Source organism: Prunus avium, chromosome 1 (genome assembly GCF_965620075.1).
Source record: "Prunus avium chromosome 1, drPruAviu1.hap1.1, whole genome shotgun sequence".
Classification (NCBI taxonomy): Eukaryota; Viridiplantae; Streptophyta; class Magnoliopsida; order Rosales; family Rosaceae; genus Prunus; species Prunus avium.
In genome coordinates this window covers 55086580-55227615 of record NC_142284.1, presented here as the reverse complement: position 1 = coordinate 55227615, position 141036 = coordinate 55086580, and the positions used below count along the sequence as shown (strand labels likewise).

Below are 141036 nucleotides of genomic sequence, written 5' to 3'. Positions count from 1 at the left end.
GTGTTGGACTACTAGTATGTGATCAGGAAAATGGAAGAAAAGGAAGGAAAAGGATCTAGTTGGGGTTTTTCATCTTTTGACTATGCGAGTTAAGGTTATAAAAGCGCAAGAAAGTGACTATTTAGAGACATAAATGGAATACGCTCTAAATATCAGGACTGATATAGTGACTAATATTATAATTTCAATGTAGCTAACGGTCGGATCTTGGGTGTATATGTTGGTTATAATTAAGTTGGAAGCTATCTCATAGCAGTAGGAAAAGAAGAGGAATATGTGACTAGATGAGGAGAAGCGAATACGAGATTTCTTTTGTACTAACTTTGTATTATTTGGTTGTTTCATTGTGGTGTTAATTCTTGAATGGACTTATGTGATTGTATTAGGTTTGGTTTTTTAATAAAAGATTAGAAATCAGATTAATTCACAAAACCACTGTTCTTTCCTGATTTGAGAACATGTCCTTTTATATTCTTCTTAATGCTTTTGTTTATTTTCATTCTCTTTAAAATCATTAATTGAACTATGCTTTTATAGTTGCATGAACATGGATATTTCTTAATAATGCTTTTACTACAAGATTTGATTTTTAGTATTGAGTTTGACTCTTTCTCGTGTTACACTTTAATCAGGGTGAAGATTTGACAAGTAAAGACCATGCATTAGGTATTATGTTTTCCGTATCGTTGTTTTTTTCTCTAATTGTAGTTCATACTTTCCTTTACATGTGTCGTTGCCTTGTTGGAGCATTTATCGAGTGTGGCTAATTTGCTTCCATTTTTGTACATGAATCTTGTCATTGGGTGCTTTTCCTTAAAGGGAACATTATCTGTTGCATCAACAATTATTTATATCATCTTTAGGGATTGAACCAGTGTTTTTCAAAGAGTTTTTGAGCTGCGCCTCAAGGCATGCATATGGGCAAGGTGTTTGTGAATTGCTTGAGGGGTAGGGTTGTTTAGCTCTTTTCATGGAAGGTGTATGCGTTGATTATTAGGTGGTGTTAGGCGCGTGCTCAGTTGCAGAGGCAGCATAAATGGAGGCTGAGGGGTTAGTGAAGAAGAAGACAATTTGTTGTGCCTTAATTTTTTGGATAGTTTTAGACAAAACAATGTCGTTTTGTCATGCATTGGCATCCTTTCAATGAAATGGTTTTTTTTCATTCAAGGCTAGTTTTAAAATTCAAGGCACAATATTTTGTCTAATTAAAGCTTCTTCTTCCTCTCCAACTCAATAGAACCCAGCCCCTAATTGAGTTTTCTAAACCTTAATTCTTCTCCCAAAAGATGCGAACTAGCCTCCCTTTCTACTTCACTCCATCTGCATACCTCACTCTCTATTTCTCTTTTCTACTCTGAAGAAGGCTAGCTCAGCTCGTAAGTAGCTCTCTTCTATCTTTTCCCATGTTTTTGTGTGTATATGGTTCTCCTAGCCTCAATCCTATATCGAATCCTTAGTAGCTATACCGAGGGTGCTGTTTTGTGCTCTTTATTGATAAATGACCCAATATTTTCATTCTTTGTTTTGATTTTTGTTTTAACTTTATATATTTTGATTAAAAAAAATTCATGTCCCAAAAGGCTTATGTCTCAACACTACAGGGCTTATGCCTCGCCTTGTGAGACCAAAAATGCCTAGCCTCAATGAATTGGATTGTAGTTATGTTCTAATCGCTGTTAACATTGTTATTTTATAAATTAAAATGTCCTGGTAAGAGGATGATGCCAAACATGATTATTATTAAGTTGTTTTAGAAGGATCTTTCTCGAAAGAAACAAAAAATAGTCTAATTAGATTTGAACTTTGTTGATCTATTCATTTAATGTGCGCATGAATCTCATTATAAATGGAATTGCATTGGCAGTATGAAATGAAAGTTTTTGCAGTTTAGAGTTCTTTCTGCATTTTAATAATTGAGTATACGTGCATAATAAATTTGCATTTGATGATCGTGTTATTGGCAGGGGAGTCCAAAGATGCACTCTTTGGGCAATTCTTTTCTGCCCTTGAGAGAAGTCTCTATTTTAAGACCTTGCCTGATGGTAATGATGACCCAGTCAGATTAGACAAAGCAACTAATTTATTCCATGATGCTTTAGCTGTATGCTCTCTCTCTCTCTCTCTCTCTCTCTCTCTCTCTCTCTCTCTCTCTTCCCCCCTCCCTTTTTTCTTTGGGTTACATGTGAATTCCATAAAAATTGTATCTTTATAGTTGCATGATTTTTTTCCACTATAGAAAACTACTTCTGTTAAAATGAAAGAAAATTTACATGAAGGATGAATAAGATGTCCATCAAAATAATTCCTCGAAATTTATCCTCCTCATCCTCATAATTTTATTAATGTTTCTTAAATTTGGTTTGCTGATGAATTATCCTCTAGGCTTATCTAGCATCTTTAAAGAGTGTCATGCTATGCAGCTTAGGTACATGCTAATTTGCTGAATTCAGATATTTGAAACATATCAGATTAGAGTTAATGTTCTCTTTTGTGATTGAGAGGATTTTAATAGAATGCAAGGTCCCATTATAATAGCAGATTAAACTGTATATCAGAAGTGAATTATGAAACTGGGTAAGGGAAACCAACTATACACTTAATTGTAAAGATAAATGTATCGGTGTGGCCCCATACATCAGATCAGGGTATTGTAATTCCCAATGATTCTGTAGTTTGTTCTGAGATTTGATAATGTAACCACCATTTATACACGAGGCAATTTGTGTGGTGCACACTCTTGATGTGTAGCATCCAGGATTTGCGATTCTTGGGGAAAGCTAAGAGTTGAGGATTGGGAGTGATGTGAAGGGATTGGAGAACTGATTCTCTCGAAGTTTAACATCAATTCAAATGGTTTTAAACTTCCAGCTACACAAACTACTGTGTTAGACATTATCCATTTTCTTTTCTGGTTTTAGTTCGTGACCCTTGTTATATTTACATTTGAATTATTGCTTCCATTTTGGAACTTTTGTTGCTTGATCTTCATTGTGATTAATATAGTACTCCCCAGGAGTTTAACCCCAAGATTGTGCTTAAATGGAATGTTCTTGCTACCGTTTACCTTTAAGAGTCTTATTAATAAGAAGAAAATCATTTGCTGCTTCAGGAGATGGAAAGATCTGGATGCGAGGAATTCATTCCTAGAAATCTGGCAGAGACCTTGAAATCACAAGGTATTTAAAGCTCATATGGCTTTGGTTGGGTTGTTAGTATGTCACTTTTGAACTAACTTTGCATTGTCAAATTGAGGAAATGTGGTTTAAAGCCCATTCATTTTGGTTTTCTAGGTGTTTGCTCCTGATGAACTCTGTGTCCATCTTGTTTTGTATTTCTTTTTTCTTTTCCACGAAATTCTTGTTTCTTATCAGAAAGCCAATTCATTTCTATCTCTCTGTGAGTTCTCTCACTCACTGCCCGGTTATACATGACAATATATTTTTTCTATATCCTTGGAAATGAAAAAATGCATCAAAGGCATTGGTAAATATCTGCATCTTACCTTATGCTTCATTAAATATGTCACTCTACATGGAGTATCAACATTCTGTGCAGAGGGTAATTCTGTTATGTGATTTTCATTTTGTTAGGTAATAAGGCCATGCAATCAACGCTGTACCCCAAGGCAATTGAGTTGTATGACTGTGCCATTGCACTTTGTGAAAGTAATGCTGTTTACTACTGTAACAGGTGCACTACCAACTTGTGCTTACATTTTTGGTACTAGGAATTATTCAATTACAGTTTTAGTCTTCTACCTTTTCTCAGTTTTCCCAGAAGGAATGACACAGAAAGATATCTGTTGTGAATTAATCTTTATGTTAAAACAACAAATTGCTACAATCAGAAAATTCTCAGCATTTTCAGATTATTTGATTGTAGGAAATGGTAGTTTAACATGTTAATTTTCATAGTGAACAGTGAGAAAATAATGTGACATATATCCTTCACATATTTCAATTGTCCAAAAGAAGATATAAAGTAATGTGGATTGTCAAAGAAGGAAAACAATTATTGTTTTCTCAAAGACAATATGGATAAACTATTCTTCAAATGTTTGATGTCAAGTTAGTATTATTTTAGTAATCACTCTGGTAAAATTTTGATTCATTTTGTCTAGTTGCAGCAAATTGCCACCCTTGTTGTTTTTTGAAACTGGAAATTTTAATTGATATATATGAGGTACATTCAGGGCAGCGGCTTACACTCAGATGCACAAATATACTGAAGCAATCAGAGATTGCCTTAAATCCATTGAAATTGACCCCAATTATAGCAAGGCATACAGTCGTCTGGGATTAGCTTATTATGCACAAGGGAACTACAGGGATGCTATTGAGAAAGGATTCAAGAAAGGTTAGTAAGAGAATCCTTTTAAAGTACCTATGCCAATGCCAAGCTAATATAGGGTACAAAAAATGGGGAAGCAGATTTATAGAAAGGTAGTATTTAACATTTCATAATTGGGGGTTTTAATCCTTCAGCATTGCAATTGGATCCGGGCAATGAAGCTGTCAAAGAAAATATACGGGTTGGTTCTTGTGTGCCTTATTCTTTTCTTTATTTCTTATGACTACTTCTTTGATCACTTTGTTATTTGAACCCAATAGGTGGCCGTTCAGAAATTGAGAGAGGAACAACAACGAGCAGAATCTGGTCAGGTAATACATTGATATTAAGGAAAAAGTGCCCGTCTACTAGAAGACAAGTCCACAATACTCTGCTGGGGGTGACACCAGTTAGCATGCTTTTCGCTGTTTGACTAATTTCTTTCTCTACGTTTCCCTTTCATTTCTACTGTTTTAACTTTTAAGAAATAGAAGGCGAGGCGACCTTAAGTAGCATGATACTTTTCTTGAGGGAGAAGGATATGATTTGTTGACAAGTATAATTTGTCACTTTTATGTAATATTTTTCTTTTTCCCTCATCTTATACAGAACACAAGTTCGTTTAGTAGTAGCAGTGCTTCAGAACACCCCAACCAGTCTACAGGAGGGTCGAGAAGCCATGCTGCACCTCCTCCGTTCAGTTCAATGCCATTTAATACAGGTGCTCTTCCTGCTGAATTTGCAAATATGTTTATGAACATGGCTGCAAATGCGTACCAAGGACAACATTCTCCAGATAACCAAGGAGATGATAGCAGTACCGAGGGATTCGATGAACCGGGAATAAGGATTGGGGGTAACATCAATTTCAATTTCGGAGAACAAATGCCCGAGGAACTAAGCGGAGCTTTGAGATCAGTGATGGAAATGTTTTCCGGAACAACAGCATCTCAGGGAAATTCACAAGATACTACAAACGAAAGACCAAGGCCAAACTAAACAATCGGAACATGTTGGAACTGTAAAAATAGTCTCAACACCTTTTTGTATCATTGCTATGGTTTATGTTTCTTTTATAGAAAATTTCTTTTGACTTTCTCCATCTTCAGAATGTTAGACGGCATCACAACCTTGACAAATGATGACTAAAAGGGTAGTTTGTTAAATTCACATGCTTAGTAAATCCCCATCCATTTGCCGACAATGACTATTTTGTAAAGGTCACAAATAAGTCTTATGTGGTAAATTGGAAGTACTACAAAATTTAGATACATAAGTTAGGAGTATTGTGTTTTTCTAAAAGTGCTACAAAGTGCGAGACAATGAATGTTGATCATTGATGCATTATGTACATTAATGCGTTATGCTACATGCATCAACGGTCAGTAATTAATTAAGAATCACTTACATACACGTGAATGAATTAGAAATCACTTAGAGCATCCACAGTGGGGAGGTGTATATGGGGGTGTATGTTAAATATACACCCCGAGTCACCGGAATCGTCTCCAATGGTGAGATGTAAATATACATCACCATCATAGGGATGTAAAATAAAATGTATATTTACATCCATTTTTACATCCCTTGCAGGCGGGACCCACCCGAGAAAAGAGAAGAAAAATGAAGAAAAGTCAACATAAACGGCTGGGACCCACGGCTACACCCCCGAATTTACACCCCCCACTGGAGCAAAAAACATATTTACACCCCCGGAGGTGTAAAAGGGATGTAAAAGTGGCCTTACACCCCCGAATTTACACCCCCACTGTGGATGCTCTTACATGCACACGAATGAATCGCTACAAAATCTTAGCATCCTTTTCTAAATTAATAGGTGACAAGATTGGTCCACCTACTAATTTGGTGGCCTAGTATCATCATCCTGGTCCTTATCCTCATCTTTCATGTCGTGCCACGTGGTTAGACCAACTATGTAAATATAAGCCACAAAAATCAATCACTCAAATCAAATCCAACAACTTTTTGTTTTATTTGATAGTAAAACTGAAGACAAAAAGAGTCTAAATCCATTTGGGCCGCAAGTACCATATCCACCGTTGTTCAATACGCACATCGTACGGCCCATATGAGCCCGATTCCACGCCTTGAATTTTATTATTAAAATAAATAAATAAATAAACTCCAAAACTCAAACCACTTCAGACTCTCAGTCTTTCTGTCAGTCTGAGACTCCAAGTTCCTTCTTCTCGATCTCTCCGCTCGGCTTTTTGCTCACCGTCTTTCTCTCTCTCTCTCTCTGTGCTATTAAACGCTTCGTTTCAATCTCATCACTCCCCATGACATTTTGCGAGCCTTTTGCTTCTGATTCATTGCTTGCATTCTCGCAATGCTGATGAGCTCAAGTTGAATTCGTTTTCGTTTTCGGCTTCGGTGCTTTGGCTTCAACAACAAGGTACCCAAACACACAATCAGCATCAATCTATTTTCTGAAATTCGTTTGATTTTGAATTACAATGTGCATTTAAAAAAATAATAATTTGAAAGCCATTTTTGTTGTACTTGCTCTGTTTTCATGATTGCTTGAACATAGATAAAAGAGAGATTTATGAAAGTGAAGAATGAAAAATAACTGGGAGCTCAATTTTAAAGTCTGAATTAATTGAATTAATCAACAATAAAATAACATGCATCAGCTGGTTGATTGGGTAGCTGCAAAACCCTTATGCTAGCTAGCTCCTTGGGCATTTTGACAAGAAGTTTGCTCTGTTTTCAGATATTAAAGAATTCTTTTGTATTACCATTTCTTTCTGATTTCTAGTTTCTATTGTAAATTGGTGACAAATGTCTAAAACAGTAAAAAATTATCCTCCACACTTATTCTTAAGGAGGAAGAAGTGCTAGCTACCACTATATAGATTTATAGACAGTACTTAATTAATTATTATTTTGTATGAGTAAGAGACATAACTTCAGATTCTGAAATTTGCAATTGATTGGATATTGTTCCATTTTCAGGATTGAATTTAGTACTTTCTTCTGGGAATATACAGCCTTTGAAAGATGGGTCTCTACCTTGTTGGTGCCCTTGTTCCTCTTGTACTAACTCTTATACTTCATCAATCTAAGAAAGCAACGAAACGGGGTTTGCCTGTTAATGTTGGTGGGGAACCTGGGTTTACAATCCGAAACCGTCGGTTTACTTCCCCAGTGGAAACATTATGGGAAGGTATTTCAACTCTTGCTGAACTTTTTGAGCAGTCATCCAAGCGGTTCCAAGATAGACGCTTTCTTGGAACCCGGGCATTGATTTCAAGGGAGGTTGAAGTATCAAAGGATGGAAGATCCTTTGAGAAGCTTCATTTGGGAGACTATGAATGGCTAACCTACGGGAAAGCATTTGAAGTTGTGTGCAACTTTGCTTCCGGTTTAGCTCAACTTGGGCATAAAAAGGAAGAACGAGTAGCAATCTTTGCTGACACAAGAGAAGAGTGGTTTATTGCATTGCAGGTGCGTATCTTACATGGTCTTTGTACATAAAAATTTAATCCTTCTTTTGACATTTCATGATAATTTTTCTAGCTTACCTTAAACTTCTAGCGATCTTCATGTTGTTGCATGTATGATGTGATTTTTATTCATCTATTCTGTCACTAAACTAGAGTTTTAAACAGCAGTGTTTGTGAGCAATGATAAATCAATTGAGTTTCATGTTTGCATGAATGCTATGTGTTTTGGGTAGTCTAGTCCCAGTATAACAAAGACGCAAATTGCTGATTGCTTAATATGTTTTCTTATATCAGGGTTGTTTTAGGCGCAATGTCACTGTTGTTACCATATATGCGTCTCTTGGGGAGGAGGCTCTATGTCACTCATTAAATGAGGTTCTCTCTCTCTCTCTCTCTCTAATAGACTAGCTCACATTCCTGTTGTTTCGCACAGTATGTTACTATTGCAGAATAGGTTCCTTTCTGTACATTTTTTTTTGTTGATTAGAGTTCATCTATGTTCATTTGTCTTAAAAATAAACTTTAAACAAGGTAGTAAACTCAAGAAATTTGTTTCCAATTTTATATGTTGTGACTTTTGTGTAACTCATCCAAAATGTTGCAACCTAGTCCGTTTGGATGAAAGAATTGAAAATTACATAGAATTCTTAAATGATGGAATTTAGATCTCCATCATTTAAGTTTCTGGCAATTAATAATTTCTGTGTTTGGATTTATGTATGTCGAATTTTGTAAATGACAGAAATTACAGAGAAAAATGAATTCATGTTCAATAGAAATTGCGAAATGACGCTCCAATTTCCATGATTTTTTTCGCGTGTCATTTAATAAGTTCCATGCTTAAGTTGCCAAACAATGGAAATATCAATTTCTCCTCTTCAATTCCCGACTTTTATCTAAATCCTGAGTTATTTTCGTCCTTCCAAACGGAGGGTGAAGGGAGATGCATTTGAGATGTTAGGTTTCTTTCTCTTCAAATAAAAGAAAAAAAGGAAAAAAAAAATTCCTTGTGATGTTGATATGTTAGTACTAGATTAGGATTAATGTTTATCATTTGTCCTCACAGTGTTTGTTCTTAGTGCATAACCAGCATTGTTTTCATTTTATATTTCCAGACAGAAGTTACAACTGTGATATGTGGGCACAAAGAACTGAAGAAACTGCTAGATATAAGTGGACAACTAGACACAGTGAAGCGCATCATATGTATGGATGATGAGATCCCATCTAGTGCCTCATCTGTTGAAAGTAGATGGAGAATCACTTCATTCGATGTTGTTGAGAGACTTGGGCGAGAAAGCCCTGTTGAACCTGATCTACCTCTTCCTGCAGATGTTGCGGTCATTATGTATACAAGTGGAAGTACTGGGTTACCCAAGGTTTAAAGCCTCTATTATATCTTCTTGTTATTTTACATGATAGTCATTCTAATTGGTTTTTAATTGTTGATTGTTTTTGAAGCTTTGTGTGACATTTGTATCAATATTGTTATTTTTTTCCTTTCACCTTCACATTATCGACTGTTGATCTTTAATGAGTTTTAGGCTTAAAATTACACTTGAAAAGTGCTTTTGTTACACTGTTAAAGTTTTCAAAAGACACAGATGCTTGATAGTGACATTTTTTATGGGCGGTTTGACATTGAACTCAGGAAAAAAGACATTTATGTCTTTAACCTGACCTAGTTACATAAATCTATGAACTCAAACAAATGCCCATCAATCACATAGATGATTTTAAAGATTTTTTCAAGAAACAAGTGATCCCTTTTCTTTGATGCTGGTAGATCTGAGACATATTCTTCTTGTTCCATCAGATAAGCTAATCTTAGTCTTGAATCTTGTTGGAGAAAATGCATTCTCCTAGTTTTTATGAGTATGAAACTGCTGCAGTATTATAAATGTCACTAGTTTACTGCTACTATACTCTTTCATTTTCATTTGATGAATATCCCATTATTAATATACCATCTTGAAATTAAAAATAGGAGACAATAATGAAAGTCTCTTTGTTGCATCCACATTTTCCGAACAAAAATATTGTATATGTATCAATATGTATGGAAATATTTAGCTCATGGGATTGCTGTTTGCTTATATGAAATACCTTGCATGGTTGTATGGAGTTAGGGTACAATGGGTGGGGAATATGATATGGGTTGGGTTCACTTAAAGTTCTTCCTTTGGATGGGTACATTGTGGGTGATTGTGATTTATGACGAATGATCATATATGTTCGATTTATGTCATATGTGTAAACAGAATGAGCACTTGTTGCGTCACATTTCTCTACATCGTCTACTTTCCTTCAGATATATGGCCATTTTTGTTTTCTACTTTATTCTGTGCCCTTTCTTTTTTATTTGTTTTGGGGTGGCATCTAATGCAAGTATAGTCATTTATCTTTCCAAATGTATTAAAAAGTTAGTCAACAAACACATTATTCACCTCCAGCTTCCACTTTGTACAGGGTGTAATGATGACACATGCTAATGTGTTAGCTGTAGCTTCGGCTGTCATGACTATTGTTCCTGGCCTTGGAAGCAAGGATGTTTATCTGGCATACCTTCCCCTTGCTCATATCCTTGAATTAGCAGCGGAGGTATGGGGAATATGTAAGCTGGCTATATTGCATGGCTACAGTAATTCAATGATCATTTTTTTATATTTATGATTCTTATCTTGTTATGTTCTTATATCTCTGTGCTACTTGATTTAACAAGTTTTATTATCTGTATTGAAGAATGTCATGGTTGCTGTGGGAAGTGCCATAGGGTATGGATCTCCATTGACTCTTATTGATACTTCAAGTAAAATAAAGAAAGGAACAAAGGGGGATGCAACTGTGCTTGCGCCAACTGTATTGACAGCAGTCCCTGCAATTCTTGATCGTGTTCGAGACGGAGTGCTGAATAAGGTTTTTGAATCTTGGCAGGCTCATGATTTTTACATATTTAGATACCTATGCCTGTCCACATATAGATCATTTGTGCGTGTGTTTGTGTAAAACCTGGTTTTGAAATTACGCCAGTTTTGTCAACGTTGTATCTTCATAATGGTTCAGGTCAATGCAAAGGGTGGTCTATCCAAGAGATTGTTTCACTTGGCATATGCTCGTAGGTTGTCTGCTGTGAATGGTAGTTGGTTTGGGGCCTGGGGCCTGGAAAAGTTTCTGTGGAACTTTCTTGTGTTTAGAAAGGTCCGCGCAGTTCTAGGAGGTAGCATCCGTTTTATCCTTTCTGGTGGTGCTCCTCTTTCGGGTGATACTCAAAGATTCATCAACATTTGCATTGGGTTAGTACTTTTAGCTCCTACAGCATAACAAATTGTGAACCATGATGTTGTCCTGCCTATAATTTTTAATGCTTTTTTCTTGTGCTCTATTCTCAACATACCACATTTGTGCAATTGACAGTGCTCCAATTGGTCAAGGGTATGGTCTAACTGAAACTTGCGCTGGCGGGACATTCTCAGAGTTTGATGATACATCTGTTGCTCGTGTTGGAGCTCCGCTTCCATGCTCATTTATAAAGGTAAGAGATGACAATGGATATTTTAGTTACATGTGTATAACTGATAATTTTCTTAAACTAATTCTTCCAAAAAGGAAGAAAGAAAGTTTTGAAATCCTAATCATGACTTGCAGTTTCTTGGAGGTGTTCATTTATCCATTTCTGTGTTGAATTATCTGTTTCAAATTCATATCTTTTAAGGAAAATGTCTTAAGAAGAGTTCTGTACGCTGTTTCCAAGGAATGAAGGTGATATTGACTTTCTAACCTTCTGTGTCCAGTTAATTGATTGGCCTGAAGGAGGATATCTAAAAACTGATTCCCCAATGCCTCGTGGAGAGATAGTCATCGGTGGTCCAAATGTTACACTTGGTTATTTCAAAAATGAAGAAAAAACAAGAGAGTCATACAAGGTGTCTATTCAAATATTTCATACCGATATTCTTTTGGTTGCAACTACCCACCAAAGAAAAATGTTCAATAGATCCTAACTTTGGGTTTTTTTTTTTAATCTTTGGTTTTTTTTGTGAAAAGGTTGATGAGAAAGGAATGAGGTGGTTCTATACAGGTGACATTGGGCAATTTCACGCTGATGGTTGTCTTGAGATAATTGACCGTAAGAAGGATATAGTTAAACTTCAGCATGGAGAGTATGTCTCCTTAGGAAAGGTATGTGTGTTGCAAGATGAATGCAACTTTTCATCAGATTTTCCCCAGGAACTAATGTTTCCTTTACAGGTTGAGGCTGCTCTTTCAGTGTGCCCCTATGTTGACAATATCATGTTGCATGCTGATCCTTTTCATAGTTACTGTGTGGCTATTGTGGTGGCTTCTCGAATCACTGTGGAAGATTGGGCTGCAAAGCAAGGAATTGCTTTTAGTGATTTTTCAGACTTGTGTGTGAAAGAAGAAACCATAAAAGAAGTGCAAGCATCACTTATAAAGGTATGTATATCTTCTGGGTAAATTTCCATTACTATGAACTTAGCTTGAGTCTAGGGATTTGAATTTTGAGCTCAAATATTGCAACCACTCCCCCACAAAAAGAGAAAAAGAAAAAAGAAAAGAAAGAAATCTTTGAACTCAAGGAGTGTATGCATCTCATGAGCTCATCTTGTCATTTATCAAGGAACAAACTCTTACCTGTAGCCAAGATCTCTGTTCAAATTTAATCACATTTGGCCTTGGCTTGCTGAACTACGATAAATTATATATATGTATTTTTAGTTTTTTGAATTTCTATTGGATTCTCTGATCTAAGCTCAATATACAGCCTTGGCCTTCCTGCCTTCTAGTCTCTTCAGGCAGATTGATTACCCTGATGTTTATTTATCTGATACATTATGCATCTAGTGGACGTAATGTCTGTTATCCTTGATGGCCAGCCCATGTCAGTTATTGTCCTATACAAAATATTCTTTCTTTTGTTTAAAAACAAAGAATCATCCAGTCATTCACCAAGCTTCCTTCTCGACTATTGAATGAACTTGCTACTTATTCAACTTCCTCTCTTTATGAAAAGCTTTCATTCCTTTATAAACTTGCTTGGTTCAATTTACTTTGTTTTGTTCTGTTTCGAATATTTACGTTTCACCTATTATAGGAAGCAAAGAAGGCACGTTTGGAGAAGTTTGAGATCCCTGCCAAAATCAAATTGCTTTCTGAACCATGGACTCCAGAATCTGGCCTGGTCACTGCAGCTCTCAAGCTCAAGAGAGATGTCATTAAGAAGGCTTTCTCTGAAGACCTCTCCAAGTTATATGCTTCGTGATTCTTCAGAAAACCTGGGCTTGTTATTTGCTGTGCAAAATCTTGATAAGTTGAGGGTCCCTGCTGGATTTCCTTTTTGCCCCTTAATTTGTGGCCTTGCTAGAGATGATGCAAACCAAGGGTTAGTGTTAGGAAAAGGTCGAATATAGAGAAATTAAGCACGTCGGAAGTTTATTTATATTAGCTACTCCAAGCAATAAGAAGATGATGATAATAGTTGTTAAATTTTATTAGCTACTCGAGGCAAATGGATAGCTTTTTTGTATTGGTTTTTTGAGTTATTTATTGGTTTATAGCATTGTACCAATTTTTGAGAAAGTTGCCATATTTTCTGTATGTTTCTGATTTAAGTTGCCATATTATTGGTCACTCGAACTACATGTCGAACCCAATTGAACCACCACCCAGTCAAACCCATTGAACCACCACCGACCGCTCAAACCCAAATTGAACCACCACCGTTCAAACCCAATCGCTCAGTGGAACCATATAGAGATATGCGACTTCGAAGGCTGGAAATATGCGTACATCCTTTAATTTAGTACCCTTCTTCTCAAATGCATCGTTTGAGAGCCTTGGTCACACTGGCCCAAGCATTGCTTCATATTTGGTTCAGTTTTATACTCGTGTGCAACTGTAGTTGTGAAATATTTTCTAACTTCACGAATTGGAGAAAGGATTTTGATGTACTTAATCATTTTCTCTTGTTGGTATATCAGTATAAATAATCTAAAAGTTATACGTAAAGAATTTTGATATTTAATAATAAGCAACCATTATTTTAGATTAGATTAATAATATTAATATTACATCAGCTCTTATTTTAGTGTAGATATTTTAGTACATATCTATCAAGCAGAGAACTTATTACGGTATGGCCTTCTTCAATTGCTTGCCTGCTGAAGTTGCTTCTTCTCCTTGTTTTCTTCATTGCCTGACCCGCCCACCTGACCGCGGTGGGCGAAGTCGTTAAGTATGTTCAAGTCTTTCTTGTCCCCCTTCGCTTTAAAATCATCAAATTCGATTTTATTGTTGCCTTGTCGGTCCCGTCAGTTCTGTTGGCGAAGCGGTTAAATGCCGTCAAGGTGCCGTGGTTGTCCGTCAGATCCACCCCTTTAAATTTATAGATATTTATAAAAATACCCAATCTTAAACATGTATTTATAAAAATACTCAAGCACTATTTAAACATAGAAACATACCCAAAATGGGTTTTGGGTATGTGTGTAATGATGGGTTTTGGGTATGTTTATAAATGGGTTTTGAGTGTGTGTAATGATGAGTTTTTGGTATGTTTATAAAGTGTTTTGGGTGTTGGGTATTTTTATAATTTCAGCCCCCATTTTGGGTATTTTAGTGAAACTCCCTTAAATTTAATATCATTGTTTCCAACTGGCTTGGTTTGATCTTGACCCATTTTCTCACTGATTGATTTTTGGTTGGGATTTGTGTGTTTGCTTTGATGATGAACTCATTGCCTCATGGTCTCCTTTTATAGTTGTTGGCATGCACATATGCAGAGAGGATGTATACTCTCCCACTTGACTGCAACATCTATTCAAACCACTTTCTTATTCTCATGGTCTCCTTTTATAGTTGTTGGCATGCACATATCTCCCACTTGACTGCAACATCTATTCAAACCACTTTCTTATTGCCTTAGAATCGATTCCTTATGTGCACAGTTTGGAAAGCTCACTTGATAAAGATATCTATATCAAACTCTGTGTCAAATGTCATCAACGCATAGGACTGCATAGACATAGTATCCAAATGATAAAGTCAATTAAATGCAGGACTTCGTAAGCCAGAAGAACATGTAGAGACCAAGACCATGTGTTGATGGAGAATGGAAAGAGAGTACCAGTTCAAGCAATAGGCTCAGTTAGGCTTCAATTAGTTTCAGGCTTTACTTTAATTTTGAAAGATGTTGCTTATGTACCTTCTATGAGAAGGAGTTTGATTTCAGTTCTAGATGAACTAGGGAACTTTTCAGTTTTGTTTTCTCTGAAGTAGGATTTGATTTTATATTCAATAAAAGTTCAGTGGACAATGACTCTTTGATTGATGGTTTGTTTTGCTTAAACCTTGCAAGTAACAATGTGGCTTTTACCATTGAATCCCTAGGCCAAAAACGATTACTAGATAATGAGAAGTCTACAACGATTAGGGCATGTGTCTAAGAAAAGAATGCAAAGTCTGATCCAAGAAGAAATTCTTCATTCCTTGAATTTTTCAGATTTCACTAAGTGTGTTGAGTAGATGCATTAAGAAAAAAAATGACTAACTCAAGAAAACTAGGATCCACACGCAGTCAACAACTAACTAGAGATAATTAGATACAAACCCAAAAGTATTAGATACCTAGGGTTTATTAGGAAAATTAGATACAAACCCAAAGGTATGTTTATTAGGAATAATCCTTGTGATTTCAAATTTACTATTGAGACGAGTCAACCAAGATTTATGGTTCCCGTTTTTGAATCTTTTAATGCCTTTTTTTTACCATCAATAACTTTATATTGTCACTTCCTTAATTATTATTTCTTTGAATATTTATTTTAGGTAAATAATTATTAGATTTCACCTTTTTAATAATTATTATATTTAATATTAGTTCTAATGTCAACTATATATATATAATTGTCACTTTGGTAAGAGAGAAGAGAGAATTAAAGGGACAATTAAGGGACAATTATTGCTTGAATTAATAATTAAAGGGTAATTTAGGAATAATGGTTGGGTGGAAAGATAGGTTTTGTGTTTTTCAAATTTACATGGTGGGTGGAGAAATATGACAAATGGTGCAATAGCAGCACTATATTTATGATTGTTCAAACCTAATTCATAATTCAAATTTTGAATTAGAAGTAAAAGATCCATTAAATCAGGATTATTAGTTTATTGCCATATTTATTTTAAAGGGAAAATTAGGTAATGAAAATGAGATATAATAATTAGTGGATCTAGATAAAAAACTGAAAAGACGTGGGTTAAACCTAATAAAAGGCACATCTTTGGGCTTCGATCTAAAGACCCCATTTATTTAACGGTCGTAACCCTCTGATCATGATACATATTCTATATTGATCATAATATTCTAACATTTATATCTGCTTGGAATAATATTCTCGAGTACACTACTAGAATATGTGGCTTTGGGCACCATTTTTATTTGTGCTCTTAACTGCAAGAGGCACAAATAATTGTGCTCTATGTCCAAAAGCCACAATGCAGCGACCTTTAAGTTGACGGTGTTTTCTACAGGGGTTTCTATGACTATAGGACGTGAATCACAAATTCGTGTCAGACAATATAAAGCACGAAAAAAAATTATTTGTGGTTGTATTCTGACAAGCTGCCTCAGTCATTTTATGAACTGATTAGACATATGTACAAAGACAGACACAACTTTAGAATCGTGCTCAATGCTATATATTTTATTTTTAAAAAAATATTACAACCCAGTTGCTCACTCTCTTAGGCTGGGATTCCGCCCCCTTTTTTTTTTCTTCACTGAAGCAATTTACACCCAAAATTGCAAACATGAAAAAATTTACGAATAAACAATCACATTGAATTTGAAATTTCAGCAAATTAGTAGATCTAGATGCTCCGAATAGCATACAAATGCAATGATAGAATATTTTCACAAGAACCAAACAACCAAATTTTGAAACAAGGAAAATCACTAAATACATCAAACTTAAGAAACCAAAAACAACCAAATCAAATAACAATAACATTAATTGAAATTCCGTAAGAGTATCACCCACCCATTCCTAAATGAAATTCAAAATTGAAAAACACGTGTTGCTGCCTGTAGAACATCTCAGGATTGCTTGGCCTCTAATGCCTCGGTTTTGTAATACTTGGAGCATTAGAATCGTGACTACCGTCGCGGCAACCCCATCTCCCAGTCGCCGAGAACCCATACCCACCAAAGCTTGACATCAAGGGTCTGATTTGCATTTTCCACTTCAAGGATATGGAGATAGAGGGAAAGAGCTATCAGAAAAAAAGATGAAAGGAGATGGAGTCGGCAGATTTGGGCAATAGAGTGGATCTGATTTGGAGGCAGCAGCGAGACAGAGAGAGGGGTAGATGCGACAGAAGAACGACTGGGAGGTTCTTTAGGGGAGGGGATAGAGAACCGATGAGAAGTTCTTAACAAGTTCTGTTGGGGGGAGAAAGAAGGCTTGAATAAAGAAGAAAGGATGGGTTAGATATTTTCTAGGGTTGGAAAAGTTTAGGGGAGGCGTGTGTTTTTAAACTTTGCTATCAATTAAAAATAAAACATATTTATTTTTTCTTTTGTTCTTTTTTAACTTTGAAGATAAAAAGTACACTAATAGAATATAAAGAAATAACTGGGCTGTGTAAAGAAAAAAAAATTAGAAATAACAGGGCACAAATGTAGTTTTTGTGTTTTAGCGTTGTCACATCTGTCAGATAAAGACACAATTATTTGTGTCTACACAAGTAAATGATCTTACTTTTTCTGAATAATTTGTCAGATGGTATTTATCATTTACATTAAATTGACATTTGGCACAATTCTTTGTGTCCAATAAAAATTTGTGCTTTGTGTAAATTGATTTAACACAATTATTTGTGTTTTATACAAAAAGAGCAGGAATAAAACTTATTTGTGCTCAATTTTAGAGAAAAGGGCACCATACCTATATGTGTGCTCTTAAGTTTGTGGTTTTTGACCAGTTTTTTAGTAGTGGTATAAAGGTTGCTAATTTGCCTTTTCTTGTATAGATGATGAGAAGGAATCTTTTGAAGTACCCTTACCTTGCTTGCCAAGCAACGTCCTCTTATGGCGAAGCAAGTTTTCTCTTATAAGGATTGAAAATGACGGCCTATGCAATATTCCTCACTCAAGTTAATTAATAGTGTGCTCTTAGATTCTCAGCCCTCATCAATAATGGGTCGGTTGATGTTTAACAAGGAAATGAGGGGCTTGTTTCATAAGTTGCTTTTGTTTTCTTTCTTTCAATCAATGGAGGAGGAGGAGGAGGAGGAGGGAAGGGAGGCTCTTCTAACAGTGAGGAGCAACGAAACAACTTTGCTGATAGCTTGAAAGATGGATGTTGAGAACTGCAAGAAAAAAGGTCAGTAGTGACCATATGTTATCGATCTGCTTGGATGAAGAAGAAGATGAAAACATCTGAGAGCCATAATCTTCTATTGTTTTATAGCATTTTTGTAAACCTTTTATAGCAGATTAATACAATTTAAGCAAAAGAGGCCAATAGTAGTAATGGAATTATTCAATATAGAGTTTTTATCACAAATGGTCCCTAAGGTTCACAAAATTATCAACTTTGGTCCTTTATGTTTTTTGTCACATTATTGATCCTTTTTGTTACACACCACACATCAATTTGGTCCCTGCCGTTAGGGTCCGTCAAATTTTATGTTAAGTTGCTGATGTGGCATATATGTGGGACCCACAAATCCAATCATATAGAGCCACATGTCTTTAAATAAAATATAATAATTTTAAACATAAAATCCATTTAAAAAATTAAGAATAAAACATCAAATTTTAAAGTTATAAATATAAAATAAATAAATAAACAAAACCTACAACCATCCCTCCCTTTCTCCTTCGTTCCCCTCCCTTCCCCTTCCGTCTCCCCCAGCAGCAACCCACACCCCACCCCCACCCCCACCCCCACCCCATCCCTAGCCGCAACCAACTCTTCTCTCACCCCCATTCCCGAGCCTTATGCTCAACTCAACCCCCAGCCCCACCTCCCCAACCCACTCTCTCTCTCTCTCTCTCTCTCTCTCTCTCTCTCTATTACATTTTCGACATTCTTTGGTTTTCAATGCTCAACCCAACACATTGCGTTCCAATCTTTTGTGAGCAAACCATGCTTGAAGGATTCAACAACCCAAACTTCCGGTTACCCAACGAGTCTTCACCCTTTAACAATTTTAAATATGAAACTATTTTTCAAAATTTTTTTTTTACTTAGATAGACGAGTCATTATCTCATTGGATATGTGGGCACCGCATACGTGCCACGTTATCAATTTAACAGAAATTTTGACGGATCCTAACGGCAGGACCAAATTGATGTGTGAGGAGGAGTAACATAAAGGACCAATAATGTTACAAAAAAACATGAAGGACTAAAGCAGATAATTTCACGAACCTCAGAGACCATTTATGATGAAAAGCCTTCAACATATGTTGTATTCTATTTAGTCAAGTTTCCGATACATTACTTCATATTTGGTTCAGTTTTGTACTCGTGTGCAATTATAGTTTTGAAATTGAAGTATCTTTTTCTAACATCACGAAGGGGAGAAAGGACTTTTTAATCGTTTACTCTTGGTATGTCATCAGTATCAATAATCTAAAAGTTATACGTATAGAATTTGGATATATTTAATAATAAGCTACCATTATTTTATTAGAATAATAATATTAATATTACACATGCATGATAACGAGGCCTAACCAAGGAAGGAGCCTCAGATAAAACATCAGCTCTTATTTTTGTGTAGATAATTTAGCACATATATCTATCAAACAGACAAGTTATTATGGTATGGCCATCTTCAATTTCATGCCTGAGGTTTGAGTAGTTCTTGGCTGCCTGACTCGCCCACCTTACCGCGTTGGGCGAAGTCGGTAAGTACTTTCAAGTTTCCCTTGTTCTCTTGCGCTTTAGCATTCTCAACCACAATTTTATTGTCGCCCATGTCGCCCTCGTCACCTCTGTTGGCGAAGTGGGTTAATGCCGACGTGTTGCCGCTGTTGTTGCTCAAATCGAACCCGTTAACTTGAATATCATTGGTTCCAGCCATTGTCTCTCACTGATTGATTTTTCGTTGGGATATCTTTGTGTTTGCTTTGATGATCAACTCATTGCCTCATGGTCTCCTTTTATAGTTGTTGGCGTGCACATAGGCAGAGGATATCCTTTTCTTTGGATGGTCGATCGATACCCCTCTGATCATGATACAGATTCTATATTGATCATGATCATAATATTCTTCACATATATTTACATGTATGTCTGCTTGGAATACTATATCGGGTATAAAGGTTGCTAATTTGCCTTGTCCGCTAGCTTGATGAAAACACATTTCCTTGTATAGATGATGAGAAAGAATCTTTTGAAATGCCCTTACCTTTCTTGCCAAGCTACGTACTCTCTCTGCCTTCCTTGAGAACGACCTGAAATTATGGCGAAGCAAGTTTTCTTTTATAAGGATTGAAAATGACGACCAAGACTAGAGATTCTTCACGTATATAGTTTACATTTGTCTTCTTGGAGTAATATACTACAGTACTGTCGGTAGTGGCCTTTCTTTTTTCCTTTTAGCTAAGCTAGGTTCGATGTTCGATTGCGTACGTAAGCTGTACTAATTCAACACAACTAATCCAGAACAAATTCACTAAGGATAATGAAGTTGATTTTTGTTTTCATTTCTTTTCAAAAAGAGAGAGAGAGAGAGATCCATCGTCCATGTGCTCTTAGATTCTCAATCCTCATCAATAAGGGGATTGTTTCGTAACTTGCTTTTGGTTTAAAGTAAACTGTTAAACTTGTGACTTAAAGTTTGGATTGGGTGCTTCTTTTTTCATATTTTCTGTTCTGGTAATTAGTCTCTTTCGCTTCAATTACTAAAGTTTCTTATTTTGTTAATGATTTCAACAAAAGCATGGAGAAAATTAGTGGCAATGTGTAAAAACCTCACATTCATATGTCGATCCTTGCTAATTTAATTTTGTACATTTTTTTGTGTGTTTGAAGATAAAGGTCTCTCATGTACTTTGACAAAACATGTTTACCTTATTGTTCTTAGACAACCACACCCTAAAACCTTAAGCTAAACACCCTCCCTCGTATGGAGAGGCAAATCAATAGGAGGAGAGAGACAAATATATAAGTGAGAGCAAGTTGAAATCTGCATAATTTAGTTCTTTGAAGAAATGTATGTCTTATTGTTGATTTGATATAACGTCTTTGGCCATTGAAGGATGAATTGCAGATAATCGTAAGATTGTCCGTGCGTAGTAATACCTAATCCTAAGATAATGGCATGCGTAAAAAGTGAGATTTTAATCTAGAAATTACATACATGGATGCCTTTTTTTTTGTGTGAGATTGGAAGATTTGTTATGAAAATCCTTTAAAGGCTTGAAGCTAATAATTTGTAATGTCGTCGTTTTCCTCTTAGCCTATGGAAAAGACTAAAAGGTTTAAAAGGTGAAGTAAACAAGCAAAGTACCGGGCACATGGGGAGCAGGAGTGGAGTGGGGCTTCATCCCTTCTTGTTTGGCTGCCTCAACTCTCAAGCTGGGTTGTTCTACTTCAACCAAAAAAAAATATCTCTCAAGTCGGGTTCATATCATGGACGGTGGACCAGATGAGTTGGATTAACAAGCCTCCTCTAGGCCACATGGTATAAAATTATTGACCGGGGATAGCAAAACCATTGCAACTAAATTTTTCTCCCATTTCCAAGGCATTTTCAATTTTTAATTCACTTTTTTTCCTTTTTTGTCTATCCTTTTAGACCTCTCTTGCCACCTTAATGTCTAGTCTTTTTAAATCTCAATGTCACTTTCCAAACTGAAAAATCTATGTTCAACTCTGCCTTTATTTTTCTTCTGCACTAATTGAAATGAGACATTTCGAGCAAAGTCCGTGGAGATTGAATATCGACTTTATAGGTTCAATTGATCATCGAAATGTTTTCCAAGTTGCTTGAAACGCCAAATTCTTCGAAAACCAAAATTCGCAACAAAAAATGTATGGACAAGACCAAAGAGATTAATTGGTTTATTTCCCCTGTTATTTAAAAATATGTGAAATCACATCTAAAAATCCCATTATTTATTTTTGGTTTTGGTTTTGATTTTGGTTTTGATTTTGGGGGCTTGCATGTGGCGTTGTGGGGTGATATTTAATATTTCATTTTTATTTTCATGTTTTAATTAATTGAATGCGTTGACTCGGAAAAATTTGGGGCCCTTAAATTTTGGGGGCCCTGTGCGGTCGCACAGCTCGCACACCCCATGGGCCGCCTCTGGTTGCACCGATGCTCGTATCTGATACTCCAAGACTCCGATACTCTTACCGATACTCTGATACTTGTATCGGATATGCCGATACTCCTATTGTCTTCTGATAATGTTAATTTTAAAAACTTCATATGTAAAGACCCATATGCTTTTCTTCTTGATATAAGTTAGGTCTTCTTCAATTGCATATGCGTGCATGCAACGATGGATTGCCATAGTTCACTGGCGTACATCCTTTAATTTAGTACCCTTCTTCTTAAACGCATCGTTTGAGAGCTTTGGTCACTCTGGCCCATACATTGCTTATTGGTTCAGTTTTATACTCGTGTGCAACTATAGTTTTAAAATTTGAAGTCTCATTTTGTAACATCACGAATTGGAGAAAGGACTTTTTAATCGTTTTCTCTTGTTGGTATGTCATCAGTATCAATAATCTGAAAGTTATACGTATAGAATTTTGAGATATTTAATGATAAGCTACCATTATTTTATTAGAATAATAATATTAATATTACACATGATAATGAGGCCTAACCAAGGAAGGAGCCTCAGATACTGCATCAGCTCTTATTTTAGTGTAGATATTTTATTATGGTATGGCCTTCTTCAATTTCATGCTGCCGCCTGAAGTGGCTTGTTCTCCTTGATTTCTTGGCTGCCTGACTCGCCCACCTTACCGCGTTGGGCGAAGTCGGTAAGTACTTTCAAGTTTCCCGTGTTCCCTTGCGCTTTAGCATTCTCAACCACAATTTTATTGTCAGCCTTGTCGCCCTCGTCACCTCTGTTGGCGAAGTGGGTTAATGCCGACGTGTTGCCGCTGTTGTTGCTCAAATCGAACCCGCTAACTTTAATATCATTGGTTCCAGCCATTGTCTCTCACTGAGTGATTTTTCGTTGGGATATCTTTGTGTTTGCTTTGATGATCAACTCATTGCCTCATGGTCTCCTTTTATAGTTGTTGGCGTGCACATAGGCAGAGGATATCCTTTTCTTTGGATGGTCGATCGATACCCCTCTGATCATGATACAGATTCTATATTGATCATGATCATAATATTCTTCACATATATTTACATGTATGTCTGCTTGGAATACTATATCGGGTATAAAGGTTGCTAATTTGCCTTGTCCGCTAGCTTGATGAAAACACATTTCCTTGTATGGATGATGAGAAAGAATCTTTTGAAATGCCCTTACCTTTCTTGCCAAGCTACGTACTCTCTCTGCCTTCCTTGAGAACGACCTGAAATTATGGCGAAGCAAATTTTCTTTTATAAGGATTGAAAATGACGACCAATACTAGAGATTCTTTGTAGAACAAAGTAAGGTAAATATTCAGTTATGCTAAGATACGCTCATATTATTATTCTTCTCCAATATGGAGGTATTTATACAAGTACAAAGATATGTTAACCCTAAATAAAATAGGAAATATATCTAAATTGCAATAGGAAGTAAATCTCTATTACAATAGGACTGAATAGTTTGGAAAGCTCACTTGATAAAGATATCTATATCAAACTCTGTGTCAAATGTCACCAACGCATAGGACTGCATAGACATAGTATCCAAATGATAAAGTCAATTAAATGCAGGACTTCGTAAGCCAGAAGAACATGTAGAGACCAAGACCATGTGTTGGTGGAGAATGGAAAGAGAGTACCAGTTCAAGCAATAGGCTCAGTTAGGCTTCAATTAGTTTCAGGCTTTACTTTAATTTTGAAAGATGTTGCTTATGTACCTTCTATGAGAAGGAGTTTGATTTCAGTTCTAGATGAACTAGGGAACTTTTCAGTTTTGTTTTCTCTGAAGTAGGATTTGATTTTATATTCAATAAAAGTTCAGTGGACAATGACTCTTTGATTGATGGTTTGTTTTGCTTAAACCTTGCAAGTAACAATGTGGCTTTTACCATTGAATCCCTAGGCCAAAAACGATTACTAGATAATGAGAAGTCTACAAAGATTAGGGCATGTGTCTAAGAAAAGAATGCAAAGACTGATCCAAGAAGAAATTCTTCATTCCTTGGATTTTTCAAATTTCACTAAGTGTGTTGAGTAGATGCATTAAGAAAAAAAATGACTAACTCAAGAAAACTAGGATCCACACGCAGTCAACAACTAACTAGAGATAATTAGATACAAACCCAAAAGTATTAGATACCTAGGGTTTATTAGGAAAATTAGATACAAACCCAAAGGTATGTTTATTAGGAATAATCCTTGTGATTTCAAATTTACTATTGAGACGAGTCAACCAAGATTTGTGGTTCCCGTTTTTGAAACTTTTAATGCCTTTTTTTTTTACCATCAATAACTTTATATTGTCACTTCCTTAATTATTATTTCTTTGAATATTTATTTTAGGTAAATAATTATTAGATTTCACCTTTTTAATAATTATTATGTTTAATATTAGTTCTAATGTCAACTATATATATATATAATTGTCACTGTGGTAAGAGAGAAGAGAGAATTAAAGGGACAATTAAGGGACAATTATTGCTTGAATTAATAATTAAAGGGTAATTTAGGAATAATGGTTGGGTGGAAAGATAGGTTTTGTGTTTTTCAAATTTACATGGTGGGTGGAGAAATATGACAAATTGTGCAATAGCAGCACTATATTTATGATTGTTCAAACCTAATTCATAATTCAAATTTTGAATTAGAAGTAAAAGATCCATTAAATCAGGATTATTAGTTTATTGCCATATTTATTTTAAAGGGCAAAATAGGTAATGAAAATGAGATATAATAATTAGTGGATCTAGATAAAAAAACTGAAAAGACGTGGGTTAAACCTAATAAAAGGCACATCTTTGGGCTTCGATCTAAAGACCCCATTTATTTAACGGTCGTAACCCTCTGATCATGATACATATTCTATATTGATCATAATATTCTAACATTTATATCTGCTTGGAATAATATTCTCGAGGATAAAGGCTGCCAATTTGCCTTTTCTTGTATAGATGATGAGAAGGAATCTTTTGAAGTACCCTTACCTTGCTTGCCAAGCAACGTCCTCTTATGGCGAAGCAAGTTTTCTCTTATAAGGATTGAAAATGACGGCCTATGCAATATTCCTCACTCAAGTTAATTAATAGTGTGCTCTTAGATTCTCAGCCCTCATCAATAATGGGTCGGTTGATGTTTAACAAGGAAATGAGGGGCTTGTTTCATAAGTTGCTTTTGTTTTCTTTCTTTCAATCAATGGAGGAGGAGGAGGAGGAGGAGGGAAGGGAGGCTCTTCTAACAGTGAGGAGCAACGAAACAACTTTGCTGATAGCTTGAAAGATGGATGTTGAGAACTGCAAGAAAAAAGGTCAGTAGTGACCATATGTTATCGATCTGCTTGGATGAAGAAGAAGATGAAAACATCTGAGATGTGAAACCCTGTATTTTTAAATATATTTATATCTTAATTATATATATATATATATATATATATTATATTTTGGGAAATTAAATATTTTGTTACATAGTTAGTTCATAACATAGATAGTTAAATCTATATTGTTTTATGTATTTTTTTAATAAATATTTATATCTTATTTTATTACATATATTATTCTACTATATATACCTTGTTCTATTATATACATGTATATGTTTTAAAATAGCTCTTGTTATTACGTGTCAAAGTAGAAACCTATTAAGTAGTAAGGCTAGCCAACTCACCAAGAAGATAAGAATAGGATTAGAGGAATTGGAAGAGATAAAGACATTCTTCCTTATCTGTTTTACATATTACTTGGTTAGGAAGTATAAATCAACCGCCATCAACCCATCCAATAGGAAGTGTTTTATTGCCTACTTTATTCTAGTATAAATAGGAAGCTTACAAGTTATTTACTACTACTTCCAAAGATAACAAACTTGCAACGTGAGAGAGAGAGAGAGAGAGAGAGAGAGAGAGAGAGAGAGAGAGAGAGAGAGAGAGAGAGAGAGAGAGAGAGAGAGAGAGAGAGAGAGAGAGAGAGAGAGAGAGAGAGAGAGAGAGAGAGAGAGAGAGAGAGAGAGAGAGAGAGAGAGAGAGAGAGAGAGAGAGAGAGAGAGTGGTTTGAGTGGTAATATATGAAGATAGGTAGATAGGTTGTCTTGCCAATTTATTTAAAGGGTTCTCATTAGCGAGGTGAGTGGTTTATGTAATGTGTTCTAAAAGTTCTTATTTTGTGATAAAATATGAAAACCATGAATTATCGTGGATTTGTTCTATTTACAAATATCTCTCTATTTCAAGTCAAGCATGTCTAATTTGGTGCAATCTTTCACACTATATATATATTGATTGGAATATGAAGTATGTATTATTCATGGAACATGAGAACTTCAATGTTGGAATATCCGAGGGATAGATGTACCACACGGGGACATAGGGCAGTGAAGCCAATATAGGGATCACGTGGTTGGTTACATGCTATGAAGGATAACCGAGATATGAAGGGATGATGTGATATGATCTGGATTGGTGTATCTTTTCATTATATTTTCTAGAGTGTGTAAAACGGCATTGCTTGACTGGCATATTACATAATCTACTCACTGAGCGGTGGTTGCTCATCCCTCACTATGTTTAATTTTTCAGATGAATTAGATGAGAGTGATAGAGCTTTATTTATTATTTGTAAAGTTGTAAGATTTTTGAAACTATTTTTATAACAAAAGTTTATTTTAAACCCTTCTTTGTATTTATTTTTATTTTTATTTTACTCACGCACCGGGCGCGGGGTTTCCGCCTACCCCCCGGTCCGGGGCGTGACATGAGAGCCATAATCTCCTATTGTTTTATAGCATTTTTGTAAACCTTTTATAGCAGATTAATACAATTTATGCAAAAGAGGCCAATAGTAGTAATGGAATTATTCAATATAGAGTTTTTATCACAAATGGTCCCTAAGGTTCACAAAATTATCAACTTTGGTCCTTTATGTTTTTTGTCACATTATTGATCCTTTTTGTTACACACCACACATCAATTTGGTCCCTGCCGTTAGGGTCCGTCAAATTTTATGTTAAGTTGCTGACGTGGCATATATGTGGGACCCACAAATCCAATCATATAGAGCCACGTGTCTTTAAATAAAATATAATAATTTTAAACATAAAATCCATTTAAAAAATTAAGAATAAAACATCAAATTTTAAAGTTATAAATATAAAATAAATAAATAAACAAAACCTACAACCATCCCTCCCTTTCTCCTTCGTTCCCCTCCCTTCCCCTTCCGTCTCCCCCAGCAGCAACCCACACCCCACCCCCACCCCCACCCCATCCCTAGCCGCAACCAACTCTTCTCTCACCCCATTCCCGAGCCTTATGCTCAACTCAACCCCCAGCCCCACCTCCCCAACCCACTCTCTCTCTCTCTCTCTCTCTCTCTCTCTCTCTCTCTCTCTCTCTCTCTCTCTATTACATTTTCGACATTCTTTGGTTTTCAATGCTCAACCCAACACATTGCGTTCCAATCTTTTGTGAGCAAAACCATGCTTGAAGGATTCAACAACCCAAACTTCCGGTTACCCAATGAGTCTTCACCCTTTAACAATTTTAAATATGAAACTATTTTTCAAAAACAAATTTTTTACTTAGATAGACGAGTCATTATCTCATTGGATATGTGGGCACCTCATACGTGCCACGTTATCAATTTAACAGAAATTTTGACGGATCCTAACGGCAGGACCAAATTGATGCGTGAGGAGGAGTAACATAAAGGACCAATAATGTCACAAAAAAACATGAAGGACTAAAGCAGATAATTTCACGAACCTCAGAGACCATTTATGATGAAAAGCCTTCAACATATGTTGTATTCTATTTAGTCAAGTTTCCGATACATTACTTCATATTTGGTTCAGTTTTGTACTCGTGTGCAATTATAGTTTTGAAATTGAAGTATCTTTTTCTAACATCACGAATGGGAGAAAGGACTTTTTAATCGTTTACTCTTGGCATGTCATCAGTATCAATAATCTAAAAGTTATACGTATAGAATTTGGATATATTTAATAATAAGCTACCATTATTTTATTAGAATAATAATATTAATATTACACATGCATGATAACGAGGCCTAACCAAGGAAGGAGCCTCAGATAAAACATCAGCTCTTATTTTTGTGTAGATAATTTAGCACATATATCTATCAAACAGACAAGTTATTATGGTATGGCCATCTTCAATTTCATGCCTGAGGTTTGAGTAGTTCTTGGCTGCCTGACTCGCCCACCTTACCGCGTTGGGCGAAGTCGGTAAGTACTTTCAAGTTTCCCTTGTTCTCTTGCGCTTTAGCATTCTCAACCACAATTGTATTGTCGCCCATGTCGCCCTCGTCACCTCTGTTGGCGAAGTGGGTTAATGCCGACGTGTTGCCGCTGTTGTTGCTCAAATCGAACCCGTTAACTTTAATATCATTGGTTCCAGCCATTGTCTCTCACTGATTGATTTTTCGTTGGGATATCTTTGTGTTTGCTTTGATGATCAACTCATTGCCTCATGGTCTCCTTTTATAGTTGTTAGCGTGCACATAGGCAGAGGATATCCTTTTCTTTGGATGGTCGATCGATACCCCTCTGATCATGATACAGATTCTATATTGATCATGATCATAATATTCTTCACACATATTTACATGTATGTCTGCTTGGAATAATATATCGGGTATAAAGGTTGCTAATTTGCCTTGTCCGCTAGCTTGATGAGAACACATTTCCATACATAGATGATGAGAAAGAATCTTTTGAAATGCCCTTACCTTTCTTGCCAAGCTACGTACTCTCTCTGCCTGCCTTGAGAACAACCTGAAATTATGGCGAAGCAAGTTTTCTTTTATAAGGATTGAAAATGACGACCAATACTAGAGATTCTTCATGTATATAGTTTACATTTGTCTTCTTGGAATAATATACTACAGTACTGTCGGTAGTGGCCAATAAGCCGATATGCTAAGGAGGCCAATTAGCCTACACCAAGCCTTGTACTATTCTCCTCCAATCTAATAAAGCACTTTGTTTCCCCTACAATCTAACAGTGGTATCAGAGCAACACACATCACACACCTCCTCAATTCCAACAGTGCTATCAGAGCAACTCACACCACACCTCCTAAATACCTAACAGTGGTATCAGAGCTGGTTCGATCGCATTGGGTGTCAGAGCTGGTTCGATCAACTATGGGCGCATGAGCCGATTCTAAGGAAGCAAAGGAAGCAAGGTACGTGCTATCAATACTCAATTCAAGGTTTCAAAAAATCTAGAGAAGGGGAAGGAGATCTAGAGAAATTTCTAGAGGAGGAGATAGTTAAAAATAAAAGAGAGATGACATGAGAGGAAAAACTTTCCTCCATGTGGGGTGTGCAAAAAAAAGAAGCCCAAATGTTGAAACTAATTAAAAAAATTGGGCATTGAGAAGAGAAAAATATTGCCAGCGAAGAACTATCAAGCTAACAACGAATGGAAAAAGTGCCACAAGAGCACGAACAAATAAAATGCCACACAAGCACGAAACTACAGCATCAACTATAGCTTCATCAATGCTATCTTCAGGAGGAGCATAATGTGAACAAGACTCTTCCGTAACTAAGGATACAAAGCATGCATGGAGAAACACAAATAATGCCCATTTGTGTTCTACACAATTCTAGAGAAGTCAAGACTTCAAAAGATGGAGATGGCAATGCAAGAATATTCTAGAACAAGCTAGCAGTGGCTGAATGCTCAAGGCGGTGGAACAAAAGCAATTGAAGTTTGAAGAACATTCTAGAACAAGAACACTCATGTTACATGATGGCTAAACAATAGCCACAAAAATAAATATTGTAAAATATAGAAGTTTCTAGTAAAAGCCACACACTTGGTGATGTAGGCAAAGAATGCCTATAAATAGGCATGCAACCACAATGAAATGTGGAGTGAACCAATCAACTCCCAATCTATAAGGGAGCCAAGAGCTACCCAAAGGAAGCTATGTTGAGAGCCAATAAGCTCACCAATCTAAGTGTAGGGCCACATAGCCCAAACTATTCTAAGTCAAGTGTGATGGCCAATAAGCCAATATGCTAAGATGGCCAATAAGCCAATATGCTAAGGAGGCCAATTAGCCTACACCAAGCCTTGTACTAGGCCTGGGCACGGTTCGGGTCGGTTCAAAATTTGGGCGACCCGTGGGCCGAATCGATGAAGACTTCGGTTCTCGGATCGGATCGGGTCTAAATGAAAACCCGAAAATGGGCCGAACCGGAAATGAATTCGGTTCTCGGGTCGGTTCAGCCTTGTGATCGGTTTGGGCTTGAGCCCAATTTTACATTTTCAAAAGCCCAAATTAAATTAAATTTCAGCCAAAAAAAGCCCAAATCGAATTCTCTTTCAGCCAAAACCCTTTTTTTGTTGTCAAATTGACAAAACCTAATAAATTCTTATTAACAAGCCCAAATCACATTTTTACTTCTCTTTCAAATCCTAAAATTATGCAAATTAAACCTATAAAAATCCATCATTCCAATCTAAGTTTCTAAACAACTAAATGAATCCCACATTTACACAATCATCAACTAAGTAAGGAAAGAAAATATAACGTCTTACAACCATTACAAAAAATAACTTACAAATAAAACAAGCAATTTAAATGAAACTTATGAAATATTACAACCCATCACAAAAATACACATAAAGTCTAAAGATAATATCCTTGCAAAAAATCAGCTGCATCCATTCTTCCAAAAGCCTTAACAAAGCAACCTACATAACACTTAAAAGAATTAACACAAAGTTTCACCATAAACAAATCAGCAGCAGAGATGCTAAACAACTGTGAATGAAAACAAAAATAGGGTTAGGTTATGAACAAAATATAAACAGAGATCAAAGAAATATCAAAAGAAGGTTGTCAAAAAGGCAGTACTTCTACCCAAAATTGTTCAGAATCAATACTCACACAAAGCAGTCTTATGAAAAAGGTTTCAGTTACCCAATATTGAATTCAATCCCAAAGTACAAGCCTTTTGACCAAACCACCGAAAGCCCAAAGCCAATTATTAATTTATGCACCATAAACATAGCACTAGACAAATTAATAGTTTAGAACTATATCCAATATTAACAAGCTGATTTTCAAAATTTGAAGCACTGGTAATGAATTTTTTTACACCCAGCTGTTGACCAAGAACAAAACTCTGCAGAATTTTAGGAACACTTACAAGTGAAATACCAAGTAATGGAAATCAAATAAGAACCACCAAGAAAGTACAACAGACCAAACCTTATCTCTGCAGGGAAGATAGAGAAGAAAGAAAGCAGTTTTCAATGCAATATTATATTGTACTTTGTTTTAGTGAGAGAAAAATGCTAACTACTGGTTTAGATTTAGAATGTCTATTTCTCAGGTTTGGCTCTTTGCACTTCCATGAGGCATACGAGAGTTTTTTGAGTCATTCACATATACAGTACAGTCAAGAACCATGGGAGAGGTTTGGAAAGACATCAATCTTGCCTCTCTCTCTGAGACCACCCCAAACAGGAGATCATCACCATCACTTTAACCCCAAAGTTTCACAAAAAAAATAGAACAGATAAGAGAGAGAGAGAGAGAGAGAGAGAGAGAGAGAGAGAGAGAGAGAAGCTGACCTGCGTGCAGTGATGGAGGCGGCGCGGTGGCTGATCGACTGAGAGTGAGAGGATCGGAGATCTGAGGTGGGTCGAGAGAGAGAGAGGCGCGCCGCAGCCTCTTAGTCTTAGGTCAAAAACAAAACGAAAAATTAAAACAGAAGAGAGAAGAGAAGACTGAGTGAAAGAGAAGTGAGGAGGGTTACTGGAAAAAAAAAAGGTGAGGGATCTGCTGCAAGCAGTCTCACATGAATATATTTTTGACCAATCACACGACGCCATGTGTAATATATATAGATTTATTTATTTATTTATTTATGTACCGGTTCGGTTCAGGTCCTCTGGTTCTGAAAAAATTAGACCCGAGAGCCGAACCGTGGACCTTCGGTTCGGTTCAGGTCCAAGTTTGACTTTTTCGGTTCAGTCAAAAAATACCCTTTTTCGGTTCGGTTTGGTTCGGTTCGTTCGGTTTGATCGGTTCATCGGTTTTTATGCCCACCCCTACCTTGTACTATTCTCCTCCAATCTAATAAAGCACTTTGTTTCCCCTACAATCTAACAGTGGTATCAGAGCAACACACATCACACACCTCCTCAATTCCAACAAATTTAGTACCCTTCTTCTTAAACGCATCGTTTGAGAGCTTTGGTCACTCTGGCCCATACATTGCTTATTGGTTCAGTTTTATACTCGTGTGCAACTATAGTTTTAAAATTTGAAGTCTCATTTTGTAACATCACGAATTGGAGAAAGGACTTTTTAATCGTTTTCTCTTGTTGGTATGTCATCAGTATCAATAATCTGAAAGTTATACGTATAGAATTTTGATGTATTTAATAATAAGCTACCATTATTTTATTAGAATAATAATATTAATATTACACATGATAATGAGGCCTAACCAAGGAAGGAGCCTCAGATACTGCATCAGCTCTTATTTTAGTGTAGATATTTTATTATGGTATGGCCTTCTTCAATTTCATGCTGCCGCCTGAAGTGGCTTGTTCTCCTTGATTTCTTGGCTGCCTGACTCGCCCACCTTACCGCGTTGGGCGAAGTCGGTAAGTACTTTCAAGTTTCCCGTGTTCCCTTGCGCTTTAGCATTCTCAACCACAATTTTATTGTTGCCCTTGTCGCCCTCGTCACCTCTGTTGGCGAAGTGGGTTAATGCCGACGTGTTGCCGCTGTTGTTGCTCAAATCGAACCCGTTAACATGAATATCATTGGTTCCAGCCATTGTCTCTCACTGATTGATTTTTCGTTGGGATATCTTTGTGTTTGCTTTGATGATCAACTCATTGCCTCATGGTCTCCTTTTATAGTTGTTGGCGTGCACATAGGCAGAGGATATCCTTTTCTTTGGATGGTCGATCGATACCCCTCTGATCATGATACAGATTCTATATTGATCATGATCATAATATTCTTCACATATATTTACATGTATGTCTGCTTGGAATACTATATCGGGTATAAAGGTTGCTAATTTGCCTTGTCCGCTAGCTTGATGAAAACACATTTCCTTGTATAGATGATGAGAAAGAATCTTTTGAAATGCCCTTACCTTTCTTGCCAAGCTACGTACTCTCTCTGCCTTCCTTGAGAACGACCTGAAATTATGGCGAAGCAAGTTTTCTTTTATAAGGATTGAAAATGACGACCAAGACTAGAGATTCTTCACGTATATAGTTTACATTTGTCTTCTTGGAGTAATATACTACAGTACTGTCGGTAGTGGCCTTTCTTTTTTCCTTTTAGCTAAGCTAGGTTCGATGTTCGATTGCGTACGTAAGCTGTACTAATTCAACACAACTAATCCAGAACAAATTCACTAAGGATAATGAAGTTGATTTTTGTTTTCATTTCTTTTCAAAAAGAGAGAGAGAGAGAGATCCATCGTCCATGTGCTCTTAGATTCTCAATCCTCATCAATAAGGGGATTGTTTCGTAACTTGCTTTTGGTTTAAAGTAAACTGTTAAACTTGTGACTTAAAGTTTGGATTGGGTGCTTCTTTTTTCATATTTTCTGTTCTGGTAATTAGTCTCTTTCGCTTCAATTACTAAAGTTTCTTATTTTGTTAATGATTTCAACAAAAGCATGGAGAAAATTAGTGGCAATGTGTAAAAACCTCACATTCATATGTCGATCCTTGCTAATTTAATTTTGTCCATTTTTTTGTGTGTTTGAAGATAAAGGTCTCTCATGTACTTTGACAAAACATGTTTACCTTATTGTTCTTAGACAACCACACCCTAAAACCTTAAGCTAAACACCCTCCCTCGTATGGAGAGGCAAATCAATAGGAGGAGAGAGACAAATATATAAGTGAGAGCAAGTTGAAATCTGCATAATTTAGTTCTTTGAAGAAATGTATGTCTTATTGTTGATTTGATATAACGTCTTTGGCCATTGAAGGATGAATTGCAGATAATCGTAAGATTGTCCGTGTCACACCCCAATTTATTTACTTAAGTATTGAGAGTGTGAGGTAAAAGAAAAACTAAAACTTAAAATTTAAATAGCAAGAAACATGAGAATTAAACATAAAACTTCTATTTAAACCAGAGTAATTTACATTGTGATTTTACAAGCAAAATAACATAAAAATACAGACTTTTAACAAAACATCTAAAGCTATCTGCAACACTTTCTTCTTGTTTTCTTGTCACAACTAAACTTCAGATTCAGAACCTGCAATAAATTCATTAAGGGGTGAGCATTACATGCTCAGTAGGGGCCTTATATGATTAGTGAGATTTTTAATGTACAATTTATGCAATGTATGAATGAACTTCAATTCTACCCAACCCGTTAATCCATATAATAAGGCAAGCAAATCTGCATGTCCCATACCATGCATTTTACCACTGTGATTCCGAATGCCCCATTATATAAACTAACACCCATTTCAATCATCCCATAATTCCCCTTTTGCTAGTCATCTTGTCCATACCATTGATCTCCAAGCCCAAATCACCCAATCGACAATTATACCGCCGATTTCCTAATCTACTGTGCACACGGGCTCGCCTGAACTTGGTCCCTACAATGGTTAGACTCAACTACACAAAAGATTCTTCCCATTATCCTCATTCCCATAATGTATTTATCAACCCAAAAATTCCAACTACTACTGACAACATATGAACATGTCAATATTAATCAAATTATAATGATAATTGACAAACATGTAAACACTCAATATCAAGGATAATAATCAAACAATATTACCAAGCATAATATAGTGTTCACAATAATTAATTAAATCAATTTATGCAAAACCTCCCCAAGAAAGAACCCCTACCTCAAATCCAAAGCTATTGCGTAACTCCCAGTTGCAAGTTCAAAACACCTCGAGTTCCTTCAACGAATTTCTTGTTCTACACTTTCTAATATTTTTCCTATTCTTTCTATCATGCATTACTATGCATGCTGTTTGAAACAAGTGAATTGGTCCCTATTTATAGTAGTGAAAGGCGGCACTTGATGGTTTGTGATTGGTGTAGTATAGGTTTGATGATATGCTTGACTTCCTAGATTATCCCACTTTCTCCTAATGCCAACAGCTCATGCTTTAACCAAAAGCTTAGTCATCTAGGTAAAAGCTTAGTCATCTAAGTTTACACTTGTGAAGAAACTAGAGTGGTAAGTTCCCTTTATGCAATTGTCTTTGTGCGTGGCATTCCCTAACTCCAACAGATAGTAATATTCTTATTACTTTATCACGAAAGTAATAATCTATAAGGTCAAATAATTATATTATTATATATAAAACTATAACCCATATGAATATATAATTAGTTTTAGACGTAATTTTTACTTATAAACAAAACATTTGATATATCATATATATATATATATATATATATATATATATATATATATTATTTAAATACAGATCTTTACAGTCCGTGCGTAGTAATACCTAATCCTAAGATAATGGCATGCGTAAAAAGTGAGATTTTAATCTAGAAATTACATACATGGATGCCTTTTTTTTGTGTGTGAGATTGGAAGATTTGTTATGAAAATCCTTTAAAGGCTTGAAGCTAATAATTTGTAATGTCGTCGTTTTCCTCTTAGCCTATGGAAAAGACTAAAAGGTTTAAAAGGTGAAGTAAACAAGCAAAGTACCGGGCACATGGGGAGCAGGAGTGGAGTGGGGCTTCATCCCTTCTTGTTTGGCTGCCTCAACTCTCAAGCTGGGTTGTTCTACTTCAACCAAAAAAAAATATCTCTCAAGTCGGGTTCATATCATGGACGGTGGACCAGATGAGTTGGATTAACAAGCCTCCTCTAGGCCACATGGTATAAAATTATTGACCGGGGATAGCAAAACCATTGCAACTAAATTTTTCTCCCATTTCCAAGGCATTTTCAATTTTTAATTCACTTTTTTTCCTTTTTTGTCTATCCTTTTAGACCTCTCTTGCCACCTTAATGTCTAGTCTTTTTAAATCTCAATGTCACTTTCCAAACTGAAAAATCTATGTTCAACTCTGCCTTTATTTTTCTTCTGCACTAATTGAAATGAGACATTTCGAGCAAAGTCCGTGGAGATTGAATATCGACTTTATAGGTTCAATTGATCATCGAAATGTTTTCCAAGTTGCTTGAAACGCCAAATTCTTCGAAAACCAAAATTCGCAACAAAAAATGTATGGACAAGACCAAAGAGATTAATTGGTTTATTTCCCCTGTTATTTAAAAATATGTGAAATCACATCTAAAAATCCCATTATTTATTTTTGGTTTTGGTTTTGATTTTGGTTTTGATTTTGGGGGCTTGCATGTGGCGTTGTGGGGTGATATTTAATATTTCATTTTTATTTTCATGTTTTAATTAATTGAATGCGTTGACTCGGAAAAATTTGGGGCCCTTAAATTTTGGGAGCCCTGTGCGGTCGCACAGCTCGCACACCCCATGGGCCGCCTCTGGTTGCACCGATGCTCGTATCTGATACTCCAAGACTCCGATACTCTTACCGATACTCTGATACTTGTATCGGATATGCCGATACTCCTATTGTCTTCTGATAATGTTAATTTTAAAAACTTCATATGTAAAGACCCATATGCTTTTCTTCTTGATATAAGTTAGGTCTTCTTCAATTGCATATGCGTGCATGCAACGAGGGATTGCCATAGTTCACTGGCGTACATCCTTTAATTTAGTACCCTTCTTCTTAAACGCATCGTTTGAGAGCTTTGGTCACTCTGGCCCATACATTGCTTATTGGTTCAGTTTTATACTCGTGTGCAACTATAGTTTTAAAATTTGAAGTCTCATTTTGTAACATCACGAATTGGAGAAAGGACTTTTTAATCGTTTTCTCTTGTTGGTATGTCATCAGTATCAATAATCTGAAAGTTATACGTATAGAATTTTGAGATATTTAATGATAAGCTACCATTATTTTATTAGAATAATAATATTAATATTACACATGATAATGAGGCCTAACCAAGGAAGGAGCCTCAGATACTGCATCAGCTCTTATTTTAGTGTAGATATTTTATTATGGTATGGCCTTCTTCAATTTCATGCTGCCGCCTGAAGTGGCTTGTTCTCCTTGATTTCTTGGCTGCCTGACTCGCCCACCTTACCGCGTTGGGCGAAGTCGGTAAGTACTTTCAAGTTTCCCGTGTTCCCTTGCGCTTTAGCATTCTCAACCACAATTTTATTGTCAGCCTTGTCGCCCTCGTCACCTCTGTTGGCGAAGTGGGTTAATGCCGACGTGTTGCCGCTGTTGTTGCTCAAATCGAACCCGCTAACTTTAATATCATTGGTTCCAGCCATTGTCTCTCACTGAGTGATTTTTCGTTGGGATATCTTTGTGTTTGCTTTGATGATCAACTCATTGCCTCATGGTCTCCTTTTATAGTTGTTGGCGTGCACATAGGCAGAGGATATCCTTTTCTTTGGATGGTCGATCGATACCCCTCTGATCATGATACAGATTCTATATTGATCATGATCATAATATTCTTCACATATATTTACATGTATGTCTGCTTGGAATACTATATCGGGTATAAAGGTTGCTAATTTGCCTTGTCCGCTAGCTTGATGAAAACACATTTCCTTGTATGGATGATGAGAAAGAATCTTTTGAAATGCCCTTACCTTTCTTGCCAAGCTACGTACTCTCTCTGCCTTCCTTGAGAACGACCTGAAATTATGGCGAAGCAAATTTTCTTTTATAAGGATTGAAAATGACGACCAATACTAGAGATTCTTTGTAGAACAAAGTAAGGTAAATATTCAGTTATGCTAAGATACGCTCATATTATTATTCTTCTCTAATATGGAGGTATTTATACAAGTACAAAGATATGTTAACCCTAAATAAAATAGGAAATATATCTAAATTGCAATAGGAAGTAAATCTCTATTACAATAGGACTGAATAGTTTGGAAAGCTCACTTGATAAAGATATCTATATCAAACTCTGTGTCAAATGTCACCAACGCATAGGACTGCATAGACATAGTATCCAAATGATAAAGTCAATTAAATGCAGGACTTCGTAAGCCAGAAGAACATGTAGAGACCAAGACCATGTGTTGGTGGAGAATGGAAAGAGAGTACCAGTTCAAGCAATAGGCTCAGTTAGGCTTCAATTAGTTTCAGGCTTTACTTTAATTTTGAAAGACGTTGCTTATGTACCTTCTATGAGAAGGAGTTTGATTTCAGTTCTAGATGAACTAGGGAACTTTTCAGTTTTGTTTTCTCTGAAGTAGGATTTGATTTTATATTCAATAAAAGTTCAGTGGACAATGACTCTTTGATTGATGGTTTGTTTTGCTTAAACCTTGCAAGTAACAATGTGGCTTTTACCATTGAATCCCTAGGCCAAAAACGATTACTAGATAATGAGAAGTCTACAAAGATTAGGGCATGTGTCTAAGAAAAGAATGCAAAGACTGATCCAAGAAGAAATTCTTCATTCCTTGGATTTTTCAAATTTCACTAAGTGTGTTGAGTAGATGCATTAAGAAAAAAAAAGACTAACTCAAGAAAACTAGGATCCACACGCAGTCAACAACTAACTAGAGATAATTAGATACAAACCCAAAAGTATTAGATACCTAGGGTTTATTAGGAAAATTAGATACAAACCCAAAGGTATGTTTATTAGGAATAATCCTTGTGATTTCAAATTTACTATTGAGACGAGTCAACCGTGCGGAGGTGGAAGGTTTGCTCTTCGATATCCATGCTGTGACAAGAGAACTCCAGGAGGTGACTTTTACTTATGCTCCTCGCAGTTGTAATACGGCTGCTCATGAGGTTGCGGCTTATGTATGTAGGAATGGAGGTGTTTATTGGTGGGACTTTATTCCCCCTGAATGGTTGTTTAACATTCTGGCTTGTGAGGCCAATGTAAGTGTTCGACTTTAATTTTGAAATAAAACTTTTGTTTCGAAAAAAAAAAAAAATACAATTGAAGTTCTAAAAACCAAAAAAATGAAAACCCCGCGTTTTAATGTCACAGCCAAAGCCCAAAGAATCAATTGGTGGGCGTGTCACGTGAACCCAAATGGGCCCCAGCCAGACTGTGTCTAGTCTAGCGCCACATCCAACGGCTAAATCCGACCCCATCTAGAATTGGGTCCCGCTTGATGTACGCTCCAGATTAAACCTCTGTTTCTTCCCGTTGAGATCCGGACTATATATATAACTCTCTCATCGTTTTCCACTCTCACTCTCTCTTATCTCTCTATCTTTTTATCTGTCTGATTTCCATCTGATTTCCGTTGTCAACGATAGAGATGGAGCGAAACAACGTGTTCACAATCGCACTCATCTGCATTCTCGTCGCCGGCATTGGAGGCCAAGCTCCGGCATCCGCGCCTACAAAGTCTCCGGCGACTCCAGCTGCAACCACACCCACTGCTTCACCACCAGCTGCAACCACACCCACTACTTCACCACCAGCTGCAGCTCCCACAAAGCCCAAGTCACCATCTCCAGTCGCTTCTTTTATAAGGATTGAAAATGACGACCAATACTAGAGATTCTTCACGTATATAGTGTTAGTATGAAAATTGGATTGTCATTTCCTAGACTCTAGCATAGGTTGCAAATTGGCGTGTGAAGAATTGTTACTGAACGTTTTGGCACAAGTCATTCAATCCCATACTTCCGAGGCATGACTTGACCGATATGAGAAACTGATTTCAGGTAAATCATAACATAATCATGCATTCATTATAGGATTCCTAGTTGGAGTTATTTTTACTCAAGCACTTTTATGTTAGCCCTATTTTTAATAGGATTAGATTTTATCTCTTGAGATTACTTTCCTAGTTGGACTCTAAGTTAAAATATTATCTTTGTTTGGTCTAATTAATTTGTTTTAGGAGATATTGTTTCTCCATAAAACAATGGTTATTTGGCTTCAATCACTTAGAGTCCATATTGGATCAAATATGATATTCATGATTGAATAGAATTTGTGGTCTCCTATTTGGCGTCATTACTTAGAACCATATAAGAAGTTTGGGTCTGTCATTCACTAGGCATCTAAATCATATATTCATGATAGGAAGTTTGCATGGGCTAACGAATTGATGTAGGATTCTAAGTGAATTAAATATGTTTAATGGCAAGAGATTGAGTACGTGGCTTGGTGCTCTGTTCGGTTCATTTTTACACATGATTTTTCATGTTATTCACCCACTATTTTGAGTTAGTTCTTGACATTTTATAGCTTTTTACTTCCTTTTTGTGTTTTCTTAGATTTTACCTTGGTTGGAATGAAAATGAGCTAAAAGTGCATTATTGGTTATAAACTTTGTTTTTGTTCATTTTCGTAGGTCAACTTCTTGGCCTGGGATCAACATGCTCTGGTGCTCGGATGAGGTCATGATCTTCATGAGACTTGTTCCAATGGATGTTAACTACAACATATCCAAATTTGAGCTCCATTGGACAAGTATTGCCTATCCAACCAATCCAGCATGTTACCACAGCTCTGGAAATCCGGAATTGGCCAGCTTTTACCCCCATTGTGTCATCTTGATTATTCTTGTTACCATAACACTTGGTAACAAGAATTTACCTTAGTAGATGAGATATTTTCTGAAGCATTTGGCATCTTTGTGATGACAAGGCTTCATCATTTGCAAGGGGACAAGAAGACAATGGGTGAAGACTTTGCATTAGAATACTAAAAGTAAAAGCTGGAAAGGAGGAGAGAGGGAAGCAAAAGGAGTGCAAAGAGCATCAGCCATTGCAATCAAAGTCATTCCACAATTTGCAGAGATTTTGGAGCTGGAGATGAAGCTTGGAGCTAGGGAGCTCAAGGAGGAAGACAAGGGCAACAAAGCAAGAAGTGGAAGAGATTTCCACCATTGAAGACCTTGAGCTCCCATGTTCACAAAATCTGTAACTTCTTTCTAGTTTTGTTTTGAGTTTGTATTTGAAATAAGTATGAGGAACTAAACTCCATAGCTAGGGCTTAGGTTGAAGCCCTAAACATGATTACCTTATTGTTTTGATACTTGAGTGTATGAATTTCTAGATATTGTTGATGAATTCCAATTCACCAAATTAATCTATCCTTGATGTGTGTTTTTCCTTGGTTGGCCATCTTTGAAAGCATGCTTCTTGAGGTTGTTGGGATTATGTGTATCTTCATGTTTTCCTAAGCAATAAATGGATGAAGTAAGAATCATCCATGTGAATTGGTTTCTTGAATACCTAATGTAAACACCATGCTATTAGGATTCTTGTGATGTTCATATTCTCTTTGAACTTAATGGGTTTTTCTTGTAATTGAATCAAAGTACTAAGCACACCTAGATTCGATTATAGGGAAGGCACAAGTATTGTAGCACTCGTACTGCACTTTACGTACATTAGAGAGAATCAATGCGTCTTGAGCCACTCGTACTGGTCTTGATTGCGAACATCTTCAACAACACGTTTAGAGTTCATCACTTGAGTATTCATGAACTTGGGTAGAATTGTTTAGGGTGGATTCCGAAACCCTAGTGTTTGTTACATTTTAATTTCACATTGTGATAATTCATCTCTGCCATTCTCATTTAAATTCAAAGTCCATTTACTTTCATGCAATAGAAATAGGTCACTTGAAACAAATCAAACCCCCCCCCCCCCCCCCCCAATGTGTGTGTGAGTTGCGTGTTTGACACGTTGTGTGTCTTGTTTACTGAATTCTGTTTATTTTCGTAACTGTTTTGGACTTTTGGTCCGCGATGTGTTCTTCCATTTTCTGTGCTAAATCCAACCGTATAAAGAACTTGAAATTTGGATAAACGGTTGGAAAGTTATAGGCAAAACACTGGACAGAGGTCGAAACTGGAAAAACAGAGAAACGAATCTGCCCAAAACGACCGGTCGTTACTGTTCAGGCGACCGGTCGCACATGAATCTGCCCAAAAACGACCGGTCGTCACTGTTCACGACCGGTCATCACTGTTCACCGCACTGTTCATGGCACTGTTCACAGGTGATAAATAGGTGATAAAAGGGTGATAGAAAGTACTGTTTCTGTTTTTCTTTGGTTTCTTGTGTTGTTTCATTTCTTTTACATTTCTTTACTTATTTTTAGTTTCCAATTTGCATTTGTGCATTTGTGGTGTGTTAAATTAGTGTTCTTTACGTACTCAAACTAGAACTTATAGGAAGCCGACAAGTTCTTCGTGGGATCGACCCCGTACTTACATAATCTTTACTTCATTAGATTCGTGCACTTGCGGGTATTTTTAATTGGTTGTTTGCACATTAATTTGTGTCCTTTTAGGAATGCAACATGCTCTTCTCTTGCAAAAAGGAGATTGTGGTTTGTATAAGAAGATGACGTGCTTCTTTGTTTGTGTAGCTTTCTGATATTTTGTTTGAGCATCTAAAATTCCTAAGAAAGTTGTTGTGCATATATTTGAGATAAATCATCAAGTGTTCCATGTTTACTTGGTGATTTATCAAACACTTTATTCATTCATATTGCATTCATATGCATGTCGGTGACTTATACGGTTGAGGGCACCAAGACCGTGGTGGCGGTATTCCTCCGATGAGCTTGAAGCAATCGTGACCAGTATTGCGTTCAACATAAGGAGTGTCGAAGATCATCCCGTGACAGAAGTTGAGTTACGAAGAAGTCGGTAAACATTATCTAGAATGTGTCTAGGATAAGTGTGTGAGTACTTGTAATCATCGTTCTATAGTGGATTTGTGTTGGACTGAGGAGTCTCGTGGATTTTCCCCAGAGGTGGGGTTTTACCACGTAAAATAATTTTGTGTGTTCTTTTGTTTGATGTTCAGCATGTTTCAGGATTGATAAGCCATATCAATCCTGTTGGAAAATTGGCTCGCATAAAGGATACTAAATCTTGGACCAGCGACCGGTCGCACGACATTTGCGACCGGTTGTTTTCAGGCAGAGTCGAAGTCTGGAGCTAAGTCGACTCGCGACCGGTCGCCAGCTATTTGCGACCGGTCGTTTTCAGGCAGAGTCGAGGCCTAGAGCGAAATCTTCTTGCGACCGGTCGCCCGACACATGCTGTTTCGAGTTTGCACTGTTTCTCAACAGTTTCTTTAGTGTACTATCGTTTTCTATCACTTGCAAGGATATTTTAAGTCACTTCTGACTTAAATGAAATGTGGCAAGTTGCTGGGAAGCAAGGAGAGCAAATTAAGGAAAGATGTTGGCTTGTTTCAAGGTGTTCCTACCTTTATTGGGTAGCTGAACTTGTAGCTGTCATTATCAAGCCCTTTGCCTGCCCAAGGTGTGATCTACTTCAGTAAAACAAGGGCAGAACGTGGGAAGATGTGATGAGGCTTTTCTCAAGTGCAAGGGGTTGTGTATTTGAGATTGAGAGGAAGCAAGAAAATAGGAGAGAGAGGCAAAGTAGCTGGAAACTAGTGAGTCTAGAAGAAGAGAGAGTTCTCAAGTGTATCAAGGTGTTGAGCAAGGGTGTGAGAGAAACAGATTGTGAGGGTAGTGTTCTAAGGGGGTTTTCAGTTGTAAACCAAAGTTGTAACCTATCTTCATTAGTGAAATTTCTCAAGGGGATCACCAAGAGGATGTAGGCAAAATTTGCTGAACCTCTATAAACACTTGTGTCATTTGTGCTTGGTTATTTTCTGTGTGTGTGTGTAAGACTCATCCATCGTTGAGTCTTGTCCAAAGTCCATCAACAACAAGGTCTAAAGGGGAGTGAATTGGTCTTAATTCACAACAAATCCTGCTACCGAAGTTTATTTTTATTTATTTGATTATAATCTTAAATTGGCCTATTAACCCCATCTAGGCATATATAGTCATCCTACAGGTATTTTCATATAGTTTACATTTGTCTTCTTGGAATAATGTACTACAGTACTGTCGGTAGTGGCCTTTCTTTTTTCCTTTTTGCTAAGCTAGGTTCGATGTTCGATTGCGTACGTAAGCTGTACTAATTCAACACAACTAATCCAGAACAAATTTACTAAGGATAATGAAGTTGATTTTTGTTTTCATTTCTTTTCAAAAAGAGAGAGAGAGAGATCCATCGTCCATGTGCTCTTAGATTCTCAATCCTCATCAATAAGGGGATTGTTTCGTAACTTGCTTTTGTTTTAAAGTAAACTGTTAAACTTGTGACTTAAAGTTTGGATTGGGTGCTTCTTTTTTCATATTTTCTGTTCTGGTAATTAGTCTCTTTCGCTTCAATTACTAAAGTTTCTTATTTTGTTAATGATTTCAACAAAGGCATGGAGAAAATTAGTGGCAATGTGTAAAAACCTCACATTCATATGTCGATCCTTGCTAATTTAATTTTGTCCATTTTTTGTGTGTTTGAAGATAAAGGTCTCTCATGTAATTTGACAAAACATGTTTACCTTATTGTTCTTAGACAACCACACCCTAAAACCTTAAGCTAAACTGTAAGTTCCCACATCGACTAATGGGGGGGTAGGGGTCAAAACATGTTTACCTTATTGTTCTTAGACAACCACACCCTAAAACCTTAAGCTAAACTGTAAGATCCCACATCGACTAATGGAGAGGGAGGGGGGGTGATGTGCCTTATATGTACATGCCCGCCTCCATCTAGCACGAGGCCTTTTGGGAGCTCACTGACTTCGGATTCACAGGAACTCCGAAGTTAAGCGAGTTTTGGCTAGAGCAATCTCAAGATGGGTGACTGTTGCATTCCTAAGAGGACACAAATTAATGTGCAAACAACCAATTAAAAATACCCGCAAGTGCACGAATCTATTGAAGTATAGATTATGTAAGTACGGGGTCGATCCCACGAAGAACTTGTCGGCTTCCTATAAGTTCTAATTTGAGTACGTAAAGAACACTTAATTGACACACCACAAATGCACAAATGCAAAATGGAAACTAAAAATGAGTAAAGAAGTGTAAAAGAAATGAAACAACACAAGAAAACTAAACAAAAACACAAACAGCATTTTCTATCACCCTTTTATCACCCATTTATCACCTATGAACAGTGCTAAAGCGACCGGTCGTCAGGTAAAAGCGACCGGTCGTTTTTGGGCAGATTCGAAACTCAAAATTTGACTTGAAAAGCGACCGGTCGTCAGGTAAAAGCGACCGGTCGTTTTTGGGCAGATTCGTTTTCTCTGTTTTTCAGTTTCGACCTCTGTCCAGTGTTTTGCCTATAACTTTCCAACCGTACGTCCAAAATTCACGTTCTTTATACGGTTGGATTCAGCACAGAAAATGGAAGAACACAACGCGGACCAAAAGTCCAAAACAATTACAGAAAGAAATAAATTCAGTAACAAAGACACGTAACGTGTCAAACACGCAACTCACACACACATTGGGGGGGGGGGGGGTTTTGATTTGTTTGAAGTAACCTATTTCTATTGCATGAAAGTAAATGGACTTTGAAATTAAATGAGAATGGCGGAGATGAATTATCAAGATGTGAAATCAAAATGTAACAAACACTAGGGTTTCGGAATCCACCCTAAACAATTCTACCCAAGTTCATGAATACTCAAGTAATGAACTCTAAACGTGTTGATGAAGATGTTCGCAATCAAGACCATGGGTCGTGGCTCAAGACGCATTGATTCTCTCTAATATACGTAAAGTGCATGGTTCGTGCTACAATACTTGTGCCCTCCTCATAACCGAACCTAGGTATGGTTCGTACTTCGATTCAATTACAAGGAGAACCCATTAAGTTCAAAGAGAATATGAACATCACAAGAATCCTAATAGCATGGTGTTTACATTAGGTATTCAAGAAACCAATTCACATGGATGATTCTTACTTCATCCATTTATTGCTTAGGATAACATGAGGATACACATAATCCCAACAATCTCAAGAAGCATGCTTTCAAAGGTGATCAATCAAAGAAGAACATACAACAAGGATAGATTAATTTGGTGAATTGGAATTCATCAACAATATCTAGAAATTCATACACTCAAGCATCAAAACAAAAAGGTAATCATGTTTAGGGCTTCAACCTAAGCCCTAGCTATGGAGTTTAGTTCCTCATAATCATTTCAAACACAAATTCAAAATGAAATTAGAAAGAGTTTACAGATTTTCAGAAAATGATGAAAGCTTCAAGATCATCAATGGTGGAAGTCTTCTTCTCCACTTTTCTTGACTGCACCTTGGCTTTCTCCTAGCTCCAAGCTCCAAATTCTGCTCTCAATGTGTAGATTGATGGAATAGCCTGGCTACCCACGTTCAAAACCTCTCCCACTTCAGATTGCAATTAACTTTCCATTGCCCATCAATTTCCAGCTCACAAATATAATATAAAACTCATACTTTAGTTAAAGCCTTTGCCCTTGTCCCCTTTGCCATGATGAAGCCTTGACTTCACAAAGATGCCAAAAGCTTCAGAAAATATCTCATTTGCAAAGGTAATTCCTTGTTACCAAGAGTTATGGTAACAAGAAATTAAGATGACACAAAGGAGGTAAAAGCTGGCCAAATCCGGATTTCCAGAGCTGTGGTAACATGCTGGATTGGTTGGATAGGCAATACTTGTCCAATGGAGCTCAAATTTGGATATGTTGTAGTTAACATCCATTGGAACAAGTCTTATGAAGATCATCACCTCATCCAAGGACCGGAACATGCTGATCCAAGGCCACGAAGTTGACCTACGAAAATGAACAAAAACAGAATTTATATCAAATAATGCACTTTTAGCTCATTTTCCTACAAACCAAGGTAAAACCTATTAAAACACAAAAAAGAAGTAAAAAGCTATAAAATGTCAAGAACTAACTCAAAATAGTGGGTGAATAACATGAAAAATCATGTGTAAAAATGAACCGAACAAACTTCCCAAACTTATCTTTTGCTAGTCCTCGAGCAAAACAGAAATTAAAACAAGACTCGAAACAAAACTTTCCGAACACTTTCTAAGGAGAGAGCAACTCATGCAAACGACTCAAAAGTTTTCACAAGAAAAACTCAGTTTACACATTATTCACAAGGCGGCAAAATTCATAACACAACATGCTCAAGTGTAGTAGTGTGATGGCCAAATGGAACTCATTCTCCAATTTCAGTTTTCACACAACTTCAAAAATCATACCAAGCACAAATGTAACTTCAAATCTCACCAAAGTTGTCCTCTCACAAATGAATCACTCGGAAGAGGGTTACAATGCATCACTCAATAATAAATATGAGAATAGAGTTAAACCATACGGGACTTAACTCAAAATTAGCAAGATGAAAAACATGCATGAATATGATCTCAAGAAGGATGCTAAACACTTAAAAGCTGAAAAATGTGTGCAAATCAACCACATGACATTTAGGATCAATTTAGGTCTTTATTATAGGTTGTAATGGGGCTAAGGGTGTAAGGTGAGTAAGAAATGAAGGATATGGATACAACAAAGTCCAAGGAACTCACAATGTAAGAGCATATAATCGTTGACTAAAAGACTTTGAAACATCACGCTTGAGATTTTCACTCATTTTTTTTTTTTGGTGATCAAATAGACCACAAAGCCTTATACCTCCACTAATTACGAATCACACTCCTTCCTTCCATTTGAACAACCATCAATTTATTTATTTTGAGGCCAACCAAGAGACATGGAATTTAAATTTGAATCCATTGCCAAATAACCACAACTTTTCTCTCTTCTTTCACCCTTTGAGTGAAGTACTCTTTTTTTTTATTTTTATTTTTTAGATTAGGTGTAATAACCCTTCCCAAACTTAGCATGAAAAACACATCTAAATTAAAGCTCACGAGTTCCTTAGAAAGGTAAATTCTTGTTTTTCAGGCTAAGGCTAGAAGTAATAATTGGTTACTTGAAAGAAAAGGCATACATGTAGGCTCAAAGTGGTTACAATGGAAAATCATGCTTAAGCATGATTAAGGTTAGCTTGAAAGGCACAAACGGTCCAAAGAGGGCCTTAATATCATTTCTCAAATGTCATGTAATCAAATTGCACAAGAATGAGTAACTTTTAAGTGCTCAACCAAATCAATGAATAATGAGATCAGACAACAACTCAGATGACAAGAAAAGTAAGAATATGTGTATAACACTCATGAATTGAAGCACAAGGCTCAAAGCTCACATTATATGGTTATACAAGTCTAATTCATGCTTGATACAATTCTTTGGATCATGCAAGTCCCTCAACTAGAGAATTATGAAACAAATGGCAAGTGCGTAGAGGGTTTCAAACATATCATGCTAGAACGATGCCATTTAGTGAATAACAAATTATTATTATTTTTTTTTTTTTAAAGCATTTTCAATCAAGTCATTTAAACATTCATCACAATCTCATCATATATGTCCGGAAAGTGACTTAAGAACAAACTTAAGAACAAAAAAGACTCAAAACAGAAAAGAAAACAAAATAAAAGAAAGTAAGAATTTAAGTGAAACGAAAAAGACTTGCTATCCCTTCCCAAACTTAGAAACAAACATTGTCCTCAATGTTAAAGAATTCAGGCACCAACAACGTTATAACAAGAATTAAAGGGAATAAAGCAAGTAAATACAAGAACAAACACGAAAAACAACTACAACACGGTCGCAAAAACAAAAACAAAAACGAATCCAAACAGAAACAAATAAAACAGTAAGCCCTAACAACAGTCTTACACATGCAGAAATCCAACCCAAAGAAACGCACAAACCAAATGAAAGCCCAACCCAAACGAAAGCCCAAAAGCGAAGAAAGTAAATAAATAAAAAAAATAAAATAAAAATAAAAAACAGAGAAACCAAGTCAGAAGCACAAAGAGCGAGGACTCAGTAAAATAGAAAAAAGTGGGCCCTGAAGTCTCGGCACCTGTGAGTCACGGGAAACAAAGTGAGAGACGTGTCGACAAGCAGCGGTCTCTCTCTCGGTCCCAAGCCAGAATTATTGGCTTCATAGGAAGGTGTGACGACTTTCGTTTCTCAAAAGCGCTGAAAGGCGGAACTGTAATTAAAGGGGTTGGGGACCAGGTGAGGTGACCTAAGGGGATAGGCCGTAAGGGCCGCGCAAAACGCAGAAGCGCAGTGGCTAGGGTTACGTAAAAACTAACTCTATAAAAGAAGAAGAGAAAGAGTTGGGGAAGAACACACAAACTCAGAAACACACAAAAGAGAAAAGAAAGACAAAAGAAAGTAAGAGTTGAAATGGCGTCTTCCTACCCATTCTCGTTGGATCTCAACCTAGCTCCACCGACTCAGACTCGGGGCCAAGCAGTGGCACCAGTGTGGATGCCCTACTTTGCCTCTGCACGGGGGCACGTGACAGTGAATGACTCGATACTGCTGGACAACGATGTTGCCCTTGGAGTTGCTAGAAATCTAGTAACTCCCAAGGATATACGGGTGCTGGGATCAAGGGATGACAACCGGGTCGTGAGCGATGCTCTGGCACTAAGCGTGCAAAGCACCGCAACAGTCGCAAGTGTGGGTCATCGCCTACTTGCGAAGTCCCATGAAGTGGAGGTGCTAAGAGGTCAGTTGGCGGCGGAGCGAAGTATGGTGGAAGAGTGCCAGAGTATTATTAAAAGTTTAAAAAGGGAAAGGGCAAGGATAGTGGAGGTGAATCGACACCAGCTAGAGGCGTTGCGGGAAGAGAACCAAAATCTCTCAAAGATGGTAAGTGTTTACGCCCATGACATGAGAAAGCAGCTGGAGGACCTGGACCAACCGGGTAAACGCAAGAAAACCGATCGCGAGAGTAGGTATGCTCAAGCTAAGAGTGCGATCTTTGGGAGCTCGAGTGATGAGCCCCAAGAGGCTGTGCGTGAAGCCCCGGAAGAGGATAGCCATAGGGCTAAACTCAAAGGTCCAATGGCCGAGACACCGAGCACTGTGAAAGAATAATTTCTAAAGTATTAGTGGTGTGCCTGGTTGTCTTTGCCCTTTCCGTGTATTTGTTTGTTGTTGTTTTTTTTTTTTTTTTTTTTGTTTTTTTTGTTTTTTTTTGTTTTTTTGTTTTTTTGGTCAGAAATAAAAGAAATGAAGTTGCAAAAGAAAAAGAAGCACACTTCTCAAACAAAACAAAGACGACAGCCGAAAGGGAAAACACACTTCCCTAACTAAAATAAGACAAAGGTGATAGCCGAAAGGGAAAGGCAAAAACACAAAACACTAGAAAAACACGGAAAAAAGAAAAGTAAAGTGAAAGTTAATGTGCTCCCCCTTGAAGCGATTAGGTCGAGCATGCCCGGGAAATCCGAAATGGCGTTGGCTCTCCCTCTCATCTGCATATGTCTATTTAAGCCACGCCTCTGCAAGCGGAAGAGTACCCTGCAATTCTTTCTGCAAACTCAAGGAAAACCATCAAAAACATCCAAAGACAAAACAATGGCATCCACATGTACTCACCTTGATGATCTCAACCTTGAGCTGTCACTAGCACCACCAAATTCCCAGATAAGGGCTCCTCCAAACCCTATCTTCCCAAACTCCTCATACCACCATGGCTCGGCCTCAAACTTCTCTGAGGTGGTGCCGCGAAGGGCAGTAATGCCGGAGGGCATGACTGTCAGCAGACTGACAGTTGCAGATCACCTGCATGTGGCGCAGAGGTCTGACCAGATGGCAGTGGACGAGTCCCACAATCTAACCGTGCTCAACGCGGTCTCGGCCACAAATTTGGGCATGCGCCTACTGGCGAGAACACGAGAGTGTGGGGCACTGAGTGAGGAGGTGGCGGTCCTGAAAGCTCTGGTGGCGGACCTGCAGAAGCGGCTCTACAGCGCCAACCAGCATGTAGAGATGCTGCAGAAAAGGAACGAAGATCATGTAGAGCTGCTGCAGATTCTACAAGCAAGAACAGACAGAGGCAATTAGCAGAAGCCTCAGCTAGCTCAAAATGCAAAAGAAACAAGTGATTCATAAATTTATTGTTTTTTTTTTTTTTTTTTTTTTTTTTTTTAATTTTATTTATAAATTTGTGTGTAGAATCACATGTTTTGGAATGAAATAAGCATTTGAGCCAAAATTCTGAGTGCATAAACATAAACAACCTACTTCCCAAACTTATATGAAACAATGTTTATAAATGATGGAGATTTAATACTAAACAATGCCATATAGAAAAATTGGGATGGATAATCACAAAATAAAAGAAATAGTAAACAATTAAAAGTTGAACTAACAGTAAAAGTTGAAACAAACAAACTAATAACCGTCTCAAAATAAAACCCAAAAACAAAATAAATTAAAAGTTCAAAAGGGTACAAAGCTCAAAGTACTACTGATCATCATCAGTCTCATCATCATCATCACCATCAACATCATCACCATCAACATGTGCAGAGGTCCCGGGATGACCTGGCATCTGGAGGTGCGTCCAAATGGCATCAATGGAAGTGCTCATATGTTGCATCTGCTGATACTGGAGCATCTGCAAGTCCCAAATGGCTTGGAGAGAGGGCTCCCAAGCAGAAGTGTCGACAGTGGGAGCAGGCGGGAATGGCTGGAATGAGGCCGGCCCGTGTGGTGGTGGTGGTGGCATATGAGGCGGCACTGGAGCAGGTGCGGGTGCAGGTGCATGTGCATGGCGCCTCTGAGAGATACTCTTGGACACAGAAGTGTCCGAAATGGGACCCATGGGCTCAACATATATATCAGTGGGGCGAGCCCGAACACCTGAGCGGTCACAAATCATGCTAACAAGGCAAGGATAATAAATTATGCTTTTCTTACGTGCACAAGCCTTCAGGCGTTCAAAAATGATGTCAACAACTGGTAGGATAAAAGTTCCCTCATGCAAAATTTGCAGGAGCTTGACCCCTACTGATGGAATTTCCGACCGTTGGCCGGATGGATAAATGTTGTGGCGCACAAAGCTCCACAGGATGGCAAAGTAGGGTGTCAACTTACCCTGAATGAGGACAGTCTTTTTAGTTTGAGATGCAAAGGCAGCAGGGTCAGCATAAAAAAGTGTTTCAGCTGCCCTTTGCATGTCAAAATCCTCACCCAAAAATTGTCTCCAATTAACAGTATTCTCTCTGTCACTTATTTGAAGAACCTCAGAGATAATGGAGGTGGATAGTACAATATTTTTGCCCCGAACCTTAAGGGGTACCTCTGCATTACGTCTAAGTTCTTCCCTAGGGAAAGCGGCATAAAACTCACGCACAATTGATTCATTATATTTTGCATAGATGTGAGCTAAGGGTAGGAGGTTTCGGTCCCTAATAAGGTGCCGGACTTGAATAAGTCCAGCGGTTTGGATGGAGGGACTAAGATCTAAGTTACGCTCAGTAACCACAGTGGCAGTGAGCATTGCCTCTTCCGGTTGAGGTGCACTTCGTGAAGAAGATGCACCCCCTCTGGTACCCTGTCTAGCTCTAGACATCTAAGGAGAAAAAAAAAAAAAAAAAAACCAATATGCACAAAACAAATCAACAACAAAATTCATGCCACAATTCCCAAACATGCAATACGCCACAATTATACCAATATCAAAACCAAAATGCATGCACATAGCCAAAATTTGCCACAATACAAATATACACCAATTCGAACGAGTCAACAATTTAATCACAATGTAAAATACCACAATGCCACAATATTAATCATAATGCACAATTAAGCCAAAATTCCAAAATGTAAACAACATTCCCAACATTCAACCAAAATGACAAAATTCCAATAATAAACACAAATAACAACAACAATAATCAAATAAGAGAGTGAGAAAAACATACCCAATTGAGGAAAATCACACCAAATGATAAACACAAGCCAAACCCAAAACAAAAACAAGAGAAACAACAAATTAGAAACAAAACAACTATAGGAATGCATTAGAGTAAGAAAATCAAAGAGAAAACACCAAGAAAAATTCGAAAATTACCTTGGTGCTACAGTAACCCTAACTGAAAATCACCTCAAATTGAAGAAAACACTTGAAATTTCAAGGAATAGATGCCAAAAACGGATTCTACTCGAAAAATTAAGTGAGAAAAGTGTGATTTGGGTTAGGATTAGGGTGGGTTGTGAGGGAGGTAGAGGGAGGGAGAAGAGAGAAGTCGAAGGGGGGGGTGGGTCTGTCGCTGGGAAGAAGAGGAAGTGAGGAGAGAGAAGAGAGAAAGGAAAGAAAAAGACGGTTTTTTAAAAAAAATTTCGACGAGCGACCGGTCGCGAGTGAAAAGCGACCGGTCGCTTTGAAGCAGATTCAAATTTAAGAAAAACGACGAGCGACCGGTCGCGAGTGAAAAGCGACCGGTCGTTTAGAAGCAGATTCAATTTTTTTAAGAAAACCAACGAGCGACCGGTCGCGAGTGAAAAGCGACCGGTCGTTTCGAAGCAGATTCAATTTTTTCTGAAAAACCAAACGAGCGACCGGTCGCGAGGCATGTACGACCGGTCGTTCTCTCTCTTTTTTTTTTTTTTTTTTTTTTTTTTTTTTTTGGGTTGAAAACTTTATTAAGGACTTACCTTCCCAACTCAGTTTTGCATCCCCGAATGTATATCAATGAAGTGAAGCACTTCATCTTCTTGATGCAAAGTATTTTCGTGGTAGATTTTCAACCTATGCCCATTAACTTTGAATTCCTTTCCTATGCCTATTGGTCGGATTTCAACTGCTCCATAGGAAAAGACATTAGTAACAACAAATGGGCCAGTCCAGTGGGAACGAAGCTTACCTGGAAAGAGTTTGAACCTAGAGTTAAAGAGTAATACTCTTTGCCCTACTTCAAACGACCTTCTAATGATATGCTTATCATGAAACGCCTTTGTTTTTTCTTTGTAAATTTTTGCGTTCTCATAAGCATCATTGCGAAGCTCATCCAGTTCGCTCAGTTGTAACCTTCTGATATCTCCTGCTTCCTTCATGTCGAAGTTGTACTTCTTAATTGCCCAAAGGGCCCTGTGTTCAAGCTCAACAGGTAGATGACAAGGTTTACCAAAGATTAAGCGAAATGGAGACATACCGATTGGAGTTTTGTAAGCAGTTCGGTAGGCCCAGAGAGCATCGTTAAGGCGCAAAGACCAATCCTTTCGAGTAGGACCAACAGTCTTCTCTAATATATGCTTCACCTCTCTGTTAGAAATCTCCACTTGTCCACTAGTCTGAGGGTGATAGGGGGTGGACACCTTGTGAGTTATGCCATACTTCTTGAGTAGGGTCTCAAATGATCGGTTGCAAAAATGGGATCCCCCATCACTAATGATGGCCCTCGGTGTTCCAAACCTACAAAAGATATTGGCTCGAAGAAAGCTAAGAACAACTTTCGCATCATTAGTCTTGGTTGGAATTGCTTCCACCCATTTTGAAACATAATCAACCGCAAGTAGAATAAATAGATTTCCAAAAGATGAAGGAAATGGACCCATGAAATCTATTCCCCAAACATCAAATATTTCAACAATTAGAATTGGGTTTAAAGGCATTTGATTTCGAGATGAAATGTTACCCATTCGTTGACACCTATCACAAGATAGACAGAATTGTGATGCATCTTTGAACAAGCTTGGCCAATAGAATCCACTTTGCAAAACTTTTAAAGCTGTCTTCTTGGCTCCAAAGTGGCCACCACATGCGTTCGAATGACAGAATGTGAGTATGGACTGAGATTCGGTCTCGGGAACACATCGCCTAATCACGGAGTCCGAACAATACTTCCACAAATATGGGTCATCCCACACATAGGACTTGGTGGTTTTCAGCAATTTGTCCTTTTGACCTCTTGACAAATCCCTTGGTATATTTCCTGTAGCGAGAAAGTTGATAATGTCAGCATACCATGGGTCAGAAATTTGTAATGCAAAAAGTTGCTCATCAGGAAAGGATTCACGAAGAGGAAGAGTGTCTTCTTCGGTATTGGAGTTAGTGATCAATCGGCTAAGGTGGTCAGCTACCACATTCTCCGATCCCTTCTTATCTCTGATTTCAATATCAAACTCTTGGAGCAACAAAACCCATCGTATCAATCTTGGTTTTGCTTCCTTCTTTGCCAAGAGATATTTCAAAGCTGCATGATCAGTGAAAACAATTACTTTAGAGCCTATCAAGTACGAACGAAATTTCTCTAAAGCAAAAATTACAGCTAACAGCTCTTTCTCAGTAGTTGAATAGTTCAACTGAGCATCATTAAGGGTACGGCTTGCATAATATATTGCATGCAATCTCTTCTCAACTCTTTGTCCTAATACAGCTCCAACTGCAAAATCAGATGCATCACACATTAATTCAAAAGGTAAATTCCAATTTGGAGGCATAATGATAGGTGCAGTTGTGAGAAGAGTTTTGAGCCTTTGAAAAGCTGCCAAACATTCATCATTAAGATCAAAATTTGCATCTTTGGCAAGCAAGCTACACAATGGTCGAGAGATCTTAGAAAAATCTTTTATGAATCTTCTATAGAACCCGGCATGTCCTAAGAAGGATCGGATCTCTTTCACTGATGTGGGAGGTGACAACCCGCTTATCACATCTACTTTGGCTCTGTCAACCTCAATGCCTTGACTGGAAATCACATGACCTAAAACGATTCCCTGTTGTACCATGAAATGACACTTTTCCCAATTGAGAATTAAGTTGCATTCCCGGCATCTTTGCAAAACTAAAGACAAGTTGTTAAGGCATGAATCAAATGAATGACCAAACACACTAAAATCATCCATGAATACTTCAATAAATTTTTCTACCATATCGGAGAAAATACTCATCATGCATCGTTGGAAGGTGGCCGGGGCATTACACAATCCAAATGGCATACGCCGGTAGGCGAAGGTACCATAAGGACATGTGAATGTCGTCTTGTGTTGGTCTTCAGGAGCGATGGCAATTTGATTGTATCCTGAATAGCCATCCAAGAAGCAGTAGTAACTGTGACCTGCAAGACGTTCAAGCATTTGGTCAATAAATGGTAATGGAAAATGATCTTTTCGGGTGGCGGTATTTAATTTTCTATAATCAATACAAACACGCCATCCCGTTTTGACACGAGAAGGAATAAGTTCATTTCCCTCATTTCTTACAACAGTTATTCCTGACTTTTTAGGAACCACTTGGACCGGGCTTACCCACTTGCTATCGGAAATAGGATAAATTATACCCACATCCAATAGCTTCAGAATTTCTTTTCGGACTACCTCTGTCATGATTGGGTTTAACCTGCGTTGAGCATCCTTTGTGGGTTTGGAATCAATTTCCAATAAAATTCTATGCATGCATCTTGTTGGGCTTATGCCCTTGATGTCCGCAATACTCCAACCAATTGCTCTCTTGTGTTCTCTTAACACTTGCATCAACTTCTGTTCATTTTCCACATTGAGATTGCTAGCAATAATCACGGGCAATGTCTCTGTTTTACCTAAATAAACATACTTCAAGTGGGATGGCAATGGTTTGAGCTCTAACTCGGGTGCCCTGTCAAGAGAAGGAACAAGCTTTTCAGTATTGACTGGCAAAGGTATAAAATTTGGAGTGTACTTACGTGGTATGGCTGGACATGCATCAAGGAATTTCACAGCCTCAAGTAACTCATTATCAACAATTTCAGCAACTTGAGGATTTTGTGTCAACACCTTTTCTAATGAATCTGTACCATGAGTACTATTAAATGTATTTTGCACAATATGACACAATGTATCAATACGAAAACATTCATGTTCATCATTGGGGAGTTTGAAGGCATCATATACTTTGAACTTTATTGTTTCCCCTTGAACTGTCATTGTCAATGTTCCTTGTCGAACATTGATCACAGTATCTGCAGTGGCCATGAAAGGGCGGCCAAGAATCAATGGAAGATCCGCACCCGGAATAGGAGCTTCTTCCATTTCTAGCACCAAAAAGTCAGCTGGTAAAATGAGATCATTTACTTTCACAAGTACATCTTCCAAAATTCCTCTTGGATATCTCACTGATCGGTCCGCCAATTGAATGCTGACAGAAGTTGGTTTAAGATCACCTAAGTTAAGGGCTTCAAAAACAGAATAAGGCATCAGATTAATTGAAGCACCTAAATCAAGTAAAGCTTTGTCAAACAATTTATCTCCAATTATGCAAGGAATTGTAAAACTTCCTGGATCTTTCAATTTGGGAGGGAGCTTCCTTTGCAAAACAGCAGAAGCTTTTTCCGTTAGTGCAACCGTTTCATGATCTTGGAATCTCCTCTTGGTGGTACAAAGGTCCTTCAAAAACTTTGCATAACTCGGAATTTGCTTGATTGCATCCAAGAGAGGAATATTGACTTGCACTTTTCTGAAGGTTTCCAATATTTCCTTGGCTTGTTGAATTTTTTTGGAACTCATAAGCCTGTGAGGAAAAGGAGCACGTAAGATTTCTTCGTCAGTAGGTTCACGACTTACCTTCTCCTTTCTTGCCCTTCTTGCAAGTTCATGCTTTGGGATCCACTCGGATGAAGAAGCTGCTTGCTTATCTCTCTCTTTGTTGCTTTCATCCTTTTCTTTAGGCTCAGCCACTTGTTCAACCTGCATGTCATCAACATTGTGAATTAAATCTTTAGAACCATCAATTTCACCAATTACCTTACCAGTTCTCAAGGTAACTGCTTGAACATGCTCACGCCCAGTTGGATTAATCTCTGGTTGGCTAGGCATCATACCAGGTTCCCTTTGACTCAAAGCTTGAGCAATTTGTCCCACTTGATTTTCTAGATTGGCAATGGCCTTATCCGTTTTCTGCATGTGGGTGTCATTCCTCTGCATGTAGCTTTTTGTCTCAGTGATGAAACTATCTGTGTTTCTAGCCATGGAAGCAACAAGTTCTTCCAAAGATTTTCCTGTAGATTGTGGTTGAGGTGGTGGTTGTGGTGGATTGTAGTAGTGCATTTGACCATGAGGTGGGCGAGTATGTTGTTGACCATGAGGTGGGTGAGTTGGCCCTTGAGGTGGTTGAGTTGGCCCTTGTTGAACATTAGAATTGTCACTCCACCTGAAATTTGGATGATTTCTCCACCCCGGATTGTATGTTTGTGAGAAAGGATCATTCTTAGGCCACTGATTTCTCTGAAATGAGCCCACTGCATTTGCTTCCTCATGTGCCAAGGGACAATCTTCAGTGTCATGACCAATTGTGGAGCAAAATGCACAAACCTTGGATGATCCCGGTGCCAATTTCTTCACCATGTTGGTTAGGTTTGCAATCTGAGCTTCCATACTAGAAAGGGTACTTACATCATGGGATTCCCCTTTTCTGACTGGTCTTTGCCTTGAATTATATTGGCGAGCATTTGCAGCAACAAGATCAAATATTGCTCGCACTTCTGTTGGAGTCTTGGTCATTATAGTCCCTCCTGCAGCTGCATTCACATTATTTTGGTCCGCTTCAAAAAGTCCTTCATAGAAGTGTTGCATTAGAAGCCAAGCTTGTATGTTATGATGCGGACAAGTGATTAGAAGCTTCTTGAAACGGTCCCAATAATCCTGGAAGCTTTCTCCCGGCCTTTGCAGAATTCCTGTAATCTGACTTCGGAGTTCATTTGTCCTTTGTGCTGGGAAAAAATGTTGCAAGAACTTTGAAGCAAGATCCGTCCATGTTGTGATGGAATTTGGAGGTAGATAGTGAAGCCATTCCTTTGCTGTATCCTTTAAACTAAATGAGAAAAGTCTCATTCTTATCTCATCACTACTCATGCCTTCGATCTTTATTGTGGAACACACTTCCTCGAAGTCTAGGATATGTGCATTAGGATTTTCTCCAGGATTTCCCAAGAACTTAGGCAATATGTGTATCATACCCGATCTCAACTCAAAGTTTTCCAAAGTGCTTGCGGGATATACTATGCAAGATGGTTGTCCAGTTGTTGGCGGTGAAGAGTATTCTTGCATAGTAAGTTCCGCATTTGCAGCTGCTGCCGCCATTGGTGAAGGTGGAGGTGACTCGACTTTTGGTGAGCTTGGTGATGATGAAAATGGCGAGAGTGAAAAAGGCAATGGAGTAGACACAGCTAGTTGGATGTTCCTTTCTCTCAAAGCTTGAGCTTGGATATCTTCTACAGTGCTATCTAATGAAATATCCAAATTCAGAAGGGACATAAGCAAAATGTTCCTGCAATAAGAAGAAAACAAAAACAAACTCAAATAAAATGAAATGACAAACAAGGAAAAAAAATGAAAATAAAATTAAGTACTCTAAATATACTCAAACAAAACATATAAGCAACCGTGCCAGTTCCCCGGCAACGGCGCCAAAAATTGTTGCATTCCTAAGAGGACACAAATTAATGTGCAAACAACCAATTAAAAATACCCGCAAGTGCACGAATCTATTGAAGTATAGATTATGTAAGTACGGGGTCGATCCCACGAAGAACTTGTCGGCTTCCTATAAGTTCTAATTTGAGTACGTAAAGAACACTTAATTGACACACCACAAATGCACAAATGCAAAATGGAAACTAAAAATGAGTAAAGAAGTGTAAAAGAAATGAAACAACACAAGAAAACTAAACAAAAACACAAACAGCATTTTCTATCACCCTTTTATCACCCATTTATCACCTATGAACAGTGCTAAAGCGACCGGTCGTCAGGTAAAAGCGACCGGTCGTTTTTGGGCAGATTCGAAACTCAAAATTTGACTTGAAAAGCGACCGGTCGTCAGGTAAAAGCGACCGGTCGTTTTTGGGCAGATTCGTTTTCTCTGTTTTTCAGTTTCGACCTCTGTCCAGTGTTTTGCCTATAACTTTCCAACCGTACGTCCAAAATTCACGTTCTTTATACGGTTGGATTCAGCACAGAAAATGGAAGAACACAACGCGGACCAAAAGTCCAAAACAATTACAGAAAGAAATAAATTCAGTAACAAAGACACGTAACGTGTCAAACACGCAACTCACACACACATTGGGGGGGGGGGTTTTGATTTGTTTGAAGTAACCTATTTCTATTGCATGAAAGTAAATGGACTTTGAAATTAAATGAGAATGGCGGAGATGAATTATCAAGATGTGAAATCAAAATGTAACAAACACTAGGGTTTCGGAATCCACCCTAAACAATTCTACCCAAGTTCATGAATACTCAAGTAATGAACTCTAAACGTGTTGATGAAGATGTTCGCAATCAAGACCATGGGTCGTGGCTCAAGACGCATTGATTCTCTCTAATATACGTAAAGTGCATGGTTCGTGCTACAATACTTGTGCCCTCCTCATAACCGAACCTAGGTATGGTTCGTACTTCGATTCAATTACAAGGAGAACCCATTAAGTTCAAAGAGAATATGAACATCACAAGAATCCTAATAGCATGGTGTTTACATTAGGTATTCAAGAAACCAATTCACATGGATGATTCTTACTTCATCCATTTATTGCTTAGGATAACATGAGGATACACATAATCCCAACAATCTCAAGAAGCATGCTTTCAAAGGTGATCAATCAAAGAAGAACATACAACAAGGATAGATTAATTTGGTGAATTGGAATTCATCAACAATATCTAGAAATTCATACACTCAAGCATCAAAACAAAAAGGTAATCATGTTTAGGGCTTCAACCTAAGCCCTAGCTATGGAGTTTAGTTCCTCATAATCATTTCAAACACAAATTCAAAATGAAATTAGAAAGAGTTTACAGATTTTCAGAAAATGATGAAAGCTTCAAGATCATCAATGGTGGAAGTCTTCTTCTCCACTTTTCTTGACTGCACCTTGGCTTTCTCCTAGCTCCAAGCTCCAAATTCTGCTCTCAATGTGTAGATTGATGGAATAGCCTGGCTACCCACGTTCAAAACCTCTCCCACTTCAGATTGCAATTAACTTTCCATTGCCCATCAATTTCCAGCTCACAAATATAATATAAAACTCATACTTTAGTTAAAGCCTTTGCCCTTGTCCCCTTTGCCATGATGAAGCCTTGACTTCACAAAGATGCCAAAAGCTTCAGAAAATATCTCATTTGCAAAGGTAATTCCTTGTTACCAAGAGTTATGGTAACAAGAAATTAAGATGACACAAAGGAGGTAAAAGCTGGCCAAATCCGGATTTCCAGAGCTGTGGTAACATGCTGGATTGGTTGGATAGGCAATACTTGTCCAATGGAGCTCAAATTTGGATATGTTGTAGTTAACATCCATTGGAACAAGTCTTATGAAGATCATCACCTCATCCAAGGACCGGAACATGCTGATCCAAGGCCACGAAGTTGACCTACGAAAATGAACAAAAACAGAATTTATATCAAATAATGCACTTTTAGCTCATTTTCCTACAAACCAAGGTAAAACCTATTAAAACACAAAAAAGAAGTAAAAAGCTATAAAATGTCAAGAACTAACTCAAAATAGTGGGTGAATAACATGAAAAATCATGTGTAAAAATGAACCGAACAGTGACCCACTGAGAAGTTGCTCATGAGAACAGAGAGGAGGGCTCAAAGCGGAAAATATCGTGTTACGGCAGACCCGATCCCGGGATGTGACATAAACACCCTCCCTCGTATGGAAATCAATAGGAGGAGAGAGACTAACATATAAGTGAGAGCAAGTTGAAATCCGCATAATTTAGTTCTTTGAAGAAATGTACGTCTTATTGTTGATTTGATATAACGTCTTTGGCCATTGAAGGACGAATTGCAGATAATCGTAAGATTGTCCGTGTGTAGTAATACCTAAGCCTAAGATAATGGCATGCATAAAAAGTGAGATTTTAATCTAGAAATTACATACATGGATGCCTTTTTTTTGGTATGAGATTGGAAGATTTGTTATGAAAATCCTTAAAGGCTTGAAGCTAATAAGTTGTAGGCCCCATTTGGTTCATGGGAAAGGAGGCTTGGGGATGAGAAATTAATTGCTTTCCCATGTTTGGTAAGTCCAGGCTTGAGAAATCGTTGCCTTGCACATGGGAAAGTAAGGGGGAAAGTGAAGCCCTCCTCCTCCCTTGGGTTTTGTTTTCCTCCTCATGTGAAAGTTTGGGAAAATAAGCAAATGAGCCAACATTAAATACACATTTTTCATGTCCCCATTAACAATTTAGAATTACAATATAACATTAAATATTCTTTTTGTATTTGATTTAATATGGGTATAATTGGAAATTAAACAAACTTTGTTATACATTCCTACACAAACCAAACATGTGAAAGGAAATAAAGTGGTATTTCTTGGTTACTGTCATGCCCCGGACCCGGGGGTAAGTGGAAACCCCGCGCCTGGTGCGTGAGTAAAATAAAATAAAATAAATAAAAAGAAGCCGAAGCATAAAATAAACTTTTCTTATAAAAATAGATCCCAAAATCTTACAACTTTACATTAAATAAATAAAGCTCTAACACTCTCATCTAATTCATCCTCAACTGGTTTAGTCACTATCTTACCCACTAATTCATCTGAAAGTTAAACAAGGTGAGGGATGAGCAACCACTGCTCAGTAGGGACATGGGAGCTTCCCACAGTAGATTGATATAACCAAATCAAGTGACATGCAATCATACAGCCGAATATCACATTATTAATAATAATGCATAAATGAATGAATGCTCTTCATCTACTCCCGTTAATTCATATAACTGGACAAGCAGACCTGCACGTCCCATACCATGCTTATACCACTTGGTCTCGAATGCCCATTTATATGAACTAACTCCCATCTCAATCATCCCATGATTTCCCCTTTTGTTAGTCATCTTGTCTAACTCCCTTTCGCCAGTCCCGAATCACCCAATAAAAACCATGTGCACTGTGGGATCCCTGAGACCTGGTACCTGTCAAGAGTTAGACTCAACTACACAAAAGATCCTTCCCATTACCCTCTTTTCCATACTTTCTTTATCAATCCAAGAATTCCAGCCATCACCGATAACATATGACCATGTCAATATTAATAATATAGATAATTAACAACACTTCAACACCCAATATCAATAATAATCAAATAATAATATCAAGCATAATATAATGCTCACGAAATTTAATTAGATCAATCCCCGTAAAGGCACCCCAAGAAAATCCCTACCTCGATTCCAAAGCATTGCTCCAATTTAAGAAAATACAAGCTAAGCCCTATATTTCCTCCAAGAATTTCATCACCTCTCTCTCTCTCTCTCTCTCTCTCTCTCTCTCTGTATTTTATGTTTTTTTTCGTGGAAACTTACAAATGCTTTGCAACTTGGCTAAAAATGAGAATGAAAACAAGGGAATGGAATGATCTATATATAGTGTGGTGAAGACGTTAGCTACAGTACATGATAATATCACCATGCAAGAACTTAATCTCCAAGTAATATATCAATATGGCCTTGCACTCCAAGTTAACAATAGATAAGAAAAGAATTGCTAGGAAGACACGTTGGTGACTACAATCCTATTCTAATATCTTCATGGTGAGTTGGCAATTGTTGACACCTAACTACCCATTCATGAATCATTTTGCTAATCAATATACAAATAGAATGAGATATATATAATACATATATATATATATATATATATATATATATAATAAAGTAAGAGAGAGAGAGATATATATATATATATATATATATATATATATATATAAGTAATACACATATACATAATAGAATATGATATATGTAATAGAATCAGACAAATATTTATTATGTAAAACTATATATATAACAATTGTTTTTGTTTAATCACTATTTAAGAAAAACGGACTCCCACAGTTACTTTCCCAGGATTACCAAATATGAGAAAGGAATCTCCATTCCCCATCGGTTGGCAAATGACATGAGAAGTGATTTCCCCTCAAATTCATTCGTGAACCAAACAAGGCCGTAATGTCGTTGTTTTCCTCTTAGCCTATGGAAAATCCTAAAAGGTTTTAAAAGGTGAAGTAAAAAAGCAAAGTACTGGGCACATGGGGAGCGGGAGTGGAGTGGGGTTGCTTCCCTTCTAGTTTGGCTGCCTCAACTCTCAAGTCGGGTTGTTCTACTTCAACCCAAAAAAAAAACTCTCAAGTCGGGTTCATATCATGGACGGTGGACCAGATGAGTTGGATTAATAGGCCCTTTTCTAGGCCACGTGGTATAAAATTATTGACCGGGGATAGCAAAACATTGTTATCCCCATTGCAACTAACTTTTTCTCCCTTTCTTGGGCATTTTCAATTTTTCATTCATTTTTTTTGTTTAATCCTTTTAAACCTCTCTTTCCATCTTAATGTCTAGTCTTTTTAAATCTCAATGTCACTTTCCAAACTGAAAAATCTATTTTCAACTCTGCCTTTATTTTTCTTCTGTACTAATTGAAAATGAGACATTGTTAAAGACGGGCATGCTCGTATCTGATACTCCGATACTCCTACTGTCTTCCAATAATGTTTATTTTAAAAACTTCATATGTAAAGACCCATCCTCTTCTTCTTGATATAAGTTAGGTCTTCATTTCATTTAGGAGAGAATAACAAAAAAAGAAGAAATAGGAAGAAGGAATTAGAAGCTATCATATTACCCATGATGACAAATTAATAGAATAAATAAAACAAAAGAATCATTGAAAAAAATTTACATACAGAAATCGAGCATGGTAAATTGGTCTATCTCAATACTTAGGGGGGTGTATCCAATTCAAATTTTTAATGACCTTTATAGAATTTACAAGTCTGGAGGTATTCAATTTAGATTTTTAATGAGTTTATAAAAGTCTAATGGCATTCAATTGTGACTTTTAAAAGTAGTTAAAAGTATTTAAAAGTTTGGTGGTATCCAGTTGTGACTTTTAAAAAGTCTTTAAAAGTTTGGTGGTATCCAAAAATTTAATGACTTTTAAAAAGCTTATTAAATGAATGACTTTTCCATACTTTTCAGACTAATTGTTAATAGCAAAAGTCTTGCCAATTTACTAGTGACTTTTATCAACTCTATGAAAGTATTTAAGAATTTGTGAAGTCTATGAAAGTTACTCACTTAAAAAAAAGTCTTTATAAGTATGGATTGGATACATTCATATACAAACACTGTACTGCCTCTTAAATTCCCAAAAATTATCTGCATAATAGTTTGTAACCTTCAAATCCTTAATTTGCTATTTGAAAGCAGTGATGAAATCACACAATAAACATTTCTATTTCACATAACTCACTATAATGAAAATCTAAAACAGAAACTCAATTTTTTCTTCCCCAAATTTCTAGAACAGAACTCTTAATCAGAATGAAAATACCTAAATAGTACAGTTTGGACCCTAATACTAGAATATTCTCTTAAATTTGTAATGCTTCCATGATTTTCCCGGAAAACAAAAGAAATGAAAGTAAAGAGAAAGGAAGTGAGAAAGCTGAACTTAAAAGACGCGGCTTGTTCAATCGAGAAGGAGTATAGCATTACATGAAAGCCAAGTCTTTTCGGCGAGAGGAAACTAGGGCATGAAACCCTGAGAGTAGCAAGACGAATTGAAAAGTTTAAGAGTTTCTGGTTTTGGTAAATAGAGTTGGGAGAAACTGATTCTTAGGGCACGCATTGGGAGAAAATCAGAATCAAAGTCGAAATCACAGTCTAGCTCAAAATCAAACTCAAAGCGAAATCAAAGTTGAAATCAAAATTGAAAATGAGGCCTAGCCAAGAAAGGAGCCTCAGATAATGCCTCAGCTCTTATTTTAGTGTAGATAACTTAGTAAACACACATATTACTATGGCCTTCTTCAATTGCATATGCGTGCATGCATCGAGAGATTGCCATTAGTTCACTGGCGTACATCCTTGGTCAGTCTGGCCCATATATTGCTTGGTTCAGTTTTGACATCACGAATTGGAGAAAGGACTTTTTAATCGTTTTCTCTTGTTGGTATGTCATCAGGATCAATAATCTAAAAGTTATACGTATAGAATTTTGATATATTTAATAATAAGCTACCATTATTTTATTAGAATAATAATATTAATATTACACATGATAACGAGGCCTAACCAAGGAGCCTCAGATAAAACATCAGCTCTTATTTTTGTGTTGATAATTTAGCATATATATGTATCAAGCAGACAAGTTATTATGGTATGGCCTTCTTCAATTTCATGCCTGAGGTTTGAGTAGTTCTTGGCGACCCGACTCGGCCACTTTACCCCGTTGGGCGAAGTCGGTAAGTACTTTCAAGTTTTCCATGTTCCCTTGCGCTTTAGCATCCTCAACCTCAATTTTCTTGTCGCCGTTATTGCCCCCGTCAGCTCTGTTGGCAAAGTAGGTTAATCCCGACGTGTTGCCACTGTTGTTGCTCAAATCCAACCCATTAATTTTAATATCATTGGTTCCAGCCATTGTCTCACTGATTGATTTTTAGTTTGGATATCTGTGTGTTTGCTTTGATGATAAACTCATTGCCTCATGGTCTCCTTTTATAGTTGTTGGCATGCACATATGTAGAAAAAGATATTTGGCTTGAATGAATATTTCATTAATAACATATAAATATATACATGAGTTTTCCTTGTACAATAAGAAATCCTACAATCTAGGAATTCCATCTAAGGGAAGGATTGGATATATGAATCAATTACAAATTTCTTTCCTATCTAAAATATATTTACTTTCTAACACTTCCCCTCAAGTTGGAGAGTGAATGTCAAGAACGCCCAACTTGCGTAACATAGCTGAAAACTTCTCCTTGCCCAAAGGTTTCATAAATGTATCAGCTAGTTGTTGTGAAGAATTCACATGCCTTGTAGAAACAGTACCATCAAGTATTTTGTCACGAATAAAATGACAATCCATCTCAATATGTCGTGTTCTCTCATGGAAAACTAGATTTGCTGCTATATGCAATGCCGCCTGATTATCACAATACATACGAGATGCTCCCGAAGATGGCAAGTGCAAATCTTGAAACAGAAAACGTAACCAAGTAACCTCACAAAAGGTGCTAGCTATGACCCTATATTCAGCTTCTCCAGAGGATAATGAAACTGTCATTTGTCTCTTTGTTCGCCAGGAAATCAATGAATTACCCAAGAATACACAATATCCAGTAGTTGAACGGCGGGTTATGGGACAACCAGCCCAATCCATATCACAATATGCAATTAAATCTAACTTGTTATCAGACTAAAAAAGCAAACCTTGACCAAGAGTAGACTTGAGATATCGAACAACTCAGAGAGTGGCATCCATGTGAGGTAATTGTGGCTGGTGCATGAAACAGCTTAGGACATGTACCGAATAGGTGATGTCTGGTCAAGTAATAGTTAGGTAAAGCAGTCGTGCCACCAATCGTCCGTATTTTTCGAGATCTTTAAGTAGTTCACCTTTGTCAGAAAGCTTGGCTTCCTCCATTGGAAAGTCAATTGGTCGAGCACCTAAGAATCCATAATCTTTGAGTATCTCAAATGCATATTTTCTTTGTGAAACATAAATGCCTTTCTTGGATCGGGAGACTTCAATACCCAAAAAATATTTCAAATCACCTAAGTCTTTGATACGGAAACAGGTATGTAGAAAACTTTATTTCTTATCTTCGCCAACCAGTCCACCACTAGGTACTCGTTTTCCACTATGTAATTTTATTTCTTACCATCGGTACTCACACAAACATCTTTCTTTTGTTAACTCCGTTAGTCGAAGTGTGGAGCCTTCCTCTTTTGTAGAAGCTAACAGCGATCCTCGCTGGCATGAGGCTATGAACTCTGAACTTGCTGCTCTTGCTGACAATCACACTTGGACCCTTACTCCTTTGCCTCCTGGAAAATTTCTCATTAACTATAAGTGGGTGTACAAGATCAAACACCGTGCTGATGGTTCTGTCGAGCGCTACAAAGCCCGCCTTGTTGCCAAAGGCTTTACTCAAACAGAGGGCTTGGATTATCATGAAACTTTTTCTCTCACTGCCAAGATAATCACCATTCGTTATCTCTTGGTTGCTGCCGCCAATCAACACTAGGTTATCCATCAACTTGATGTTCATAATTCTCCATGTTAATTTACATGAGGAAATCTATATGTCTCCTCCTCCTGGTCTTCAGCGACAGGGGGAGAATCTCGTGTGTCGCCTCCACAAATCTCTTTATGGACTCAAACAGGCTTCTCAACAATGGTTTGCCAAGTTTACTGAAGCTATCCTTGCTGCTGGTTTTATCTAGTCAAAAGCCGATTATTCTCTTTTCACCCGCAAAGATGTCCAGTATTTTACAGCATTATTAATTTATGTTGATGATATTATGATTACAGGAAATGATATTGATGCCATTAATTCTCTCAAAAGTTTTCTACACACCCATTTCCGTATCAAAGACTTATGCGATTTGAAATATTTTTTGGGTATTGAAGTCTCCCGATCCAAGAAATGCATTTATGTTTCACAAAGAAAATATGCACTTGAGATACTCAAAGATTATGGGTTCTTAGGTGCTTGACCAATTGACTTTCCAATGGTTGAAGCCAAGCTTTTTGACAAAGGTGAACTACTCAAAGATCCCAAAAAATACAGACGATTGGTGGGACAACTGCTTTATCTAACTATTACTCGACCAGACATCATGTCCTAAGACGTTTCATGCACCAGCCATGATTACCTCACATGGATGCCACTCTTCGAGTTGTTTGATATCTCAAGTCTACTCCGGGTCAAGGTTTTCTTTTTCAGTCTGATAACAAGTTAGATTTAATTGCTTATTGTGATTCGAATTAGGCTTGTCCCATAACCCGCCGTTCAACTACTAGATATTGTGTATTTTTGGGTAATTCATTGATTTCCTGGCGAACAAAGAGACAAATGACAGTTTCATTATCCTCTGTAGAAGCTGAATATAGGGTCATGGCTAGCGCCTGTTGTGAGGTTACTTGGTTACGTTTTCTGTTGCAAGATTTTCACTTGCCATATTCAAGAGCATCTCGTATGTATTGTGATAATCTGGTGGCGTTACATATAGCAGCAAATCCAGTCTTCCATGAGAGAACACGACATATTGAGATGGATTGTCGTTTTATTCATGACAAAATACATGATGATACTGTTTCCACATGGCATGTGAATTCTTCGCAACAACTAGCTGATACATTTACGAAACCTTTGGGCAAGGAGAAGTTTTCAGCTATGTTATGCAAGTTGGGCGTTCTTGACATTCACTCTCCAACTTGAGGGGGAGTGTTAGAAAGTAAATATATTATAGATAGGAAAGAAATTTATAATTGATTCATATATCCAATCCTTCCCTTAGATAGAATTCCTAAATTGTAGGATTCCTTATTGTACAAGGAAAACTCATGTATATATTTTTATGTTATTAATGAAATATTCATTCAAGCCAAATATCTTTTTCTACAATATGCGGACGATATTTTCTGATAGTCGATACCATAACTCGATCATGATACAGATTCTATATTGATCACAATATTCTTCACATATATATTGACATTTATATCTGCTTGGAATAATATACTCGTGTATAAAGGTTGCTAATTTGCCTTGTCAGCTAGCTTTATCTTAACATGATTGATGAGACATGCATGTCACATTTGTCTTACATAGATGATGAGAAGGAATCTTTTGAAGTACCCTTACCTTGCTTGCCAAGCTACGTACTCTGGCGAAGCAAGTTTTCTCTTGTAAGGATTGAAAATGACGGCCTAAGCTATACTAGAGAATAATATTTGTTTTGTTGTTGGCATGCGCAAATGCAGAGAATAATATACTACAGTATTGTTTTTAGCTAGCAAGTAATAGCTAGACACGATTAATTCAAAACAAATTCACCAAGGATAATGAAGTTGATTTTTTTCAAAAGAGAGAGAGATCCATCATCCATATTCCTCCCTCAAGTTAATTGCTAGTGTGCTTTTAGATTCTCAGTCCTCATTAGTAATGGGTCGATTGATGGTTAACAAGGAAATAAGGGGCTTGTTTCATTAGTTCCTTTTGATTTCTTTCTTTCAATCAATGGAGGAGGAGGGAAGGGAGGCTCTTCTAACAGTGAGGAGCAATGCAACAACTTGGTTGATAGCTTGAAAGATGGATGTTGAGAACTACAAGAAAAAAGTCAGTAGTGACCATATGTTATCGATCTACTTGGATAAAGAAGAAGATGAAAACATCTAAGAGCCATAATCTACTATTGTTTTATAGCATTTTGGTAAACCTTTTGTAGCAGTTTTAATAAAAATGGGAAATTGTTTAGCAACATGAGGGAAAGAAACATAATGGATGTCGATGGGTGTATACAATTAAGCACAAAGTTGATGGGACAATTGACAGATATAGAGCAAGACTTGTAGCCAAAGGGTTTACGCAGACATATGGAGTTGACTACCAAAATACATTTGCTCCTGTTGTGAAAATGAATACAGTGCGAGTTCTATTGTCTATAACAACTAATTTAAATTGGCATCTCAAGCAGTTCAATGTGAAGAATGTCTTTTTACATGGAGATCTGGAAGAAGACGTGTACATGGATCTTCCACTTGGTTATGGGTCGTCTAATGGCAATGGGAAGGCGTGTAGGCTTCGAAAAGCTCTTTATGGTATGAAGCAGTCTCCACGAGTATGGTTTGGTAGTATGAATATCACCAAGGTAATTCGGATCATACCATATTTATCAAACGTAGGGATGAGAAGGTTACTTTGCTGATAATCTATGTAGATGATATGGTTGTTACTGGTGATGACATTAATGAAATGAGTAAATTACAGAAGTACTTAGCATCAGAGTTTAAGATGAAGGACTTAGGAGCTTTGATATGGTTGTTACTGGTGATGACCTTAACTCACTCTGCTACTAGTATTTGTCTTTCTCAAAGGAAGTATGTTCTAGACATGTTTACAGAGAGTGGTGTGTTAGGGTGTGCACCAGCCGAAACCCCTATTGTGCAGAATTATCACTTAGAAATATGTCCTGATCAAGTGCCAACAAACAAGGAAATATATCTATCAGAGGTTAGTGGGAAGACTAATTTATCCCTCACACACTAGACCAGACATTGCATATGCGATTAGTGTTGTTAGCGAGTTCATGCATTCCTCTAGTGAGGATCACTTAGCAGCAGTTATGAGAATATTGAGTTATTTGAAGAAAGCTCCAGGAAGAGGTTTGATATTGAGAAAACTAGGGCATTTAGATGTCAAAGGTAATACAAATGCAAATTGGGCAGACAATATAACAAATAGACGTTCTACATTAGGTTACTTCACTTTCGTTGTGGGTAATTTGGTTACATGGCATAGTAAGAATAAGAATGTAGTGGCTCGATCTGTAGCTGAAGCAGAGTACATCGGCGTGGCACATGGAGTTTGTGAGCTCATTTGGCTAAGGATACTCCTGTCTGACCATAGAAGGTCGTGGAGCTTTATTGTGACAATCAATTTGGTAGGGAGATAGCAAATAATCTAATTTTGCATGATTGAACTAAGCATGATGAAGTGGATAAGCATTTTATCAAGGAGAAGTTGGTAGGAAAGCTAATTGATATACCGTTTGTAAGGTCAGGAGAACATCTGGCAGATGTCTTAACACATGCGGTGTTTGCAAAGGTTTTTCAAGACTCACTTGACAAGTTGGGCATAGGAGATATCTATACACCAATTTGAGGGGAAGTGTTGGTGTGAGTCAAGTTACCTAATTAGAGTAGGTGCGAGTCACTTTACTTAATTAGAGTATTTACCTAGTTAGGATTCCTTGTAATTAGTTAATTACTTTTCTTGTTGAAGAAGTCAACTTATACTTGTATATATATCCTCCTTAAGGAAAAGTATAAAATAATAATTCACTATTTAATCGTGTGTTTTAGTTTTAAATGTGTTGAACTATTACTAGCTAGCTAAAAAGAGAAAAAGAAAGGCCACTGTGACAGTACTGTAGTATATTATTCCAAGAAGACAAGTGTAAACTATATTATTCTCTGCATTTGCGCATGCCACAAAAAAATATTATTCTCTAGTATTGGCTGTCATTTTCAATCCTTAGAGGAGAAAACTTAATTGCTTCGCCATAATTTGAGGTTGTTCTGAAGGCAGGCATAGAGAGTGGCTTGGCAAGCAAGGTAAGGTTACTTCAAATTGTGACATGCATGTTTATATATTCTCATCATGTTACGATAAAGCTATCGGACAAGGCAAATTTAGCAACCTTTATATTCGAGTATATATTCCAAGCAGATATAAATGTAAATATATGTGAAGAATATTATGATCAATATAGATCATGATCAGAGGGTATCGACCATCCAAAGAAAAAGGATATCATCTGCATATGCGCATGCCAACGACTATAAAAGGAGACCATGAGGCAATGAGTTCATCAAAGCAAACACACAGATCCTAACTAAAAATCAGTCAGTGAGACAATGGGTCAAGGTCAATCGGATGGCAATGCTGGAAATTCCAACAGCAATGATATGAAAACCAGAGGGGTGGCTATGAGTGACAACAGCGGCAACACGAGGGGATTTACCCACTCCGGCAACAGAAGTGACAAGGGTGACACGGGCCGCGATATAATCCACCCTGAGGATATTGACAGCAAGGGGAACAAGGGGAACTTTACAGCGAAGGCGAGGGGATTAGCATGAAGCGGCATGCAATTGAAGACGGCCATACCATAATAACTTCTCTGCTTGATGTTGATAGATATGCGCTAAAATAAGAGCTGATGAGTATCTGAGGCTCCTTCCTTGGTTTGGCCTTTTTATCATGTGTAATTAATATTATTATTCTAATAAAATATCGGGAGCTTATTATTAAATATATCCAAACTCTTTACGTATAACTTTTAGATTATTGATACTGACATACCAACAAGAGAAAATGAATTAAAAAGTCATTTCTCCAATTCGTGATGTTGATACTTCAAACTTTGAGGGGAAAAGAAAATAGAGTTTCTGTTTTAGTGTTTGATATTCATTAGGGCACTTCTAGCGGAGCAGGCCAGCCCGGGCAAAGGGGGCCCGAGTCCAGTTTTGAGGTTCTAGCGGGCTTCAGCAGCCCGGGCAACTGGTGGGGGCCCTGAGCTTGTGCCTGAGGGCTGATGACGTCAGCGTTGACGCCAGCCCTGCTTTCCACCAACGGCTAAAAGCCACGTGTCTTGTCCATGGTTGTTCGATCGTAATTTGTCCTCGAATCCAATGGCTGCTATTTTTTATGTTAAGAAATTGTAAAAAAATTCGAAATGTTTTTGAAAAATACCAAAAAATCTTGAAATTTTCTTTTCTATAAATACCTACTAATATTCTTCACTTTCTACATCAAATCTTCATACAAATTCTTCTTCTTTCAATATTATTCACTTTCCACACCAAATTTTCTTCACTTACCAAATTTCATTTGTGTAAAAATACAAATGACTTCTTCCATCGAAGCAGGAGGGTCGTGGACAACCATGGAAGATGTTTTGTTGTGTGAGTATTTAGTCTAAGTTGGTCATTACCTGATCACGGGCAATGAGATGAAGTTATCTCATATGTGGAGAAAAATTCATGCCGAATTCTATGAAAGATTTGGTTCCGCTCGTACGTACGGAAATGGCCTTGGCTAGTAGGTGGAAAATTTTGAATAAAGAGTTAGGGAAATGGAGAGATGCGTTGGCAAAAGCGAGGGACAACGTTCGAAGCAGCGAAAATCTTGGCAACGAGGTAAATTATTTGTAATTGTCGTTTTATTAAATTTAATGTCCTTTTTTTTTGGTTGAAATTTTCTTGCATTTCCATTTGTTTTTAATTATAGATTATGCAAGCACAAATGTGGTTCAGTGCCATTAGTCAAGGCAAAAAATCTTTCAACAATCACTAATGTTGGGAGGTGGTGAAAAATTGTTCGAGATTCAAAATTATTCCCATTGGTCCGATCGTTGTGTTGAATGAGACATCGTACCACGATTCATCTTCTTCCTTATCCCTTTCTTCTTCAACTCGTTTGCGCCTTCTTTCTTTAATTTCTCGCTCTTACCTCTCCAAGCACCTCCGCGTGTGGGACATTGACAGTAGAATGTGTTTTCTAAAATCTGAGAAATGAAAGGATAGAGATGATATGGTATAAGAGGTCTGAGTTGAGGCTCTGGCTTTATAAAGGGATTTAGAAGATAGAGATGACACGTGGCGCAATTTTAGAGGGTGAAAATCTTATCTGAAATATGAGATTTGTATTTTATAATAAATATCGACACGTGGAAACCGAGAATCTTATCCGAAAATCTTATCTGAAATTTGAGATGTGAATTTTATAATAAATATGGACACGTGGCAACCGAAAATCTTATGTAAAAATTTTATCCAAAAATGTTATCCGATATGAGATGTGAATTTTATAATAAATATTGACACATGGTAACCGAAAATCTTATCCAAATTAATCGTTTAAGTTATAAAATAAAAAAATAAAATAAAATAAAATAAAAGTGAATAGTATTTGCCCTTTGCCATGACAATGGGTGGAAATTCAACAAGCCTTTTGCAAGGGCTGGCACTATTCGCGTGAATAGTAACAGCCCTTGCCTCCCCTTGCCTTTTGCCATGGCAAATGGGTGGAAGTGCTCTTATAGTGAGTTATGTGAAATCAAAATGTTTAGTGTATGATTTCATCACTACTTTCAATTAGCAAATTAAGGATTTTTGAATTGCAGCCGAGATGGTGAGGAGTAGGCAGGCTCTGTTCCCCGGAGACTCTGAGTTCCCACAGTTGCTTCACATTTTCAGGTGTTTGCGTTATTAGAGTATTGTCTCTAAGTATTTATCAAGTCCTCATAATGAAACCTTAATCTCTTGCAGCAAAGATATATAAGAATCCCATTGTTAACAGACGTACATTTACAAGCCATATAAAATGTGAATCTGATTCATTTGGGAGTTTTGTGTGAACACTTTGATTTTTAAATCAGAGAAAAGATCAGGAGGGCGTAGATATGAGAATCAGATAAGAAACCAGCTTCCCGACTCTGATACGGCGAGTGTGCTACACTATGTTCCATGTGTCTCATAGTGCTTCTTTCTTCCCTACTCTTTATATACCAATGAAGCCTTTGTATTTATAATTGTTATGTGTACATCAGAAACATGAAAGGATTTCAAACATTTATGTTATGCTTTCACAACTTGAAATCTTCCTTAACCATTCCTTTTGTGTCTTTTTTATTTTGGAGGAACTTTTGGCAGCCCATGGTGCAGCCAAGGTTAGCGCTTATGTAACCCATATGGTGTGTTTCCTAAATGCTCATCAGAGCGGTTCACTCACAAGGATGGTAAGTGCTTGCAGATGGATAATATGGTTACTGTTGAAGTTGCCACCAGAAGAGCATAGGGTTGCAGACAGTCAACTAGCGATGAATTTTATTTTTATGTTTTTAGGATCAGTTGACATCTAGTTTGGGTTGCAGACACTACACGTCTAGGTTTGTTTTCGAGAGAGATGTATGTCATAGACTTGGATTTGAATTTGTTGACACTTGGATAGCTTGTGAATTTAGCGGAAGAATGTTGATACTTGGGTAGCCTCTTTTTGTTTTGGCCAAGTATACTTGGGTAGCTTTTGAATGCATTGAGTTATTTTATACTATTTTTTATAATCAAAATTTTCTTTACACACTATTTATGAATAGGAATTAGATGTGATTTCATATATTATTAAAGAACAGGGAAAATAGACCAATTAATCTCCTTGGTTGCGAAATTTGGTTTTCGAAGAATTTGGCAATTCAAGCAACTTGGAAAACATTTTGATGATCCATTGAATCTTGTTAGAGTCGATATTCACTCTCTATGGACCTTGCTTGAATTGTCTCATTTCAATTAGTACAGAAGAAAAATAAAGGCAAAGTTCAAAAGAGATTTTTCAGTTTGGAAAGTGACATTGAGATTTAATAAGAGGTCTAAATGGTCTCGAAGGATCAGACAAAAATGAATGGAAAATGGAAAATGCCCTAGAAAGGGGAGAAAAACTTAGTTGCAATGGGTATAGCACTGTTTTGCTATCCCGACTACGTGGTGCTATTTCCGGCAATGATGTTATGTTATGTGGCCTAGAAGGAGGCCTGTTAATCCAACATCTGGTCCACCGTCCTTGATATGAACCCGACTTGAGAGTTGAGGCAGCCAAACTAGAAGCAGCCCCACTCCACTTCCCGCTCCCCATGTGCCCAGTACTTTGGTTGTTTACCCTTTTCTTTTTTTTTCTTTTTTTTTTCTAACTTCACCTTCTAAACTTAGGATTTTCCATACGCTAAGAGCAAAAGGACGATCTTACAAGGTATTAGCTTTAAGCCTTTAAGGATTTTCATAACAAATCTTCCAATCTCACAACAACAAAAAAAGGAAAAAAAAGAAGGCATCCATGTATGTAATTTCTAGATTAAAATCTCACTTTTTACGCATGCTATTTTCTTAGAATTATGTATTTCTACTTTGCTAGGACAATCTAACGATTATTTGCAATTCGTCCTTAAATGGCCAAAGACGTTACATCCAATTGACAATCAGACGTACATTTCTTCAAAATACTAAATTATGCGGATTTTAACTTGCTCTCACTTATATGTTTGTCTCTCTCCTCTTATTGATTTGCCTCTCCATACAAGGGAGGGTGTATATATAGCTTAAGGTTTTAGGGCGTTGTTTTCTAAGAACAATAAGGTAAACATGTTTTGTCAAAGTACATGAGACATATCTTTATCTTGAAACACAAAAAATGGACAAAATTAAACTTGTAAGGATCGACATATGAATGTGAGCTTTTGGAGATTGGGGGCGTGCATAAATGTCGCCAAGATCTTGAAAAAGAAAAAACATGTCTGTTTTTCACAAATTAAGTACATTCTCTGGTCTTCCAAGGGAATTTGCAATACCAAGGCCTTGACTACATTTGTAGAGAAAATAACCTTCTTGGAGATAGGCATGCACAACACCACAGCCTTTTCCAAGACGTGATAAAAAAAGAAAAACCACTATAAAAAAAAAATTGCCAAATCTTGTGAGCTTCCTTTGAGCATCTACCAAATACCTACCAAGACCTAAAAACAGCTCCACTTTGCACTCTTCCCTCCGCTTTAGTTACATCCTATGCCAGTTTTGCTGCGCTGTGTGCCTTTATAAAGTTAGAAATCAAGTGGAAGTCGCACTTTTTGACTTGAACCTCACATGCTAGTGGCCAACTTCACATCCCAATCCGATTGTTTTTTATAGGGTTTCTTGGGTTGGTTTTGTCAAATTCTAGGCATTAAGTCTTCACTTTTGGGAAAAATACATACCATGATTACGATTAGCCATAAATAAATATATAATCATTCAACTGAACGTGTGGGCACCAGCATCAGTTGACTGCATAGTTTTGTTCTTATTTTAACTCTAGGCTGGGGAGCAGAATGGTCTTAGGCCACATTGCCAGTAATTTTCTCCATGCTTTTGTTGAAATTATTAACCAAATAAGAAACTTTAGTAATTGAAGCGAAAGAGACTAATTACCCGAACAGAAAAGATAAAAAAAGAAGCACCCAATCCAAACTTTAAGTCACAAGTTTAACAGTTTACTTTAAAAAGCCATTGGATTGGATGTGGATTAAAAGTCTGTTGGGAATCCACTAGCTCAAGTAGATGCGCATTGAAGAATTACTTTTGGGTTTGAGGTGTGAATTGGAGACATTTTGAGGTTTCAGGTGTGAACTCTGTTATTTTAAGTTTGAGATGTGAATCTTTTGAGTTCCTTGGAGGAATTTTTACTTTCTGGGGTTTACATTATTTTTTAATCTTCAAGTGTGGATTTTGGGATTTTGGGATTTTGTAGTGTAGGGTTTGAATTTTGCATTTTACAGTTTGAAGCGTGGATTTTGACATTTTGGGATTAGATATGACGATTTTAGATTTAGGATTTCGGTGTGAATTTGGAAATTATGTTTGGAATTTGGGGGCATTGGTTTGGACTTAGGTAGTTACAAGTTTGGGGCGTGAGTTTTGGTATTTTGAACTTTGAGTGGAGATTTTGTACCTCAAATCCTACAATGAAATTTGTATTAAAATCTCAAAATGCCAAAATTCACGCTTCATTCAAATTTATTTTATACAAAAATAATAAAAGAATTGCCAACGAGGTCTAACCTAATAAAAAAGGACTCTACCTTATAAATGAGTAGTCTCAAATTTAAACACCCATAACACCTTGGTAATGTGTGTGTGATAAATCTCCCTCACACTTGTAATTTGGACTATTGTTTATATTTTAAAAAGGCTTTTTATCACAAATGGTCCCTTAGGTTTGCAAAATTATCACATTTCGTCCCTAACGTTTTTTTGTGACACTAATGGTCCCTAAGGTTACCCTCCACACATCAAAATGGTCCTGCCGTTAACTTCCATCAAATTTTCTGTTAAGTAGCTGACGTGGCACATGTGTGGAGCCCACATGTCCAATAGTATACATCCACGTGGCTTTAAATAAAAGATATTATATTTTAAATATTTTAAAACTTAAAATCCAAAAAAAAAAAAAAGGACCTGTACCATCTGCGTTCTTCTTCCTCTTCCAGCGCCTCCTACCCACCCTCACAGACCCACTCTACCTCCCTTTTCTTTCTCTCTCTCCCTCCCTCATCTTCCTCCCTTTTCTTTCTCTCTCTCCCTCATCTTCCTTGATGTAGTTTCTGCATCAGGAAATTTCTCCATGGCCAAATCTAAGCTTCAAAACACAAATTCTCTATGTGGGTCACTGTGAATATGAGCTCAGTGGCAGTAATTCCCAACTCCATAGTCCCTCACATGATAATCCGATGAAATAAACACTTGGGTCCTTTTTTGTTTGACCAAAACCTACAAATCAATGAAACCCAAATCTTAAAAGTTCGAAAAAAAAAGAGGGTATGGGATGAGATGAAGCGAACCAATTATAAAATTTACAAAATAGCAAACTGGTGGCTGGTACAATTACACAGTCATAACATAAACATTGAGTTGGGTTTTTGGATCAGGGAGAGAGAGAAGGGAAAGCCCGAGAAGTCAAGGAAGATCAAGGAAGATGAGGGAGAGAGGGAGAGAGGGAGAGAGGGAAAGGGAAGGGAAGAAGAGGAGGGAGAGAGAGGCAAGGAGTGGGTCTGCGAGGGTTGGAGGCGCTGGCGGAGGGAGAACGCAGATGGTACACATTTTTTTTTTTTGGATTTTAATTTTTAAAATATAATATATTTTATTTAAAGCCACATGGATGTATACTATTGGATGTGTGGGCTTCACACACGTGCCACGTCAGCTACTTAACAGAAAATTTGATGGAAGTTAACGTCATGGACCATTTTGATGTGTGGAGGGTAACCTTAGGGACCATTAGTGTCACAAAAAAACGTTAGGGACGAAATGTGATAATTTTGCAAACCTAAGGGACCATTTGTGATAAAAAGCCTTTTAAAAAAAACACTCGAGGACTTTACATATTCGGCCAGTTTTACACTTAAAACTTACATGCTTAGTATACTGTATATGTAATGTCTCAGTACAATTCCTACATTTTATATTGGCCAAATTGATTTGTGGGCCAACACATGATCACCTCCGTTGATCTAAAATTTTTCCCAACTATAAATGACGACTTCCACTATATATACACACAACACGTATTTCCACTTCTCAGACACAGAGCAGAGCAGAACAGAGAAACAGAACAGAACCTATTCTTTCTTTTCAAGTCACAAAATTTTTTCCCTTTCCCTTTCGCTTTTCTTTTTCACCTTTCTCATCAATCAAACCTTCAACTCTTCTCAACAAACCAATTATCTCAGCCTTAACATGAATGGGCATAGAGAAGACAACTCCTATTGCTATTTCCACCCAAAGGAGGTGGTTGTGGGTGTTTGCTCTCTGTGCTTGACCGAGAGGCTTCTCATCTTGGCTGCAAAAAAGGGCCACCATGTTACTTCAGCCAGAGGCAGAGCTAGTGCTCATAGAACTCAAAGTGGCATGCACAAGAAGCCACCCATTAGCCTCCCCAAGATCTTTGCTTTCAGCTCTTTCCTCAATCGACAGTGGAAGCCAAATTACTTGGATCAAGAGGCCTCCACCAGCCAAGAAGGTAAGTTTTTCTTGTGGGTGAGTGGTAAAGTTTTAATCTTTTTAGTTTTTTTTTTTTGTCTTGCAGCTTTTAGTGATAATGAGATATTAATTCCGGGTGACATAAACAAAGTTAAAGGCTAAGCATTGTGCTTGGATTTGTATGTGTTTGTTTGTGGCGGTCTGGTTGATTATGTTTGCATAATTAGTTGCTTTTTGGGTAATAATGACAAAATTAGGGTCAAAGTATACATATGTTCATACAGGAATATTAATGGGCAGATTGGAGATGCAAGATTCCATTTTTTTTCTTAATTAAATTGGTTAATAACAGCATGAAAAAGAAAAAATCGGTTGTTAGATGGCAAAAAAAGAGTTGGGTTTTGGGGTTTAATAATCAATTCACAATTTTTGACGGTGTTTATGAAGAAACCATCATTGAGTTTAAACCATAAGCAGATGAGTTTGACGAATATGTAAGAAAGCTTCATCCTTTTGTACCAAGATGCATCCTTTTTCTGTTTTAGAAGTAAATGGTAGTTTCCTTTATGAGATTTTGTGCAATTGCATTTGTTCACTTCAAAATAAGTGTTCTAATCTATATTATTTTAGGAAAAAAAAACCCCCTTTAGAAAATATCTGAAATATTCACCATACTTTCATTATTTTAAGCAACTCAATTTGATATTTTAAATATTTTAAAGAGAAAAAGGTAGTATGATCATTATATATTACCTTATTTCTTTAGTTCTAACCTCTAATTGTTTTCCTCTCTCTTTGCTTACACTCAACGCTCTCGCCTTCCATCCCAACCAACTATTAATAATTAATAATAATGAAGGTAAAGTTTGGAGGGAATGAAAACGCAAATATTTGCAAAATTAAAACAGAGAAGATTAGAATCATTAGCGCCATTTTGAAAGAAATGAAATCTAATTGCATAGATTTACGCAGAAGTCGACCTAGTTACATTTTTTTTTTTGTAATTGAACTACATTTGCTGTTGATTTTGGTCATGCAGATTCGGGCAAATTAGAATGTAGGAGGGACCCTTTGGGCCATTTTTGTAACCATTGTAATGTAGTAACTCGCTGATTAATCATGTTCTTAGTATTAAGTACATGGGAGTTTTCTAATTACCCCAAAAAAAAAAAACAGTTATAAAGAATGTGTATTTGTGTGATTTTTGTTGGCATCCATAATCACAAATTCACAATGCAAATGGCTTTTGCAGACTCGTTCATATCAATCAAGTTTGAAGAGAATGGAGTTGCCTCATGGGAGAAGAACAGAGTGTCTAAGGTCTCTCTAGAGCATTGCAACATGTCCTGGAATCACAACTTCAGCAAGGAAGCTAAGGAAGCTAAGGAGGTCAAGGAGGCTAAGGACACCAAGAGTGTGATAGAGCATGGGAAATCCCATACGCCGCTTAGGTGGCGGAAGAGGATAGGGCACTTGTTCCAGCTCATCAGATGGAAGAGGTCCAACAAGGGCAATGTGTGCCATGTGAGCAGCAAGGTGGAAGGAGTCAAGGTAAGGAAGGGTTGGATAAGAACCCTGACAAAGAGAAGGGGGGCCATGGAATAAAGGGGGTTGTACAGAAAGTGACACAAGTCTTTTCCTCCACCATACTCATCTGTGGGTAGAAGCTCCATAAAGTCATATATTATTGAGGGTGGTAGAGTCAAATTCTTTACTTTATCATTCCCCTTAAAAATGTGCTTTTATCTGGCTTTCAACTCTCAGCCTTCTTTTCCTTTGTTTTTCCTTGATTTCTTTAAACAGTACAGGTTGTAAAAGGGTTCTTGAAATATATGCTTTGGTTTCTCATTGTTATATAAAAAAGAAGAAGATCATATTGATTTGCAGTTCCTCTCCATACCAAACATTTGAAAGCTAGACCCATGTTAGGTTCATAAAGTGGGAAACAATGGAGCAAAGGGCCCATTCTTGTGGATCTGGAACTTGTCTAACGCTTGTCTTGATGGTTGAATATGACCTTGTTCACTCCAATAAAGAAAACTCAAAATGGAATTGTATGTCACCAGAGCAAAAGAATTCATTTATTGATTTATTTTATAAATAAATGTCTTTGAAATGGTTTTAATGATGGATTAAAAATGTTAGTGAGTCTCAGTTATTCTTCCCATGTGCAAGTCATCATCCATGTGATGTACCTGGCAAGAGAGCCACTAGGCCAAATTTCTTTACTTGTCTCCTTCGTTGGTTCAATTTGTCCCGAGTTCTGGCTTGCTCAAATCAATTGGACCATTGGTCTTTGTTTAGGGTTAGGACCACCATGTAGGTTTTCAAAAGTTTTCTAATGCGGTGGATGAAAATGACAAGACATGAATCTCCCTCCAACTTCATCAATAATTAAAGGTATAAGTTGAGTCGGATTGACATAAACATGGCAAGGAGTATGTTTAAAATGGTCCAATATACAGTATAATATACGATGAGGACATTTATATGAGATGTCTAATAGATGTTGCCTAACATAAGCTAGGAAACATATGATTAACGGGTCGTGTTTGTGTTGGACTTGGCTAAAATAACATGAGTGAATGACAATATTCCCTACAAATCAAGGATCACATTGGATTACATTGCTTACAATCCTGCAATTTAGACTTTCCTCTTTCAAGTTCTAATCATCATCTTAGTATTTTCCTCGAAGTATTTAGACAAATTTGGCACGAAGTGGTAAAACATGACTTGCTATAGTATGAAATAATTATTCGAATAAGGCAATTGCGCTATTCCAATATATGTTGAATTTGAACAGTAACTGCGTTACTTTCCCTTGTTTTGTTTTGCAAGACTTCTAATATTTTTCTTAGAAGTTATTCACAAGTGCAACATATTTTACTATTTGGAGCTGTTACAATCTGACACTGTTTACTCCTTTTATCTGTTATTGCTGCAAATAATTACAAAAATAAATGATGTCACTCAAATATTACAATACATGTAGTTCACTTGGTAAACTTTACATCTGGGTTTCTCATGTACTTGAGCCACATATCAGCCATTACTCTTGATGAAATGCTCCACAACAAATCTTGACCTTTGGATGTCACATGCTTGCCTCTCTTCCCTGCAGCTTTTGCCAATCCATAAGCAACCAGCCACTGCATTGCAGTTAGCCTCTGCTTCTCACTATCCCATGCATTCCTCTTCCCTCTTGTCCTCACCTTTAAGCCTCCCACATGCAAACTTGTCACTTTGAATTTCTTTTCCTCCTCGTACTTATTTACTTCAATGATGTCATCAGCTCTTGTTGCATAAATCAGTGCAATCATAGGGCCTCCAACTGCCTCATACCGCCTTACCGGATCCCTCAGCTGAACAATAACTGCCAGTGTGATTGTTTCTGGATGATCTTGATCCCCATCTTGTAAACCATCTGAATTGGCCAAGCTGTGGTTTTTGATCCAATCCTCCAGTGATATAGAAGAAGCAAGTGGGTGATTTTGAACTTTTGCACCTCTTGTTGTACCGTTCGATGGAGAAACATCGAATGGGGCTTCTTCCTCCGCTATTTCAGCCTGAATTTTCAAAGCTTCAAGAGCCGTGGCCTCAATTTTCTGTATTGAGAATGCCAGAATCTCCTCTGCTGTCAAGGGGTTCTCATTCACATTCCAAATCCCAGTTGAAATCCTCTCTTTCCTACCTGTGCTCATTGCATTTGCCATGGTTTTAACAGCAGCAATGGTTCTGGCAGCAGTTGAACTAGCACCTTCTTTGTTTCTCCCTTGGATGATCGCCGAAGCAATGCCTTCGAAAGCAATCTGCTCTGCGGTTTTATCCATCAGTTCATCCAAGGCCATCAAATTTAGAAGCTGAGAATTCAGTTCATCAAGTCCAATAGCTGCAATTCTCTGAAACAATTCAAATCCACTCATGGACTGATCCCATGGTAGAACAAATGGTTTTGATATCTGCATGGCAAGTTTTGGGGTGTCTTTCCTTGCTACCAAAGTATCTAATGGGTTCATGGCTGCCAAGTACCCTCCATCCCTGGTTTGAACCACACAGCCTAAGCTCTTCCCAAGATCAGGAAGGTACACCTCTGATTCAGCCTCTGCAGATTCCTCTGCTCCTTCAAGCTCCAAAGGAGGAACATCATTTTGGCTCAGTTTATATTCATTCATGATGATCTCCTCCTCCTCAAGCATTTGAAGAAACTCCTTTGTTACATTTTCCTCATCAGCCTCCAATCTGTGTGATTCAATTTCGTTATCTTTGTCATCGGTTTTTTCTTCTCCCATCAAAGACTCAAGAGCTTTAATCTGCTGAGCAATAGAATCAAGCTCTGTCAGTCTTGTTATATGCACTTGATCTTGCTCAATTTCCTTCACAACCTCACTTGATGCTGCTGATTTTTCCCCAATAGACTTTTCTGATTGCTCTTCCCTATATTCCTCTTCCTTGTCTTGGAATTCAACTCCTTTATCCACTACTTCAAAGTCTGGCAGATCAAGATCCTCTGTCTTTGGTACTTCTGGTTCTTTTGGCTTCGGAGCTGAAGAAGACGAAGAAGATGATATTGGAACTGGGTTTGGTTCATCAAGGTCGAGTTCATCAATCCCCTGAAGATCAGCTGCTTTTCCTGCTTGTGAAGGAGTCCAAGCTTCTCCTCTGCTTGACAATTTTGGGCTAGACACACTAAATGATATTTTTGACTGCTTCCTAGCAAAAGAAGATGAGAAATTCTTGGACTTTCCAGACTTTAAATCATCAGCCTGGCTGTAAATTCCAATTCCTCCATCTTTCTCCATAATCTGAAACCCCAATTTCAAAACAAGCTGTCCTCCTTTTGCCTTCCCTAACAGCTTAAAACTCGTATCCCATTGTCGAATTCGTTGACCTTCATTGTTCCTCTCAATGGACTCCTGAATAAGCTGACTCAAATCCACAGAACTCCTCCCAAAATCAAGCTCTTCAGCATCAACTGCAAACACATATATCCAAAAGGGTCTTGGCTCAAACTTCTGCTGCTTCCCATGGCCATTACTGCAATACACATGGCACCGAAGGAAAAGGGTCTCTTCGAAATCAGCAGCTCCTTGTGTGACCCTTGACGGCATTGTTTGAACAGCTCCGTCTTTTGTTTCCTTCTTCCGAACGCAGACAGAAAGCCGAAGGCCATTCATCGAAGCTGGAAGGCCTTGTGCAGCGACAACCTCAACAGAGAACAAGCAGCTGACCTTATTCATTCCAATGTGGGAGATAGCGCGAATCGGCTTCCAGTTCCAGATACCCTTTTTCTCTGTGGTGGCAGTCGCCTTGTCATCCAAGCTTCTCAGCCCTGGAAAATTATTATTCGCAGCCTTCTTGCCTCGATCTTTTTGCTCATTCTCATCATCATCATTGATAAGCTTCGGGCGGGAGCGCCACTGGGACAAAGACATGCGCCTTCGGGGTTTGTTATTGAGCCTAATCTCCTCAGCACTAGCCGGAACAATTTCATCTTTCGATGGTATCGCAGGAACTGAGCTTCGAGGAAGAACAAGGGAGGCAGTTCTTCTAGTGATAGTACTCGAAGTGTGGGATTGGTAGAGCGACTCGCTGAGCGCTTCCAGCTCTTCCAGAAGCTGAGTGTTGGAATTTCTCCTGGCGCCTGATGAATTTTCAGCTGCCATTGCTGAAGACAGAGAAGAAAATAAAAAAAGGGTAAGTTGAAATTGGTGCAATGGGTGGGACGGAGATTGAAACTAAAGAGAATTAGATAAGGGTTTTTGTTCACTTGGCTGTGAGGTTTCTGAGGTGGAGAAACTGCCATGGTTGTGATGATTCTTCTGGAGCCAATGAATTTGTGTGAAGGATAAGAGGAAGACGTTTGTTTCTGCTCTCCCATTCTTGTTCTTCTCTGGTGACAGAGACGGGTTTGAAACATTAGGCATGGAAACTGGTCCCAGACAATTAAATTTATTTGTTCTATCTGGTATTTTAGATGTTAATCTAAATTACTAAAAGGTTTCTATGAAGCTTCTGGCATTGTTTTCACTTGCAGATGTTTCCAACCAAAAGGTACTTGTTCTGTGATTTTTCACCCTGTGTAGAGGTGGCAACAAAGGGCACATAAATACAGGCAATTTCCATCCAAACCATTAAATTCCATATCAACCTTGACATTTTTCTTATCACATGTATCTCACATATAGACGTGTAGAGGTGGCAACAGACAAATCAAATGTATCTCACTAATGGGAGAGATGTCAACAACGTAGTCGATAAATATGGCACAAATAATATCGCTTTATCCATTATTAGATGACTACTCTTTTTTTTTTGGGTTCAAATTCATTAAGGTGACATTAAAGTTATGTTTATGTACTTCATATCTCACATATGTAACATTATATTTATTCACAATAGGAAATATAGTGTCCAACAATGTAGTAAATAAGTGTGAAAATAGTTTCGTACTCTATAATATTTTCTCCAAGCCCTTGCAGGTCATTGATTGATCGAACAGATAATTGGATACGCAAGGTCCCAGAATGCTAATGCCATTGTCATTGCTCTAGCCAATGGGAGCTTGATTGATATTTACTTTAGGACATACGTGGTAGCTTGAGAAAGACTTCAAATTATGTGGACGAAAATGTCAAGGGCCCCCTACAATTACAACGATATTAAAAGAAATGGTGATTCATGAGTTGTGTGGCTGCATTTGCAATATAGTAAATATGAATATATTTATGTGCATTTGCATTTATTTCCATTAGGAAAATTTTACTTCACATGACACTGTTGCCAAAGAACTTACTGCTCAAGAATGTAAAAATATTATTAAAAATTTGATAAAATAAAATAAAATATAAGTGAGTGGTTTCCTCATTAATAACATCGCACTAACTAGATTATGTAGTAAATTAAGTTAGGAACAATATCAATATTTGTAGTAATAAGACACAAGTGCTCACCTGTATGTATCTATAGCAGGAAAGGGGAACGCAATGACTTATGAGTTTTGAGGACCCCTCAACCCTCGTGTCATGAATATCCACCAAAAAAATCAAATCACGAACTTGGCCAGAACACCAAAGCGACCTTTACAAGTTTGCTTTAATAAAGCCATAATTTTGAAGGACATCTTTCTCAAGGTAGGTTGCTAGCTGTTTGACAAAAAAAAAAAAAGGTCGCTAGCTTGCTAGGCCAAACAAACTTTCCAGTTTTTAGGTATAAATATAGCATTTGTGACCTTAAATCCCTTCTTTATCTTCTTTATTTCACTTCAAGCTGAAACAGCCCACATGACATGATCTCTCATCTCAAGTTATCACATCATCTTTTACAAAGTTAATTGATTTCCGAGCAAGTTTCTGAAAAGCCACTTTCACATTTCGAGTACCAAGCCATCTACTATTTAAGTAATGTGAGTTCTTGAAACTTGAGGGTCAAGAAACCCGTCAAACTCAAGTGACATTATTATTTTGGTGTTAATTAGATGGTTGCGAGTTGCGACCAACAGCCATTCTGAAAAGGTGGATCATGTCTTCTTAGTTTTTTCCTTCACTTTTGTGTGTGTGTGTGTGTGTGGAGATGAAGGCCACTAGAACTTGCAACGTGCGTAGCTATAAAAATGGAGACACAATTACTTGGACAGCTTTTTACAAAGTCGACATGATTTTGTTGGCTGAATGCATCCAGTACTGACAAAGTATCATCCAATATGTACATGCCGACACTAATCCTTCAATTTATTTTTTTGGTTAATAGCCGACACTGATATCCTTGGCTGTGTGTGTTTCCATGACCCGATGGATCCATGCATCTTTTCTTTCTCCCATAAAATTATTGGTTTTGGAGGCACGTGTCTTTAAGACTTTAACACGTCTCCTTTGCTGCACAAGTGTAGGGATAAAAAAAAGGAACTCTAAGTTTTCTTTAGAGTGCTTATTTATGAATCACATGTACTTATGTACGTATACATACACTAGTTTTAGAATTTTAAAGACACAAAAGATGTGTTTTGTGATTTAAAGGGCGTGTGCATCAGCTTGGTGTGTTGATTGCCGGCGTGTTCTTATTGTAGGGCTGCCGGTGGATCGACGTAGGTGGCGGGTGAAGTCTGTAGTCAGCAAATCCTTGGGTGTGTCAGTAGCAACACTCAATTTTAAATCATATGTAGATTGGGCCTTAGGCCCGCTATCTCTTGACATCGAATTGGACTGGTGAGCCTCTTAAACATGTTAGTAAGCATTTTCTTGTGGAGTTCAATAAATCAAAGTAATATGAGGAATGCTATTCACAATCGCTCAAAAGCGATTGTCAAAGGACTTGCTATACACGTGTACACGTTCTCATGCCTTCCAAAAAAAAAATGATTTTTTCTCTTTCTTCTCTCGGTTGCCTCCCTCTCTCTCTCCCTTTCTGTTTTTAATTAGTTTTTCTCTCTCTCTCTCTCTCCCTCTTTTTTCTCTCCGCCTGTCTCCATCTCTTTTTCCATCGCTCTCCCTCTTCTTCTCTCTGTTGCCTCCCTCCTCCTGCTTTTTCTATTCTCTCTCTCCCTCGCTTCTTCTCTCCGCCTGTCTCCATCTCCCTTCTTCTTTTTTCCATCGCTCTCCCTCTCTTCTCTCCTCCTCCTGCTTCTTCTACTTCTTATTTTCTTTTTCCCCTCCGTCTTCTTCTCTGTGTCTGTCTTCCCCCAAATCACAGTTCTCTCCCTCAGATTTCTTAACTTTCTTCTCCTTTTTTGTGTTCATTTGATGGGTAATGATTAAATCAGCAGGAGAGAAATGCAGCAATTGTGGGAATCAGAAACACAAAAACTCAAGGAGAGAAACACAGAAATTTGCAGCGTCATAGAGAAAAGGAGAGAAACACAGAATTTTTTTTGGAGAAACAAAGGGAAAAAACAAGACTAATAGGAAGAAGGAGAGAGAAAAGGAAGACAATAACTCGCGGAGAAAATAAAATAACTAGCCTAGATTGATTTGTGTTTAGTTGTTGTCTGGGCTTAGCCCCCGTTTGTTAAGAAGTAGAAGAAGCAGGAGGAGGGAGGCAACAGAGAGAAGAAGAGGGAGAGCGATGGAAAAAGAGATGGAGACAGGCGGAGAGAAAAAAGAGGGAGAGAGAGAGAAAAAAAAACTAATAAAAAACAGAAAGGGAGAGAGAGAGGGAGGCCACCGAGAGAAGAAAGAGAAAAAATCATTTTTTTTTGGAAGGTATGAGAACGTGTACACGTGTATAGCAAGTCCTTTGACAATCGCTTTTGAGCGATTGTGAATAGCATTCCTCAAGTAATATTAACCCTTCCCTGAAAAAAAATGTAATGTTAATCCAATTTCATTTTTCTTGATGATTGTTCAGAGGCAACTAGTATTTTTAGTTTAAGTATTTAAAAGTATTTATAATTACACTTGAGGTCGTGTGCTCGGTTCTTCGTTTTTTATGGAAACTATATTGAACTTCATCCATAACCATAAGAGAAAAATTATATATATACTAAAACTGAATAAAGTTACTGTTCTTAGACTATTCATTTTAATAGTGAAATGCCGTTTGTGCCCCTGCTTAACTGGTTGCCCTCTTACCAAATGAACAGAGCAATGTCTTTTTTGCCCTGATGACCAACGACATAACCCTTTTGCCCTCTTATTCTCTGGTTCTCCTCCTCCAGCATTACGGCTCACTTCTCTTCATACAATTCCCACAATCAAGAACCGAATTTTGATCGCATCCTCCAAGCAAACTGACCTTCCCCAACTCTTCCTCAGCAGAACAACTCAAATTTTCTGATATTTCACACTCCTCCTTCTCCACACAACCAATTGGCACAGACCCATCGGCAGTTTATTCAGACCCACAACCAGTTGGGTCATACACATTAAGAATTGGCCTTTGGCCTTCGCCGCCATCTTCCTCTCCAATAGACTCTTCTTCAACCACCTCAACCTTGACCTCCCCTGTTTCTGCCATATCAGGGTTTGGTATATCCTGAAACCAGACTCAAAATCCAAGGACGAATCAACAAACGTGAAGTCTCGGGGATCAACAGGGGCAGGTGGGTCCTTCGAATTCTTGGTCCTCTGTCTGGCGTTCGTCTGACAGATTTCCGATCTGCGATTTCTTCCATCGTTTCTCTTCAGGTTTGCATCCCCTCAACTTTTTAATGGATTAATAGCTTGCTGATGGGTTTCTGAGAGGTGGAGTTGATGTTGTTGCATTATCTGACAAATTTGAATGTTTTGATTAAAGAAATACATATGTTTACGCAGGAATATTAATAGTCATGCTACAATTTGTTTAAATTAACATCTAATTACCAAAAATAAAAACAAAAAATTCATGCTATAATATATGCAACACGTTGTTAATCATATCACATTATGCAAAACATGTATCCAGGTTTTGTAATAAACATTGGTTAAACTTAATTAGCATGGAAATGACTATAGAAAGGGTTTGTGTATATGAGTGTGTTGTTCTGTTTTGATAAATGGGAAGGTGTTTTGGCTTGATTCTCTTATACCTATTTAATAATTGTCACAATTGTTCAGAATTTGTTTTCAATTGGTTCAATAGATTGAGTTTATACTTTTGTCCATCAAATTAATAGAATGTTTGATGTACTGTTGTTCATCAAGTTCTATTTTTTTAAACTTAATTATGTCATAATAGTTATTGCCCTCACTCAAATTTTTCCATTTATATATACTAACACCTACCATTTTCCAAATTTATGCCAACAGGGTCAAAACGTCTACAAATGACGAGAAAAAACGAAAACCACCTATACAGCAGAGCTAGCAAGACCTAGATCCCCTTCCACTACCCAGTACTATATGTATAAACACCTGTCCAAACTCTTTTGAACAATGAGAAACTAAAAGTTGCTCATATTTTGATGTTTTTATAACTGTTTGATCTATTAAAATATGCTCAATATTTTCACATAACGAGCAACGCATAAAACATGTTATTAGTTTATTTGTTGTAACTTAAGCTTGCTAAACTAAGCATGATACCATTATTTAGATCTCCATGTTTATATAAATAGTACCATTTTCCCTGAATATTTTCACAACTTTATACACATTTCACACGATTTCAAAACCCGCAGCATCGCGCGGGCACTGTTACTAGTAAAATCATAATTTAGAAACTAGATAGTGAACTTAGGGTATGTTTGGTACGCTTCACTGGACTGGACTGGACTGGACTAGGCTAAATAGCACTCGAAACCGATGTTTGGTAACAGACGGGACTAACTTAAATGAGACTATATAGTCCAATAGTGAAAAAAAGGCCTCACTCGCCCGTCTAATATAGTGAGCCCGAAAAGTGGTTCACTAAATAGCACGTTCCTAAATAGAACACGCTAGTCCGACTCCTCTCTTTAAAAAATATTAGGATTTTATTTGTTTTCTTTTTATTATTGTTTTAAATTTTTAATTGGGATTTTTAACATTTATTTATTTATTAGGTCAAAATCCGTAATTAAATTTAAATATTACAAGAATTATTTTGATATTGCATTTGACCACATTTGTATTTGGAAAATCAAACTATAATAATTGACAAATGCTTGATATTCTTTTTATATTGAAACAAGTTTAATAATTCATGATGTGCTGGAAAATCAAACTATAATAATTGACAAATACTTGATATTCTTTTTATATTGAAACAAGTTTAATAATTCATGATGTGCTGCTTTCTTTATCGCAAGCAATTATTACCTTGTTAAATTATATTTTTCAGTTTAAAGTCAAAAGTCAAATATACAAAAATTATACATATATATATATATATATATATATATATATATAAAATTATTTTTTACTTGGTCTTCCATGAAAGACGTAGAATTATATAGAGTGAGTTTAGCTCCTTAGTAATGTTTCGACCAACAAAAAATAGAAGATTTGTAGTAGTCTTGGGGCAAGGCTAAGGAGCAACTAAGATAAATCTTGAGAAGCCAAAAAAAAAATATCAAAATTTTATTCTTCATAAACAATCATAATTTTATTTGTTTTATTGTTTTAAATCTTTGAATTGTGTTTCTTTGTAGCATTTATTTATTTTTAGGTCAAAATTTCAAATTAAATTTAAATATTACAAGAATTATTTTTTAGTCCGACACAGCACCAAACATAGGTCTTCACTATTTTTACAATCCAGCTTCTTAGTCCGACGCAACACCAAACGTAGGTCAGTACTTAATCCAGCTTAGTCCAATCCGAGCTAATCCAAGACAGTCCCAGGATTTAGTCCAGTCCATGACAGTCCGCCGTACCAAACGACCCCTTATAACTTATAACTAAGTTTTGAAACCTTTATTTTTGTAGAATGCTAATGCCATTGCCATTTCTGCTAGAACGTACAACACTATCATTGCAGTACGAAAACATTTCCACCCGCATGCATGTGTCTGCAGTACTTAAGTATATTGATTAATTTATTAGTCTAAATTCCTGTGACATGCTTGTTTCAAAGGGAAGGGTGGATCTGAAAATGCTCCAGTTGAAATTTTATCGAAGACAAACTTGGCAGCTGCCTCAGTATAATGAATGCCATCCCAATTCACTCTAGCCGATGGCCGTTTGCATGAACCCACAAATATTTGGCTTCCATTAACTGCAACTGTTCCTCCACATTCAGCACTACTGTTAAAGTTGTACTTGCCACCATACCCACAACAGGCAACAAGTGGGAGCTCAAACCCTGAAAAATTTACAAGCAATAAACAATACAATTTAAAGTAAATTTCATCCATAATGATGCTTAAGGGATCGCATTTCAAAGTTCAAACCAAATTACTGAACTATGTTGGGTAGGGATATAAATTATTATGATAAATTGATATAATATAATTCAGCGACCCACGTATTTTGGGTCGAACGTACACATTTACCAGGTCAAATAAAGGGTTTTCGTTAAAAAAAACAGAAGGTTAAAAGTTAAAATTGTTCAACTTTTAATGTTCTTCTGTCAAAAAAATTGATGAGACATTTAATGTACTTCCTCCATTTATTTCTTTTTAATTACTAATATGGTATTTAGTATCGTTGTTTTCGATCTGTGTCATCAAGGAAAAGTACACAAAAATATCAAAGGAATTTCGCGGTATTTTTTTTTCCATATCAAAAAGTTGAGTGGCTTACCATATCTTTTAGGTTCCTTGTAAAGAGAGTATTTGACAGAATAAACGTCTACATAAGTGAACGTAGCCAAAGGCAGATCCTTCCTAAGTTGAACTATGGCCTCCCTTAGCTTGTGGTTAAAATGCTGAGCTACTTCATTGTAAGACTTTGCACAACCGACCTCATCCTTTTGCGCTGATGGGTAAGTGGCTAAAACGTAAGGGAGACAACCAATTGGCCCAGTGTTGTGGATCCAAAACGATCTTGCCCCCAAATCATAAATTTTCTACATCGTCACGAAATTTGCATTATCAATAAACAAAAAATTAAGCAGCATTAGAAAATGTTATTTTGAATGTATGATCCTAATTCACGGCAGGACCACGTTGAACAGTATGAAAAGTGAATATTATTTTTTCATGAGCATATTATTATGTACTTTTTAAAAAATGTTTGAGAAGGATTATTACCTTAATATTTGTTGAGAACTTACTCATTATATCAGGAACAGATGCATTGACTTCCTGTATGGTCTGGTTATCAAAGAACCCTTCGCCAAGGTCATTCTGACCAATGTCAAATGTGTATAAAGCTTTCGAGAAGTACTCCTCCTTGGGCATTAAACTTGCAAATATCCCCCCTACAAAACTAATCGAAGTAAGCGTTAATGACAATATTTTGCTTGAAAACTTGTCATTATATCAATAATGTTATTTATATTCCACACCTACTAATTAACGACCTCTCCGAGGGTCTTACCCAAATAAATCATATTTCTATTAGAGAAGTGATCACCAATCTTGTCAGTAAATGTAGTAGTCCAAAAAGCATCACTCTTTTTTTTATTTTTTGACATCATAGGGAATCGAACACTAGATCTAACCTAATTCTAACCCATTGCCCTACCCTCCTTAACCACCTGGCTAACCATGGAGGCTTAAACCTTAATACTCATTAAATTAACCTTTGTTTTAGTAGTTCACCTCTATGCCTTATGTGCTGTGATCTGGATTTTAGTTGCATGAACTGCATGTACTGAATATTGAGATAGAAGGGACTAAATCCACCAGCTGGTATGATGGGATCTGGCAGTCTGATGGTAGAAGCTGCAGTGGCAAAGTTTGCACCACAGGAGAAGTTGGTCCCAAGTGAATCTAGATATGCGCTTAGATAGGGGTGACCAAGACTCTTTGCTGAACCACATAAGTTCTATCAGACAATAATTGCAAAAAGTACTCTTAACTACTACTAGAAATAACGAGAAAGATAAAGGTATACATACCGAGAAAATCGATTATGAGCCGGCCATCTGAGAATCTTCCGGCCGGCTTATGAAAATAAGTCTCACCATAAGGTGGGGGTGCTTGATAAAGGGATGAGGACAATCCACCAGTATCTGAGTTTGAATCTCCAAAGTTAAAGATGGCTGGAAACTCACAGTCTTCCAAAGCTAAGGCAAGGCTCAAGGTGGTGATATCGTGTGACAAAAGCATACAAGAGCAAAATAGAGATATTATCCTAGGAGACTTCATAGTGTAGAAATTGCAGATGAGAAGTGAGAAAATCCAAGAGTGTAGGTTTTGTTTTATATAGTGCAAGAAAGGTGGATTTTCAATTGCATTTGGAAAAATCATCTGCCAAGTACGTGCATTTCCAACTATCTTGATCAAGCAGTAAGACAAGCAAGGACACATTTCAAACATTTTATGCGTGAAAAAATATATTAAATATTGTATATAGATGTGACATAAGACTTCAAAAGAGTATATGTTTTGTTTTGTTTTGTTTTGTTTTTTTATAAATAAAATATTTAAAACCAAAGGAGGGCAAACGGCCAGAACAAAAACAAAGGTACGTAGCAATCAAGAGGCCAAAACAAAGAACGAACACGTACGTACAATCACTCAGGAAGAGAACCAAGCAACCAACACCAACATGGCCACAATGTAAAACGTAAATTCCATTCGGCAATGTGTTTCAAGGGAAGGGGTGGAAGAAGGAGAAGAGAGGAAGAAAATGTTATATCTTTTTATCCATATATTTTCTCTCTATCTCTAACTAAAAGGAATGAAAAACTAAAAACTAAAAACTAAATGATTATCAAACAGACCCCAAGTGGCAATGGGGTCTAGCCCAGTGGAAAAGGGCATTGACTTGAGGTCTCAGATTCAAATCTCCAAACATCTTAGTTATGTGTGCGTGTGAGAAATCCCCCTCCTCTTTTTAATTTAGACTATCATTTATACTAAAAAAAAAAAAAACCAAAGTAAATTCATAATTGCATACGTCCACCAAGTTGGGCTCACCTCACCTACCTACTTTAGCATGAAAGAAAATACAAAATAAGGTCTAGGCAAATGACCCCCCTACCATGAAGAAATACTAAAGAAATCTGCTTGTTAGACCTTCTACTTTATAATGTAAACTGGTAAGTTAAGGTTCCAAGTTTGAACTCAAAATTCATCGGAAAATACGTGAAGGAAGCTATAGTTTATTGTTTTGTTTTGTTTTTTTTTTGGTGAGATTGTGAAGGAAGCCAAAGTTATTTAAACTACTAAGACTTTAAGTTACCGACGTGAGATTCACACTCTCAACACATAATGCTTTTTGTTAACTAGATTCTGCCCAGAATGTCGAATATATTAAATCATATTAATTATGAGACTTTATCGAATCAGTTTGCATTTTTAGTTGAAACTTTGATTAAACACACTAAATCAAAGTAATGTTCGAATTTGAAGAGAAGTATTGAACCACATAAATAAGAGAAAGAAAAATGATAACTAAAAAACTAGATGGTCAAAACAATGTGGTATATAAATGTAATATGACTAGCATTGCTCTTTTATTAAAAACCAACTATAGGAGCCTTTATTGGGTTTACATAAATATTCATTGGGTGCCTCGGGGTTTCGAAACTCTAACCACCTGGGTGGAGGTGGAAGAGCTCAACCAACTGAGTTATACCTCACTGATTTTATTGGGTCTTCTAAAGCACAACCTAAATGGCTCAAGGGGCATGCATCTGTCTGTACGTATTTAATTTTTTGATTTATTTAATTACTAGGCCAAACTCTTGTGACATGCTTGTTTCAAGGCAAGGGGTGGATCAGAAAATGCTCCAGTTGAAATTTTATCATAAATAAACTTGGCAGCTGCCTCAGTATAATGAATGCCATCCCAATCCACTCTCACCGAAGGATTTTTGCATGAGCCAACAAATATTTGGCTTCCATTAACTGTAGCTGTTCCTCCACATCCAAAACCACTGTTATAGTTGTACTTGCCACCATACCCACAACAAGCAACAAGTGGGAGCTCAAACCCTGAAACATTTGCAACCAATTTAATATAGAGTGAAAATAGATTTCATCATTCATGGAATTTCTTTGTATAAGCTTTCCATTTAAATAATGCTTAAGAGATCACATTTTTAAACCGTGAATTACATTATATGACAGGTGATATACGTACTTTATCAGTCCAATGAAGTCATTTGAAATTACGTATGTAAGCAAAAAACGAAAAATAAAAAAAAACTACAAACTTTATATAGGTATGTTTTATGAATATCATAAGGTTGAGTGGCTTACCATATTTTTTGGGTTCCTTAAAAAGAGAGTATTTTACTGAATATACGTCCACATAAGTAATTGCAGCCAAAGGTAGATCTTTCCTAAGTTGAACTGTGGCTTCCTTCAGCTTGTGGTTAAAATGCTGAGCTACTTCATTATATGACTTTGCACAGCCAGCCTCATCCTTTTGAGCTGGGAAATTGGCTAAGATGTAAGAGAGACAGCCAATTGGCCCAGTGTTGTGGATCCAAAATGATCTCGCTCCCAAATCATATATTTTCTACATCGTCACAGTAATTACCACATGAACATCATAATTCACCAAAAATAAGAAAAAACAGCGAGCTCAAAAAAAAAAAAATTTATTCTTTTGCTAAACAGTCCGACATGTTATTTGAATGCGTGACGTTCATCATAGAGACTCGACCAATTGTTGAACATAGGATCTTAAAATATAATTGATACAATGAGTTGGGCCCCCATTGATCAAGACTCTTCGCTGAACCACAACTTTATCACTGGAAGATTAATTACCTTAATATTTGCCGAGAACCCACTGATTATATTAGGAACCGACGCACTGACTTCTTGAACAGTCAAGTTACCAAAGAACCCTTCTGATAGGTCATTCTGGCCAATGTCAAATGTGTATAAAGCTTTGGAGAAATACTCCTCCTTGGGCATCAAACTTGCAAATATTCCCCCTACATACAAATTAAACAAAGCTCCAGTCACAAAGTTTTTTGGCTTGAAAATAATTTGTTACCCTAATAAGTAATAAATAATTAGATTTTTACCTCGATGCCTAATGAGTTGTGATCTGAATTTTAGTTGCATGAACTGCATGTACTGAATATTGAGGTAGAAGGGACTAAATCCACCAGCAGCTGGTTGAACGACATTTGGCAATCTGATGGTGGAATTTGCAGTGGCAAAATTTGCACCATACGAGAAGTTGGTCCCAAGGGAATCCAGATATGCGCTTAGAAAGGGGTGACCAAGACTCTTCGCTGAACTCACAAGTTTCATCAGACAACAATTTTGGAAAAAAGAAAAGAAAACGAAAAGAAAAACCTGAAAAGCATGTTGCAACCATGTTGGAAATAATTGGGATGATTTTAAAAGAAGGAAAAAACTTATAATTGGGATGTTGCAACAAAGAAAAGCATGTTGCAACCATTTGGAAATAATTGGGATGATTTTGAAAAGAAAAAAAAACTTATAATTTAGTACAAAGTACTGATGCAAATAGAGGTATTATGCCAACACATGTCCATATTATGGGAAGGGTTTTTTCAATTTTATTTTTATTTTTATACGAGCTATATTGAGAGGAGGGGATTTTGTCACACACACAGTGTCAAGTGTCATGATGTTCAAACTTAAGACCACGGATCTGCAAATCAAAGCTCTTTCCACAAGCTATATGTTCTCTTCATCAAATATTATTTGATATATATAAAACTTACTTCGGATAATTATCAAGAAAAAGAAGTGTCCAGAATGCTTCTTGGGCCTACCATGCACTTTGGTCTTTGGTCTTTGTTGGCAGCGTTTGAAAACAATTTGGAAAACAAAAGCAATTTTTCCACCATTTATACATGTTTGAATAAGATGATAATTAATGAGATTTTCTATTTAAACCCCACACTTCTCTTAGTTCATCCCATCTTTTAATTTAATTTTTCACAATTTCTAAAAAAAACCCCACTATCTTCCCAAACTACCCTTAAATATACCCAAAACTGAAAAAATGAGAAATAAAAGAGATTTTCTATTTAAACCCCACAATTTTCTTTGTTTCCAGCAAAAAAATTACATAAACAATTGGAACACGAAACCCGAAATTTAATACTTTTTAGAGAAAGATAACAACTTTACCTCTCTCCAAGAACTGTAACTGAAATTCCAACACTTAGGTATTATTGAGTTGAGAACTTGAGAGTGAGAGAGAGAGAGAGAGAGAGAGAGAGTGAGTTTGTAAACAGGAAGCTGGGGTGTGTGGGGTGTGTGTATAGATGTACTAGGGTTAATTATTAAGTTGGATGACCTTTTTTGTCTTTTTACACAATAATAAAACTTACAGCTTAATAATTTAAGTATTGGGGTGAACAAAGAGATGTGCGGGGTTTAAATAGAAAATAAAAGCATATACTATTAATGCCTTTTCCTAAATAAATATTTAAAAAAACCAAAAACCAAAAATGCATACCAAAAAAATCGATTATGAGCCTGCCATCTGAGAATCTTCCAACCGGCATATGAAAATAGGTCTCCCCATAAGGTGGTGGTGGTGGCGAAAGGGATGCAGCCAATCCACCAGTATCTGAATTTGAATCTCCAAAGTTAAAGATGGCTGGAAAGTCACAGTCTTCCAAAGCCAAGGCGGGGCTCAAAGTGGTGATATGCGACAAAAGCATATAAGAGCAAAATAGAGAAACAATAGCTTTGATAGGAATTCTAGGAGACTCCATAGTGGAGAAAGCAAATATATACCACAAAGATGTTGCAGATGAAAAGTAATAAATTATCCAAAGAGTATATTTGTTTTATAGTGTAAGGAAAAGGGGGAATTTTTGACTGCATTTGTAGAAAGCCAGAAATGCCAAGTTGCGTAAGTTTTCAATCATCTAGAAATCTAGGAAGCTGACATTTCAGCATCTTATGCCTAGGATGCCTTGCCTAACCTAGAAAATCTGTGCGTTTCAAATGTAAATAATGTCTGTAAGACGTAATTTGTAAGATATGACCTCGAGAGATGTCATCTATGTGACTCCCTCCTGTATACAACAGCTCCTTCCAATGGACAATATGGTGAGAGTTAGTCAAATGCAGCAGTCTCTTATGTCGTTCTTGTTTTTGCACTAAAAACAAGTCAGCAGTAGTTACCTTCTTTTTTGGTGAGTAAAGCCTATAGTAACGTTGCAATTACGAATTTAGCTTTATTGTCAAATTCAAATCCCTCCACCCCCAAGTTGAGTCGTAGTTAATATGATCAAGTAATTTCAAATTACCACGGTCCATGTTGGCGTGAGTTGACCCGATTTCCCATATTGATTGTAATTTGTTTCTTTTCTATTTCTGATTACCTACTCTAAATAGAATTATGAGTTATAGCTTGATGTAATACCCTGAAAATTAAAGGTGGATTTTTCATATTTCAATAAAATTAATATTCTAGTGAAGAATAATTTTGGGTATTTTATCAAGTGATTTTGGATTGAGACTATTGGATTAAGTGTGTTTTATTAAGTTGGACAAAAATGCCCTTATGTAACATTTTGTGAATTTTTCAAAGGAAGTATAAGAAATTGGAGTGAAAAAATTATGATTATGAGGTAGGACGATAGTAGTCAACTCAACGAACGCGTAGGAAATCGTTTCTGAAATTTAAGCCAAAATGACCAAAATACCCATACGTGTGAAAATTGCCAAAATGCCCTTATATAGGCATTTTTTAAAAAAAAAAACAAAAAAGAGAAAGAAGAGAAGAATCTGAAACGTGGAGGGGAACAACCCACACTTCCTCCCATTCTTTCCCCCTTGCCTCAAGCTTTCAAATCCACCATTATGAAAGGATGAGTCACCCAGCCTAAAGTTAAGAAGAAGAATTAAGAAAGCAAATGTGAGATGTAGAAAAGAAAATGGTAAGTGTTGAAGCAATTGGAAGGATAAAAAGTGGGACTCTTGTTCTAAGTTCATTTTATCAAGTGTTGAAGCAATTACAGAATGATTTATGAATCTTTTGAGGCATAAGAAAATCAAAAGAAGAATTTTGAAATCAAGATTTTCGGATTTTGGTTTAGGGAGTCCATTATAGATGCTCTAAGAGCATCCACAATGGGCTCCCTAAACCACATTTTTAGACAAATTTTAGGGAGGAATTGAAAAAATACAACTCCAACCATGCTCCCTATCCACCTCCTAAAATAGGGGGACCTCTAGGAGCTTCTAAATTTGAAGAGAAAGAAAGGACTCCTAGTGGCTCTTTATAATTTAATGAGCATTTCAAACCTTTAATTAATGCTAATTATTTTTTATATTATTTTTTAATGGAGATTGACCAATTAGAAAAGAGTTATAGCATTTATGACTCCCTAAACTAGAGAGCAAGATTGGAGTTTAAATTTTATAGAGAGCTCCTAAAATAACTTTTATATGCTTTTAGCTAAAATTTAACTAAAAAATAGAGAGTATGATTGTCACATCCCGGATCGGCTCTGCCGTAGCACGATATTGTCCGCTTTGGGCCCCCCCCCTCTCTGGCCCTCACGGTTTTGTTTCTGGGAGCTCACGACCAACTTCCCAGTGGGTCACCCATCCTGGGATTGCTCTGGCCCCCAACTCGCTTAACTTCGGAGTTCCTACAACTCCGAAGTCAGTGAGCTCCCAAAAGGCCTCGTGCTAGATGGATGCGGGCATGTACATATAAGGCACATCACCCACTCTCCGTTGGTCGATGTGGGATCTCACAATCCACCCCCCTTAAGGGCCCGACGTCCTCGTCGGCACACTCGCACCACACGGCAGAGTGGCTCTGATACCAAATTGTCACATCCCGGATCGGCTCTGTCGTAGCACGATATTGTCCGCTTTGGGCCCCCCCCTCTCTGGCCCTCACGGTTTTGTTTCTGGGAGCTCACGACCAACTTCCCAGTGGGTCACCCATCCTGGGATTACTCTGGCCCCCAACTCACTTAACTTCGGAGTTCCTACAACTCCGAAGCCAATGAGCTCCCAAAAGGCCTCGTGCTAGATGGATGCGGGCATGTACATATAAGGCACATCACCCACTCTCCGTTGGTCGATGTGGGATCTCACAATGATTGTGAATGCTCAAAGACTTTAAGTTCCCGACGTGAGATTCACTCTCAACACATAATGCTTTTTGTTAACCAAATTCTACCCATAATGTCGAATATATTAAATCATATTAATATTGATGAGACTTTATCGAATCAGTTTGCATTGTTAGTTGAAACTTTGATTAAACACTAAATCAAAGTAATGTTCGAATTCAAAGAGAAGTATTGAACCTCATAAATAAGAGAAAGAAAAATGATAACTAAAAAACTAGATGGTCAACACAAAATGGTATATAAATGTGGTATAATAGGCATTGCTCTTTTATTATGACTAGCATTGCTCTTTTATTAAAAACCAAGTATATGAGCCTTTATTTTTTATGAGGTACTTTTTTTTTAGTGCAAGCAATGCCTCGCAACCAACTGAGTTATACCCCACTGGTTTTATTGGGTATTCTAAATTACTATCTAAATGGCTCAAGGGACCTGCAGCTTCAAAGGTACAACACAATTATTCCAATACAAAATAATTTCCACCTGCATGCATCTGTCTGTACGTATTTAATTATTAGGCCAAACTCTTGTGACATGCTTGTTTCAAAGCAAGGGGTGGATCAGAAAATGCTCCAGTTGAAATTTTATCAGAAATAAACTTGGCAGCTGCCTCAGTATAATGAATGCCATCCCAATTCACTTTCACCGAAGGATCTTTGCATGAGCCAACAAATATTTGGCTTCCATTAACTGTAGCTGTTCCTCCACATTCAGAACTACCGTTATAGTTGTACTCGCCACCATACCCACAACAAGCTACAAGTGGGAGCTCAAACCCTGAAACATTTGCAACCAATTTAATATAGAGTGAAAATAATTTCTTTGTATATGCTTTCTGTTTTAATAATGCTTAAGAGATTACATTTTTAAACCGCATTAGTGAATTACCTTATGTGACAGGTGATACACTTGTCAGTCCAATGAAGTCATTTGAAATTACTTACGTAAGCAAAAACCAAAAAACCAAAAAAAAAACTGCAAACTTTATATAGGTATATTTTGTGAATATCATAAGGTTGAGTGGCTTACCATATTTTTGGGGTTCCTTAAAAAGAGAGTATTTGACTGAATATACGTCTACATAAGTAATTGCAGCCAAAGGTAGATCTTTCCTAAGTTGAACTGTGGCTTCCTTCAACTTGTGGTTAAAATGCTGAGCTACTTCATTATATGACTTTGCACAGCCAGCCTCATCCTTTTGAGCTGGGAAATTGGCTAAGATGTAAGGGAGACAGCCAATTGGCCCAGTGTTGTGGATCCAAAATGATCTCGCTCCCAAATCATAAATTTTCTTCATCATCACAGTAATCACCACATTAACATCATAATTCACCAAAAGTAGAAAAAAAAAAAAAAAAAAAGCGAGCTGAAAAATTAAAATATATTCTCTTACTAGACAGCTGACATGTTATTTGAAGGGAGATTCACTATTTATACCTAATACAGGGATTCAAATTATATAAAAAAACCGCATATGAAATGGACTTTAGAAACACACTCAAAGCTCATTTACACCATAATAAATAGGCTTCAAACTTCTATAAATTACAAAACTGCCATTAATTTCTTAAAACAAGCCCAACTCCAAAACCTCATTAAAAAAAACCCACAACACTCAATAGGGTATCAGGGTAATTTAATTATTAAAATTAAATTCAATAGGGCCAGCTGTTATATTTTTGGGTTTATTTATAAAAATTAAATGGTGTAGAGTTTATCTATATCACTAGTGTATAGTGTTAAGAGTGGATATATAACTAACTATTTGAATGTATGACGCTGATAATAGAGACACGACCAATTGTTGAACATAGGATCTTAAAATATAATTGATACAATGAGTAGGGCCCCCATTGACCAAGACTCTTTGCTGAACCACAACTTTATCAATGGAATATTAATTACCTTAATATTTTCTGAGAACCCACTGATTATATCAGGAACAGATGCATTGACTTGTTGAACAGTCAAGTTATCAAAGAACCCCTCTCCTATGTCATTCTGGCCAATGTCAAATGTGTATAAAGCTTTGGAGAAATACTCCTCTTTGGGCATCAAACTTGCAAATATTCCCCCTATATACAAATTAAACAAAGCTCCAGTCACAAAGTTTTTTGGCTTGAAATTAATTTGTTACCCTAATAAGTAATAAATAATTAGATTTTTACCTCGATGCCTAATGAGTTGTGATCTGGATTTTAGTTGCATGAACTGCATATACTGAATAGTGAGGTAGAAGGGACTAAATCCACCAGCTGGTATAATGAGTTCTGGCAATCTGATGGTGGATGCTGCAGTGGCAAAATTTGCACCATACGAGAAGTTGGTCCCAAGGGAATCCAGATATGCGCTTAGAAAGGGGTGACCGAGACTCTTTGCTGAACCACAAGTTTTATTAGACAAGAATTTTGGAAAAATGCATGTTGAAAAAGAAAAAAACTTATCATTTAGTACAAAGAACTGATGCAAATAGAGGTATTATGCCAACACATGTCCATATTATGGGAAGGGTTTTATTTATTTATTTTTACTTTTATATAAGTTATATTGTGAGAGAGGGATTTTGTCACACACATAGTATCAAGTATTATGATGTTCGAACTTAAAACCACTAGTCTTTAATCTCTTTTCACAAGCTATATGTTCTCTTCATCCAATATTATTTGATATATATAAAACTTACTGCGGAAAATTATCAAGAAAAATGAGTGTCCAGAAACTTCTTGGGCCTACCATGCACTTTGGTCTTTGTCTTTGTGTGTAGCGTTTGAAAACAATTTGGAAAACAAAAGCAATTTTTCCACCATTTATACATGTTTGAATTGTCAGCCATAAGAATAAGATGATAATTAATTTAAAAGCATATACTATTAATACCTTTTCCTAAATAAATATTAAAAAACACCAAAAACAAAAAATGCATACCAAGAAAATCGATTATGAGCCTGCCATCCGAGAATCTTCCAACCGGCATATGAAAATAGGTCTCCCCATAAGGTGGTGGTGGTGGCAAAAGGGATGCAGCCAATCCACCAGTATCTGAATTTGAATCTCCAAAGTTAAAGATGGCTGGAAACTCACAGTCTTCCAAAGCCAAGGCAGGGCTCAAAGTGATGGTGATATGCGACAAAAACATATAAGAGCAAAATAGAGAAACGATAGCTTTGATAGGAATTCTAGGAGGCTCCATAGTGGGGAAAGCAAATATACACCACAAAGATGTTGCAGATGAGAAGTAATAAATTATCCAAGAGTATTTTTGTTTTATAGTGCAAAGAAAGGTGGAATTTTCGACTGCATTTGTAGAAAGCCAAAAATGCCAAGTTGCATAAGTTTTCAACCATCTAGAAATCTAGCTAGCTGACATTTCAGCATTTGATGCTGACATTTCATCTTTTGATGCCTAATGTCACGGGATGAGCAAACGGTGTGGCGCAGCGGGAGCAATTCGTGACACTAGGTTTTGCCTTTCCCAACCTAGAAAAGCTGTGCGTTTCAAATGTAAATTTATGTCTGTAAGATGCAATTGTAAGATACAACATCTCGAGAGATGCCATTTATGTGATAGGGATGGCAATGGGTCGAATTAGGAGTGGGTATGCCATTCCCGTTAAGCTTTTTCTCCGTCCCCAAATTTGTTGGGGAATGGTTCCCCAACCTGGCCCATTCCAGAAGAAAAAACCAATATAAAACTACTTTGTTGAAGAAAAAAAATAGTACTAGGGCTAGATAATAAATATATATAATATATACTTGTAAGACAATATAAGAATGTTTACATATGAACTGGAAGTTAATTAAATAAATAAGTAGTGTGGCTTAAGATTCGTATAAATTATATAAATATATAATATAATAATAAGAAATATAAAACTTAGTTAGCACAATCACTTTAATAGCATACTTATATTATTCTAAATGGAGAGGGTTCGAATTTAGGATTAAAATACCTTCCTCGCCCCTCCCCGACCACCATACCCAAAAAATTCCCCGTACCCATACCCATACCGAGTTTTTACCCTTCTTATCCGATCCATTAGGGTCGAATCCCCACAAAGACCCTTCCCCCCTATATACAACTCCTCACAAATTTAGTGTAAAGCCTATAGTAACGCTGCAATTACAAATTTACCTTTATTGTCAAATTCAAATCCCTTCAACCCCAAGTCGAGTCATGGTTAATATGATCAAGTAATTTCCCACAGTCCATGTTGGCGTGAGTTGACCAGATTTCCAATATTGATTGTAGTTTGTTTCCTTTTCTATTTCTGATTTCTTACTCTAAATAGAATTACAAGTTATAACTTGATGTAATACCCCAAAAATTCAAGGCGGATTTTCATATTTCAGTGAAGAGTTAATATTATGGTGAAGAATGATTATGAGTATTTTATCACGTGATTTTGGATTGAGACTATTGGATTAAGTGTGTTTAATTTCAAGTTGGACAAAAATGCCCTTACGTAACATTTTGTGAATTTTTCAAAGTGTAAGAAATTGGAGTGAAATAATTATGATTCTGAGGTAGGACGATAGTAGTTGACTCAACGAACGTGTAGGAAATCATTTTTGAATTGTAGGCTAAAATGATTAAAAAAAAGAAGAGAAGAATCTAAGAGGTGGAGAGCAACATCCCAATCTTCCTCCCATTCTTTTCCCCCTTACCTCAAGCTTTCAAATCTACCATTATGAAAGGATGAGTCACCTAACCTAAAGTTATGACTCACCAAGCCTGGGGATCTTTCCTAATGAATCTGATTTTTTTAGAGCTAAGAGAGGTGAGTTGTTGGTAGGATGGAGAAGATAATGAGAGAGAGAGAGAGGGAGAGAAGAAGAAGAAGAAGAGAAGACTTGGAAATAAGGGAGATGAAGTTTATTACTATTACATCCATGAGAGAATTAAGAAAGCGAATGTGAGAGGTAGAAAAGAAAATGGTGGAGTGTTGAAGCAATGGGAATGATGAAAGGTGAGACTCTTGTTCTAAGTTCATTCTCAATTCTTGAGTTTTTGTGTAATTAATTGTTTGAGTGGATTTATAGTTGTAACTGAGTTAGAGAATGATTTATGAACCTTTTGAGGCATAAGAAAATCAAAAGAAGAATTTGGAAATCAAGATTTTCGGATGTGTGGTGATAAATTTTTGGGTTTGGGTGTTCACACTTTAGATCCAAATCTTGGTTTTGGGAAGCTTAGGCCAAGGATATGATGTTGGAGCATAATTTAGAGCCTTAAGGATGGTATTTGAGGTGTGTTGAAATAGACTTTTGAGAAAATTTTGAAACTTTGTATTTTTCTAGAAAATTTTAATTCATTGGCCTTACTTTGGCTCCCGTGTTCCTTTAATCTGTGAAGTATTTTTGAAAAGTTTTGATGTTTTGGAAACTAGGAATAGCAAGGGTCAAAACCAATGGCGGAGGGACATGGGGACAATGCAGTCACTGGCCCAACTGAAATTTTTTTTATAAAAAAATAAATGCAGCCCAATTTCCTCTAAGCCAAAAGTCCTTTACCATATAGGCCATATCCGGCAGCCAAAACTACATTACTACATGGGCCCTACTGACCAACCAAATTTCCTACAACTATACGCTACCCATTCCTAAAAGAATTAGAATTATTATTATAATTCTATATTGCCTTCTTGTATAAATTAATAAATCTAAGCTTTTTTCTCTTTTCTTGGGTCGTAAACATGACCAAACCAACCTGTTGCTTGTGAGTTTTTTTTTTCTCAAATTCTAATTATATTATCAAGTTTTTTATTTCTATTGATTTTAATGGGTCTTTCAATTTATGTGTAGATTACCAAAGAGAAAAGGCTCTGGAGATATTTGGTAAATTCCTAAAATGGAAGATATTTTTTCTAGTGGAGGGAGACCAAAATGTAAAGCTCAACCCATCACAAACTTACATCATTATCGTGTTGATTTATTTGTTGATGTAATTGATATTCAGCTTCGAGAGTTAAATGATCGGTTCAATAAAAAGAATATTGAACTACTTCTTTATATGGCATGCTTAAGTCCAAGTAATTCATTCTTTGCTTTTGATAAAGCAAAGTTGATGCGACTTGCCCAATTTTATCCAAGTGATTTTTCTGAACATGACCTCAAGTTACTCGAAGAACAACTTGAGAATTACATTTGGGACGTGAGCTCTAACAATGAATTTACAGGATTGAAAGGGATTATTGATCTTGCGCAAAAGATGGTTGAGACAAAAAAAGATCAGATCTACCCTTTAGTGTACTTGCTTCTAACTAATCCTACATGTTGCGACTACAAGTGTCGAGCGAGTATTTTCTGCTATGAATATTGTGAAGAATCGGTTACGCAATAGAATGGGGGATTTGTGGATGAATGATTGTTTGGTTCCATATATTGAGAAAGATATTTTTAATAGTATAGATGATGAGGTTGTTATGCAATGATTTCAAAATATGAAAACTTGTCAAGGACAATTATGATTGTAATGAATAGACAATATAGACAATATGATTTTTAATGTTTTATGATTGTAATGAATAGACAATATGATTTTTGATGTTTTGATGTCTTGTGAGTTCAAATTTTTTATTATTTATATTTTGTGAGAGGCCCCCGAACACATGAAATCCTGGCTTCACCACTGGTCAAAACCCTTTTCATTTCACTGATTTTGGTCGGGGATCGACTTGAAAAGGCTCGGAGGGATGTACTCCAAAAGAATATGTTTCCTACAAAAAGTACAAACCAATCGGTCGGGACCGACACTGCCTTCTACTGACGTTGCACCGCTTCAGATACTGTCATATGCAAAGACAACCACCCAACATGCGAACACTGCCAAGCCAAATACGGCTTCATGATTGAAGACTCAAGCAAATGAAGGAGGTTGCACACTTTGTGGCAATCTGAAACGTACTCATGAAACTTGTTCCAAGTTGAATGGCTATCAAAAATGGTGGGATGAACTCAAAGTCCAAAAGCAACGAGAAGCTACAAGTAATGGTTCGGGGTCGTGCCACCTTTGTAACTGCTGAAACCCAGTTATCTTTTGTTCCTCAAGTAGGATCTTCTAGTGCTTCGACACTTGATGATGGTTCTACGACCCTCAATGACTCATGTAACCGTGGTTATGTTTTCCATACTTATGATAAGAATGATTCAATTGGCTGGATAATTATTTCAGGCGCAACTGCCCATATGGCGTTTGATCCTAATGACTCTCTAAGTACCACCCAGACAAACGAGTATTGCTAATGTGAATAGAGTTACTTATCCCAGGACATGGGCGGGCACTGTTGCCCTTTCAGTTTCTTTCTCATTATCTAATACTTTGCTTGTTCCATCTCTGTCAAAGAAATTGATGTTTATTAGTTAGGTTACTGGACAATTTAATTGGTGTGCACTAATTTACTCGAGTTTTTGTTTTCTTCAGGTTATTCTCACCAAGAAATCATTGGTCGTGGTACTAAGACATATTATGTGGATAACTTCAGTACATGCAGGGCTAACAGTACAAGGCATCAATCTGATGGCAAACAAAGGCAAATCTGGCTATGGCACCACCGTTTGGGACATCCATGTTTTAGTTATATGAAATGTTTGTTACCATATTTATTTTCTAATTTTAGTGACTCAAATGTGAGTGATCGTGTGTCTTATCCTTTGAGTTTGAATAAAAGTAATCGAAGTAATGTTCCAACAGAAGTATTGACCCTCAAAAACAAGAAAAAGAAAAATCATAACTAAGAAACTGGATAGTCAACTTTTAATTAAAAACCAAGTACTGGAGCCTTTATTTTTTCCGGGGTTCTAACTTTCTACCTTGCTCAGGGGACCTGCTGTTACAAAGGTGCCACACAATTATTGCAGTACTTAATGATTGATTAATTTATGGGTTAGTCCAAACTCCTGTGACATGCTTGTTTGAAAGGAAGGGGTGGATCGGAAAAAGCTCCATTTGAAATTTTATCAAAAACAATCTTGGCAGCTGCGTCAGTATAATGAATCCCATCCCAGTTCACTTTAACATAAGGACGTTTGCATGAGCCAGCAAATATTTGTCTTCCATTAACTGTAACTGTTCTTCCACAATCAAGAGTTCTACCGTTAAAGTTGTACTTACCACCAGAGCCACAACAACCAACAAGTGGGAGCTCAAACCCTGAAAGATTTCCAAGCAATCAGTACAAAGTGAAAATAAATTTCATTCAAGGAATTTCTCTATGTATATGCTTTCCTTTTAAATAATACTTAAAAGATCATATTTTTAAGCAGCTTATGTGACAAGTGATATGTATACTTGATAAGTCCAACAACGTCACTTGAAATTAGGTACGTAAGGAAAATAAAATGTTTCAACTTTTTGTCGGTGTGCTTTGTGAAGGTCGAGTGACTTACCATATTTTTTAGGTTCTTTGTAAAGAGAATATTTGACTGAATAGACGTCTACATAAGTAATTGCAGCCAAAGGTAGATCTTTTCTAAGTTGAACTGTAGCCTCCTTCAGCTTGTGGTTAAAATGCTGAGCTACTTCATTGTGCGACTTTGCACAGCCAGCCTCATCCTTTTGAGATGGGAAATTGGCTAAGATGTAAGGGAGACAGCCAATTGGCCCAGTGTTGTGGATCCAAAATGATCTCCCTCCCACATCATATATTTTCTACATTGTAAGCATTAACATTATAATTCAGTAAAAGTGAAAAAAGAGCGAGCGGAAAAATAGAAAATATATTGCATTATTAGACAGTCTGACATGTCATATTAATATAGTGAGATTAATTACCTTAATATTTGCTGAGAAGCTACTGATTATATCAGGAACAGATCCATTGACTTGATGAATAGTCAAGTTAGCAAAGAACCCTTCTCCAAGGTCATTCTGGCCAATGTCAAATGTGTACAAGGCTTTGGAAAAATACTCCTCCTTGGGCATCAAACTTGCAAATATTCCCCCTACATGCATATTGAACAAAGCTCCAGTCACAAAGTTTTGGCTTGAAAATAATGTGTCACCCTAATAATTAATAAATTATAGAGCTTCAGTATTTTTTTTTTTACCTCGATGCCTAATGAGTTGTGATCTGTTTTTTAATTGCAAGAACTGCGAGTATTGAATAGTGAGGGTGAAGGGACTATATCCACCAGGAGCTGGTAAAATGCGATTTGGCAATCTGATGGTCGAAGATCCAGTGGCAAAATTTGCACCGTGCGAGAAGTTGGCCCCAAGTGAATCCAGATATGCGCTTAGAAAGGGGTGACCAAGACTCTTTGCTAAACCACAAGTTTTATCAGACGATCAATTTAAAGAGAAAAAAAAAAACAGAAAAAACCCAGAACAAAGAAAAGCATGTTGCAAGTTTGCCACCATGTGGGAAATAATTGGGATGATTTTTCCATTTAAATTTGTAAAAAGTTTGGTCATGGAAATAGAGATTTTAAGTACTTAGGCAAAAAAATTTGATAATCAAGTCATGAAATTTGACAAACATGTGTAAAGCTTATATCACCAATTGTGATTGGCATGTAAGTAGGAATGGTTGTTTACAGAGAATGAGCCAAACATACACAGAAGAACAAAGATGAAATTTGAAAACATAAATATAATACATTTTCCTTAAATAAACGTACCAAGAAAATCGATTATGAGCCTGCCATCCGAGATTCTTCCAGCCGGAATATGAAAATAGGTTTCTCCATAAGGTGGTGGTGATGGATAAATGGATGCAGCCAATCCACCAGTATCTGAATTTGAGTCTCCGAAGTTAAAGATTGCTGGAAATTCACACTCTTTTATAGCCAAGGCGGGCCTCAAAGCGGTGGTATAATGTGACAAAAGCATATAAGAGCAAAATAGAGAAATGATAACTTTGATATTAATTCTGGGAGACTCCATAGTGGAGAAAAATAAAATACCAAGAAGATGTGATGTTGGAGATGAGAACTAAGAAAATCTTAAAGAGAAGTTTTGGTGTAGGGACTGCCGCATACAACGGCGACTCGAGGGGTACTCCCTGCATGTGAGAGCTTGTTGTATGTGGCAATCTCTACGCAAGAATCACTGCATCTTTGGTCGGTTTGTATTTTTTTGGTTGATTTGTACACATTAAATTGTGTAATATTTTTTATTTATTCAACAAACTCTTATATGATCGAGTAATTTCATATTCTCATAGTGTGCCTAACCCAAGGAAAAACGGTCTTAACTTGTAGACCAGAATCAGGTTCGGACCTCCATGAAATCTTGACTTTGTGTGCATGAAAACTCTCCTCCCTGTTGTACTAAGAAAAACATAATACTATGACAAATTTAAGCAATTCTGTAAATCCACCAAGTTTATCTTCTTTTCTCATTGGTACAGTTTTTTTTAACCCAAAAAATGAAAGAAGATAAAGGCTCTTCCCATGTGTGTTTTGTTGAGTTGCGAAGATACAATTCAATTAGTAAAATGAGTTGTTTCCTTTTACGGTTTCTTTTTGGTTTTAATTTCTTACTTCAGCCCATATCACCAATGAAGAAATACTAGAAAAATCTTGCCTGTCAGATCTACTTTATACCGTAGAGTGGAATAAAATGCCTTTTTTTTAAAATAGAGAAATAATATACCTTTTGTTAAAACAAGATTATGCAGAATGTTGAATATATTAAATCATAGGCTTAAATTATAAATGTCAAACCGGCGTGTTGGGCTCATTCATTTATGAAAATCATTAATCTCAGCCCGGATCTATGGCTCTAGCCCATATGGCTTGGGCCGTGCTCATATCGGGCCACTAAACGGGCTGAGATGGGCCCATGCCAAATGTTACTTATGTATTGCTTATTTTTTTTGTATTTTTTGTTACAACTTCATTTAAATATTTTTTTACAACTATGTATATACAAACAAGATTTATTATTTGTTGAAAAAAGAGGCCAATAATTTTATTTAAAATATATTTAAAAAGGAAAAGACTAGATTATTGTTTGGATTTTAAAAATTGAAACTTGAAAAACAAAATCATTATTTTATATATATAGAAAATATTAAATTTTAATATATATTATTAGAGAAAAGAAATATACTTGAATTTAATATATAAATGTAATAATATTATGTATTATTTTTCTCTAAAATAAATATAATTTAATAAATGGGCTTTAAATGGGCCCACCATAGGGCCACGGCCCGGCCCATTGGGCCAAATTACCTCATCCCTGCCCACCTAAGGATATGGGTTGTGTCGTGCTAGGCCTTACTTAAACGAGCCATGCTTGTGCCATGCTCGGGCTGGCCCGATCCGTTAACACCTCTTAAATGCAAAAATGGTCCATGTGTTTTAGCCATATTGGCCAATTCAAGCACCAATTGACAATAGATCCACAAAATCAACAGTTCCACCCCTCAACAAGGAGATTCGATGGAGATCCACCTGATCAACCCCAAAACTGCAAGGACACCATAGCAAAGGCCAAAAGGATAGATATACACAAATCTACAAAGATCCAATCAAAAGGGTTGCTAGAAAACGGCGAGTCAAACCTTGCAAAACACAAGGGAAACAAAACCTAGCATGAAATCAGCTAGGAAGAAAAGCCCTCCACAAATATGGGGGAGATAACCCAGTTTAGTCGAATGGTGGGATGATTGCACTAGGAAGAAAGAGAGAAGGAAGAAAGAAGGCGAAGTGGCCTCCCCAACCACCCATCCCCACCAAAATCGAAGTAATGTTCTATGAGAAGTATTGACCTCAAAAATAAGAAGATGAAAAATCAATACACTTTTAATTAAAAACCAAGTACTGGAGCCTTTATTTGTTATGGGATTCGAAATGACTACCTAAATGGCTCATGGGACCTGCAGTTACAAAGGTACCACACAATACGAAATAGTTTCCACCTGCATGCTTGTGTTTGCAGTACTTATTAATGATTGATTAATTTATGGGTTAGTCCAAACTCCTGTGACATGCTTGTTTCAAAGGAAGGGGTGGATCGGAAAATGCTCCAGTTGAAATTTTATCAAAAACAATCTTGGCAGCTGCGTCAGTATAATGAATCCCATCCCAGTTCACTTTAACATAAGGACGTTTGCATGAGCCAGCAAATATTTGTCCTCCATTAACTGTAACTGTTGTTCCACATTCAAGAGTTCTACCGTTATAGTTGTACTTGCCACCAGAGCCACAACAAGAAACAAGTGGTTGCTCAAACCCTGAAAGATTTCCAAGCAATTAATACCAAATGAAAATAAATTTCATTCGCGGAATTTCTCCATGCATGCTTTCCTTTTTCAATAATACTTAAGAGATCATATTTTTAAGCCGCATTATGTGACAGGTGATATGTCCTTGATAATTAGTCCGACAAAGTCACTTGAAAGTACGTACGTGAGGAAAAGAAAAAGCTAAGCTACAACTTTTTGTCGGTATGTTTTGTGAATATCATAGAGTTGAGTGGCTTACCATATTTTTGGGGTTCCTTGAAAAGAGAGTATTTGACTGAATATACGTCTACATAGGTAATTGCAGCCAAAGGTAGATCCTTCCTGAGTTGAACTGTGGCCTCCTTCAGCTTGTGGTTAAAATGCTGAGCTACTTCATTGTATAACTTTGCACAGCCAGCCTCATCCTTTTGAGATGGGAAATTAACTAATATGTAAGGGAGACAGCCAATTGGCCCAGTGTTGTGGATCCAAAATGATCTCCCTCCCAAATCATATATTGTCTACATCGTAAACATCAACATTATAATTCAGTAAAAGTGAAAAAAGAGTACGCGGAAAAATAGAAAATATTGCATTATTAGACAGTCTGACTTGTTATATTAATATAGCTTTATCATTGGAAGATCAATTACCTTAATATTTGCTGAGAAGCTACTGATTATATCAGGAACAGATGCATTGACTTGTTGAATAGTCAAGTTAGCAAAGAACCCTTCTCCAAGGTCATTCTGGCCGATGTCAAATGTGTGCAAGGCTTCGGAAAAATACTCCTCCTTGGGCATCAAACTTGCAAATATTCCCCCTACATGCATATTGAACAAAGCTCCAGTCACAAAATTTTGGCTTGAAAATAATGTGTCACCGTAATAATTAATAAATTGTAGAGCTTCAGTAATTTTTTTTACCTCGATGCCTAAAGAGTTGTGATCTGTTTTTTAGTTGCAAGAACTGCGAGTATTGAATAGTGAGGGTGAAGGGACTATATCCACCAGGAGCTGGTAAAATGCGATTTGGCAATCTGATGGTCGAAGATCCAGTGGCAAAATTTGCACCGTGCGAGAAGTTGGCCCCAAGTGAATCCAGATATGCGCTTAGAAAGGGGTGACCAAGACTCTTTGCTGAACCACAAGTTTTATTAGACAAGAATTTTGGTATAACAAAAAAAGGGGAAAAGAAAAGAAAACCGCATAACAACGAAATGCATGTTGAAAAAGAAAAAAACTTATAATTTAGTACCTTTTCCTAAAAAACAAAAAGCCAAAAATGCATACCAAGAAAATCCATTATGAGCCTGCCATCTGAGAATCTTCCAGCCGGCATATGAAAATAGGTCTCCCCATAAGGTGGTGGTGGTGATGGTAGGAACAGGGATGCAGCCAATCCACCAGTATCTGAGTTTGAATCTCCAAAGTTAAAGATGGCTGGAAACTCACAGTCTTCCAAAGCCAAGGCAAGGCTCAAAGTGGTGATATGTGACAGAAGCATATAAGAGAAGAAAAATAGAGGTTTAATAGTAATTCTAGGAGACTCCATGGTGGAGAAAACAATTCGAGTAATCTCAATTTGTCACGGTGAAATTGGTATTTAAGTGTGAAAGGGGTAAAAACTTTAAACCAACTAGATAGATCTAAGGGAATAACAATCAAACATGACTAGTCAACAACTAGTTATAGAAGATGTGGTGACAATAACACGTGAACTAAAAAGATGAGAAGTCATTTACAGTGAAAGCAATCACAATTACAAGGTTGTCAAGGAAAGCTTAAAATATATCTAACCCAAAAACCTAACAAGTGTGTTTGTGGCTCCAGAATTCTTAACATAATACTTTGACAAATTAAGTAAATATGTAAATCCACCAAGTTTGGCACCTCAACTACATACTTTGCTCATTGGTACATTATTATAAACCCAAAAAAAAAACAAAAAAGGAAAAAAAATAGGCTAATGTTCTGACAAACTTTTCTCAATCATTCAAACCACTCCAAAATTCCACACCATATTCCTTCAATGCTACACAAACTTTTATATACACAAGTAATTTTCTAAACAAATGGATGAACACAAAACCCCAATTTGTACTTGTTACTCATCCATATTCAATAAAATACTATCGCTTTTCTCTCAAAAACTAATGTTCCAAATAAGAGAAGGAAACATCATGGGACCTGCAGTTACAAGGGTACCACACAGTTATTGATTAATTTATGGGTTAGTCCAAACTCCTGTGACATGCTTGTTTGAAAGGAAGGGGTGGATCGGAAAATGCTCCAGTTGAAATTTTATCAAAAATAATCTTGGCAGCTGCATCAGTATAATGAATCCCATCCCAGTTAACTTTAACATAAGGACGTTTGCACGAATCAGCAAATATTTGTCTTCCATTAACTGTAACTGTTCTTCCACATTCAACAGTTTTACTGTTAAAGTTGTACTTGCCACCAGTGCCACAACAAGAAACAAGTGGTTGCTCAAACCCTGAAACATTTACAACCAATCATATTTTTTTAAGCCGCATTATGTGACAGGTGTTATGTATACTTGATAAGTCCAACAAAGTCACTTGAAATTAGGTACCTAAGGAAAAGAAAAGGTTACAACCTTTTGCCGGTGTGTTTTGTGAATATCATAAGGTTGAGTGGCTTACCATATTTTTGGGGTTCCTTGTAAAGAGAGTATTTGACTGAATATATGTCTACATAGGTTATTGCAGCCAAAGGTAGATCCTTCCTAAGTTGAACTGTGGCCTCCTTCAGCTTGTGGTTAAAATACTGAGCTACTTCATTGTATAACTTTGCACAGCCAACCTCATCCTTTTGAGCTGGGAAATTAACTAAGATGTAAGGGATACAGCCAATTGGCCCAGTGTTGTGGATCCAAAATGATCTCCCTCCCGAATCATATATTTTCTACATCATAAACATTAAGATTATAATTAAGTAAAGTGAAAAAAGAGCGAGCTGAAAAATAAAAAATATTTCATTATTAGACAGTCTGACATGTTATATTAATTCAATTTTTTTTCATCAGAAGATTAATTACCTTAATATTTGCTGAAAACGTACTGACTATATCAGGAACAGATGCATTGACTTCTTGAACAGTCAAATTACCAAAAAACCCTTCTGGAAGGTCATTCTGGCCAATGTCAAATGTGTACAAGGCTTTGGAAAAATACTTCTCCTTGGGCATCAAACTTGCAAAAATTCCCCCTACATACATATTTAACAAAGCTCCAGTCACAAAGTTTTGTCACCCTAATAATTAAATAATTATAGAGCTTTAGTTTTTGTCTTACCTCGATGCCTTATGAGTTGTGATCTGGATTTTAGTTGCAAGAACTGCGAGCATTGAATATTGAGGGTGAAGGGACTAAATCCACCAGGAGCTGGTATAATGGGATCTGGCAATCTGATGGTGGAAGATGCAGTGGCAAAATTTGCACCATGCGAGAAGTTGGTCCCAATTGAATCCAGATATGCGCTTAGAAAGGGATGACCAAGACTCTTGGCTAAACCACAAGTTTTATCAGACAACAATTTAAAGAGAAAAAAAGAAAAAGAAAAGCATGTTGCAAGTTTGCAACCAATGTGGGAAATAATTGGGATGATTTTAAGTCTGATTTTTCCCTTTAAATTTTTAAAAAGTTTGGTCATTGATATAGAGTTTTAAGTACTTAGGCTAAAAAATTTGATCACTTTAGGTCGATCATCAAGTCATGACATTTGACAAACATGCGTAAAAGATCATATCGCAAATTGTGATTCTCAATCGCATGTAAGTAGGAATGGTTGTTTACAGAGAATGAGAGCCAAACATACACAGAATAACAAAGATGATATACATTTTCCTTAAATAAAAAGAAATATATACATACCAAGAAAATCGATTATGAGCCTGCCATCTGAGAATCTTCCCGCCGGCGTATGAAAATGGGTTTTCCCAAAAGGTGGTGGTGGTCGATAAATGGCTGCAGCCATTCCACCAGTATCTGAATTTGAGTCTCCAAAGTTAAAGATGGCTGGAAAGTGACAGTCTTCCAAAGCCAAGGCAGGGCTCAAAGTGGTGATATAATGTGACAAAAGCATATAAGAGCAAAATAGAGAAATGATAACTTCGATAGTAATTCTGGGAGACTCCATGGTGGAGAAAAAGAAAATACCAAAAAGATGTGATGTTGCAGATGAGAACTAAGCAAATCCAAGAATATGTTTGTTTTTATATAGTGCAAGGAAAGTGGAATTTTCGATTGTCTTTGCAGAAAGGCAAATGCCAAAGGACATATTTCAGCATTTTATGCGTGGATTGCATTGTCCAACCTAGAAAAGCAGGATTTAATCTGGGTTTCAAATGTTAAATAATGTCTAGAAGATGAAACTGTAAAATGTGACTTCAAGAGTATGTATGTATGAGAGAAGTTGTGGTGTAGGGACCGCCGCATACAATGGCGACTCGAGGGGTACTCCCTGCATTTGGGCCTCATGTGAGAGTTTGTTGTGTGCGGCAGCCTCTACGCAAGAATCACTGCATCTTCGGTCGGTTTGTATTTTTTTGGTTGATTTGTACACATTAAAATTGTGTAATATTTTTTATTTATTCAGCAAACTTATATATGATCGAGTAATTTCAGATTCTCAGTGGTTGTTACAAGTGTGTCTATGGCTCTAGATTTCCTAACATAATACTACGACAAATTTAAGCAAATCTGTAAATCCACCAAGTTTGGCACCTCACCAACCTACTTTTCTCATTGGTACATTTTTTAAACCCAAAAAAGAAAAGAAGATCAACTCAGGCTCTTCCCATGTGTGTTTAATGTCCAAAGACATGAACAAGGTTATGGTAATAGTTCAGAAATTGGATAAAATCTGACATATTAAGGGGCCAGCAATGCTATCTTCTAACAAACGTTGCTTAAACATTCAAAGCACTTCAAAAATTCCACACCATAATTCCTCCAACGCTGAACAAACTTTTTTATATACAAGTAATTTTCTAAATAAATATAGGAAAACACAAAACTGCAATCCAATCAATACAGAGAACAACCTCATAGATACGAGTATTGCAGAAGCAAATGTTCGGCAGCTGTTGCTGCGGGTGCTTCTTTAGCATGAAGGAAAATACAAACTAGGCCTGCTCAGATATGTCAACCGAAAATTGGAGTGCCGCATTCTTCAGAATTTGAAGGCTGCAAAGATCGAATTCTAACATCATATTTTCTGCATTTCGAAAGCTCACGGCCTGAGGATGAATCCGATCCATCTAATACTAGTGGGAAAGAAGATGAAGTATAATCATCATAAGCATTTCCTATATGTTTACCACACTTGCGACAAAGCAGTTTAGTTCTCCGGCTGAACAAACCCCAAGACCGCTTAGAGAAATGAGGTTTACATTGAAGTTCATCAACCTGCGTAAATCTGCTGTCATCGATGTGAAAGAATGATATAATCCCTCGCTTTATAGATTTACCATACTTGTTAGAGCCAATGGTAGAAGTGTTCCGGTTGTTAGAGCTTAGGTTTAGCTCATAGCCACAAGATCCACAGCTGCATGAGAAAAACCATTTATGTAACATGCTCTATAAATCCATCCAAAATGAAGCCAACTAAATTGAAAATGACCCATAGAGCTCAGATAGTAGAAGCTAGTTTAAAACATCTATATTCCTGTAACATTTAAAACAAATTTTTTGCTACTCTCAGCACCTCTGAGATATTCAATTTGATCATGAACAACAAGGTCTTAGAACTCTGTTTCGGCTTGAAGTAGGCTGAGGCTAGTGGCTTAGTGCTCTACCACTATAACAAAACTTCAAGTACTGAAACTGATGATAAATATTTGCATCCCACTCTTTCCCACAAGATGCAGTCTCAAGGAACTGTAATTTATTTGTCAACAACAGCAAGAAAGAAAGTCAATTTAGATTTACCCTTTTCTTCCAATCAATACCATTTTCGGGAATTTTGATGATGACCCTTTTCATAGATCTCAAAAGATTTTCTCATTTGTTTAATCAAGTAATCCTAAAAAAGGGTTTCTGGGCCCAAACACTCATCAAGCACAAATACATCCTACAGATTCTTTCATTTTTCTCATTCTCTTATTATCAAGTAAAAATTAATGACAATTAAATCCACACCCAAATATCAAAGATTCAATCTTTCTTCTCATATAATCAAATTAATTACAAAAACAGAAAAACCCCATTTTTATATAAGCAAGTCTGATTTCAGAGAGAGAGAGAGAGAGAGAGATTGAACCTGTAATTGACATCTGCGCGAGAAGAAGAAGATAGGGAAGGATGGTAAGCTCCATTTAGGTAACTGCCTCTCAATACATTCGATTTCTCCATCCCAGACGCTGAAATCAACGGCTACGATGGTGACGGTGACTGTGACTTTTCTGAAAATTGGACCTTTTTTGTTTGGAAATTACAGTTGTGGGAACAGAGAGCGACGGAGGTTGATAAGAAGCAGTTGGTGACGAACGTGCTCCGCCTGATTCGGGTGAGGTATAATTAACCGCCAATAGTGGCAGTTTGAGCTCGGATTGAATCCAATACGACGCAGTTTTGAGGACTAAAAAGTTGTCGCAGAGAAGACGAAAACGAAGACGAAGACGAAGAGGTGAGAAGAAAGCTGAGAGGAATCAATTACAGAGTAAATAGACTCTGTTTGCTATTCTCTCTCTCCATGAATGATTTTTATTTGTGCTGACGTGGAGCTCAACGGCAACAAGGAGCTTCTTTTTTTATTAAGTATTATTTATTTATTTATATTAAAATCTAGGATAATCTAGTCACTAAATAATATGAACAGTGGATTTTTGCCAGAAGATCATGAGAAACGACATTAATTAAATTGAAATGTCAAATAGTTTTGTGTAATTTAAGTTATGCTTGTCCTTATTTTAAGTCTTGGATGTGGAATTTTTGTGTTTGTTTGGTTGTCATCCCTTTTTGTAAAGGCTCGATGACTATGATAACCAATTCTTTTGATAATGAATTTGCCTTTTTACAACTTTTTTTTATCCCAAAATTCATTGCCATTGGACTACCTCAATAAAGAGAAAAGAATCAAAGAGTAGATCAAGTTATGAGTTATCATTTCAGTGTAAATATAAATATGTAAATAAACTAAAATTAGCCAGTGTAATGATCTCATTTTCTTGTAGGTCATGTTTGGTGACCGAGATTGGATTGGATTATGAGGTAGAATTAGATTGCATTGGATTGTGTTGAATTGAAAATGATAACACTAATGCAATGATATGTTTGGTACTACACATGATTATGGGGTTAGATTAATTGAAATGTGCTATTACATGGCTTAGTAAGATAAGACATAATTCAATATATGTTGTTTTTAAGCCACCAAATATGTGACTATATGAATCCTATCCAACTACATTATCCAATTTACCAAACGGGCGACAAAATAAAAGTCATAAACAATTAAAGATTACGAGCCTCTTCACATGCACTTTTTATCTTAATCATGATTTTTTAAATTTATTTTGTGTCGGTATATGATTTTTTTCTTGCTCACGCATCATAAAGAGAAACTGTGTGACACTAGGCTAAGGCCAAGGCATAACTTTATAATAATAGAGATTATGTGTCCACCTAAATGAGAAAGTGTTGATAAGAAACTCCGCTCAACTTAATAAATAAAAATAATAATATGGCACAAATTAACAAAAGGCAATGATGATCAAAGGGTAGATGAATATGCAAAATTATTATGAATATGTGTTTGTGGGTGTGCAGTCACTCAAAGAACGTGATATCTGATTCATAATAATAAACTCGAAAATAAAGAAAGAAAGAATGCTAATTTTATGAGGGTTTACTATATCTAAAATATGCACAACTATATGATGTGAACAATTGCAATGAACATCCGTGTAGTTGCCTTTGGTATATTGAGAGAAAATATATATCTTTTTATCTTGAATTAATTTTTCAAAAAATATTATCAGAGATTATTTATGAATTATTTGAGATATTGGTGAGAATTAAATAGTTAAGAGTGTCGGAGTTTGAGTGGGAAAAGCTAGTCCAGGATAAAGGGAGTTTGAGTTAAGATTTGTTAGGCATACTTGGCCAAATATTTATTTTGTTATTGTCGTTTTTTATGTATCATATGGGAGTTTTTATTTAAGATAAATTAAATGATGTTTTGATGCATTTTATAAAGTTGTTATGTAACTTACGTATTGTTTGTTTCTTTTATATTACAATTGTGAATTTGAGTTCATATAATATATTTTTTAACTTACTGGAAAAAAAAAACATTAATATACATATAAAGTAGAATGTCCCATTTAGGTTGTTCGCCTAGGGCCTCTAAACCGTAGGACCATAACATACGATAGAGTTTGCTTCAAATTTCTCATATTCTTTTCATTTTCTTTTTTTCATTTTCTTTTCTTTTGGTAGCCATTTTAAGTCTCATATGACAGGGGAAAAAAGTGCATTTCACAAATAGGCTTATTCTAACATGACATTTTATATAAAAATTCTTAAAGCGCCTATTTGGAAATCATCAACTAGCCACATGTCATTTTCTAATTGGTTCTTAGATGTTAGAATTTTTTCACAATATAGTACAACATGGAATTTTTCTAAAGTATTGGAGTTGAAAGGTTTTATATATATATAAAATGTCATGTTAGAATGTGTCTATTTGTGAAAAGCTATATAAAAAAAATATTATAATAACAAAACATAGGGATTCACTATTACGCATGGACTTTAAAAACACACTCATGACCCATTTACAACCTAACAAAGAGGTTTCAAACTTCCTATAAATTACAAAACTTTCATCGATTTTTTAAAACAAGCTCAACCCCAAAACCTCATTTTAAAAAAACTCAAAACACTCAACAGGGCATCAAAGTAATTTAATAATCAAAATTCAATTCAACATGCCGGCCCAACTATCCTTTTTTGGTTTTTTTATTTTTTTTTTGGGCTTCTTTATGGAAATTAAATGAGGTAGAGTTTATCTATATCACTAGTGCTAAGAATGGGTATATAACTAAATATCTCAACAGCAAAAAATCCATGACATGAAAATTAGAGAAGGAAGAGAGAGTATTATCTCATACATGATTGAAATAAGTTGTTTTTTTGTGAGCTTTACAAGCCTCTATTCTTCCTCACCCTCATCTGTGACAAATTTACCAGTCCCCGGATTCAAAGCAGCAATAAAGAAGAAGACAACATTGAGCAACACAAGGGGTTCAATTTCATTAATGGGGACCCCAGTCTCAATGTTTAACTGTGCTAGAGCTCCCTTCCCTGTGATGATTTCTCCTATTAGAGAGAATGCAAATCCCAATTGTGCCAATCTTCCTACAAATAGCTCATTTGCCTTTGTGAATCCAAATAGAGGTCCTATATATATATAAGATAACAAAAATTCATTAGTAAGATGTTCTCTCTTGTCAGATGTGTTATGTTCTAAAAATGTCAGTCTGAGTCATTAATTAGAGTTTTGTATGAACTCGTGTTAGAAGTTAGAACGTGACATTTTGACAACATAACACGTCACAAAGGCCATTACTCTAATTTGAACATTAATGTAGAGTTGCAAAGTGGTTACCTCCTTCCTTGAGACCTAGGGCTGATCTAAATCCTTTGCCTGGACGGATGACTGCCCCTTCAATTCCAGTAGGCGGGTCATCAACGAAGCTACCACGGTCACCTAGGGCTCCAATGGCTCCAAGCAGGGTAAAAAGGATGAAGAAGAGAAGGAGAGGTTCGGCTTCATAGATCGGCACTCCAGTTTCCAGATTCAGTTGTGCAAGAATTCCTTTCCCTGTAACTGCTTCTCCCAACAATGATGCCTACAATGTTTGCAAATAAAGGCTCATAACCAAAGAAGAAAAAAAGAAAGTAAAATTTCAAGCTTCTTCTAATTCTTATCACACATGACTAGCCCATTATTTTGTATGTGTATGTCATTTGAATGGCTCATTTATGATGTGAAATCACTTTATTTTTATTTGGACCTTATCTTAAGCTTTCGGCCATTCATGCCAATTATGCCCCTGCCAGGCAAATTGTTGTGAATATGTTTCACTCAAAGAAAGGAGATAGGTTGATTAAGTGAGAGTTTTTTTTAATTCAATGAAATTTTGATTGTATGGTTATATATATATATGTACTACTCTGTTTTTTTCATAATAATGTAATTAGTGTTTTATGTGTATGTGATAAATTTTGAGCAGAAATATGCAAATTTTTAAAGTAAATTTATTTAAGTACAGCCCACAATCCACATTCCAAAAACAACATTTAAGTATTTTTAGAGCCCACAGCTCACCCAGTTTTGAAATTTTAGCTCATTTGAAATTAAAGATTGAACAAGACATCTCAAACCAGAGTGTCGGAGATTTTGAACCTAAACCGGCCTTAAAAAAAATTGTGCAGAAGTTGTCTCAACTTTATATTAGCAATAAAATTAAGAAAAAATAGAAAATTATTTATAAATGACAAAGAAGACTAGAACCAGAACAAAGACAGCAAGAAGAAGAAGATTGTCTCACAGCAAAGCCAATCATGGCAACCCGACCCACAAAGAGCTCATTCTGCTTTGTGAAACCAATGCCTCCAGAGGTTCCAAAGATACCATCTTCAACCTTCGGCTTCGCCGGTGTTGCCTGCTCAATTTAGTAAAAACAAAAAACAAAACCAAATCAAACAAATGTTGATAAGTTATGTCTTAGTTACAAACAAAAACAAAGCACTATGAGAAATATTTATAAATAAAAAAAAATGAAAACCTTCTTGACAGGGGCTTTGGTTTTTGACTTGAAGAGCGCGACGACGGTCGAAATGGCAGGAGATGATGAGGAGGCAAAAGAAGAGGATGAAGGAAGTGGTCTGAACACAAGTTGAGAGAAAGACTTGGGCCTAAGTCTCTGCACTCGTAATTGAAGTAAAGGGTCAGAGGACTTCAAATCCACCACATGGCTTGAAGACACACTGCTAGACATGAGCAACATTGTTTGAGCCATGGCTTTGGTTTTTTCTTCTGTTTTTTTTTCTTGGGTTTAAATTGATTTTGTTGAGAAGCTTATCTTTGTTGCTCACGGTCCTTTTTTAAGGAGGGAGAGTGGTAGAGGTGTGTGTGAGAGCTTGTAGTTCAATCATAAGAGATGTGGATATGGTGTGTGAGTAATTTGATGGGCAATTAGAGTGCCCACGTCTGTGTACTTTGTGATGATGATAATGTTGGAGCCTACCTCTGTATGGCTTCAAGAAATTGCATAATACCACTCAAATTGACGCATGTAACCTTTCAACAGTTTCAATTGAGAGGCTTCAAAACCTTCAACAACACAGCATAACAACAGAATATTCAATGCAACTGTTGCAAGTGTAGCCCAGTTACAACCTTTGTTTTAAGTTATTACCACCTTATACATAAATAACTTAAAACAAACCAAAAGAAAAGTTAATTAATCCTAAACAAGGTTTAATTAAAACAAACCAACTAGAATTGAGGTCAGCATAGGGAGAGATGATTTGATTAAACCTAAACAAGGTTAATTAATCGGGTTGTCTCCTTTATGCATGAAATGAATCTACAACCAAGATGCATATGAGAATATATTTACAAAAACATACACTCCATCACTTGGAACTTTGTGTAGAGTCACATTCAAACCTCAGTGTATGAGTAAGTCCACACAAGTGTTGGAGATGTAAACCACACATACGCACTCACTAGAATGCCTACAAAGAGACAAGTTGGGTACAAAAAAGTATCCAAAGCAGACAGATCTTGTTTCAACACATCGATGAACAAGCATCCTTGATATTTCAGGGTTTTTGTTGGCACAATATAAACCGCAGTAATCTTTGCGCAATTTTTATTTTTCTGAAAGAAAAAAAAAGGACATATGTATGTACAAAATCAATAGAAGAGCATCTACCCAAAATTATGCACTAGGTTCCTACTTTTTTTTTTTTTTTTTTTTTTTCTGCAAAAGTTTTGCATTTGGGCTATCATTTTGTATGGTTGTTCATTTGGGCCTGGTAATGAAAGATTTATTCAATAATTTTGGAAAGTTAACATAGGTGAGCAACATCATCAAAATTCTTTCCAACAAATTTGTCAAACTCAAGTACAAAAAATGCAACCATTTATCTCTCTTCAAAACTAACAAGTTGACTTTGGCTCTTCAAAACATTTAATTTTACTTTAGAAGAACAAAACCTACATCGAAAATTCTATCACACCTACACTTTTTTTTTTCTTCATATAATAAATATATAGACTTTCTTTACATGTTTTCGTTTTTTTTTTCTATATAACACTGCATTAATTAAATTAAAGAGTCTGTTGAGACACAAATTATTAAAGTATCAAACAAATCTTTTCAATTTTTCACATACGTCAACAAACTTTAATTTGAAAATTTTAGTTTGCTACTACAGTTGGAGATGCTCTAATCAATTTGCTCAATTTATAGGTTCAATATAGAAATGGGGCTGCAGTCTGCATTAACACATGAAGATCAACATAACATTGAGTTGAGAGTGAGCGCTAATTACTTGGGTCTTATATTTGCTGCCCTAATTACTTGGGTCTTCTTTAACATAACCATTAAACCAACCCACTTACTTTTAATTTAAATATATAAAGCAAAAGACAGAGAATGGTAAACTATTCAAAAAATCAAAAAGAACTACAAATTAATACAATAGGGTTAAAATGGTAAAACACTAAGTTGACTGACAATTGATACCAAAAAGGCTTGGCATAGTAATAAAACAAATAAACCGTTCTTTTATGAAAGAGCTATAATTTTTGTGTAGAGTTTGTTGTTGGAAAGTTGTGTGTCTCTTGAAGCACCTCTTCCTTTTATATAAGTGTAACCCTATATAAAAGAAGTAATCTCTGGATTAGATCATGGTTTAAATATCTAATTGATTGTCTTCGCCGCCAAAGCCAAACCGAGAAAATCCACTTGATTTAGGTAATTATCAATTAAATAATAATTTCTTTATATTAGTCATTTGACTGGCTCAGATATTCAATAAATACTAGAGCCCAAGCTATGACTTGGTCTAGGAATGGGTATTTTACTAAAATTGTAAATATTAATTATGTAAAAGGAGGCCCAAACACCCAGTTTCTCTAATGATTTAACAAGAATTTCTCTCTTTCGTTTGTCTTTTTTATTTGGGTGGTGCTAGAGGCACCAACTTTGGGCACCACCTTGGACATCAACTCTCTAATATAGGTGGAGCCCGCCAATACAACGGGTCCCACGCTCTATTATAGAGTTGGTGTCCAAGGTGGTGCCCAAAGTTTGTGCCTTTAGTATTTTTTTATTTTTATTTTTAAATATAGCAGCTTAACAAGAACAAAAGAAGACTGTACTACTATGTCAGTACTCTCATTCAAAATTTGCCACTTGTCATTTTTCAAAACAAGTAAAGCTTTTTTCATGACAAATTTTGAATGGAAGTATTGACATGGTGATACAGTCCTATTCTATAATTTCTCCTTGGATATGGAGAAAGCATGTGAGAGCTATGGCTCCCTACTCCTTAATTGGTGGCATGTGATATACGACTAGCATGGGTTATCTCTTGATTGGTGAGATTTGCTTAATAAAATTGGAGGTGAGGTGAACATGGTGTCAACGATCTTGGAGCTTTTTTGTGCCTCCTTGGGATGAACCTCAGGTCTTCCTCTCCTCCTCGGTTTTGCGGTGGGAAGGGAGGGTCCAAAAAGTAGACCATCCTTCACTCCAATATAATATAGTCAACTTAATTTGCGTGTTGACTACTTTGCGTGGACTCTGGTGAAGACCAGCCTTTCCTTCTGATACTATAGGAATTTGGTTGGCAATTGTTGGCTTTTAACATCATCATCACTGATTTTCGACCTCAAATTTATTGCTCGTGGACAATTCTTCTAACTCAAACTCAAATAATTAGATAAATTAAAGTAGCAGCAAAAATGTGTAACTCTGAAACTGGAAGGAAAGCAAAGTAGCTAGCCAACATAGCCGCCTCCACAAAGCAACAAAGCACTTCCAAAATGGAAAGTTTAGTGTTGATGTTTGTTTATCTTTTGTTCATCTCCCTTCCTCACCCATCAATGGCCCTATCCTCCTGCAACGGCGCATGCGCAACCCTCGACGACTGTGCTGGTCAGCTCATATGCATCAACCGTAAGTGCAACGACAACCCTGATCTCAACGATTTCAGCCAAGGCGGGGACGGCAGAGGTGCAGCCAAGTGTGACGAGCAATACCATCTAAACATTCATGAGCGGGCCGTGGCACTTTCCAAGGATAGGATTAACTGCAGCGAAGCTATTAACTGCGGTGGCATCGGAGGCATCTCGTACCCCTTTTGGGGAGGAAACCGATCTAGTCACTGTGGCCTGCCCGGGTTTGAGGTCCAATGCCTAGACAATGTGCCCGTGATCAGCATGTCGAATATCAACTACAGAATTCTTAAAACCAACTCCAGTAGGGTTCCTCCGTCTGTTACAGTTGCTAGGCAGGACTATTGGAAAACTATTTGTCCTCCTGCTTTTTTTAACACCAGCATCAACTTCTCTCTGTTTAATTATCCTTCCTCTGGGTTTACAAACCTGACCTTTTACTACGGGTGCAATACAAGTACAAGTAAAACTACCCCAAAGCTTAATTCTTCTTCCCAAGTTTGCAGTGGAAGCAAAACTTCATATGTGACACGACTCTCTCTGTCTAATTATACTTCCTCTGTGGTAACAAATGCGGCCGTTTCCAAGTGCAATAGCACAACAAATAGTTCCCAAATTTGCGGTACAGCCAGCGCTAATATGACTGCGTCGTCTGTCACACCAAGTCCCCCAGCTGATCCAGTTGCTCCCGTCGCCTGTAAAAATCAGGTCATTGTTCCGGTTTCTACAACAGCTGCTGTGGCTCTAAAGGCCAACCGGACAACTATCCAAGAAGCGGTAGATGGGGGCTTTGAATTGGAATTGAAAGTCCGTGCTGATAATTGCAACGCTTGCGTGGAATCAGGAGGGAAGTGTGGTCTTAACACTACTTCTGGTGGGTTCAATTGCTTTTGCCAGGATCGGGCCTATGCAACCACATGTAATACACCAAAGAATACAAATCCACCACCCAGACCAGAAGGTAGTATGTCTGTCCTTTGTCATTTTTCTTATAAATTACAGACTATTAGGAAGAAGATGTTACAAGTCTTTTATGTCATTTGTTAGAATTTAGAAGGAGGTGTGTGAGTTTGATACTCTGATACCATTATTGGAAGACTATGGAGTCCATGTTAAAGTAGGAAGAGTTCATGGTAATTAGAGCCAACTATCTGCAGAAACAGAAAATAGAAACTGCTGAACCTCACAGATATACGAGAAAAGAGACTGTGTTGTTGCTATGAATTTCAGCAATTGAATACCTTGGATAGAAAATTTTGTAAACTAATTGAAGCTTAAACCCTTATGAGTGTTCATGGTCATTTTGATCCTTCGGTACATGCATCAAATTGGAAGTCTTGATGGTGCCAATCAACATTTTAAGGACTTCAACACTCTGCAGTAATATATGCTCCAAGCAGCCAAAGAAATACACCTACCTTTGTTGACTTTGATAATTCAATCAGTGAGACCTATTCAATATGCTCTGATACCATGTAGAAAAGGTTTATTTCAATGATACATGGATACAATATTTATACAGTAATGACTAGAGTAACAGCCCTATGCTAATGACAGAGTAAATGACATAATTAATTTCATAACTGAAAACTGTTACGGAGCATATTGAATAGGTCTCACTGATTTGGTGATTACTGGTGTAACTCCCTAACACAATGAAACATCACAAATACTTGAGTTTGTAGTCTTGGCGTCATAACTGGATATTGAAGAAGAATATGATATACCATCCGAAGAAATCTTATGATTTAACCTTTTTTCTGTGCAGGAGGTTCAAAGGCTAAATATAAAATAGGTGCGTATATGATAAATATATATCAAGTACCACAAGTTTCAATCTTTGCTTTCTTTCACATATCAATAAAATGCATAACTTGAAGAATTGTTCAATATAGGCATTTCGGCTGGTGTTTCGGGGATCCTCATAATCATTGCTTGTATTGTATGCATATCAAGGAAAAGAATGTTGGGTTTCTGCAAGAAAGATATAGTGGATGAGTTTGATGTTGAGGAATTTATAAGGAACTATGAATGCCTTACTCCAAAACGGTATAGTTATGCAAATGTCAAGAAAATGACAGACAATTTCAAAGATAAAATAGGTAAAGGTGGATTTGGAACCGTGTACAAAGGCAGGCTGCCAGATGGCCTTGTCGTGGCGGTGAAAGTCCTAAGCGAGTCCAAGGGTAATGCAGAAGACTTTATTAATGAAGTTGCTAGCATTGGTAGAACCTCCCATGTCAACATTGTCACTCTTTCTGGATTCTGTTATGAGAGGAGGGACAAAAGAGCTTTGATATATGAATTCATGCATAATGGATCTCTAGATAATTTCATACATAAACAGGGGTCTGAAACAGCAAATTGTCGCTTAGAATGGAAAACACTATCTGAAATTGCTGTTGGCATTGCTCGAGGACTAGAATACTTACACCGTGGATGTAACACGAGAATTCTGCATCTTGACATCAAGCCACAGAACATTCTTTTGGACAAAAATTTTTGCCCAAAAATCGCTGATTTCGGCCTTGCCAAACTATGCAAAACGAAGGAGAGTATTGTATCCATGATGGGGCTCAGAGGAACTGCAGGATACATTGCACCAGAAGTGTTTAGCCGGAACTTTGGAGGCGTGTCTCACAAATCTGATGTTTACAGCTACGGCATGTTGGTTCTTGAAATGGTTGGAGCAAGAAAGAATTTGGATTCGGGAGTGTCTCATACCAGTGAAATGTTTCCGCATTACATTTATAAAGATCTAGAGCTAGACAATGATGAGAATGCTTTTGGGGCAATCACAGAGGAGGAAAAAGAAATAGCAAGAAAGATGGTATTAATAAGTCTCTGGTGCATTCAGACCAATCCTTCTGATCGGCCATCAATGAGCAAAGTAGTAGAGATGTTGGAAGGACCCCTTCATTCCTTGCAAATTGCACCCAAGCCTTTCTTGGTTTCTCCTACAATTGCTGCAGCGCAAGGCTCTATGACCGCATCCCAACAATCTGAAATAGAAGATATCTCTGGTAATTCGGAAATTCTAGCTGAATTGTAAGAAAATTACCTTTGTTATCTTAAATGAAACAGCTTTCACCATCGTTCCGAAAACTGGCAATGACTGCCATCCAATCCAAGTATACTATATATTCTATGGACAAACTTGGTTTTCTTTCATGGCTCAGATCTTTTTCAAGTTTGCTTCCAACCAGTCGTTTTGTCTTTTTCTCGATGAAGTGCTCTGTTTTGTGGTTTTCTTTCATGGCTCAGATCTTTTTCAAGTTTGCTTCCAACCAGTGGTTTTGTCTTTTTCTCGATGAAGTGCTCTGTTTTGCCTAGTGCCTGCTAACGTTTTGTGTTATGCACTTTTTTTTTCTTTTTAAAGAACCTTTCTCATTGAAATAGGAGATAATATATTAAACTCACACGTTAGATGGATGCTAATGCTCGAACTCAGGCCTGAGAGAGCAATTGCTTCAAACTACTACACTAGTGGGACATTTGCTTGTGTTTTGCACTTTAGTTTATGATGTTACACAATTTTTATTTTTCAGAAAAAAGAAAGACACATGTTACAAAGTCAATAGAAGAGCATCTACTGTGCCATAGGTTCCTACTTGTTTTGGTGGGCTCTGGACCTACCAATAGAACGACAACCTTACAAGCCCAGTTTAGCACTCTCTTTTTTTACTGCGAAAGTTTTGCATTTTGGGCTACCATCATTTTGTATGGTTGCTCATTTGAGCCCGGTAATGAAAGATTTCTTTCCCTTTATTTTATTTTATTTTTATTTTTTTTAATGTTGGTTATTTTGCTATGAATCAAAATATTCATCTTTTTTTAGTCCAAGCGATAGTCTAAATTAGAGAGGAGAGGAATTTCTCACACATACATAACTATGATGCTGTGAGAATTCAAACCCTGAGACCTCTGGTCTGCAAATCAAGGGTCTTTTCCATTAGACTAGACCCTATTGACAAATATAGATTCATCTTAATTCTACTAACCCACTCCCTTTTTATTATATATTTTAAGATTAGATTTCCTGTAATTTCTTAATTCACGTCACTTCTATTCAATTAACTTCAGTTGTTCCAGGACAGGGCCTTCTTTATCATAATAACCATTAAACACACTAACTCATACTAATAATCTTGTTCAAATCTCCAATTCCCATGGTTAATTTTGTGAAACACGAATCTAATATCCTTGGATTTTAAGAGATCTAAAGGCTTATAAGCAAGTTTCTCCCTTTTGATTTATGTAAGTTCATTTCCTGTTAAAAGTTTGGAATTTTGAATTACATGACGATTTCCAATCAAATTTGCGAGCTCTTTTCGTATTAAAAAAACAAAATACATATATCAGTGACAGATTTACTCTTTCGAAGATGCAATTGTGTTCTATGGGTTACGTTGTACAAAAGAAGAGATAGAAGAGAAGGTTTCGCTTCTCCTTCAAAGTGTGGGAAAGAGAAAAATAGTTTCCTGGTTGGATTTGGAATTGGCGGATTTTAGTCGGTTTGCAGCATATAAATAATTGAGTATATATAGCTGCTTTGGTAATTCTAGATTGCAAAGTTGTGAATGAAAACCTGGGGATTTTCATTAGCTACTGGTTCCTGTGCCTCTTAATCTCTAGTTTATGTATATTTGATTACCCTGTAATATTTAAGAAGGGACCAAATTAATAAGAAGGGTATGTTCCATGCCGAAACGAAAGGCTAAGCGTTCCGAATGGACATATGGGAAACGCAAAAAACTTCCAATCAATTTGGGTGACAAGGGAGAGACTTATTCGGAGGTGGATCGGATTAGTCAGCTGCCTGACGCCATTCTAATTAGCATTCTTTCCCTACTGAGCATTAGGGAGGCAGCAAGAACTTGTTTCCTCTCTAAGAGGTGGATCTATGTGTGGAAACATGTTACATGTCTCAACTTCGACGACATAAATGCATTATATAAACCGTCGAAGAAAAGAGGACAAGCAACACCCAGTTACAATTGGGTGAACCAAGTCCTGCAATTGCACCAGTGTCCATCCTTAGATGCATTCAGAATTTGTTCTTCCTCAACCTATATCGGGCCTAGTAGTTCTGAAATTGACAATTGGATTGAGTTCGCAATGCGGAAGAGAGTTCAAAGGCTTGAGATAGATTTGGAAGCAGGTAGACTTTCTCCTTTTTCTTATGCCAGTTATATATTTCCAAATAAGCCATTTAGAAGCCCTTTCGGCGTTTCCTGCATCAAGTCCCTTAAACACCTCTCTTTGTCCTTTGTAAACATAACCGGTGAACTTGTTGAGCACTTTCTATCACATTGTGAACTCCTTGAGCATCTCTGTGTTTCTTGCTCGGATCAATTAGTAACTTTGAAAGTTGCCGGTTCGTCACTCCGGTTGAAGTTCCTACAAATAAGTGACTGCATGTGTTTAGAAAAAATTGAGATTTGTGCTCCTAATCTCGTGTCATTTATTTATCACGGAATGCTGGGTTTTTATGACAGTATTCGTTTGAGGCATGCACCCTTGCTTGTAAATGTATCTCTTGCAGAAAGTACTAGGTCTATAGTTCCAACTTTTCTTTCGGTTAAAAGTTGTCTTCCTCAGCTGGTGACTCTCAATCTCAACTTGCACATGAATCTGAATATGGTCAGTATATTAAATAATTCAGTATTTATTATATATATATGGACTTTATTTTCAAAATTTGCTTTTCATCTTTCAGAGTGAAATGGTGAGGCACCCAGAATTTCCAGAATTAACTTGTCTCAAGGACTTAACATTGAATGTTGTCGCAAGTGATCGGCAAAGCCTCCTTAATTTGACTAAATTGATAGAGCGGTCTCCTTTCTTGCATAGATTTACATTGGAGGTAAATTTATTTTCAGTATATCTTACAATTTAAAGTTGGGAAGTTTATTTAATGGTTTCAGAAAGGTATTTGTTGATTCATGTTTATGCACACAAACTTCTAAAAGTTGTATTGTTTTTCTGTGGTTTTTGAAAAACTTGTATATGTGGAATTACTTGTCTAAGGTAGATTGATAAGCTATTGTTTTTGTCCTTGTGCAGCTGAGATGGGCACGAGTGCCATGTCTGAGGAATATGCAGACGGTTAATAAATGTCCTCATCAGTGCCTTAAGGTGGTGAAATTTTCTGGGTTCGTTGGGTCTAGTATCGACACTGAGCTTGCCATGTACTTCGCTGAGAATGCCATAGCACTGGAAACGTTTATTGTCGATCTCAGAAAGGTTGTGGTTGAAGAATCCACTCTATTGTCTGAATTAGTTACAACCCAGAAACAATTGAGGGCAGCGCGAAAGCGTGCTTTGCAGATTGGTAAAAAACTACCTCCAGGAGCTGAGTTAATTGTTTTGTAATTTCACTTGTTTAATCCTCTTTGCTACAGACGTGATACACTTTTTGCAGCATGTAATTTCCTACTATTTTTTTCTGAAATTTTCCGATATTGAAATAATGTTTGTGTGGTGAACAAGGATGACAGTTTTGGTGCTTGATTGATTTCTTCCAATATGTAGATTCTTGAATGAGTTGGAGACAAAATGAAAAAGGACATGTGATTCGCATGGTCTTGTTTTCCTTTTTCCATATGTATTTTGAAACCTCGACACTTACGTACGTATTTTCTAGAATACAATAATATATTCTGTATGCAAAATAATAATAATAATAATGACAAAATAAAAAAAATAAATAACTACAATAAGATTTGGCAAGTGAGTCAAATTTGGTCGGTGTATGTGAGAGAGAAAGAGAGAAGTGAACATGATTGACTATAAATGTAGCCAAAAAGCAAGTCTCCTTAGAGCAAGTCCACCCATGAAGGCTAGGGCAAGGGCAAGGCAAGGCAAGGGCTGCCACTATTCACATGAATAGTGGCATCCTTGCCTTAGTTGGTTCCACCCATGAAGGCTAGGGCAAGGGCAAGAAAAAAAAAAGATTATGCAACAAAATATAAACAATTTAGAAAGTGAATAAAATTGTTATGTATTTATAGGGAAAACATCCATAATTTGTTGGTATTTTTTTGGATTTTTTTGAATTTTTTTTGAATTTTTTTGCTCACTGACGTCAGCGTGACATCAGCGCTGGCGTCAGCGCCTTCGGGCTGCAGCCCAGGCAAGATCTACCCGTGGGCTTGCCCAGGTTGGTGGAACCCACCACTTGCCCGGGCTTGAGGCTGCGCGCTGGAGGCCTGTTTGGCTTGACTGGGCTGCCTTTTGCCCGGTTTTGTGCTCCCGCTGGACTTGGCCTTAGCTACAATAATAGTTGTCAAACATGGCCATGAAGGTATATGCATTACTTTTTCCTAATTATGCCTTATAATGATAATGAGGTTAAGATTTAAGAGGATGCTGCTGTATGAACTGTGTGAAGGATATTTTAGAGCATCTCCAAGGGAGATGTCAAATTCCAAACATCAAATTTAAATTTGATGGCTGATGTGGCAATTTGACATCTTACACAGCTTTACACTCCACCCGATATGTCAAATTAAATTATTATTTTATTACATTTTAGTGTTGATTTATTTTTAATTAAAAAGAATAGAAAAGAAAAAATAATAAAATATTCATTTGACATCTTGCTTTTGGGATGTCAAAAATAACATCTCAATCTTCAACCTTCATTCCACATCAGCTTTGACACATCGGTTGGAGTGGTGTGAGATGTTATTTCTAACTGTTAAATGTCTATGTGGCACTTTTAACATATCGGTTGGAGATGCTATGCTCATGCTACTTTTTGGAATGCACAAGTGCTCCTCAATGTAGACATGTTCTTCCTGGTTTCCAGAGATATAAGAAGTAGCACAGATATCGAGATATGATCTCGCAAAGCAAGTTGACAGCTTGATCAGACCCCTAAATCCCTCAAGGTGGAAACTCATATTCATCACTTGTCCAAACCAGTGCATCTTGTTTGTGCTTCCGTTATCTTGTTGCAGTGCACGGTGGAGACTGTTACTTAAATTTCCCTTTTATTTTCTTTTCTAGGCAGCAATATTCAGCTTGCAGCCTTCTCTCTCAATCTCTGCAATCTACTACATCAGCCTAACTGTTGTGCTATAGGAAAGACAAACAGATGCCAAATGAAACGAGACCAGGACCTGAATCATCTATGCAGAAGAATAATTCAAAGCTCTTGGTGCTTGCTTGTATTGTATACCTTTTTTGTTTTGTTTTTTTTTATTGAATTATGTTCCCTAAATCTTGAAAGGAACTTGCATATTCAAATACTGTAATGTCAAAAATGAAGTGTGACATTATCTCATAAATAACATTATCTCATAAATGAGACAAATTATCTGTCCAGCTGTCTATGATGCGCAATGGCTCTGGCTCTACAGAAATTTCCAATAACAAAATGAAAAGAAAACAAAAAACAAAACATTCTCTCTCTACAAAGATCGATCATTCCAGAATTCATTGGCTGCACCATATGCTTTCAATCGTCAACCAAATAAAGGCTGCATACTTTGCATTCATGCGTAGACTAGACCAAGAGCCAAAGTACGAAGGTTAACAACTTGTGACAATTTAGTAACTTGCAACGAAAACAATAAGGAATGGGAGGCTGCATCCAGTTAGCCAGCTGCATAGCACATACAAATGTGTTTTGATCCAGGAACAGGATGCAACATGAAACAAGTCAGCTGATACTAGGTGCTGCAAATTTCTACCCAAGAGTCCAAGCATCTACTTTATTCTTCACCAAGAAAAAATACATCAACCAAAGTCCTTTCTTGGAATTGAAGGTAAGCATATGTTGTGTTAATCTATATACTTATCAATTTTGAGAATGAAGTGTTCAACAACATCAGTAACCATGAAACAAGAATGATTAGAGAAAACTTGAACAATTCAAAAAAATAAAAGAAGTAATCTATTAAAATGAATAGCAAAAAAAACCTATAAACTTGAGTTCACGAAAGCTTTCTCCAAGGCTCATTTAACATGACTTCTCATTGAGCATTGAATTGGTAGAGGGATGATGCTAAAAACCAAATTCCAAATCTCCTAACATTATAAGATTTGGCAAGTGAATCAAATTCGGTCTGTGTGTGAGAGAGAGAGAGAGTGAACATGATTGACTATAAATGTAGCAACGGGATTTCCTAGTCTACTAGTATCCCCAATTTAAACAGTACATGGATTGACAAATATGAAAAGGATGAAATTTGGAATTTCGACTACGCAAACCAGCCTAGAACTACAACAGAAACACACAATGTCCCATGAGCGTAATGAACCAAAATAAGATCCATACAAAAAGTCATAGGCCAAAGAGTAGCTAGGCAGCTAAATTTAAGAACTTATAATAGAGAAGATTTCCACGTCTTCTCCAACAATCATTGGTCATCACTGGTTTTTCTGATTTGAATTCCCCAATAAACTTTAATTGCATTTTCCCCGTAGGAAGGACATCCAATCTCACTAAAGATAAACATCACAGAGTCAGGTAAAACATTGTATGATGGTCAAGGAAATAGCAAAACCGTTAATCAATAGTTCACTATGTCATGATTCTTCTTTTTTGACTTGGCTAAAGCTAAAAACTATCCACTATCACTAATTATTTAGCTAATATTTAACTGACAGTAGTTCCCTTTTCTTCTTTTAGCTTAAGCTCTCTCTCTCTCTCTTTCTTTTGCCCTGATTTTGTAGCCAAGGCCTTGAAGGAAGCTAATATTAGCTGTAAATAACACTTTTTTCTGTAGTATAATGAGTAGTTCAGTTTTTTGCTTTTCTGAGGTTTTTTTTCTCTCACTAGTCTCACAAAATGCACGGATTACGGATTTAAATAAACTATGTTCTTTTACTTTCTGTGTCATTACTTTTGAGCAAAGCATACATATTTAGGAGTATTTGTGTCAATTTGTTGGTATTTATTGCTGGACTCCCTACCTGTGTTCCTTGCCTAAACTCTTTCTTTGATAACTGTTACTTTTTAAGTATTTATTTAGCTAGTTGATTTATTGGTTTACATTGCTCATTTGTCTTTCTCCACTTTTTTCTATCAGAATTTTATACGGTTTATTTTGCTAATCAGTTTATATTGCTCATGTATTTTGACTTCTCTCATTTATAATTAGCTATTTGATTTAGTTTCATTTTTCATCTGGTTTTGTATAGGAGAATGACTACCCAAATTTCACATATCAACTCCTTTTTTTTTGGGTAACAAAGAGGGCTAAGCTCAGACAACAACTAAACATAAATCAATCTAGACCTTAAAAGGCCATCCCTATCTTCTTGAAGGACACTAATAATACCACCAGGAGGCAAAACAAAGAAATGAATACCCATTTCCATCTCATGCCCCATCTTGGCCAAAGAGTCAGCAGCAAACTTAACCTCCCTGAAAACATGAAAGATTCTGCAGTCCCAGGAACTCTTCCAACAAACTCTGCACATGTTTAGCAAAAGAAGGAAAGGGTGATTCGGCTCCAACTTAGCATTCAAAAGGTGCAAGACAAGAGTAGAATCAGTTTCAACAATAAGCTTTGTCACTTGCAACCTTTGAGCTAGCTTTAGACCATGATACAACGCCCACAGTTCAGCCACCAAAATATCCCCATGACCCAAATTAGCAGAAAAACCTGCTAACCACTCACTAACAGAATTAAGAATAAGGCCCCCAGCAGCAATAGTGCCCCTAGAACCAATTCTAGACCCATCAATATTCAGTTTCATGGTAGAAACAGGGGGAGGCTTCCACGCCAGCAAAGTTTGCATCCTGAGTCTATTGATCCCACCATTTTTATTAGCAATGTCCCATTCCACAAGAAACCTCAAAATCCATGCATTGGGCAGATCAGGATAGTGGAAGGAAGAGTCTAAGACAGAGCAGCATCTCCATATAAACCAGCAACCAGTAGCAAAAATATTGCAGCGTCTCAAGTTGAAAGAATTAACAACAGCAGTTTTCAAGTTAAACGCAACCAACAATTAAAGTCAGTAGAAAAGGATACCTTAACACAATCAGGTAAGGAGAAAGAGTTCCATACTGCTTGAGCTCGAGGACAAAGGATGAACACATGCTGAAGTGATTCCATATGGCAATGACAAGACGGACAAGCTGAATTATTTGTCATTTTCCTTCTTGTTCTCTGCACATTGGTCAGAATTTTATTTTGGGATAATAGCCATAGAAACACTTTTAATTTGGGAGGAATCTTAAGCTTCCAAATAAAATACCAGCTATCATCAACCCCTTGAGACAAGCTGGAGCAAATATTATAAGCAGATTTAACTGTGAACTCCCCATTGGAACTAGGACCCCAAACAAGCGTGTCAAGAAATGTACCATCAACGTCAGCAGGAGTGCTAATAATTTTCTGGACAACATCAACATGTAAAACTTCAAGGAGTTTGGGAATATTCCAACCAGATTGAGTAAAATAATTGGCAACCATTTCATCCAAAAACCTTTGTTAGAGTCACTCATGGAGAATATTAAGGATTTCGTGGCTGATTGTGATGTCGTCCAAGAAAGGCATATACGGAAATGGGAGTTGGTTCACAAGGAAGAATGTATTAAGAGGACAGTTCAAATCTTCATTCTCAAAGAGGTAGTGCATGATTCAAGACATGAATCTGAAGAAGATCTGTTCTACATCTACTGCAGCTATTCAGGATGTAACAACAATCTCGTCTTGAAGTGCAAGTGTCACTTCGTAATTCCAGCCGATTACGAGTCCAATGAGCAATTGGACGATCCTTTTAACAAGGATGATTACGTTTTTAAAGATCGGACACACCTCTTACATGGGTTGCTCCACAACAACGGGATCGGCCACCTCATATGTATCAATGGCGGTTCTGCTTCCATCACTGGTCGAGACATCATGCATCTATGGGATTTATTTGCCTTTACTTTCAAGCAAGGTAATTATTATTTTTATATTAGTTGTTTCATATTTTTGTTATATATAAAACATATTAATTGAATATGATTTTGTGATTTATAGGAAAATAACTATCTGTGATGAAGCATGTAAAACATTTAGGCATATCACATTGATAGACGGTCTCCGTGAGACGTGCGAGGGGGCCATGGAGACTAGGTTGCTGTTTAGTGTGCCTTTTTGTAGTACATGGTTGGGGAGGTGAAGATACACGTTTCTACGTGGAAGCTATGGGGTGTCGAGAGATACCTACACGTCCGCTATTGAGTCCCTTGGGTCTTTTTCGTTGACTGAGGTTGAAGAAATTGTAGAAAAATACAAGAAGATGTGTCTTACTCCCCTCGAGTGCATGAGGGATTTATTATCTTTCATGTTGCAGATGAGGTGTGGTGCGAGAGGCCAAAAAAGAATGGATCCAAATAAAGATTTGTAGACGGTGTATGATGCAATTTTAATGAGAAAAAATCACATCCAAACCATCTTGAATTACAAAGTTTTTTGCAAGGAAATCCCGTTGAGACAAATGTCAACTCAAGGTTTAACAATTGCCTTAGTGGTGTGAGATGCATATGACATTGAGTTGCCGGGACACGTAGATAATGTGGCTAACTCCCGGCAACTCATTGTCATATGCATCTATCACCACAAAGGTAATTGTTAAACCTTCAGCTGACATTTGCCTCAACGAGATTTCCTTGCAAAAGACTTTGCAATTGAAGATGGTTTGGATGTGATTTTTCGTCCTCATTAAAACCTCATCATACACTACCCACAAATCTTTATTTAGATCCGTTCTCTTTCGGCCTCTCGCACCACACCTCATCTGCAGCATAAAAGATAATAAATCTCTCATGCACTCTAAGAGAGTAAGACACATCTTCTTGTATTTTTCTACAATTTCTTCAACCTCAGTCAACGGAAGGGACCCAAGGGACTCAATAGCGGTCGTGTAGGTATCTCTCGACACCCCATAGCTTCCACGTAGAAACGTGTATCTTCACCTCCCAAACCATGTACAAACAAAAGCCACACTAAACAGCAACCTAGTCTCCATGGCCCCCTCGCACGTCTCATGGAGACCATCTATCAATGTGATATGCC

At 36.9% G+C, this 141036-nt stretch overlaps 14 protein-coding genes, 2 long non-coding RNA genes and 1 other non-coding gene across 18 annotated transcripts in view; 7 read left to right on the top strand and 10 right to left on the bottom strand.

Annotated features, from left to right (window-relative positions):
• The window catches only part of TPR8 (Tetratricopeptide repeat (TPR)-like superfamily protein), a 6575-nt gene extending 1144 nt beyond the window's left edge, over nt 1-5431 (top strand). The window contains exons 3-10 of the mRNA XM_021950933.2: nt 633-666; nt 1965-2101; nt 3110-3176; nt 3591-3690; nt 4193-4356; nt 4485-4531; nt 4611-4661; nt 4939-5431. Of these exons, the coding sequence (XP_021806625.1) occupies nt 633-666; nt 1965-2101; nt 3110-3176; nt 3591-3690; nt 4193-4356; nt 4485-4531; nt 4611-4661; nt 4939-5328 (990 nt within the window). The 3' untranslated portion in view covers nt 5329-5431. The remainder of the gene's footprint in view (nt 1-632; nt 667-1964; nt 2102-3109; nt 3177-3590; nt 3691-4192; nt 4357-4484; nt 4532-4610; nt 4662-4938) is intronic.
• A 1051-nt stretch (nt 5432-6482) lies between these two features.
• Nucleotides 6483-13386, top strand: LACS9 (long chain acyl-CoA synthetase 9). Its single transcript, XM_021950928.2, has 12 exons — nt 6483-6745; nt 7309-7800; nt 8094-8174; nt 8915-9178; nt 10269-10400; nt 10542-10715; nt 10863-11092; nt 11214-11331; nt 11591-11722; nt 11844-11978; nt 12048-12254; nt 12913-13386. The coding sequence occupies exons 2-12, from the start codon at nt 7354-7356 to the stop codon at nt 13078-13080; spliced, it is 2088 nt and encodes a 695-aa protein (XP_021806620.2). The 5' UTR covers nt 6483-6745; nt 7309-7353; the 3' UTR covers nt 13081-13386.
• Nucleotides 13387-58551: 45165 nt separating this feature from the next.
• LOC148298042 (small nucleolar RNA R71) lies at nt 58552-58658 on the top strand. The gene has a single exon (XR_015833320.1). It is a non-coding gene; the product is annotated as a small nucleolar RNA R71 (small nucleolar RNA).
• Nucleotides 58659-79637: 20979 nt separating this feature from the next.
• Nucleotides 79638-81944, top strand: LOC110750520 (uncharacterized). Its single transcript, XM_021950857.2, has 2 exons — nt 79638-80098; nt 81311-81944. Exons 1-2 carry the CDS (start codon nt 79816-79818, stop codon nt 81661-81663), a joined length of 636 nt encoding a protein of 211 aa, XP_021806549.1. The 5' UTR covers nt 79638-79815; the 3' UTR covers nt 81664-81944.
• Nucleotides 81945-82958: 1014 nt separating this feature from the next.
• On the bottom strand, nt 82959-86157 carry PMI1 (plastid movement impaired1). Its single transcript, XM_021950908.2, has 2 exons — nt 85829-86157; nt 82959-85726 (listed from the first exon to the last, which is right to left on the bottom strand). Exons 1-2 carry the CDS (start codon nt 85983-85985, stop codon nt 83055-83057), a joined length of 2829 nt encoding a protein of 942 aa, XP_021806600.2. The 5' UTR covers nt 85986-86157; the 3' UTR covers nt 82959-83054.
• Nucleotides 86158-88049: 1892 nt separating this feature from the next.
• LOC110769865 (uncharacterized) lies at nt 88050-91108 on the top strand. Of its 2 annotated transcripts, none has more exons than XR_015834433.1 (3): nt 88050-88262; nt 89636-90179; nt 90783-91108. It is a non-coding gene; the product is annotated as an uncharacterized LOC110769865 (long non-coding RNA). The 2 variants fall into 2 exon arrangements; XR_015834434.1 differs by lacking the exon at nt 88050-88262 and adding an exon at nt 88265-88279.
• A 1031-nt stretch (nt 91109-92139) lies between these two features.
• On the bottom strand, nt 92140-94708 carry LOC110750552 (esterase-like). The gene is made up of 5 exons (XM_021950888.2): nt 94459-94708; nt 94160-94369; nt 93647-93816; nt 93198-93462; nt 92140-92757 (listed from the first exon to the last, which is right to left on the bottom strand). Exons 1-5 carry the CDS (start codon nt 94706-94708, stop codon nt 92495-92497), a joined length of 1158 nt encoding a protein of 385 aa, XP_021806580.2. The 3' UTR covers nt 92140-92494.
• Nucleotides 94709-95993: 1285 nt separating this feature from the next.
• On the bottom strand, nt 95994-99302 carry LOC110750590 (esterase). The gene is made up of 5 exons (XM_021950942.2): nt 98964-99302; nt 97549-97761; nt 97286-97455; nt 96770-97031; nt 95994-96502 (listed from the first exon to the last, which is right to left on the bottom strand). The coding sequence occupies exons 1-5, from the start codon at nt 99223-99225 to the stop codon at nt 96240-96242; spliced, it is 1170 nt and encodes a 389-aa protein (XP_021806634.1). The 5' UTR covers nt 99226-99302; the 3' UTR covers nt 95994-96239.
• Nucleotides 99303-101810: 2508 nt separating this feature from the next.
• LOC110750589 (esterase) lies at nt 101811-104890 on the bottom strand. The gene is made up of 5 exons (XM_021950941.2): nt 104536-104890; nt 103779-103988; nt 103516-103685; nt 102640-102901; nt 101811-102387 (listed from the first exon to the last, which is right to left on the bottom strand). The coding sequence occupies exons 1-5, from the start codon at nt 104798-104800 to the stop codon at nt 102125-102127; spliced, it is 1170 nt and encodes a 389-aa protein (XP_021806633.2). The 5' UTR covers nt 104801-104890; the 3' UTR covers nt 101811-102124.
• A 4369-nt stretch (nt 104891-109259) lies between these two features.
• Nucleotides 109260-113183, bottom strand: LOC110750528 (esterase-like). The gene is made up of 5 exons (XM_021950868.2): nt 111226-113183; nt 110656-110868; nt 110381-110550; nt 109996-110257; nt 109260-109759 (listed from the first exon to the last, which is right to left on the bottom strand). Exons 1-5 carry the CDS (start codon nt 111488-111490, stop codon nt 109494-109496), a joined length of 1176 nt encoding a protein of 391 aa, XP_021806560.2. The 5' UTR covers nt 111491-113183; the 3' UTR covers nt 109260-109493.
• A 149-nt stretch (nt 113184-113332) lies between these two features.
• Nucleotides 113333-115422, bottom strand: LOC110750531 (esterase-like). The gene is made up of 5 exons (XM_021950870.2): nt 115073-115422; nt 114707-114919; nt 114434-114603; nt 114040-114301; nt 113333-113789 (listed from the first exon to the last, which is right to left on the bottom strand). Exons 1-5 carry the CDS (start codon nt 115332-115334, stop codon nt 113524-113526), a joined length of 1173 nt encoding a protein of 390 aa, XP_021806562.2. The 5' UTR covers nt 115335-115422; the 3' UTR covers nt 113333-113523.
• Nucleotides 115423-115695: 273 nt separating this feature from the next.
• On the bottom strand, nt 115696-118147 carry LOC110750529 (esterase-like). The gene is made up of 5 exons (XM_021950869.2): nt 117679-118147; nt 117100-117312; nt 116844-117013; nt 116449-116710; nt 115696-116279 (listed from the first exon to the last, which is right to left on the bottom strand). The coding sequence occupies exons 1-5, from the start codon at nt 117941-117943 to the stop codon at nt 116014-116016; spliced, it is 1176 nt and encodes a 391-aa protein (XP_021806561.2). The 5' UTR covers nt 117944-118147; the 3' UTR covers nt 115696-116013.
• Nucleotides 118148-118732: 585 nt separating this feature from the next.
• LOC110750519 (uncharacterized protein At4g08330, chloroplastic) lies at nt 118733-120507 on the bottom strand. Its single transcript, XM_021950856.2, has 2 exons — nt 120068-120507; nt 118733-119353 (listed from the first exon to the last, which is right to left on the bottom strand). The coding sequence occupies exons 1-2, from the start codon at nt 120157-120159 to the stop codon at nt 118951-118953; spliced, it is 495 nt and encodes a 164-aa protein (XP_021806548.1). The 5' UTR covers nt 120160-120507; the 3' UTR covers nt 118733-118950.
• Nucleotides 120508-122860: 2353 nt separating this feature from the next.
• On the bottom strand, nt 122861-124955 carry NPQ4 (Chlorophyll A-B binding family protein). Its single transcript, XM_021950878.2, has 4 exons — nt 124602-124955; nt 124365-124478; nt 123419-123662; nt 122861-123210 (listed from the first exon to the last, which is right to left on the bottom strand). Exons 1-4 carry the CDS (start codon nt 124833-124835, stop codon nt 122963-122965), a joined length of 840 nt encoding a protein of 279 aa, XP_021806570.1. The 5' UTR covers nt 124836-124955; the 3' UTR covers nt 122861-122962.
• Nucleotides 124956-127876: 2921 nt separating this feature from the next.
• On the top strand, nt 127877-131134 carry LOC110750539 (LEAF RUST 10 DISEASE-RESISTANCE LOCUS RECEPTOR-LIKE PROTEIN KINASE-like 2.5). Its single transcript, XM_021950877.2, has 3 exons — nt 127877-128969; nt 129777-129803; nt 129904-131134. The coding sequence occupies exons 1-3, from the start codon at nt 127877-127879 to the stop codon at nt 131058-131060; spliced, it is 2277 nt and encodes a 758-aa protein (XP_021806569.1). The 3' UTR covers nt 131061-131134.
• Nucleotides 128964-130577, bottom strand: LOC148298041 (uncharacterized). Its single transcript, XR_015833044.1, has 3 exons — nt 130441-130577; nt 130130-130273; nt 128964-129982 (listed from the first exon to the last, which is right to left on the bottom strand). It is a non-coding gene; the product is annotated as an uncharacterized LOC148298041 (long non-coding RNA).
• Nucleotides 131135-132709: 1575 nt separating the features above from the next.
• LOC110750551 (FBD-associated F-box protein At5g38590-like) lies at nt 132710-134512 on the top strand. Its single transcript, XM_021950887.2, has 3 exons — nt 132710-133651; nt 133728-133874; nt 134075-134512. Exons 1-3 carry the CDS (start codon nt 132710-132712, stop codon nt 134381-134383), a joined length of 1398 nt encoding a protein of 465 aa, XP_021806579.2. The 3' UTR covers nt 134384-134512.
• Nucleotides 134513-141036: the final 6524 nt, after the last annotated feature.

Bases quoted from the DNA above. Each gene is read 5' to 3' on its own strand.
- LOC110750551 (XM_021950887.2), top strand. From the start codon at position 132,710: ATGCCGAAACGAAAGGCTAAGCGTTCCGAATGGACATATGGGAAACGC. The intron at 133,652-133,727 runs GTCAGTATATTA...TTCATCTTTCAG, and splicing joins TGCACATGAATCTGAATATG to AGTGAAATGGTGAGGCACCC. The intron at 133,875-134,074 runs GTAAATTTATTT...GTCCTTGTGCAG, and splicing joins TGCATAGATTTACATTGGAG to CTGAGATGGGCACGAGTGCC.
- PMI1 (XM_021950908.2), bottom strand. From the start codon at position 85,985: ATGCCTAATGTTTCAAACCCGTCTCTGTCACCAGAGAAGAACAAGAAT. The intron at 85,727-85,828 runs GTGAACAAAAAC...CTCTGTCTTCAG, and splicing joins CTCAGAAACCTCACAGCCAA to CAATGGCAGCTGAAAATTCA.
- NPQ4 (XM_021950878.2), bottom strand. From the start codon at position 124,835: ATGGCTCAAACAATGTTGCTCATGTCTAGCAGTGTGTCTTCAAGCCAT. The intron at 124,479-124,601 runs GTTTTCATTTTT...TAAATTGAGCAG, and splicing joins CCAAAGCCCCTGTCAAGAAG to GCAACACCGGCGAAGCCGAA. The intron at 123,663-124,364 runs GTGAGACAATCT...CAAACATTGTAG, and splicing joins TTGCCATGATTGGCTTTGCT to GCATCATTGTTGGGAGAAGC.
- LOC110750529 (XM_021950869.2), bottom strand. From the start codon at position 117,943: ATGGAGTCTCCCAGAATTACTATCGAAGTTATCATTTCTCTATTTTGC. The intron at 117,313-117,678 runs GTATGTATATAT...CTTGTGGTTTAG, and splicing joins GCTCATAATCGATTTTCTTG to CCAAGAGTCTTGGTCATCCC. The intron at 116,711-116,843 runs GTAATTAATCTT...TTTATGATGTAG, and splicing joins CGTTTTCAGCAAATATTAAG to AAAATATATGATTCGGGAGG.
- LACS9 (XM_021950928.2), top strand. From the start codon at position 7,354: ATGGGTCTCTACCTTGTTGGTGCCCTTGTTCCTCTTGTACTAACTCTT. The intron at 11,723-11,843 runs GTGTCTATTCAA...TTTTGTGAAAAG, and splicing joins AAACAAGAGAGTCATACAAG to GTTGATGAGAAAGGAATGAG. The intron at 12,255-12,912 runs GTATGTATATCT...CACCTATTATAG, and splicing joins TGCAAGCATCACTTATAAAG to GAAGCAAAGAAGGCACGTTT.
- LOC110750531 (XM_021950870.2), bottom strand. From the start codon at position 115,334: ATGGAGTCTCCTAGAATTACTATTAAACCTCTATTTTTCTTCTCTTAT. The intron at 114,302-114,433 runs GTAATTGATCTT...TTTACGATGTAG, and splicing joins GCTTCTCAGCAAATATTAAG to ACAATATATGATTTGGGAGG. The intron at 113,790-114,039 runs GTAAGCCACTCA...GAAATCTTTCAG, and splicing joins CAAGGAACCCCAAAAATATG to GGTTTGAGCAACCACTTGTT.
- LOC110750552 (XM_021950888.2), bottom strand. From the start codon at position 94,708: ATGAAGTCTCCTAGGATAATATCTCTATTTTGCTCTTGTATGCTTTTG. The intron at 94,370-94,458 runs GTATGTATACCT...TATGTGGTTCAG, and splicing joins GCTCATAATCGATTTTCTCG to CAAAGAGTCTTGGTCACCCC. The intron at 93,463-93,646 runs GTAATAATCCTT...GTGACGATGTAG, and splicing joins AGTTCTCAACAAATATTAAG to AAAATTTATGATTTGGGGGC.
- LOC110750590 (XM_021950942.2), bottom strand. From the start codon at position 99,225: ATGGAGTCTCCTAGAATTCCTATCAAAGCTATTGTTTCTCTATTTTGC. The intron at 97,456-97,548 runs GTAAAAATCTAA...ATTTGTATGTAG, and splicing joins ACAACTCATTAGGCATCGAG to GGGGAATATTTGCAAGTTTG. The intron at 96,503-96,769 runs GTAAGCCACTCA...CAAATGTTTCAG, and splicing joins TAAGGAACCCAAAAAATATG to GGTTTGAGCTCCCACTTGTT.
- LOC110750528 (XM_021950868.2), bottom strand. From the start codon at position 111,490: ATGGAGTCTCCCAGAATTAATATCAAAGTTATCATTTCTCTATTTTGC. The intron at 110,869-111,225 runs GTACGTTTATTT...CTTGTGGTTTAG, and splicing joins GCTCATAATCGATTTTCTTG to CAAAGAGTCTTGGTCACCCC. The intron at 110,551-110,655 runs GTAAAAAAAAAA...ATATGCATGTAG, and splicing joins ACAACTCATTAGGCATCGAG to GGGGAATATTTGCAAGTTTG.
- LOC110750519 (XM_021950856.2), bottom strand. From the start codon at position 120,159: ATGGAGAAATCGAATGTATTGAGAGGCAGTTACCTAAATGGAGCTTAC. The intron at 119,354-120,067 runs GTTCAATCTCTC...TTTCTCATGCAG, and splicing joins CGCGCAGATGTCAATTACAG to CTGTGGATCTTGTGGCTATG.
- LOC110750589 (XM_021950941.2), bottom strand. From the start codon at position 104,800: ATGGAGCCTCCTAGAATTCCTATCAAAGCTATCGTTTCTCTATTTTGC. The intron at 103,686-103,778 runs GTAAAAATCTAA...ATTTGTATATAG, and splicing joins ACAACTCATTAGGCATCGAG to GGGGAATATTTGCAAGTTTG. The intron at 102,388-102,639 runs GTAAGCCACTCA...CAAATGTTTCAG, and splicing joins TAAGGAACCCCAAAAATATG to GGTTTGAGCTCCCACTTGTA.
- LOC110750539 (XM_021950877.2), top strand. From the start codon at position 127,877: ATGGAAAGTTTAGTGTTGATGTTTGTTTATCTTTTGTTCATCTCCCTT. The intron at 128,970-129,776 runs GTAGTATGTCTG...TTTTCTGTGCAG, and splicing joins TCCACCACCCAGACCAGAAG to GAGGTTCAAAGGCTAAATAT. The intron at 129,804-129,903 runs GTGCGTATATGA...TGTTCAATATAG, and splicing joins AAAGGCTAAATATAAAATAG to GCATTTCGGCTGGTGTTTCG.
- LOC110750520 (XM_021950857.2), top strand. From the start codon at position 79,816: ATGAATGGGCATAGAGAAGACAACTCCTATTGCTATTTCCACCCAAAG. The intron at 80,099-81,310 runs GTAAGTTTTTCT...TGGCTTTTGCAG, and splicing joins GGCCTCCACCAGCCAAGAAG to ACTCGTTCATATCAATCAAG.